Here is a 116834-nt window from a genome sequence, read left to right as displayed (position 1 = left end):
ACGTGATGTGACGTTTAATAGTTGAATTTTTTCTTTAAACCACTAAAATGAAATTCAATCATCAACTATCACATCTTTTAGTTTACAAAATATGATTTAAAAAGATAATTTCTCTACTATTTCCAAAAAGATAATTTTTCAAACATTTTTTTAAATTTTTTTGATAGAAGGAGTGAATCATACGAAAACAATAGATAAAAACACAGATAAGAAAATAAAAAAAGATGTGTGTTTAATATATTTGTTAGCAAATACTTGTGGTGATGTAATATAAAATTATGCAATTTTCCGAAAAGAGAAAAATAAACTATTAAACTGTGGGCCTAGTGAAGGAGCACTCCTCTATCATTGGGAGTTGGGACTGAAGGAATCCATAAATATCCATGAAGTTTAAGTGGGCCTTTGGGCCTTTGTTTTCCCCTGGCGATTGTAATCAATGGGCCTCTGACATTTATAAGTGACCCATATTGGCACTGACAAGGGCGGTTCACCCTACTCTTCGAATGTTTTATCCTATAGAACTATTTTTTGGAGAGTTTCTAGTATATTTCAGTGTATTTTATACACGATGATTTTATACCGTTAAATCTTTGGTATTGAATTCTTGACTACGGATTTAACGGTTAAAAATTAAATAGTAGAATTTTAGACCAAGGACTCTTCCCACCATTGAGGTTAGAGATGGATTTCTAAATGAATCATGAGGTAATAATTTTTCACACTGCACCTCAACTTTTGCGACATTTGTCCAATTTACAACCTTGTAGGTTGATAATCTAGTCAACCATTAACGACGCATTGTAGAGCAAGACCCACCAGCAGTGCCACAAGAATCACACGAAGGGTGTTTTGCAAGTGGGTCCATCACTTACACGACATTAGTTAACACTAAGTAACTTGTCAAAAAGTGTAAATTAGTTGAATGTCAAAATGTTAGAGACGTAAAAATGCGAAGCTCGTGGCTCATTTTGATACTAACTAAGACTTGAATGGTGGTGTAGAACGAAACTTAGGCCTAAAATTGTGGTCCATAGAAGGAGCCGAAACTGGTGCTCAGTGGCTTCTCAAGTTTACACCAGGAGGATGTCCGGATTGCCCTGTTTTTTTCTTCTTCCCCCATTTGCTGTCACTAATCAGAAAAACAGTGATAGCGCACGTGGTAGAGACTAGACATGTAAGAGTGAGATAGACCGCCGGGCCAAGATTTTTGAAGCAAATGAAGAATTGAGATTCCATCCGAATCTCACTCTAGAACTCGTTGATTAAGTAATACTGACCGTTCAATTTAAATCATGTGATTTTTATTAGCCTATACCACTGGCTCATTTTACACACACTTTCTCCTTATATATTTTTCTCTTGAACACTCTGAATTGCTTGGTTCACAGACTTAGAAGTGTTTTAGATCCGGAGAAGATCTCAATCCACCGTTGAGAGCAGCTGTAGTGCTGCGTTGGCTCTTTCTATGCTGTAGTCTTGTGTTGGCTGTTTCTATGTGATTGGTTACTGCTCCTACCTTATTCTTCCACATCAGCCACCATTTTCATTGAGATTTGTCTAGTATGCTAAACATGCATACATGATCAACAATGATCAAAATTTAACGATTAAATAATCTTATTGTATACAATATATGAGAACATAGTAAAATTTACAGTGCTGTTAAAAAAAAGGTGGCCGCATGTAATATATATTCGACAGCTCTCACAAAAATACAATCTGACGTCGCTAGTTCCACAGGGTGTAAGAAAATTATCCTAGGCAAGAAGTTCTACCAACTAAATTGGTTCAACTTCTATAGGTGGTTCATCTTCTATAAACAACTAAGAGTGGTGAGTGGTGAACCACACATGAGATGGATTACACTTTTCAACAGCCAAGACGCCCCAACAACCTAATCACTCTCTACCTATATTATATACTAATTATGTCATCATTAATATGTTTTCCAAGTTAAACATATATTCTCCCCCATGCAATCCATGTATTTGTTCCAACTCAATGACAACACACCCCACCTAAACTCTCCATCTCATCTTTACTCCCTCTCTCTCTCTCTCTCTTTAATGATATCATCTATTTGATATATTCTTTTCTCATGCATCATTCAGTTTAAATTGGTTAAAGTGGTTTGAACATGTGAACCGAAAATTTACGAATGCTTCAGTTAGAAAATGCGATTAGGAGACAGAGGCTTGAGGTTCAAGGGGTAGAGGAAGACTTGGAATGAGACTTTAAGAAAAGACATGGAGTATTTGACACTAACGGATTACCTTACTTAATAGGGTAAGACTTTGTTGTTGTTGTTGTTGTTGTTGTTTATGCATTATTAAATTTCAGTGTTTTTAGTAACACTATGTTCGTCAATTTCTTTGATTGCAGATTCATAAATATAAATATGTGTGTCAGTGTGTGTGTGTATAGACATTATAAAGTGTAAGAATATTGAGATGGATTGTATGAAGCCATGATAGCACCTGTGGTAAGTAGAGTTGACACTTTTCTTCACTTATTCTCTTGACTCTGTATCTTGGGTTTTAGTTTCATGCCTATAAATAGGTGTAACAGAGTACAAATAAATTCTGCACCAATACCAACTACAGAGCAAGCATGTTGTATCTATTTTCCTGCATAATTGGTTTGTTTCTGTAAGAAAAATAAGCACTGGTCTTTTCAAATACGCTCTTACCAAATATCAAGTACTTAGGTTTTGTTTCGACAGAAAATCGAAGTTTGGTGAGATATGTTGGAACGTTCGTTAACATAGACCTCTAGTGTATATATAAAATTCGTTGTGTCCTCGGCAGTGGAAGATCCAATATTTTTACTTTATAGGGTTAAGACGTGACTATTTTTTTTTTTAAGGAAACTTTAACGAAAAACTTTTGGTACTATTCAGTTTAGCGAAAAATCACATTTTTACATTAAAAAGTCAATTTTAATACTATTCATTTTACCCTTTATTTTGTCTTTATCGTTAAAACTCAAAGTTTTCAAGCTCTTTTCATTAGTTTGTTTTTTTTTTTTAAATTATTGATACATTAAAGTCCGCTTCTCATGGATGGCCATCCGAGACGATCACAAGGTCATTTGAGATTCTCCCTAACCTTCTTTTCGGCGTCTATGAGGTCAACTGACTCGCATTAACCCCTTGTGGATCCGCCCTTGGTCATCTGAATACAATGCCCTGTGTCCACACCTTCAAGTAAAAGCAAGACATAACTAATTTGAATTTGGGGCCCCTACTTGAAATGTTAGCGAAAATAGTACATTTGTTTTTCATGTTTGTTTTTGTTGAAAAAAGTACAAATTGAAGCGGAAGGTTTCTTCAACGAAAAAAAGCTTTGATCTTCTCGAGAAACAAGTGGGGTATGCAAATTGTTGGGTGATGAATACTATAGACACAATTAGATATATCCTTAGTCATAAGGTAAAAAGTCTTGATCGTGTGCGTTGTTCTAGTTAGGGACTATATGTAATATATTTCCATAACTATAATTAGTACTGGTCTAGAAAAAAATCCGAACGCAACCAAAATGAATATAAACAATGGAAAATAATCTATATACATCTGAGTTCAAATTTTCCACTATAAAAATACCACCCCAATAAAACAAAAAATTTACACAAGGGTACATGCATTATTTTACAATCTATCATATCATAAACTTAGTTTAATATATTGCTCAGCGGATGTCTTTTTTTGGTAACATGGAAGAAAAACAAAAAAGAAACACGAAGGGAAAATTATTCTAACTCTAACGACGGCATAGCAGTCATAAAAAAAAGTTTAAAATAAATAAGGAGAGATTCCGCAAGCTCTTGAAAATCTATTTCACTATTTAAACTAACTCGGCGAACCCGTCAGTTTAATATATTGCTAAATACACTTCGATAATAATTGAGAGCACAAAACAAAAGGGGTCTAAATCCTAAAACAACTGGGACATAATAAAGAGATAAAAAGAGAGGATGGCTTTCAAGATTCTACTATACAATGGTTGACACATCTGGCCACATGCTGCCTTCCCCATTTGGTTGGCCATAGACAATCGTCATCGAACCAGTCTGTGATCATATTAACCACTTGATTTTATCAATTTTTGTTTTGTGATGCTTGATGGCTTGGTGGGGACCGATTAAATCCAGAGCAAAACGAACAACGCTTTTTTCGATATATTGATATCTCACTCATTTTTTTAGCCTACTGTGAGAGGCCGTATTAGCTCTCAAATCATGAGGATTTGTATTTTATTTTGAACTTTTCACGTATGAAACAATACAAAATAAATTAAAAAAATTAAAGGAGAAAATATGTAAGCTGGGGCTGCCGAGGGGAGCAGTATGATTTATGCCATATGGCTTCAGTGGCTGCCAAACATTATGATTTTGCTGGACTTGGTCTCTGCTGGCCTTATTTTCTTATGCATGCGCTTAGCTGGTTTATTCTTCTTTCAGATTAATAAAATATTAACATATTTTAATGATCTTGGAAAAAAAAAATTATTCTCAACCATTTCTGAGTCTATGAAATATTGAAATTATACTTCCTGGGAAGAAAAGAAAACAGAGAAAAGTCTTTTTTTTTTTTTTTTTTCACACTGTATAAATGCTGACATTCTCTTAATTTTGTAAAATAATTAAATATAAACTTATTTTAATCAGATTTCTGGCCTAATAACACCACAATCAGTGATATAAACTATTGTTTCGCAAAGTGAGCCTATCACAAGGCCGATTCTATACTCGTAAGGTGGATCCAGATTATGAACCCTTGGATTTTAGTGTTAAATGTCAAAGTTTTTTGGATTTAAACAGAGTGCATTTGGTCGAGCACTTATTAGACTTGTTGTCGTTAGTCAAATTATGTTGCATACATGTCAACATATATCGACGTATACCAAAGCAATTTGATAAGTGATATTAAGAGAATTTATCAAGTATTGTCGATGCAATTTGTCAAGATATGTGTAACAGACATTATATCAAGACACTTGATAGACACAAAAAGAACTCGTATCAAGCGTTCAAAGGTTCTCGGAAGATCTTCACATGTATATTTTTTTTTACTCAAGGTGATCCTAGAACCACCTTAATTCCAATGTACATCCGCCCCTGCTTGTGTGACGATAGATTTTCCTTTGTCATTTGAAATATAGCTTCATAAGGCTACAACACTCACTATGCGAGGACATGTAAACTCGTGAGAACATACCTTCATTGCAGGTAAAAATCTCTTAATAGAAATTGTATTTGATTGGACATTGCAAAATGTGCCTTATGCACAAGCACTTGTTGAAAAAGCAGCTTCAGCAAATGTTTTGTTTTATCACTGCTTACTCTGGCCAAATTAGGGTTTACGTGGAAGCTTTATTTGTCATGATTTGTTTGATTTACACTGTACTGGAAAAATCTCCAGTTCTGTTTTGGCAAGAAGTGATTAGTTAATACTTCACTTTACACAAAGCGAAACAACTTCTTTTTCCTGCTTCTAACTTTCCAATGTCCTTTTCCCTAGAATTCCTTCTCATGTTTGTTTTTCTTCCACAGAAGAGCAGCTTGCATAAATCGAAAGATAATGTTAATTTTAAATTAAATTTGTAAACTAGCTAAATAATGTTTCACAAATAAAAAATAAGTATTTTACTAATAGGCTCGTTTAGAAGTACTTTTAAATGACTTAAAATGCTATTAAAGAACATGTTTTTGAGTTTTTGCAAAAAACACTAGTTATATCCCCCATTATCATATCATGGAAGCATTTAAGTGTTTTTCTAATATTTATTTGCATTTTTACTAAAAACAACAATGTCCCCCATTACCATATCGTGGAAGCCCCTGACAGAGGAAAGGGCCTAGAAAGCGGCTTTCTATTCTAGGAGGAAAGTGGGCTTCATTCAACGTAATGCTTTGTTGGTTTAGCGAAAATGGCAGTTTACTTGCTTAGTGCTTGCGCTAAGAGCTTATACCCAAAAAGTATGACACGCACTCGATGTAATGGGACGGACTTTAGTGTTCGCCATCTCCAACTACAAAGGGGATATTCTACTTTGCACTTTTAGTCATTTTAAAAATACTTTCAAATGAGCCCTGAGTAATAATCCGATCATCAATAACTACATCATTTAGTTTACAAACTTAAATTTAAAATTTTAATTTCCCTAATATACCCTAAATGAAAATGTCACGATAGTGATAAACGTATTACAAGTAAGTCGCTCTTCTTTTAAAAACTCCAATGGGAATAGGATTGATCAATATTAGTTTATACCGTATTCATTTATCCAGCATTTCATACAGCCAAATGGTATGAATATTATTATATTACTTACCCATTTCATCTGTTTTTAAGACACATAACTACTTATTATTAGGTACATAATAAAAGTTTTGTTGCCCTTAATATAAGTTAAGAGTTTAACATTTGCTAATATTTTGCTTGGAAATTAGTTAAAAAACAGGAGCTTATTATGGTACAAAAGGCTTAAAGTGCCTGCTTTGAGTTGGTGAGCAGCATTGGCAATTGAGATAGATGAATTATTTACTCCAGACTTGGAAGCATTATTATCAAATAAAAACGTTAGAAAGACCAAATATTTATATCATTTTTTGTACATTATATGATGCAACATTTGATGGTTGGACTCATTTTTAATGATCTAACAAAGGAGTCCAACCATCAACTGCCATATCTTATTATATAAAAAAAAAATCTAAAAATTTAGTTTCTTTAGCATCACCATCAATCAAAACGAGAAATTTTGCAATGTATTTGGAATATGGGTTGTTACACCGCACGTCATTGTATAATTGGAGGAAAGTTTTTTTTTTTTTTTTTTCTCTCTCTAGATATCCCTTCAATTGTATAATCAAATGTGACATACTGCTTAATGTTCCGAATACACTAAAAAATCTTTTGAATCAAACCACATGAAAGAGAAAAAGAAATGTTAAATTTAAGAATACAATCGATTGCCATACCAAACATACGTGAAATGGCATATACTCTTAAAGGTGAAAAACAAAGGATGGATAAAATCATGTAAAAATCCTAGTTCCTCCTCAACCAATAATTTATAAAAAGCGGTATAATACACATATCTGAATTTAGTTAAGTTGGTTAAAAGAGTTTAGCTCTTTGTAATTTTAATTAATTTAGTGACTAAAGATATACATAGGAAACCACCAAGTTTATAAATTAACACAAAGTTGCAAATTGAGTTGGTTCAATTATATCGTGAATGTTTTTAGGTCATTAGAACAAAATAGTGAAGTGCATTGAATTTGTATTTCGATTGGTTAATGGTGTTTTACTTTTATACGTAAAGTGTATTTAAGGTTGTCTTGCGATTATGAACCTATCAAGTTTGCTTGAAAACTCGAATTCAAAAGCCTTAAGTTAATCAAAACTTAAGCATCTTAATACTTAGCTTACATGATTAATGATTTGTATCTTCTCCACAACTCACCTTTTGCTTCCTCTCATCAACAAATAATCTACAATTATTCACTAATTTATTTTCTTACCAAATGCTAAACCCATCGTGACAATTTATGATATTTTCAGTCCAAGAAAAAGAAAAGGAAAGCAATGATATTTGATTACAAAATTATTAGAAGATGTTACACTTAACGGAAATGAAGAAAATATTACCGCTTGATAACACTGCCACTCTCCTAGCCTTTCCTCACATGCAATTTTAGGAATCGAAATTTAGAATCGACAAACAAAGTAATTCAGGTAACTCATTTTAAATTTTATGGTCTCCGTTAATCTATTTCATTGACTCATATCACAAATATTAAGAATCCTAATCTATTTCTCATTCTTTTGAACAGCTCGAATTATGCAATCTACCAGCTACATACCGCGATATTTGGGAAGGATCTAAATTAATTTTAGCCTGTTTGCAGAGTCAGTAACCTACGACCCGTCGTTTTACCTCCACGAATTTGCTCCTTGATCGTCGAATACAACCCCTAAACGGCGCGTGGCAGCCGCTCCTTCCTCATCATACGGTCAAGCAAAAATTGTCGTAGGCCTGACTGCATAAGACAGACACCTACGACTTTCAACACCTTCATGTTTTAAATTTCATTTAAAATTCAGGAAAAGTACATGCTGGTGAAGAAAATTCAAATTATTCAAAGTTTCATAACTCGTCTTCCAAAAAAATGCAACCTCATAACTTAAATCTATTTTAAATTGCATTTAAACAGTCAAAATATAATAAACAAAAAATTTTTACCAAAAAAAAAAAACAAAAAAAAAACAAAAAGTTTCGTGAAATGAAAATTTATTTTAAAAAAACTATATACTCAGATCAAAATATAATATCAAACGAGATATATACATATTTGAAAAAAATATATATACGTACGAGATGATACGGTGTTCTAAATTGTTTCTTTCGTGAGTAATCATGATTCGTTATGGATTAGAGTTAGTTTGTTAAGCTCGCATACTTAATTCAATGTTCTTCTCTTTCTTATTTCTATGAGTAATGTACAAATACGCCTATCATACTAAGAACTTGAGGAGTTAAGTTACTTGATATTTAATTATTACCCTTCCAGAGATGACAAAAATAGGTAACAATTCTAAACTAGCAATGGTTTTGTCCGACTATTTTAAAAACTCTCATTCTCTTGCAATTTGATGCGTGAAACTTCAAAATTTTAGAAGAGTTTCACTACTAATAGGTCGATGTTCATCCCTTTTGGGATCTTATTGAACAGAATTTGAATCATATCAAATGAGTCGAAGAAACGAGTTTTTAACAAAATTATAATAGTTTTGGTTAATTTAGAAGTGCGATTACTTTTAATTTTTTTAATAAATACGAATTTTTAGCTGTCTTCCATCGTATTTTGTTCTTCGGGCAGGCCAAGCTGAATACTGTCGCCAAAGTTGCCACTCGTGAGTGCCGCCAAAACCACGCGCCTACAGCAAACCGTAGCAAAAAACTCCAAAACCCTTAACGAAACGTTTTTATTAATAAATAATCCAATAAATTCAGCCCCATAAATTACTAATAAAAACGTTTTCCAGTCCCTGACAGCGCACCACTCCACACCACACCATATGAGCATCTGTTTTCTTCCAGCTTTACTTTCACTTTTCTTCCTCGTGATACCTCAAATCCCCCCTCTCTCTCCTCCCTCACACCACTCGCTGCTCTCTCTCTCTCATGGGTATTCACCGGAAACCCATTCACCGCCGTCTACAGAACCGCCGGCAAACCACCTATTGCTTCGGTCCAAACCACTGTTGAGACAACGCCCACTTTTCTTCTTCCTTTTATGTGTATTTTATTTTTAGAAATATAATGGCAGTGAGTTTTAGTGCTGCTACTGTGGTGGGTTTTCTTCTGATTACGCTTCTGTCACTGAGTGGCGAGCGAGTCAACTCGGAGCCGATTCAGGACAAGCAAGCCCTCCTTGCGTTTCTGTCCCGGACTCCACATGCGAACCGGGTCCAATGGAACGCGTCGGTTTCGGCCTGCACCTGGGTCGGAATTAAATGCGACGACAACCAGTCCTACGTCTACTCCCTCCGCCTCCCGGGTGTCGGTCTCGTCGGGTCGGTCCCGCCCAACACGCTCGGCCAGCTGACTCAGCTCCGGGTTCTCAGTCTCCGTTCTAACCGACTATTCGGCCCCATCCCCGCCGATTTCTCCAACCTGACTCTGCTCCGCAGCCTCTACCTCCAGGGGAATCAATTATCGGGTGAGTTTCCGACCGGGCTGACCCAGTTGGAGCGGTTGAACAGGCTCGATCTCAGCTCCAACAAGTTCACCGGTCCGATTCCATTTGCCGTCAGCAACCTGAACCACCTGACCGGACTCTTTCTTCAAAACAACGGTTTCTCAGGCAAGCTGCCCAGCATCCCAGCTCCCAATCTGACCAACTTTAACGTTTCAAACAACAAACTCAACGGCTCAATCCCGGAATCCCTATCACACTTTCCCGCCTCTGCATTCTCTGGAAACTTAGATCTTTGCGGTGGCCCGCTTAAGCCGTGCAACCCGTTTTTCCCTGCTCCCGCTCCGTCGCCCGAGTCCCCGCCCATAATCCCAGTCCACAAAAAGTCCAAGAAGCTCTCTACCGCCGCCATTGTCGCCATCGCCGTGGGGTCCGCTCTAGCCCTGTTCCTACTTCTCCTCATACTCTTCCTCTGCCTCCGGAAACGGCGCCGTCAGCAGCCGACGAAGGCCCCAAAGCCACCTGTGGCCGCACGGTCGGTAGAGACGGAGGCTGGAACATCATCCTCGAAAGACGACATCACGGGCGGGTCCACCGAGGCGGAGAGAAACAAACTTGTGTTCTTCAACGGCGGAGTTTACAGCTTCGATTTGGAGGACTTGTTGAGAGCGTCGGCTGAGGTTTTGGGTAAGGGAAGCGTGGGGACGTCGTACAAGGCGGTACTGGAGGAAGGGACGACGGTGGTGGTGAAGCGGCTTAAGGACGTGGTGGTTACGAAGAGAGAGTTCGAGATGACAATGGAGCTTCTTGGGAAGATGAAGCACGACAATGTGGTGCCGCTGCGAGCGTTTTACTTTTCCAAGGACGAGAAATTGCTCGTCTCCGATTACATGTCCGCCGGCAGCTTGTCTGCCCTTCTCCACGGTACGATTTCGATTCCTAATTTCCTCTTAATTTTTCCATTTTTTAATTATTCAATTTAATGCTGATTATTTTTTATATAATTAAAACTTAATCGTTTTAATCCGAGGGAATAAATGTAGTTCTCGTACGTATAATTCCATAGAAAATTAGCTTCGTGGTTTTTTTTTTTTATATTTTATATTTTATAATTCTTCAGTTTCTGGATTTTCTGATCGGCGGTGGGTGCGCTGAAATCACTGGGATATTGATGTTTCTGTGCAAACATTCTTAGGCCGGTTTGGTATTGGTTTTTTATTTCACCAAAATCGGCTTTCTAAGTTTGCAATTAAAAAGGTTTTGCAAAAATTAAATATCTGCTTATTATAAAAATTATAATCTCCAGACATTAACTTTCAGATTTAGCAGTAGTTTACCTTTAAAAATTATTTTAATAATAACCGGATGGAAAATGGAGTTAAATTTTAACAATAATTTTAATTTCTATAATACGTTTTAAAAAATCATTACTTAATGCACGGCAGAAATAAGTTTTCGAAGAAACCCCAGCAATCTAAAGCTATACGCATAAATGTTTTTATTTTTCGTTTTTAGAGCAAAATAAATAAAAATTTGGATATAAAAAGAGAAACATGAAGTTGTCGTCATGATTCACCATGGACCATGGTGGTCTGGTCACCGACATTATTTCACCTTTCTCTTTTATTTTCTGTACAAAGGCTTTTTACTTCTTTTTAGGAAAAGGTAAAAGATACCTAACAAAATTAAAAAATAAAATTAAAAATAAACAAGCAGTTCATTAAAGTTACCGACAATTCGATGCAAATATGCATTAGATCAGTTAGTCATGCGAGTTTGCGCTTTTGCTCGCTACATATGATTCGTCTCTCTTAAATTAAGAGAAAAAATTACCTACGCTTGGCACGTCAATGTAGTGGCCTAAAACAATCTTTCGTGCATATGATAATATTTAGAGATTGTTAGCATTTCAAAAATCTCATTCTACGTTTTTTTTAAATGTATTTTTTTTCCTAATTATACAAAATTTGGAGTGTCAAATTAAATTTCTAGAATGCTAATAATAATTTTCTAATATTTTTGTGGTTGATTGAGTTAAAATACCGTTACTCTAGCGTTAAATAATTTTAGAATGTAGGTTTCTCTAAAAAGAAAACAGATAATAATTCGGAGGCCTAAACAAAAAGATTTTGATTTGGTTGCAGGGAGTAGAGGCTCAGGCCGGACGCCACTAGACTGGGACAACCGCATGAAAATAGCGCTGAGCGCGGCAAGAGGAATAGCGCACCTCCACGTGTCAGGCAAGGTGGTCCACGGCAACATTAAATCCTCCAACATCCTCCTCCGACCCGACAACGACGCTTCCGTTTCCGACTTCGGCCTCAACCCGCTCTTTGGGACTTCCACGCCGCCGAACCGGGTGGCGGGATACCGCGCGCCGGAGGTGGTGGAGACCCGAAAGGTCACGTTCAAATCCGACGTGTACAGTTTTGGCGTGTTGCTGCTGGAGCTGTTAACAGGGAAAGCGCCCAATCAGGCGTCGCTGGGGGAGGAGGGGATCGATTTGCCACGGTGGGTGCAGTCGGTGGTCCGGGAGGAGTGGACGGCGGAGGTGTTCGACGTGGAGCTGATGAGGTACCATAACATTGAGGAGGAGATGGTGCAGCTTTTACAGATCGCCATGGCGTGCGTGTCCACGGTACCCGATCAAAGACCCGCAATGCAGGAGGTGGTCCGGATGATCGAAGATATGAACCGGGCCGAGACCGATGACGGGTTACGACAGTCGTCCGATGATCCTTCGAAAGGATCGGACGGTCATACTCCTCCCGCTGGGTCGAGGACCCCACCCAGCGTCACACCCACGCCTTAGGGAATAATCTCGATTTAAAAAAAGAGAAAAAAAGGAAGAAAAAATTGTAAAGGATCGGAAACGGAAGGACATAAGGCAATGTTGTGTATTTGTGGTGGGCCCAATATCTGTTTTTTTATTTGTTTTTTTTTTTTGGAATTTTTATTTGTTTAATTGTGGCAATTATTTTTACAGGTGCGACGTGGGAGGGAGGGTTTAAATTGTTTATGAAGTTTTCGGGGGTGGGGCCCGTGGGGGAGTTCCATGAGCTGATTGGAATTGACCATTTGATGGACTTTTGGTTTTTATTTTTATTATTTTTAATTTTATGATTCAGAATTTCTGTCTCGTTACACATGGCTCTTTGTTGTTTTTACGTGTACTTTTTTATTGGTCCTTTTTGGTTTTATTGGAATCCAGCTCCTGCAGCCAACTTTTTTGAAAAATTCCCCTAAAAAATTCTTATTAAATTGTGGCCCATTACTCAAAACAAAAACGCCCTTATCTGGGTAACAAGGTTCTCCATTTTAAGAGAGGTGAGAGATAAATATCTATCTTAAATAGTCTTAAACACTTGGTTTAAGATATTTTCACAATTCAAATTTGTAATCATTAAGTCACAAAGAAGTAATTTTTCTGTTGTGTCAACGTTTGCATTGGAAAGAAAATAAAAGGACAATATTTGGTTACAAATTATGAAGCTATTCTTCTTGTCTTGGTGACGTAAGACGCTTATGTCATAATTGGAATTGTTAATCATCTTTGTAGTGAGCCACAATCAATTCTTATTCATTTTCAAATTTGTTTTGTTATCCGTGTGTAAATTAAATCGTTGGTAACAAATAATATCTTCACAATTGATCATTAAATTGAATAAATTTTTTAGATATGACATTTGTACAGTAATAATGTGTCCTTGTAGAAAGATTAACTTTTTATATGTAAAGAGTCAAGTAGTGTGCAAAAAAAACAGGATAGTGCTATTTACACACTTTTTTTTTACTCCTCATATCCTTTGTTAATTTTTTGTTATTCATCTTCTTCAATTTATTCTATCTGACGGTCATAAATTAAAAGTGATGTGTAAAAAGTGAAAATAGATGTGTAGATAGCACTACAAAAAAAACCTTATAGGCCATGATGACTTATTTCAATTCAATAATATAACAACAGCGCATCCATCTTACAAAAGTGCTGATTAAGGAAGAGGCTCCATGATTGTATGACTAATTGCAAATTGGCTTTTTATTCAAAATAATCATTAAAATTGGTTTAACTCTTTACTTTAGTCTCTGAGATATAAAATCGATAGAAGTCGTCTTGAAATTAGTCACTGTCAATCCTTTTGGCTATTATGTGAGAAATCTCAGTTAAATTAAGGATATTTGTATCAAATCAACCCCACCTCTTGAACTAGTAGTTTCTTCAACTTAACGGAGATTTTCACATAATGACCAAAAGGATCGACAGTGAACAATCTTAGAAATCACTTCTATCGATTTCAAATCAGAGATGCCAAAATGAAAAATTATATCAATCTCAGATACCATTTGAACTAAAAAAAACCTTGAAAATGTTGTTATAATGGAATGCCGTAGCTCTATGAATACTCTCACAGCGGCATCGCATTCTCTTCATAATTGTATGCCACACCACTTACGGTGTGCCAAGTAGTTATTAATGAAGCAGCTCAATGATTGAAAATCAGTACCGTCGAGTCCGGAATCGGCGGCGTAGGAGGTCGCTGTGATGGTATGTGGGGGGATAGTTTGCCACGTGGCTCAGCATTTGTCCCTTTATCTGTGGGTCCTGTGAAGGAATAGTGACAGCCTGGCCAGCTTTCTCTTTTTACTTCTTTTTATTGCCGGACCGACTGAGTAGAAGAAAAGAGCGAGTTTTGACCTCTAGGAAAAATCTCAGCCGTTGATTCGCATGATAAACAGAGGCCCCACCTCTCCCATGCGTCAATCTCCATCCGTCCATCAGGGTCCAGGGTCCTTGGGACCCAACTTTATTCATTAATCCTCCTTTCGTCTTTTTATATCTTCCTCCAGAAGCCCCAAGCCTTCCCCTTCACGGGCCCTTGTGTTTCGTCACTCGTCTACTCGCTAATGAAATATCTCTGTATAAAACGGGTGTATTTAAAAATGTTAGACAATTGCTTTCATGGAAAAATTATTTTCAAATCAATGAAATTTCTAACTTCTATCTTTCGTCAACATGTTTTATTGATCATACAAAATAAAAAATAATGATAGTACATATGCAACTTACCACAGCGTGACATCATGTTTGTACAAAATGTGAAAGGTTTCAGGTTTGATATTCTGAATTGGTGAGTCCACTTAAATGTGGTCACGGGCAGGATGAAATTTTCTATAATCTTTTCGAGCCAGAAAATAATAGATAACTGTAACTTGTCACTAATTGTTCATTTTTTTTTTTAAGAAAAAAAAAATGACAACATGTTCGTACTCAATGACGTGAATCTTGAACAAAAATTCTCCAATTTTAAATATCTTTGACAAATAAACTCTAATTTATACGTTAAGAGACGTGTCTGATCATGTGCACTCACTATCACTTAAATTGAAAAGGCTCAACCAAAATCCTATAGTTTTCGTACCAATTCGTTTCATATATATATGCTTATACCAATTTTACATCGGCCGTTGACTTAAAACAAATAAAAAAGATTTACTTCGGTCATATCCTTTATCGCTTAATTTTTGAAAATTAAAATTCTGCACCTGTTTGGTTTAAGAGAAATGTTTGCATAACTTTCTAAAAAATACAAGGGAACTGCTAAGAAAACTCTTTTAAAGTTGGACCATCTGTCACTCATTGTTTTAAATTTTTACGTCAATTCTAGTGCCAACCTTATAATTCTTTGTGTTAAAAAAGATGATGAATGATGAAGAGTTCATAAAAAGTCTCACTTTTGACAGAGTGTCCTTAGAATTTCTCAAACACTACATGCTACTCAACTTATCCATAATCCATTGATATTCTAAAGAATCCTTAACTCCTAATCTTCTTTGTAAATTGCTAATTGGTCGACTATTGAGAACTAAATATGATTACTCTTAACTCAACCGTGAGAACAAAATTACCGTCCAAATATGTGTAGGTCAAAGCATGCACGTGCCTCCTTCGGAAAGCCTCAATTTTCATGGTTTTGATGCACCGAAAGTTGGACGCCAGCAGCTTGTGGTCGCAAAAAAAAAAAATTGACATTTTCCTTCTAATTTTGTCTGGTGTTAATGTAACGAATCAATCAGAAGATTAAGTTATCTAAGTGATAATTAACTTGATAATAACATGCATAATATACAGCTCTTTTAGAAGTATAAAGTAGCTGAACGCATTTTTGATGAAAATATTTTTAGAACCAATTCTTAGTAAAAATGCAAGTAAATCCTGAAAAAACACTTTAATACTTCATGTAAGAAACATATAACTGGTGGTTCTTGCAAAATTTATGTTAAGTGTTTTTAAAACTCAAATTATTTCTTTTCTAAAAAGACACTTTCAATCATCTTAAAATTTAATTATTTTAAAGCAGTTTCAAATAAACCCAAATGTGAACATCCATGCTTAAGTTCTTGGAGTTCCGTATGGGACATGACAGTGACTAGCCACCTTTAATTAGAAATTGGTTTTTTTAGGGGAAAAACTATTGACTGAGATTCTTCAAAGATTATATGCTTGTGTTATTGTGGATAAAGTTAAACAAGACGGTTTAAGACATGACTCTTTGCTTAATTCCAACTGATTGTGAAGGTTGCAGTGAGGGAGTGTGCCAATTGGGTAGCATGATATGACCCAATTTTTGTTTCATTTTCCTTGGATTTTCATTCATGTCAAAACTTCGAAAATAAAAGGGATATCTCGCATTTTCTATATTCAAACGTGAGTTATACATGACACACTTGTTTTATGACAAGTTTTTTTCTTTACTTAATCCTCGTTTGGTCTTTAGAATTATATTAGGATGGATAATTTGGGAGATTAGAAGAATAAATAAGTTTATGAATGACTAATACATCTACTTTCAAGTTGGTTACAAATTTTTTGTTTTTCTATTTGACAGACCTTGAATGTCGGTCTAATCTGAAAGCCGAAGCGATACTTACGATGTGAGAAAGGGAAGTGTGACACCAGTTTAATGAAGCTTGAAAATTATTAGTGACTGGAAAAAGCTTGGTCTTGTGTGGTCCATGCAAGATAGAAAGGGGTGTGTGTGTGTGCAGTTCACACAGGTAGCCCTCTATAATAGTGATGAAAAAGAGTGTTGTCCTTAACCATGGTGTGGGTTCAAATTCCGTCAGCTCTCTAATCTAACATCTAATCTAACAAATTTATCGTTTGACAAAAAATACAAAAAAAGTGTGTGCAGTTCACCAAACACCTTAGCCCTAGACACAGATGAAGGAGGACCTAGTCGGAGTTACAAGATATTGGATAATGCTCAATAGTGCAAGGAATGCATGGTTAACCTAATTACAGAAAGTTCATGTTTGAAGAATACTAAATTCTGTTGGAACACAGTTTACCTAAAACTTCAGCATTTGGTATTTTAATTCAGTAATTTATTTCCATATTAAGGTTTTGGTGGGTTCAGAAAGTTAGGTTCTAGAGAGTATGCATGTGTTGGGAACTTTTTTATTTGAAATGGTGACGGAATTCGAATTCGGATGCAAAGGACTATAAATTTCATTTACCATTCTTTGATCACATGTGATATTCTGAATTATAGGAAGAGAATCTCGAACTTTGATGCCAAGGGCCAGCACACACGTTTATCAAATGACCTAACTTGCATCTGCAATACATAGAGAGAGAAGAGGATACAAAAAAACAATTGTTGACATATTTTTGCTCCTTCAGGAAAGGAAATGTAGCAATTAAATACAAATGAGAAGTGGATGACAATGTATGATTGACCATTGCGTACCTACAAGTTCAACATTATATATATTTACAGTTGGTGGTGTTATCGACACATCTCTTTTTACCTCTCAAACACTCATTTAAATTTTTGGCCGTCGGAACGAGTGAATTGAAGAATATTTAATGACAGAAATTAACAAGAGATGTGGGGAAAGTAAAAATATGTGTATGGATAGTACCACCCTTTACAGTTGCTTGCCTTCAAAGTAATACTTTGAAGTTACTAAAAACAAATATATGGTTGTAACTTGTAGGGTTTAAATTTGGGAATTCAAATAAATAATCATCTTAACAGTTGAATTTAACATCAAGAGTACGGTGCCTATTTTGTGTCCACCTACAGCATCAGATTGATGAACTATGAATGATATGCATGTTTAGGTCATCTATCAAGAAACAAGAATCTTCAAATTATTAGAAGTTGTTCTCAAGTCATATCCAACCCAACCAACCAAATTTAATAGCAAATTAAGATAGTGGCTAATATTTCGGAGAGCGGGGAATTAAATACATATGCTCAAATGCGATAAAAAATGCTCTTAATCACTTTAGATGTACATCCCTAACTCTTATTCATGTACTTGATGAAGCAAATAGTGAAACAACTTTGATCTGTTTGTAAAAATAGCATGACATCTTACCCATGTTCCCACATGAAACAAGGTCCGTAGTACTTTGATCTGTTTGGAAAAATAGCATGACATGTTACCCATGTTCCCACATGAACCAAGGTACGTACTAGTGACTGAGAAAGCAAATGTTTTTCCCCTAAAAATTACACTTGGGGAGCGGAAATTCAAGTACACAAGTTCGGATGTATCGACAAATACACTTAATCAGCTGAGTCATGAGCTACACGTTCTTGCTCATGTTCACGTACTTGACGAAGTAAACAATGAAACCCTAGAAAAAGTTAATCAGCTGCTCAATTCTCTGCTTTGCTCTTCAGTTGTATTAGTTTCCTGCCTTTTTCTGGCCAATAATTAAAGAATAGTTACGTAAAAAGCAAGCATCACACCCAGCTCATCACACTTTTTATTGAATTGTGGGTCTCGTTGCTGCAACAGTTCAAGCATTTCAAAAGTTCTTTCTATTTCTCGGTGCCAAAGAAAAGGACTCCTTGGAGGTCTACACTCAAATTCCCATGTGAAAGCGATAGCCAACACAGCAGACGATGATCAGATGGTTTAGCGGCCCTCCGTCTTTACTTGATAAGAGGTGGTCTCCAGTTTGATATTAAGTTAGGAGACATTGGGCTTGTTGTGGATAGATAATGACCTGTTGTAAAATTATCTTTCTGGTTTTCCTATCGTTTGTTGAAGAAATACAGCATACAATCAGTCACAGAAACCGTATTGTTTTCAAACGAAATACACATAAGATTCAGTATTTTGTATTTACAGATCCCACCCACCCAGGGAAAGCAGCAGCATTCGAAAGGACGAGTATAGTTTGAAGGAAGACATCAGCGAAAAGACATTTCCATTCGCAACAATGCCAATGTCGTATAGATTTCTTCGGTTTCAGGGTGTGACTTGTCACCAGCAACAAACACATTAAGTTCTTCTCCGACTTGAATCCAGCTGCATCCGGGAATTTTTCGCAAGCCCCTTTCTTTCATTAACTGCCTCACCTTTTTAACCTCATCCCATCTTCCTGCAGCTGCATATGCATTTGACATTGCTACATAGTTTCCGGAATTGTCTGGCTGTAATTTCAGTAGTTGATTGGATAGATATTCTTCGAGTTCGATCTTATTGTGTTCCCTACAAGCAGCAAGTAATGATCCCAATATCTGCACATCAGGCTCGTAAGGCATCGTGCTAATGAGCCTAAAAGCTTCATCCAGATCTCCACACCGTGAAAGAAGACTAACCATACAGCCATAATGCTCTATACTCGGATTTATATTGTGATTGGACACCATATCAACAAAAAGCTCCAACCCTTCACTAACCATCATGGCATGGCTACATGCGTATAACGCATTGGTAAAGGTTATGTTGTCGGGTTTCAAACCTTCTTCTTTTAAGCACCGATATAGTGCAAGAGCTTCCACAGCTTGACCGTGTAATGCAAAACCGGAAATCATCGCATTGTAGATTGGTAACTCCTTGTCAGGAATCATATCAAACACCCTCTTCGCTTGATCTCTATTGCCACATTTAGCATACATATTTACCAAAGAGGTCGCGATTGGAATTGACAAGTAGAGTGAATGCCGTATCAAATATCCATGTAAGGCTCTTCCAATCTGTAATGATGCCAAGTTTATGCAAGCCAAGAGTACACCAATAATGCTCACAACATTCGGTTTAACTCCAGCTTCTTGCATCCGCTGGAATGTTAGAATCGCTTCGTAGCCAAAACCACTCCTAGCCAGGCCCGAGATCAGGGTAGTCCAAGTGACTAGGTTAGGTTGGACTCCAAGGGACTGCATTTGCAAAAACATATCTTTAGCCTCATTGACCTGGCCACTATTCAGAAACCCTAAAATCAGAGAGTTCCAGGATATCACATTTGGCGGCACGCTTTCTAGCTGCATCTGATAGAACAAATTTAAGGCCTCACCACTGTGACCCAATTCTGCAAAAGCAGCCAGCATTGTGTTCCACAGAATAAGATCTTTCGTTATCGAAGAGTTGAAAACTCGTCTTGCACAACCGATTTTCTCACATTTGGCATACATGTCTACAATGCTACTCACAACAACCACGTCGGATTCAAGGTTGCTCCTTACGCAATAGCAATGTCCCTCCTTACCCAACTTCAAATTACGCGTATCTGCAAAAGCAGACATTAAGGTTGCAAGACACACAGAGTCAAACCTCAAGTTTTCGAGTCTCATTAAACGGCACATATTCAGTGCTTTGTCAACTTCCCCAATTTGCACATATCCAGATATGAGCAAATTCCATGTGACCACATCTTTCTCAAGCATCCTACTAAAAACCGATTCCGCATCCTCAATCAAACCAACCTTGGAATAAAAGTTTATAAGAGAACTCCCCAAATTGGTCGTCATTTCTATTCCACATATCACGGCAATTGCATGACCTTGCTTACCGTCTTGTAATGCGCCTAAATTAGCCGAAGCAGAAAGAAAGCTCGATATAGTAACTTGAGTGGGCTCAACTCCTTCCTCCCTCATCTCATAAAACACCTCAATAGCTTCCTCATTCAAACCGTTTTGTACATAACCCACAATCATCGAATTCCAAGCGACTGCATTTCTTTCGAGCATACCATCAAACACCTTTCTTGCATCCTCCACCTCCCCACATTTTCCATACATATCCACAAGACTACTAGCAACAAACACACACCCACCACAACCCAACTTCACCACCAACCCATGAACCACTTTCCCAATCCGAATCCACTCCAAACCACCACAAGCCTTCAACACATTCGGAAGCACAAAATTGTCCGGCAGCAAGCCATTTTCCTGCATTTCCCTAAACCCTAGCAAAGCCTCTTGATGAAAACCCTTCCTGCAATTCAACCCAATAACAGCAGCCCAAGAAAACACATTTTTCAACCTCACCCTCCTAAACAAACTATTTGAAGCCTCCGGATTATCGCATTTCGCGTAGAAAATCACTAACTTGGTTTCAATGTACTCATTCATCGCAAAGATGGCACCTTTCTTGACAATCTGAGCGTGAATTTGCCTACCCGTTTGAAGAGCTCGCTCGTAGACGCACCCCTGGAGGAGCTCGCCGTAGACTTCAGGCCCGATGCGGAGGTTTTTGAGCTCCATTTCGGCGACCAAGTCCACAGCCTGTTGAATTTGGCCTTGCTTGCAGAGAGATGACATGCGACTAAAGTACGATTGGTACAGAATTTGATTGCTTTTCGCATTTTCTGGGGCTTTTGTGAATTGGGTTTGTGAGATTTTGTGGGGTTCTGTGGGAAGAGAGTGTTTGGGGAGAGAGATACTTGGGTTGGGAATTGTGGTGTTTGGGAAGAGAGAAGCCATAGCCAAAGCTTGAAGCAGAGGAAGCAAGGGAGCAGGATATAGTTGGCCGTTAATGCCACAGAAAGCAGGAAGGGTATTGTCGTCAATATAAATTTTGTTTGGGTCAGAAGTTGCAATTTGGACCTTAGATTGAAACCTGGGCTACAAGCACGAAGATCCATCGGTCCATAGAACTAAGGGTTAACTCTTGTTGTATTGGGGCCTTGGGCTAGACGTTACAATACGTATATGTGTTTATGTATATATAGGACAAGAAAAAATAATTTCCGCACATTCATTTTATCCTTTTGCCCCTTTCATATTTTTTTTTTCCATGCCAAAATCCCTACTAAAGTTTAAAAGTACTTAATAAAGAAACAATAAAAAAACATGATTTTCTTCAAAAATGCTACTCTTATTATTATTTTTTTTTCGTACCATATTTATATCATCTCTCTAACAGATATGTGACCCGCATGTATTGATGAGCCTTACCTCTATTAGAGAGGTGATATAGAGAATGTTATTTTCTTGGAAACGAAATACAACATAGCACATCAAGAAAGACTAAAGCGATCAATCAACTTACAATGAAACCGACCAAAGTGAGAAAGAGATTATATCGATGATGTTGGGACAATATCAATAATATTGGTGGTGGATCATGTTAGATGTATAAAGTTTATCATAAACTAGATATTTTACGACTTGTCGTGATGCATGTACCTACATGATGAAGACTTTTGGTTTTTTTTTCTCTCTCTCTCTAAGAAGAAGACTTGATTGGAGAATATTTTTGTTGTGTTTGGAAACATGACCCAGTATACTAAGTATTATAATACAAGTAGTTGGGTACTTAGAAAAAGATATGTCTAACCACTTGTATTATAACACTAAGTGTACCAGACCGTGTTCCCGACAACTGAAAAAAAATCTATTGAATACTTTTTGTTGATTAGGAATCCTTTAACAAGAGGGATCCCCATTTTTCTAAAAAAATGGGGACACCCTTTTAACCGTTGGATTTGATTTTAATGAAATTGTGTGACCTGTGATTTAATCTCAACCACACAATTTCATTAAAGCCAATCCAACGGTCAAGAAGGTACCCCATATTTTTTTTTTTTTTTAAACAAGGATCCCTCTTGTTAAAGGGCCTGTTGTTGATTAAGACAATAATAGGTCAACAACATAACATATATTTAAGATATTTGTTCGAATTCGTTTCTTCATAAACACTCTAACTGTGCCTTCTTATGAGTATTATTAATTAAGTAGTTCATATCTTTTCATAAGAGACCGATCAAAGTGATTCTAATTCCATACTCCACTCTCTTGCTTATTCAGATTCTATGTGCACTCAGTTCTTAATGTTTTTGGTCAAAACTCCAATTCCATCAAATTCCAATAAAAGATAAGTGCCAGTCTTCCAGAAAGAAAAATCAGAATTTCATTTTTGACCAATTAAATCCCAAGATGGTTTTAATTTCTAACTAGGAAATTCTCAAGAAGGCTTGGAAAAGTATAATTAATTTGCAAATTAAATACTTTTTTTGTTGTTGTAATTTTTATACAAGAAAATATTTTATTTTAAACTAATCTAACGTGAAAGAATGCGGATTCAAACTCAAGTGCATAAAAAAGAGAACATCCACTCTAGCTAATATCTACGCTTACGTCCGCCACTCTCTTCTTCTCTCTTCTTTTCTATATCTGTTTGCTTTTTAAGGACTAAGGAAAAAATTTGTTCTCGTTCTTGAAGTAGTACTTTCTCATTTTACAATAAAAAAGGGTAGTTCTATTCACACACCTCTTTTTACCTTTTTGCTCATTCTTGTTATTTTTATCCATTGACCTTCTTCAACTCATTCAATCCAACGGCCTAAAATTGAGAGAGTTGTGTGAAAGGCAAAAATGTATGCATGGATAGCAGTACTCTATAAAAACAGATTGAGAGAGGGCACAACCTTTTGTTGAAGATAAGTATATATCCAAATATAATTCAAATGATCTTCTCAACAGCTAGATTGCAATATTAATCATCAATAAAACATGAAATTCTGATGCCAAAGCGTGGAATCCATAAATCTGAAGTGAATTAGGGAATTTAGTAGAACAAATCGTCTTTCTCATCAACAATTTTTAGTTGATGATTCTCATTGACAAACTTACAGCCCGTAAATGTAGCTTTCATTTGCCTTTCCGCAAAGTTAATTACAGGAAATAAGAATATTTCATATAATGCTTCTTAAAGCTTCTCAATATTCCCTTTTGTTATATTTGCGGCCTTTAATTTGAAACCAGTCGCAGCAACTTTGACATTATAAATGTATAAATATAAATATATATAGGCCGGATACATGACACCACTTTTTTTTATACAATTTTTAAAACATGTTTTTGTGGGCCCATTCTGTATTGTATTTTAATTGTCCAAACCGTCTTCTTTTGGAATATCATTCATAGATGATCTTTGTAAAAAATTAGACAAACTCAAAACCATTAAAATATTCATTTATACCAAGGAAAATCGACGAAGAGGTTCTACAAAGAAACCCTAAACCCTAATCCAATGGTTATATGGGTTCAGATTCACATTAGGGTGATTTTTGGTGGACATGACTTTGAGAGAAGACCTAAAAGATAACGGTTCGGATCGTTGAAATACATTTCAAAGAGGACCACAAAAACATATGTCAAAAATTATGTAAAAAAAAGTGGTACCACCTATCTGCCTCAGACGACACACACACATGTGTATAATCAGTAGTTCCCGCTGAAAGTAAATTTAGATCATAATCAATTAGTGGATATAGAATATAATAGAATCTGACAATGTCGTATTCCTATTCAAAGCTTAACTATACTGAAGACTGGTACTGATCTTGAAGACTCCTTGTGGCGCATTTTAAAGCATATTCTAAATCAGGTGGACTTTATATCTACAACTAGCTGGTATAATAATTTGCTGTGTGTGTATATACGTATATAGGACATATATATACCACCTTTCAGATAGTATTTAGATAATTTATCATAAATTAGAATCAAACTCAGATTGTCCCATCATTATGAAAGGCCTAACTAGCTGGTATAATAATTCGTATTCCTTCTTTGAATATGTTATCTAAACAAGCATTATGTCATGTTCAATATGGTATGTAGTATGACATTTCCTGGCATAGATGATTTAAAAGTTAATTACGAATGGAATCAAAGAAACACCTTTTTGAACATTTACCTTTTTAACCTGAATTATCATCCAGCATCTGAGAGAGCGCTTTTAAGTATGCATGGCATAGAGCATAGGGAAAGTTTAGCCTTGGAGTTGGTGGGGATTTCTGTTAAAAAATAGTGGTCCTTAACTAGCTACTAACTATGGCTTTGTTTTTTCACTGTAAAGTTTATTTCCAAAGGCTAGCGAAAAATATAAGATAGGCTATTTGTGGTATCACACCTTTTTGCCCATGTGAAACCCATTAAAAAACCGGTGGCAACCATATATTATCTATAGTTGGAGAAATTTTTCAGTGTTTCGGAAATACGACTTGGTATATCAAGTGTCATAATACAAATAATTGAAATTTTTTTATTAAAGTATCTAACTACTTATATTATGATATTTGATGTACAAACCGTGTTTTTAGTACACTGAAAATTTTCTTTTATAATTGAATTAGGGCATGCATGCATGCATAGAGAAAACGTTGCCCCGGCCCGCACCTTTCTAACCATATAATTAAGGGACTGTTTGAAAGAGAGAATTCTTTCTTGTAATGAAATATAATTTTAATGATGTTAATTATATATTATTATATGCTTAAAAGATGAACCACTCGTTTGATAGATGGTCACATTAATCTAACTTCAACCCAAAATATCAATCAATTTCAAGCTACAAGTTGCTGTAGCCTGTAGGGTACGCAGAGAACTTACAACAGGACTACTAAAGCCTAAAGCATTACATGGATTTCAGCAAAGGGCCAATTGGGGCAGAGCCTTCCCACCTCGGTTTCTGTTCATAACACAATTTTAATTCTTCTAATTTGAAGGCAATCAAGGACGAAGCCAATGAAGGCTCACTGAGAGCATATGCCCTCAATCAAGTGATTTGTTTGTTAAGTTGTAAACTACAATTATATAATACACACATGTTATTTTTGAAGAAAATATATGTACCTAGTATCCAACATACTTTCATACTATGTATACTCTATATCAAATATTATATGAGCAAAAGTGTTATTGTTCTATAATTCAAACCAAAAAATCTCACTCTTGCGTAATTATGTATTAATATTTTTTTTATCATTTTGCTACTTTTCACTACTACACTGAAATTTTTGTAACAATGGAATTGTAATACATTATTATTTGAATTCATTCCTATTTTCATATTGATGATAAGTCATACTATAGTAAGATTTTTTTAATTAATTTTTAAGTTGCCGCTACTAAAAGAAATTTTTAACTTCTTCTCCGAAGGCAATGCAATTTTAATCGTAAAACGGGAAAGTAAAAGAGAATGAATATTCCTTTATTTTTGCGCCAGACAAAAGGGATATTCAGAGGGGACGATATGGGGGAATATCATGACAGTTGTCACCAGGAGAATCTCTTTCTTTACTTTTGTTTTCCTTCTTTACCTTTGCTTTGCTTTCCTTTGGAAAACCCTAAACAAAAACAAAACAACGAAATTAAGAGAGAGACAGAGAGAGAATCTGCAGAAAAGGTTAGGGTTGGAGGCTTGTACGAGAAGACTGATTTCAGAAAGCGACCAACCATCATTATTTGCACCTCTCTATCTATCTTTCTCTTTGGAACAGATAAAAGAGAATTCGATGCAATGCTATTAAGTCCTCTCCCTCTCTCTGCGACTTTGATCATTTTCTAGTAGAAAAGGTATCTGTCTCTCTTACTGCTAGCTTAGGTCTTTCCCTGATAATTCATGGACCTGCATTTGGACCGACCGTTTTTCATTTTTTTAGTTGCATGCCAAGCCATGCAGCAACCAGATTATTTATAACAAAAAGCTAATTAAATAGTGTACAAAGTTCATATGATGGATTGAAGAAAGCCTAGAAAGCGCATGCATTATACTGCAGTATCAATACTAAAAGCTTGTTGTGACCTGAGAGGTGGAGAGACTCAATCAGTATGTAATTCTTTATTGGTATGCATCATGGTGAATATCTTTAACTCTTTGTATTATGCATTAATCTTGAGGGTTTAGTGGTATCTCTCCGTTTTCCACTCCTACTTAAAAAGTTAAATTCCCTTTTCACAAGTTGTAATCCATTCAGCAGTTGAGTGATCGACAATTTTTCGATCATCCTCGCTTATTTAAGGATTAAAATATAATACACATTATGGTGAGGATACAATACTCTATGAAGTACTGTAGAATTTCTCTAATTGAGTATTAAGATAACTCGCTAGGTAATCTGAGTCATTACATGTCCATTCATGTAATTGCCTGTGTCAAACTAACAAGCTATATATCGAAGTGGGTACTTCTAGATCTTATCCACAAACTGTTTGATTTTTTTGCTACAGCCCTCAAACATAAGGAATATTTTTGCTTACTGTCCTGTTTGTGTAGCGGATAGGCACAAATTTCAAAATTTGAACTCATCCAATAGTAACAAATAGGGTGGTGTGAGCACTACCCACTTGAGGATAGTGAACAAAAATGTACCCTCAAATATATTTCTTTTGGTACAAATATATTTCAAATATATAAATTCATTTCATTCAAAGGTGAATCGAGATTAATTGTTATGGAGGTTCAGAACCCTAAGAAAATTCCCCTAATTTTAATAAAGAATCTTCTTACCTTCCAACCCACTTCATTAAAGTGAGTAGCAGAAGAAGATTCCCATCTCTTAGGCTCCTTTATTATTCTTTTTTGGGGTGGTAATGGTTTTCCTATTCCCTTTAAGCTTTGCGGGTTTTGTTCCCTCAATTTAGAGTCGTAGAATTGGAACGAAGATATTCCTTTTCCTTAGAGGCAAAATATTATGTTCTTTTAACATGAATGTTTCATCTTTTTATTAGATATTCCCCTTCCTATCTCTGAATACACTCAATTGCACAGCACTTATGCAACTTTTGAAACCAAAAAGAAGGTTTCATGCAATTGCAGCATGGTGCTTGGAATATTGATGCTAATTATCCAGTTTGAATATGTCCTCTTTTTCTTCCTCTTTCGATTCTTTCTAGCTCATATTCCATTTCGTTGGTAAAAAATTAATTATATGGATCATGGATGTGGATGATATATAGTATATGCTAGCTCCTCTCCCAAGGGTGTTTTTTTTTTAATATTTAATCATCATGGAATCATGAATACATAGAATTATATGTAAATGATAGAATACTTTGGTAAGGGTACCCTCTGTCTCGAATACGTACTACTTGGCCGTACACGTGTCCAATATCTACAATCTGCTGCTGCTTTGGACTTTGGTATGGTGTGAGAGCTTTTCCCTGGCTAGACTTTAGATGTGATACACGTACATCACAACCATGGAATATATCCTACATTCTCTTTGACCCTTTAATTTGTGGATTTGATAGGTTATTTTATTTAACGTTTGCTAACTATATGTGTTTTCATCAAATTTCTAACAACGGTGTATAAGATAAACTTTCTCCAAATAGTGGTTGATCTGTTTAAGGTTGATTTATTTAAGAGGTTGATTTTGTCAATTCTGTTTGTGTATTTTAAGAGTTGTCCCATATTGAAAATAAATTGGTTGCCTTACTAGTTCAAATATTTTGACCTCTCTCCAGTTATTTATTGATTTTAGGTTAAATGTTCACGTTGTAATAGTGTGTAGTCATTAGAATTTGAGGATTCAACGGATTTTAATTTTGTAAATCCTAATTACTGTGAGGCAATTCTTCAATTTGCAGTACCTAGTTTTGAACCATTCCATTCCATGGTCATCATGTCAAATATCACGGGCAATGTGTGTATGCACATATGTTAGACTAAAACAAAACTAGGTGAAGTAGAGGACATGAATGGAAACAAGAACTAATTTTTATAGGATAGCTTGAATATTAATACATATATCTTAATTTTGGTTGAGTAGAGAATAAGAAGTTCATAGCAGAGTACGATTCCAAGGACCAAAGAAAAGTAAGGGAAATAATTACTAAAAAGAGAAAGGGAGAAAAAAAAAAGTTAGAGCAGTAGTAGTAAGAAGAATCAACTTTTATTTTGGTGAATTTGAAATCGTACAGTCTAGACGGACAGACTTGGAGAGAGAGAGAGAGAGTATCAAGTCCAAGCAAAGGCTCTTGGCACATGACCCTCTTCTGTTAGACACCTTGATTCCTTCTCCAACACCCACAGCCAAAGCAGGAATTTTTAGTTGTGATGTGAACACAAATGATACATCATGTGTTTTTATGCAAGTGGTGAAAAATTTTAATTTTTAAGTTATTAACCTTTTAACACATATAACCCACCATTTATATAGAAACACGTGGTGTACCACCACGTGTGACCGTCACACTAAAAAATTTCTCCAGCCAAAGACCAGTAGAGAGAGAGAGCATACTCATTTTTAGCTTTTGTTCATTTGCCTTTGTTCTTTGCAAGAAGTTACCATCCCTCTTTATCCCCTCTTTGCTTTATTTTCTCTTCCTCTCTCTCTCTTGTCTCTCTTAAATCTCTTCCAGCAAAAAGCACTTTATTCCCTTGAACTCACCCTATAAAGAAGACGATCCCACCTCGATCCTCCTTGTTTTCAGAAACCAACACCCCCTCACTTTATCTCTATATATATATCTCTCTCTCTTTCCAACCTTGTTTTGAAAAACTTCTCCATCCTATCTAGAGTTTCCTAGAAAGAGCCATAGACCTTCTTTTGCTCTTGTTTGTTCCCTCATAACCCTGTTCTTGTTTTTGCTTGAGCATCGACATTTTCTTATAAAAACAGTAGTGAGTTTTCTGAGAAAGTTACAATATTTAAGGCAAATGGCATCGTCGCCTTCAGAGCTGATCAGTTACTCCATGCTCCTCAAATCCTTTGGGGATCTGCAGGCGTCTCACCTCCACGACCAGCCTCAGACTCAGAAGCTTGAAGAATTCCTCTCCCGCCTCGAAGAAGAACGTCTCAAGATCGACGCTTTCAAGCGCGAACTCCCTCTTTCTATGCAACTCCTCACCACTGGTATGCATGCACCTAGATAGCTTTCCACCATCGTACTAGGTCTCAAGATTCATGTTCTTCTAACTTCCTTCAAATTTTAATTAATTTATTAGGTCCAGCTCCCATTCCCGACCCTTTTTCTTTATCCCTTTTTATTTATAGAAGGGAGAGCTATCTCAAAGTAGCCACTCACATACATATGAATATCCAACATATTTTCTAAAGAACTAAAGCAACCACAATTCGGAAAATAATAATTTTCTTTTTCTTTTTAAAGCTGTGGAGGCTTCAAGGCAGCAGCTACAGGCGTACAGAACAAACAATATCCAAGGCCAAACCAGGCCAGTGCTTGAAGAATTCATACCCCTTAAACATTCAACCTCTGAAGGCTCAGAAAAACCTACCAACCCTACTTCTGATAAGGCAAACTGGATGACCTCCGCCCAACTCTGGAGTCAAGCAACTGATCATAATCCTAGTGCAACGTCCAAATCTCAATCAACTATAACATCTGGCCCGAAAGAAGCCGATATCGGCTTCAGCGTCAGCCCCAAGCTAGGGTTAGACACCAAGCAACCTAGGTCCTACGGTGGAGGAGCATTCCTTCCGTTTTCCAAAGACCGCAGCCCTACTTTGCGGCCTCTTCCGGAACTAGCTCTTGCCTCTCCGGAGAACAAGGCAGAGATTATCTTGGAGGACCATCATGAGAATGGAAATAATAATTCATCATCAGCTGCTGGGAACTGTAATGAACAAGGTAAATTATTAGGAGCTGGTGGAATTAATAATAACTCGGAGGGACAAAATGGACAAACAACTACAGCCGCGGCCGCCGCTCAAACCCATAGAAAGGCAAGGAGGTGTTGGTCTCCGGACTTACACCGCAGATTCGTCAATGCCCTTCAAATGCTTGGTGGTTCTCAAGGTAACCTAACCCTAGCTACCTCCTAATTAATAGCTCTCAATCGTTATTTATTTGTTACGATGATTAATTTTTGTTTGTTTTTTATTGCTATTACTATTTGTTGTGATTTCTGGTCAATTTCAATCTTATTTACATATGTTTTGTTTGTTATGGTCAAATTTGCAGTGGCGACCCCGAAACAGATCAGAGAGCTGATGAAGGTTGACGGTTTGACCAATGATGAAGTTAAAAGCCATTTGCAGGTACAATATATATGGGTCCATGGCTTGCTCTTTTTCTGATCCATGCAGGCAAAGATGCAGGCACGAAAAACCTATGCCCACCCTTTGCTCCCTTTGTCCTATTTACAAGTATATTGTCGATTGTTTTCCTGAACTTGTATTACGTCGTTGATTTTTTTATTTTATTTAGGCAAATTTTGCTATGAACTATTACAAACAACCAGTTTCCCCCCTTCAGTCATATTTTATGACATTTCATATAACTTTTTGTTATAAATCTCAAGAAATAAAAAGTAACAAATTATTATAATTAGAAGAAAAAATAACACTTAATGATGGTGTTTGTTTTTCTTAAAAAAATGGTGACTTTTCTGAATAAAAATTAGATGGGAAGCGCATAAACATGACTGTAGAGGCAAAATTGGCCATTTATAATAGCTCAGCAAGAAAACTTAATTTAAATAAAAGTTTTAATTAAGGAGAAATCGACTGTGAAGTACTAGTGCAGAAAGAAATCCGCAAAATACTCATATTTTAAACATATCCCTTTTTTTTTTTTTTTTCCCTCTTTTCTCTTTCTTAATTGTTAATTTTGTTATATTATTGTGAAAATTACAGAAGTACAGGCTCCACACGAGACGACCAAGCCCAAGCCCCCAAGCAGGCGGAGGACCAGCGCCACAGCTGGTAGTCGGCATCTGGGTGCCGCAGGAGTACGCCACTGCAGGCTCTGCAGCCCACAACGGTCCCACGGCTCTTTACAGCCCGCACCCGGGCTCCCATGCACCAACGCACTATTGCGCCACCCCAATGCCACAAGATTTCTGCGCCATGCAGCAGCAGCAGCTGCACCACCACACTCTCCAACACCAGCTCCACGTGTACAGGACGTCGACCGCCTCCCACACCCAGAGCTCCCCCGAGTCTGATGGCCGAGGAGCCGGGGACAGGTCAGGGAGTATCGAAGAAGGCAAGTCGGATAGCAGCAGCTGGAAGGGTACTGAGAGCGGTGATCATGTTCACATGAACGGCGGAGATCAGAGAAACGGAGGAGGGTTGGCTGCTCGGAGATCAGAAGACGGCGGGGACAGTAACGGAAGTCAGATCACGCTCAAGTTCTGACCTTTTGATGATTAATTTTCATAGGATAAATAGGAGAAAGATTAGAGCTACCCATATGTATGTTCTATGGGCTAATCATGTTTAATCTAATATTTGTCCATTATTTATGATGTGAAATGTGCCCATCGGGTTAGGGTTAGAGGAGAAGTTTTTCAATGTGACGGAACATGGAATCATATATTACATGTTATTACAGGTTTATTTGTATAATAATATGTAAAGCACAACCCTATGTTTTGAACATACAAAAAATCTCTCAAGTTAGACAGTAGAAAGGGGTAAAAAGAACGGGAAAACTGAGTGTTTTATTTTCCCCTTTTCCTTTTTCTTTTGTAGATTGGATTCTATTTGAAGGAATAATTCACATCTATCTCCATTCAAATTTTTTAAATATTCGTACACATGAATTATAGAGGACAAGGAGGTCCTGGAATTAATAATTTTAAAAAAGGTACATTTCGTCACCTCACCGTCTTCGACTAAACTCGCCTGACACGTGGCAGCATCGGACAACGACTGTCACTGTTCCAGCAAGCAAGACGACAACGATTACGACTGCGTACTCGCCGACGCATCTCGTTTTTGTTCGTTCTCCACATAATTTTAAAAAAAAATTCCCCCCAATCGTTATATTGTCACATTTTTTTCTCACTTTTACAGTTTTACTGATAGAAAAATCGACAAATTTAACTGTGAAAGACAGATTCGCACATTTTAAAAATACTTGGGGTTCAAAACGTAACGCAATAAAAAATATATGGGCCTTGTAGGAAACTTGTTGGTTGCACTCACTTAAACCATGTGTTGTGGTGTTGTCACCCAGAAAGAAACTAAAAAGAGGAAGCACCGAAAGTGCGCGTGTGTGTTTTACTGCCTGACTCAGACTTCTTTCCACCCTGATGATCTCTCAAAGGCATTCACAAAAACACACAACAGCCACTTTATGCCTCACTCTTTTTCTTTCTGTTCCCTTGCTTTATGCAGTTCTGAGGAAGAAGGTTACTACATTTTACCATTTGCACAATCTTTCCATCTTCGGCGATAAAAGACGTATATTCGACGCCCCAACAAAAATTCGATAACGAACCGCTTTCGTGGAGCTAGATAAATATCAGCAGATAAGACCCTGTCCTGAATTACACACATGCAATTCTAACCCAAAAGAATTCTACTTCTTAGGAATGAAGAAGCAATGAGTTAATAAACTGTTAAAGTGAAAATGCATATCACAAGACGATCGTGTTGTACCAACACGAGACAAACCACCAGCTTAATCGGGAAACATGATGTAGGATATATGTCTCAGATACAATCAGCTGAATCTCTACTTACTTTCAAGTAAATATCTACAGATGCTTCATAATCTCCCACCCAAAAAAGGGGGCAATAAATATACTTTGTTACATGTTACTCTTCTTCCAGATTTCAACACGATGTACATCATGCATCACCAATTGTCAAGATTTCATCCCCTAAGCCAACATCATCACTACCATGTTCCAATAATTCTGTATCGACGAGCGACTGCAAGCAAAATGGTTTAATGTTAATTTCTCTCGCAACATTTACCCCACCACAATCTAACAGTGCAGAATGTAAAAAGTTTTGCACTTGGTACATATGCTAGACTTTTGAGGGAAAACGAGGGTATGAAGATCTTACGAAGACCAAACTTAGGGGTTTGATTTGACAAAAGCGTTAATGTGCCACCTCCAATGAAATTGGATAACTTTGTTATGGCAGAAATGATCAAATTATATCCACAAGAAAGACAGACAAATGCAAACTAATTTGACTTCAATTCAAGGATGAAGAAAACTGTTCTTTCTCATTTGCAAATTTTTCAAATGGTTCATTTCTTTACGTGTTTATATGCAGTAATAAAAAGGAAATGCATCAGCATTGTTTTCCTTTACAAAATTACAACTGTACAAGTTTCAGAGGAACAAAAACACCAACCTGAAGTTCGTGTTCACAGATTTTAAGTCTTTCAGTGTAATCTTTTACTTGCATAAAGGATTTATGTAGCTGCAAATAATTTAAACAACATGCATTAGCTCCACCTGATGTCCATTTGTCAAGCAGAGTTTACTAACAACAAATCCTAGAGATTGAAAATACCTTGGTTAGCTTCAACTTCTGGTGTGAAGAGTTCTTCTTTGCATTTATCAAGGCATCCTCCAATTTCTGCATAAACAGATTCTCAGTATGACATGCACCAAGTTTAGCATGTAAAACCAAAAGAATTGCAGTAAAATAACATTCAGGTTAAAGTCAAAGACTGCATGAGATAAAAAATGACCTTTAACCAATAAGAAAAGGTACCTTAGATTTCTTCTGTAAATCCAAAACAAGTTTCTCTTTCTCCTCTAAGCTCTCCTCCATCTGAATAGTCTGACATCATGCAATAAAACTTACTCTCCTAAATGGCAGTACAAGATTTGATGCATTTGAAAGTACGCTGAACAACCAGAAAATATGCTTCTTGCGTATTGATATCTAAAAGACTACTGCATGCTGCCTTAGGTGTTTGTGAATAATCGAACAAATAAGGGTAAATTCTTATGGGGAGACAAACCTCATTTTTTATTTCTTCAAACCTTTGCATGGATCTCTCAAGCTGTTCTTTTACCTATTGTTTTTAACAGAACATATGAAAGCAAAGAAACTCTGTAGTTAAGATGACACAACTTACAAATGCATGGCACTCTCTTAGCAAGAAAAGCTAAAAAGGCTGAACTTGCCTGAACATTGTAATCATCACTTGGATGAGATATGAGGTCCCGACTTTGTCGGTCAACAGTACTTGAACTGCAGGAAAGCAACTAAAACATAGTGAAGAAAGGTACAGTTCTTAAAGGAGCAATAAAAGTCTGTTTAATTGAACTTGCATGATCATCTCCCAAGAAACATGATTGCTACTGAACTCATATTTGATAACGTGATACTGTAATGAAAACCAACAATTAGAAATAAGAAGGGCATCTTACCCGTTCCATCTCCTTGACTGGTCATCCCTATCCTTGTCACTGATGCTATCATGGCTTTTGGTTTTGTCCATCTCCCTATCTCGTTCAGACTCCAAAGCTCCATCTCTTTCCCAACCCTGATCGCGGTTCCTGCTCTGTCCTTGCTGGTTATCTTCCACATCCCTGTCCTGATCATGATCTCTATCCAAAAAATGGTTCCCTACATGATCATAATCGTGTCCCCTCTCATACCGTCTGTCCCTCTCTTCACCATCATCCTCAAGGGACCTGTCACGGTCACGCTCTCCCGACCGATCACTGTATCTATCCTTATACCGGTCACTCTCCCGATCAAAATCCCTCTCATGGTATCTACCCCTATCCCAATTCCTCCCCCTCTCAGCATTCCACCGGAAACTCTCCCTCTCTCTCCCAAAACTCAATCTTCTACCTCTACTCCTCACTTCATTTACTCTGATCACTCTTCCATCAACAGTCTAATTCAAATAACACAATAGAAAAAGCACCAAAATTTCACTCAATAGTATAAGACAACAAACCAATCACAGAAACCCTAATTACAAACATGTTCAATCAAATGGAAGAAGAAAGCAAAAATTACTTACCCTCCCATCCATCTCATTGATGGCGAGAATCGCTGACCGGGGATTCCTGAAAGTGACAAAGCCATAGCATTTTCCGCGCGTCGAAGCGTCGTTGATAATCTGCAAATGAAGAAGAAGAAGAAGAAGCAGATGAGGGGGAGAAAATCCCAAATGCTAAAGAACCCTACGAAGTTAAAAAAAAAATGGCGGCCAATGGAGGGAGGAGGAGGAGGGATCTGACCTTAACCGCAATGACGTTTCCGTACAGCTCGAAGACTCTGCGGACGGTTTCCTCGGTGGCGTCGTACGGAAGGCCACCGACGTAGACGGAGCTCTCGTCGTCTATCGTCATCTCTCTCAGTCTTCGAGTTCTAAATTCTTTTCTTTCAGCAGAGCTCTTAGAAGGACGCGCCTTTTGGACTTTGGACCCGGACTTCCTCCCTTTGGGCCTGCCCATTCAAATTGTTGACTCAAAGTCCTGAAGCAAATTGGTTTTGAGGCCCGTTACTTTTATGGAATTTCGTAGCGTGTTTAATTACTTGGAGTGAGAGAAGACGTAAATTGAGGAATACAGGAATAGGGGAGAAACATAATGAAAATTGGCTCAACAACGTCCCTTTAGTATATGTGTTAACGATCAAAACTTATAGGTTAGCAAATTAGAACAATTAGCCCATTGATGAGCTAGATTTTAAAGTTATGAAATAGGAATTAAGATTTAAGTGGTTCACCTCTCAAAACTAGGGTACATCCACTGTGATGCTCATAAAATATAAATTCAAAGATTACAGCAAGCGCTCGGCTATAGTCTTATCCTTTTTCTCACTCATTCGTCCGACCCGTTATAGAGGTACTTACCTTCTTATAGAGGCCTTCAACAAGCCCAAAAAGTTTCGTACTCACCTACTTTACTATTATGGCATTAAATGAGATACCTACTAAACTGGCCAGTTGGCTATTCTTTCGTTCATAAGTCGACATGTGGCGATGAAGTGGTAGTCGTTCGATCGGGATTACATGTTTTCTAGGCCAACGCTATTGAGCACTAAGCACAGCCTTGACTAGTCAAATGTGTTCCTTTCGAGCAATGATCCCACAACCTTTATGTCCCGTTCTAAGCTCCTGTCTTTGATGGTGACTGCCACTTAGCCTAGGTTGGTGTTTGAGTAGGTATGTTCTTAGAGCCACGTGCTATAAAGCTGTCAGTTTGCCTACGTACCTTTGTCAGTCAAAGAGTGCTTTATGCTACTTAATCAAGCTAGATTGGTGAGCTATCATCTATAGAGCTCGGAAATACTCTTCCTAATTCCATTGGGCTTTGGATTTCCATTCCTTCTTTGGACCTTGATCTTTCTTGAGCTTTACTCGGTCTTTTTCCATGCCTATACTTTTTTGAGGGTCGAAAGGGATCCTACGTTAACAATATGCTTCCTAATTTGTGGGAGTGATATGTTTTAAAAAGAACGGGGCACTCATGAATCTGATCATAATCAACACCTATGTGTTAGTAGATAGAAGAAAATTCATCAATGGTAACATTTCAATACTCCTTCCAATCAATTTTTCCAATTAAACGGTCATTATATGTTGTTAGATTCCTCATTGGCCATATGTCAACCCATCTAGCATTCGGTGTTTAGTTTAGTGAAGAAAAAAATGTTCATATTGACTTGTGATGATTTAGTCTAAAGTTGAGCATCCACATCATGGAAAATTCATCGTGGGACCCTAGTGTTGATAGCTCATGATCATAATCATGTAGGGAAATGCTAAAACGATTCTCTTAAATCAAAAATTTTTGTGAACTCTCTGTCACTTTACAATTCAAACCGTACAAACATTAAAACATTGTTATAAAAATATGATATGATAGAAGGTTCATAAGGAATCTCATTTTTTAGAGAATCTCCTTAACACTTCTCAATCATATACTACGACTCTTAATACACCGTCTTATTCTATGTAACTCTTTATTTTGCAAACATCTAATTACGAACCTTGATACGCGTTTTAGATAGGTGAACATACCATTAATGGAAGAATCAACCGTCGACATCAGAGCGAATTCAATGTGGGGCCCACACGTCGATGGCACATGATCGTATGATGTGGTCCTTAACTTCAAGGGTCGTCCTCCTCGCCCAAAAGTATTGACCTCAGAAAGATGAGAAGATTATGGCTATACAGATAGGGAAGGTTATATCGTTGTCAACACGTGGGAGGTGACTGACACGTGAAAATCCCGCCCCTCCCAGCCCCCCTCCTGGTTTGGGTTACGTTTTGTGGTCCTTTTGAACGGAAATATATAGTGTGGGCCCAACTTTGGCCCACTTTTTCTACAACTTGCTCTGACGGTTCCGTAACGGGGATCACGTGAAGAACAAAAAACAGGCCAAGTTGGTGGGCCTTTACGGTTCTGGGACGACGCACCCGCCCGTTTTTAACGGTTCTCAACGACTCGGCTAACGGCTCTGCTATCCCAACTCCCCCAATTTTTCCTTTTTTCTTGAATTATGTGAATATACAGTCAAACTTCTAAAATTCATGAATCTACGTTATTTTTTAATGAAAAATAAATTGTAAATTATTTAATGTACTATATTATTCTATTTTATGAGCAATTAAATCAAACAAAAGCATTATCTATCGAGTAATTATTAATTTATATATTCGTGAGACCTTTGTGAATTGTTTATAATATATTATCTAATTAATTTAGCAACTTTTTACTTTATCATGTATTCCCAAGTCGGGACCGGTTGAGAATTTTATCTAACCGAAGTTATTAATTTATCGGGTGTTAAATTATCGAGGTTGTAATGTATATATCTTTTATCTTTGATTTTAACATTTTTGTTAGTTGATATAAGAGCATCTTCGATGGAATAATTACTCTCAATTTTTTTGTTGTACTAATTTTATCTTAAATTATGTATGGAGTTTGGATTTTAAAAATGGAGCTATTATTTTAATCAACTTGATTAAGTTCGTGTTTGCAGCCACTCTTGATTATTCAAGAGATAGAATGTCTTTGCCAAAAAGTAAAGTTTATTGCAATGATTCGTAACAATATTTACAATATCTCACGTTGAAAATGAAAGTATTTTGTATGTGCTCAAGAACTTCCATCTACCTACTCATTAACAATTCGGTTCGAGCTAAATGCTCACGTTTTAACACAACATTCAAATTCACACATGCAATAATGTTCATAAATCGAAACCCTAATTGTTGGAGTACTCAAGAATATTATCTACCTAAACCTAATCAAAATATCAACAGAAAGAATTTAGGTTGTTGTATTTATGAGTCAGCAGAGAGAGGGCCATTAGTCTTTAAACATGGAGAGCTGGCAAAAGAGGCAGATCGAGGAAATATTTGTTGGAGTGCCAGGAACACGACGATATACGTCAGATGTCATCATACAAGTGGAGAGTATAATAACATATAACGTACTACCACGTGTTCTAGATACATTGAAAATTCTCTTCAAATCGAGGACAGTGGTGTGTCGTGTGAGGCAGGCAAGCCCCTCTTGACAAATTATTACGTCCGGAGGGTCCCGTTTTGTGCCTTTTTTTTTCCCGTTCTTAGCAAACCCACATGCTGCCCATCTGCATTATTAATCAAAAAACATCACAACTACGTCGTCCTTTGGAATGCCAATTGCAATTGGGGATCGATCATCGATCTCTCTATATATCCCTTGGTTTTGTGCATGCATCGATCCATTTTTTTATTATCTTTTGATAAAATTCACGATCAACGGTTCAAATCAACCCCAACAACTCAATTGAGAAGGTAGAGATCGTGTTTCAGCATTTATGTTTCTATGCGTCAAAAGTTGGTTCCCCTCCATGCTATTTTCATTTTATTGCACAACTTATTAGCTCAATTCAATGATGGGATTGTATCGTTCATGGCCCCATTGACGCTCCACCATGCTCCCCATTCCTATTTCCCTTTGCTTCGATCGAGGATTGAGTCATTCACGGGTTTAACAACACTTTATCGCTATTTTCTTAAAAGAGATCTTGAGTTCAAATCTAATGAACAAACAGTTGTTGAAACCACTCAAATTGAATTCATCGGTTCCCATCAACTCATTACACTAGTTCACCTCACACAAACCAAGGGATCCGATTTCTCTTTCAAACAAACCAAGAACTCAAATTTATTGACCTTTAGACTCCGAACACTAAGATCCGGAGAAGATCCAATCTCAACAGCCGAGTGACTAATAAGTCAGTTATTATTTTGTTTAGTTTATCGACGCCCAATCTTCTTTTTTTTTCTTCAAAAGAAGTATTGAGTTCAAATATGATAATGACTATCATTAAAAAAAAATTAAAAAAAATAAAAAACAAAAAACTTCTCGAGATAACATGAGATACCACTTTGCTTCTCTCATCCACCTCACTCTCTCCTTCCCTTTTCACTTTTTTGATGTGCATCGATCACATCTCGATCAATGATGGGAAAATGGCATCGAGAATTCCACTTGTGATTGTGGTTACTTCCTTTAAGTTTCGCTTGCGCAAGTGTAAAGTATACATCTCTATTTCATTTCCATTCACGTGGGGATACCCATAATGAATTTGTCTCCTCCCTTTCCACATACTAGATAACGTGTTAAATCCTCTATTTACTATTAATAACCCTTGAAAACGACATCGTTTGATGTGTGTGTATAGGCCCTTTAATAAGAAGGATATTTATTATTATTATTTTTTAAATGGGAACACCCTCTTGACCGTTGGATTGACTTTAATAAAATTGTGTGTTTGAAATTAAATCATAAACCACACAATTTCATCAAAATCAAATCAAATGGTGAAACGAGTGTTCCTATTTTTTTAGAAAAATAAGAATCCTTCTTGTTAAAGAGTTACTGTATATATAGGGTTGGTTTGATTTGACAAAACCTAAATACCAGTTTCGTTTTTCTACTGCGTACTGCATATTACGCGTAAACCTTATCCAGTGATCAGTTCTGATGTAACCTTTGTACTCGATCCGAGCTAGTTGTACGTTGACGATTATATTAACAATGAAATAATCATGTGAATTAAGAAACAAAACTGGTGTATTCAGTGGCAGAGTGATGAGTGCCAAAATTTCATATGAAGAGGGGACCCACAACATGAAAAATTGGAGTAAATTGCACAAACATTCAAAGATCCATCAAATTCAATACAGTGGACTAATAACATTGTACAAACTTAAACACTTCAATACGAGGTAAGAGTTAAGCAAGAAAATTTTGAAAATATAACAAAAGGACTAGAGAAAATACAAAGAAAAGTTAATAGCCAAAGGAGGGAAATGAAAGTCAGCACCGAAATAAGAGAGACGAAGTGAAAAAAGGAGGCCTGTAAAGGAAAAGAGTTTGGATTGAAAAGAAGCATACTTGAATCTAATGGTAATCGAATAATAAGCACCAACAACAATATATTATGGTAGCACGAAAAAAAAGAAAAAAAAGGTTGAGTCCGAGACCATTGATGGGCACATATGCTTGAAATTCATAGTGTTGATGATGACAGAAAGAGTTGGGATCTTAGACCAATGCTATTGCATTTTACGTGTAGACGTCGAAGATATAAGGAAAAATAGTAATTTAATTGAAGGGCTAGGAATTGAACTAGAACTAGAAGTCATTTAAGCTATTAATCTAACATTGTATTAAACGTTTCATTAAATTAGTCTAGTTTAGCATATAAAATTAATTTAATTTATGATAATTTGATGCAACAAACGCACTCTTAATTGTTCCACCTCTAGGTTTATTGGACAAATTAATAATGAAATTAGGTGGATCTAGATGCAAAAATACATATTTGAATTCCATGTAATCAGTCATAACACCAAACATTGCGTACGTCTGCAGAATTATTAGTGCTTGGTTGCAGGTAGCAGTCATGAGGCTAGACCCTAGACCTAGCTAGCACAAAATTGGCTGAGGGTGTCGTCTAAATTTGCACCCTCTGAAAATGGTCCTAAATTTAGTAAACGTCAGATACCACTTTGGTTTCCTTTTCCAATTTCCTTTTTGTATATATTTTTTCATTTTTTATTTTTCCCTCTAAAATTCTAAATCAATCTTCGAGAACACCAAGGGACACTTCCCAAGACCACTTTCCTGTGTTGACTGCCTATATAGCATACAAACAACTAAGCCATGTATTTTCGAAAGCGAAGTGATGTTGGTATTTCAAAAATCGCATTCTATATTCTTCATAAAATGTATTTTTTTTCTTAATATAAAAAGTTTAGAGTGTAGAATGAGATTTTTGAAGTGTTAATAACAATTTCCTTTCTAAATTGTAACAGTAATTTTTCAACTTTAATTAAATTGAAGAAATGATTTTTTTAACTAAAACATTCATTATCATTGGTCATTCAACTCATCAAAACAGGTAACAATGATCCTTTTTTGTCAACTTCGTTATAATTATATTAAAATGAGTTATGTTGGAAGGACCATTGTTACAATTAGATTAAAGTTGAATCATTACTCTAATTGAATTAAAGTTGAATGACCATTTCTCGAGTTGAATTAAAGTCGAATGACCATTAATATAATTTTTCATATTTACCCCTTGATTTAGTCTTACGTGCATAACATTTAACTCATTTTGACGGAAGTTCAAAGAGAAACAAAAAAAACAATAGCTGAACGTTTTGATGAGTTGAACGACCAATGATAATGAATTTTTAGTTGAAAAACTATTATTTTAATTTAGTTAAAGTTAAAAGATCATTGTTACAATTTGTTTTAATATTTATGATTATGTCTTTCCTCATCACCCCACAAGTTTTGTTTTGAAAAACAGATAAAATAACATGTTAATTTACCGCCGATAAGTTTAATGTGAGTCAATTTTCTGCCGCCTGACAGCATCCATTGACATATCATTGGGGACCTATAAGTTGCCCCTTCCATGAAATGACCTAGTTGTAATCTAGATTCCGATGTGAATTGTTAAGGGCTTTCGTTAAGGGCTCATTGGTATAATTTATAGAAATTTTAACGAAAAATTTTTGGTATTGTTTATTTTAACAAAAAATTATATTTTTATACTAAAAAATTAATCATGGTACTATTTATTTTACCATTTATTCTATCTTTATTGTTAAAATTTAAAGTTTTCAAATTTTTTTTATTAGTTTTCCATATAATTTAACCCTAAAAACCGGCTTATAACAGAATAATGCACAAGAGTTTTAAGCCGTCCCGAAATATGTTATTCTTGTATGTGGGATATTATCCTAATATAAAGGAATATGCATTCCAATTTTGAAAATTTGGACCATTTGCATCCATATTATTTGCAGTAGGATTAACCATATTATAAGCATTTTCTTGATCATTAAGGTAGAGCACAAAGAGCAAGAAACTCATGGTAAAATTAAGAACACTAAAAGAAGCTAATTAAGGTGGAAATTTAGACATGATTGGCATTATTATTCTGATTAAGAATCCCAACTGGTTGGTGGTTGGTTGTGGCTTCGGCCATAGACATTACTTGCCAGGCCGAAGCCGCGATGAGAGGGCTGCTGTGCCACCCGAGAGTGAGGCAGCCTTGATTCTCCTCCACGCGGTACCCTTCAGCCGAGAAAAGAGTAAGAAGCATACTCGCCTGCTTAAACGCATTCGACCCCAAATGCAGCGGGCTGAACCCGGCTTGCCCGAGCCGGGTTCGCCACTTGCTCAGCGGCTCATGCCTCTCAACTCGAGCCGCTCCCTCGCAGCACACAACGTTGCATATCTCCCTCTGTATGTACATTTCCGCCAACGTCTTCTCCGGCTGCATCGCGCAAGCCTCCAGCGAGTCGAACATGGTGGAGTAGTAGTACAGCGCTTCCGTGAACCGGTCCAGGAAACCAGGTTTGTTATGGTCCGCTTCCTGCTCCACAACCGTCACGATCTTCGGGTTGAGGTTCCGGATCCAGGACAGCATCATCTCGATTGGGGAATTCCGGTTCGGGTCAGATCCGAGCAGCCGGTGCAGCTGCATGATCGAATTCACCGCCACCGCCTCTTTCGGGCTCACCTGGAGCATCCACGGCTTCACGTCCTCGAGCCGCGAAGCCGCCACGCCGCGGAAGGCGAAGCGGACGTTCACGGACCGGGCCAACTCGGCAAGTCGGAGCCCGATTTCTCTCAGCGAGTCGCGGCCGTCTGGGGACGGTGGTCCAATGCCGGTCAACCGAAGCGAGGGAGGCCCGCCCGGGCGGAGAGCAAGGGCCTGAATAAGCGCGGGCCATTGTAAGCCGTGCATTAAGTTGAAGTCGATGACGTGGACACAATCGTGACCGTGGAATGCTTCCAGGATGGCCTGATTGGCCGTGAAATGCGCGAATTTGAGGTAGGGGCAGGCTTCGTAGAAGTAGTGGTAGAGCAGCTCGTTCTCGTGAGTCGAGCCGGCAGCGGAGCCGAAGCTCTGCGGCGAGAAGATTCGGCGGCTGAGGGCGTCGATGAAGTATCCCGCGACCTTCCCGATGCCGCAGCTGGTGTTCACACGTGTAATCAGAGCCTGCATGGTCTCGATCAGGGAGCCGGCAAATGTGAGTTCGCCACGTTGGACGGATTCGGCGCACGTGACGAGCAAGTGAACCAGCCTAATCCCCGAATCTTCCTCCATGGCGGTGACGACGGTGAGCTGGTGGTTCTGCTGCGGCACGGCGGAGATGACGGAGGAGTTGTCGGTCCATGTTTCGCCGGAGAGGGCGGCGGGGTTATTGATTACGGCGCCGTCGGGGAAGTCGAGATCGGATGGGAGGGACATGAGGGGCTGGTGGTTGAACTCGGAGAGGAGGGAGTCGACCCAGGTGGCGATGTCGGAGGGGTTGTAGAGGACGGCGTCGGAGGCGAGCTGGGAGAGGTCGCTGGGAGAGTTGACCATGACGGTTTCGAGGTGCTCGAGTCGCTGAGCGACGTGTCGTAGGTCGGAGGCGCGGACCTTGTATCCCGCATCCGCCAAATAGCCATCGATCTCGGCTGGGGATTTGGTGACGGAGGAAGAAGAAGAGGAGCTGGCGCTGCTGCTGACGCCTGAGCAGGTGGTGGAACCGTACGGCCCCATAGATAGGAATTCGAATTGCGTTTTTTTTTTGGGGCGGGTGAGGATAAATATGGATTCAGATAGGAGGTGGGAGTTTGCTGATGAATTTTCTTCTTCCCATGAGGAAGATAGAGAGAGAAAATTGTGTAAAGGGGGAGAGAGTGAGAGTGAGGAAGTGACCGAGTGGAAAGAGATGGATGAAATACTGAGTAGGAGAGAGAGAGGGAGAGTGACAGCTGACAAGTTACAGTGGTCCACACTAGCACCAACTGTATAGTGAATAATACACTGTTCTTCTCCTTTATTTTATTTTTTTTCCAGTTTAAAATGCGTATAAATTTTTTATTATTGGTTAATACGTGTTTATAAATTTAATTTTTGTTTTTTCAGAGAAAATATAAGCTTAACTTTTATTAGTTTTATTTTCATAAACCTAATTTTGGAGTCACGAAAAGACTGCATTTATTTTGTATGTAGAAAATTTAATCTCCTATTTTATATATAATTTTTTGGATTAGTTGTACGCTGTAATCTACTAATCTCTTTGCAAATGGTTAGAGGGGCCTATTTTTGGCCGTCCACTAAATCATTGGTTCGTGTTTTTCTGAATTTGAATGTTGAATCTTCAAGTGAATGGAAGATATAAGTGAGAAAACGTTCGAGTGTTTGAGGGTCATATAGTTGCATAGATGATGGTGTTATAAATTTACGTATTATAATATGAAATATGATTTCCACACATTAATTTTTCTTTATGCATATCACTTCTTATATTTATCTTTTGACTTCTTCAATTTGAAATTTTATGAAAGAGATGATAATGTGTAAGAGCATCTCCACAGGAGATGCAAAATTATAAATATCAAAATGATAGTTGATGACTTATGTGACAATTTGACATTTTGTAAAATATTTTGCTCCACATGATATGTTAAATAATAATATCATTTAATAATTCTTTTTTATCTTTTTGTGGAGTCCAATGATTAAGACAACCAATCAAATATTTGAAAAATATAACAACATTTATTATATATTATATTAATCTATTAAAAAATCATTTAATATGTCAAATTTGACAACAAAAAGCTTTACCTTCAAATGACTCAGCGCCAAAAAAAAAATTGAAGACTCGGTTGGAAAGAGTTTGCTACCATTTTTACTATTATATGCATACATGGTAGTTTTGATATTTCCCTTGAAGATACTCTAAAGCACTTCTCCGTAGTATTTGCAAGCTAATTCGGTGACACTTCAGAGATTTAAGATACAGTGATAATAAAAAGATACGGGTGCTACAAGCAATAGTGGATCAATGTAGTTTCTTTTGTTCTTTGTCATGAAATTTTGTTTCTTTGTTGTTTTTATATGTGTTATTCTCTTGTTCATCAAATGAGAAATTTATTATTTCCTATAAAATCAAAAGTTAACCTCATGAAATGACGTACGTAATAGTATGACAATCATACTAAAAAAAATTTCGTCAATGTACGCGATCTGTCACACTGAAAATTTTCTCGTCCATATAATGATCCACATCAGGAGTCAACAGTGTGTCCAAATCTGCTGGCAGAAAATAAAGAGATTGGGTCAACTTGGCTTCAACGTTTGCTGATATGAAAATCTGCACTTCCATTGAAATTACTCTACAAAAGATGAATTATATTAGATAATAGATATATACTGAACCCTTCATCGAGAAACTTTTATATATATATATATATATATAAAATAATAATCACATGAACCCTGTCTATTAAAAAAACTATTACGATCTCTAATTTCTTTAATTATCTTTCTTTTGGTTTGATAAGATCTCTAATGACGTTCTTAAATCTGATATGATTCTCCCTGTTACATGTGCTGAGCAGAGAGAGGAGAATATAATTAAGCCCGATGAACCAAGATTCGTTGATCTTAATTTGGTACTGATCTCTGTTGCAGGTGATTAAACATTTAAATAAATAATATGCATCTAAGTAAATGATCGAAGTAAAGAAACGCAGAAATTATTCCGTACTTGGATTTACGTAAATAGTAATAGGGCATGTTAACGCTCAAAACTTGCACGCTAACAAATTAGAACCATTAACCCTGATGGACTTGGGATTAAAACTTTGAAATAATGGACATTTAAGTGATTCACTCTTTCAAAACTGGATTCATCAACAATGGTGCTTAGAATATATTGATTTAGAGATTACACGAGGCACTTGGCTATAGTCTAGAATCTCTCCTTTCTCAATCGTTCGACCCATTTACAAGAGGTTCTCACCCCTTTTTATAGGAGTGAGCTTAAACAGTTATAGGCTCACCTACTTTACTATTCTAGTATTAAATGAGCTAATTACATAGACTAGCGTGTTGATAGCTTTCTTGTCCATCAGGCAACATTCGGCGATGATGTGACATTTTCTCGATCGGGATTACATGTTTTTCTAGGCCAAGAAGTACCGAGCAATATGCTTGGCCTTGACAAGTGAATGATATTCCTTTCGAGCAACGACCCAACTGCCTTTATATCTCGTCCTAGACTTCTGCTTTTGACTGGTGTTCGACATGTGGCCTGAATTGTTGTATGAGTAGCCGAGTAGGCATGTTCCTAGAGCATTGTACCATAAAGTTGTCAGTTTACTCATGTGTTATTGTTGGTTGGAAAGTGCTTTATGTTGGTTTAGTCAAACCAGACTAGTGAGCGCTGGAATATAATGCTCAGCAAATCCCTTTTATGATTCTATTAGGCCTCGGATTTTCCTTTCCTTCTTTGGGGCCTTATCTTCCTTGCGCCTCTCTCGGTTTTTTTCCCGACATGTACTATTCGAGGATAAAAAATGACACTGCGTTAATAGGGCCTTGACAATGTTATTAGTTTATAACAATGTTACATTTATACCTAGTTCATGACTTGTCATCATTTTCATCGACCTATACTATATTACACATATATGACTATCACTATGTAGTAGTGTGACCGTGAGTTTAAATTTTATGTTATTCGTTTACCATAAAATTTTCTCTATATTAATTAATTGTATGAGATGAATCATGATTTACTGTGTAAATAGGTCATTTCATTGTCTACTTGCTTATAATTAATCCACTTTAGCATTTGATCCTTTTTGCTGTTGATTAGTTAAATCCACTATTTGATCTTCAACCCTTAGCAATCGCTTTTAACCCATAATTAATTCTTTGAATAGTGAGCTTAAAAAATGAATTGTTTCTTAATCTCCATAGAGTTAACGGGTGTGTTGACAACAACAGTTCGTTAATTATTAAAACCCTAGCCTCTCATTAGGCTCTTCCCCCACCCCAACATAAGATTACACAATAATTAAGGATCACCAATGCTCTCTTATGCACATAATTACATATATGATTGGCTCCCACCTGTAGAACCCATCAAGGAATTTTTCAATGTATCCGGAACATTGAGCTAGTATACAAGGGAAGGGAATTTTTTTTTTTAAAGTATTTCTCCACTTATATAATGATACATATGAAGTACATGCTCGTGTTTCGAGTACACAAAAAAATATCTCAACCTGAAGATGAATGTGAGAAAAGAAAGAAATAACTCTCTCTTCTCATTATAGTATGAATAAATTAATTTATCATCTGAATATTTTTTCAAGAGTTCGAGAAAAATCTCATAATCTAATCCAAATTAAAGGCCTACAATTACAAAGTTGATTATATCATTTCATACTTTTAGTTGATCACATTAAATATTTGATTCATTCTTCTTACCAAATTTCTAATACTACACATTTTCTTATAAGGAATTGTTATTGGCACTCCAAAAATCTTATTCTACACTCCAAACTTTCTGTATTTGGAAAGAAAAATATACTTATGAGAAGCGTAGAATGAGATTTTTTGGAATGCTAATAATACTTCCCTTCTTATATATTATTTTTATTTAGCTAGTTATATAAATTCAGTCGCTTTTAAATGATGTTTCAAAACCTAAAAGGATCATTACTTTGGTTTAAAAAATTGGATGTACCCAGGAAGAGGATGATGACTTATAGGGAACAGATTCATCATTATTATAGTATCTCGGTCCAATAATGCAAGATCATGTGTATTGAACAGATTCAATAACGTTGCATTATTGAATCGAAATGTTATGTGATGATAAACTCGTTCAATTCAAATTGCTCTCTATGAGAAATCTCAGTAGAGTTATTGAATTTACATAAAAAATAAAAAAAATAAAAAAAAACTCAATACAACTTGTTAGGTTGTAGGTAGCCTAATATGTTTGTTTATATTTTCATTGTACGTTATACTGCCGAATATTCCGCATCACTGGGACACGTGTCGTATGAAGACACCAGGAGGTGTCATTGTAATTAGTTTTATTTTATTTTTTGTATTTTACTAATAGGTGTCGTTGTTAAAGTGAATCATATTATAAATCCATGTCATGAACATATAATAGATTAAAATCAGGACAAGGAAAGATACAATTTTGATCCACAACTTGGGCTATTAATCTTTTTTGGGCTATTAATCTAAACATATATATAGGGGTGTCAGATCAGCATGGCCTAAATATATAAAAGTAAAATTAATTTATATGAAATGCACACCTTTTAGGATCTTGCTGTCCGATCTATAGCAGACGATCGAATTATTCGGACAATTTATTTTAAATTATATAATCTTTATTAGTTCATTTTATTGGTCCATCTCGTACAAATTAATGGTCTAGATCTTTTTCTTGTTCTCTTAAACAGTCATAATTATTCAACATGTGACATTGAACAACGAGATCTAAAGAGAATATGAATTCAATATAAAGAGGGGATACTTTAGTTTATTGATGGACCAACCGATCAAGATTCAAACTTAGTTAAACGAAAATCGAACAGGGCTCTAGGGGTTTGCTTGAGTAGCAACGAGAGAGGAGGCGATATTAAGTTAAGATTAAAATAAGTTTAGAGTTTGATTTCTTTTTGTATAAGGGAAAAAGTTATTATAAAGTCTTATATTGTAAGTGGAGGATGTACGTGTGCTTTAGTCCAAAACCCTTTTAGAGTGGAGAGCAACATATCTGATCCGCGCACGCTCGTGTAAATTAAGAAAAAGTTAAATGGGAACCAAAGACAGAGCTCATGCAAATACGCAATGGCCATTGAAAAGCTCAACGAGTCAAATTCAAGACATGCATGCGTCTCTTCATAATTCTCAGGACCTGTGAACTTCGTGGCCATCAAGGCAATACTGTATAGTATAACATATAATCAAAATTTACAAATACCATGCATGTATGTGCGTGCATATATATATATATATGTATATAGATTATATTTTGTATGTTCTCTCTCCCACAAAAGATGAAAGGTAAAAGAAAATGGCCAATTATTGGTAGAGAGAGAGAGGTAGATGGTTTTTATTTCGATCGATGATTCAATAATTTGAATGAAATACGTAGAAAGTTCTTTTTTCCTAGTATAGTTAGGGTTTTAGGTGGATCCTTAGATTATGGACAATATGAGGACCATTTCACAAGCCTAAATAAGGGTTTAACTGAGATTAACTATTAGGGTTTGAGTATAGTTAAGAGTTCTTCTTTTGCATGCCTGCTTTAGACTTAGTCAACAGTTATAAAGTCAGAAGTTAGATTAGTTGATTAAGATAACGTGTTTTGCACTTCTTAAATGTAAGTTCGAGACTTGATCTTCATACAGTAGAAGTGAGAGTTGGTTTTGCATGCATGCTTAGACTTATTCATTACTTTTATATAAATTTTATAATAACTAGGTCAGTTGACTATGACAATATACGTCCTCTAAAATTTGAGGTTGATTGAAACCCTTAATATATTCTAAATGGAGCATAGGGGAACATAGATAAAAAAAAAAATGGAGGGGAACAACTAGATTTCCCGAATTAGAAGTAAGAGCCTAATGAGGAGGTGGTCCAGTAGGTAACATGGAATTTGGGACCAGAAAGCAATCACAGAGCCCTAAAAAGCATGAATTTAAGTGAAAACCGTGTGTAATGCTCGAGGACGTGGGACTCTGTAGAAGGAGGAGGAGGACCCAAATTTTGAGTGGGAGGGAATGAGATGCCGACGCGTGTGGGACTGAGTCACTGTGGGAATCAAAAGTAAACTTCAATATCTCCTTCGCTGGCATTGGCCATTCAGAAGGCAAGGTGAGGAGGGGTGGCAGTTGCGGTGGTGGTGGGGTGAGAGACCTTCGGACTCACTGCTGCTAATCAGTGATCAGACTCTATCTCTCACAGCAGATGATCGGTCTCAGAGAGAGGAGAGAGGGGGTTGGGGTCCGTTGGGACCAGAGCATTCCTGTGAGAACATGTTGTGTTTGGGACAGACATCTCAGGGTGTGTCCCATTCCGTTGTTTTTGCTGACACTATCACGTTATATATTGCACCCTCTCATGCATATCATAATCATATATCACACCTTTACACACACACACACACACACACACACACACACAAACACACAAACACACAAACACACACACACACACAGATATATATATATATATCTGCACTTTCCCCTAGTGCGGTAAGCTACGTTAACGTTGATACCATAATTGTCCAGATATATGTTTTTAACGTCGCTAGTATTAACACCGTAATTCTCTTGTCTAACGGGGTGGAGTTTTGCCAAAGTTAAGGGGTTGTTTGCTACGTAAGATTGGATTCAAATAGATGAGTTGAAGACGAATTTGTTATGAAGGAACTGATAAGTTCCAATCTTCTTCAAAATGGTAAGATTGGACATGAAGTAAACTTCTTCCTTCTAATCCTCCTTAGTAATTCACCTTCTACCTCCAAGAGTTGCCAAAAAATTTTCATTATTTCCTTTTAATATACCATAAAAATAGTTGTTATCGGTTCCAATCCAATCGTCTATATATCGGTTCCAGCATTTTAAATTTTGGCCCCTCAATTTAAATCCTACTTCCTTTCTTAATTGTCGGTATGTTCTTCATATGATAATCTATATGCTTGTCATTGAAGTGGCGTTAACTGTTTCAGAAACCTCAATATCTTGCTTTCCCATCTCAGAATTTCTGAGTTCTGAATCTCTGATTATCTAAGCAATATATATGTGTACATATGTGTGTGTATATATATATATTAATCAATATCTCAGCAATGTTAAACAGCAGGGAAAACACTGCGAAATAATAATTGAAAGACACACATGGCACCACCCCTCTTTTTCGAACCAAATTGGTCCAACCGATACATGTGAACGTCGGCATAATAAAGCACATCACTTAGATTTTAGCTCAGCAAATCAATCCAGCTAAGCAGGACCAACCAACCTTACCACATTATGCAGAATGAGAGCCAGCAATGCTATAATACTGAAACAGTTCAGTGTAATAGGTATGTAGCAACTGTAACACCACCTTCCACAATGTATTGAATGTTGGATGGCAGTACAATATATAGAGTATGGATCAGAGAAGGGTAAGGCCAGTGGAGTAGATGAGAAGACGTAAGAAGCTTCATGCAACGGAGATGCCATTGTGACGGTATTTTAAGTCAATTATATACTATCACGTGAGAAAGTTAAAACACATGACAATGCGTTATTGACTTGAAATACCGTCACAACAGCGTTTGAGTTGATGCCTTGTTCTATCAACCCTTTCACCTTGAAAATTAGGGACTAGACCTTATAGAGCAGCTCGAATTATGCTTCAAAACCCTAAAAGATTATGGTCCTACAACCCTACAAGATTAGCCCCATTTGAACCGCCATGTTGAATCCATTTTTTCGTATAATGATGCAGGGCATGATTGGGGTCAGTTAAAGCGAAGAAAATTAAAGAAATTAGTGCGGCACAAAATAATGAAAAAAATATTGCAGATGCAGGCCTAGAAAAACTAAAACATTCATATTTTCGAAGATCTCGTGTTGTTCAAGTGCGCTTCAAGCAAAGAGAGGTTTTGAGTTTCAAGATTTGGTAGAAAACTAGGTTATCATCACTTTCAAAGTGCTTATACAACTTGCAAGTCTCGACCAAATTCCAAAAACAAGTTGGTTGTACAGATTCTCTGCTGATTTCGAGATTGGCCACCAAATTAACGGCAAAAAACTGCCTGCTGGGTTTCGAGGCAAAGTGATGAACATTATCACCAGCACTACATGCTGTCGAGAAAAAACATATGTGTTGTGGTGTCTGATGGAACAAGGCATGCAGATGCACGCAGAATGGCCGACGCCATTCCTCTGCAATTTCGATATTGCTAATGTCATATTTATGAGTGACATGTCGCGTCATCGGTTAGCAGACACTACGAAGATAATCCTGTGGTGCTTCAGAGTATAATATATTTTGGAATTTTTAACGGCCAGATCAAATTCATTATTTTCTTAATTAAGAATTTAGCTGTTAAAAATCCGGAATATAGGATAGCTGGAACATCCGTAACCACAATTTGGTTTTGGAAATCATAGCATTATCCACAGTGGAAGATATTCTACGTTAAACAGTTAAAAGTAAAGCTTCTTCAACGGTTATAACCAACAAAACTGTCAGCCTCACAGTCACAGAGCAGCCAGCAACAATGGCGGCTCCTCTTTCCCTCCACCACATTAGACCGCCTTTCAATTCCGACATCCCACACTTATACACCAAACCCACCACAGCCACCGCCATCGCCGCCACGGCCGCCGTCGCGACCGTCACCAAAAACCCAATTGAACCGCACCCATGTCTCACATTACTAGACAAATGCTCTACAATGTCCGAGCTCAAGCAAATCCACGCCCAACTTCTCCGAACCGGGCTCTTCTTCGACGCCTTCACGGCCAGCAAAGTCGTCGCCTTTTCGGCTATGGAAGGGTCTGGGAGCCTCCGTTATGCCCGTTTAGTCCTAAACCAAATCCCCAATCCCACTACTTACACTTGTAACTCGGTTAACCGTGGCTACACTAACAAGGATTTGAACCGGGACGCTATTCTTTTCTACCAAGAAATGATTTTGCAAGGTTGGGTGCCTGACAGGTTCACATTCCCATCTCTGTTCAAGTCGTGCGGGGATTTGCATGAGGGAAAACAGCTGCATTGCCACTCTACGAAGTTTGGTTTCGCTTCGGATGCATACATTCAGAACACTCTGATGAACATGTATGCGAATTGTGGATGTTTGGTCTCCGCTCGGAAGGTATTCGACAAAATGACTGAGAAGAGTGTTGTTTCTTGGGCAACCATGATTGACGCGTATGCGAAATGGGATCAACCCGTTGAAGCTTTGAAGTTATTTGGGAGGATGGAGAGTGAAAATGTGGATCCTAATGAGGTTACTTTGGTTAACGTCTTGACTGCATGTGCGAGGGCGAGGGATTTAGACATGGCGAAAAGGGTACACCGATACATTGATGATTACGGTTTTGGGAGCCATTTAAAGCTCAATACGGCTCTCTTGGATGTTTATTGCAAGTGTGGATGCGTATCGCTTGCTCGAGATTTGTTTGACATGATGCCGGAGAAGAACTTGTTCAGTTGGAACATCATGATCAATGGATATGTTGAGGATAGTAACTACGATGAAGCGTTCCTTCTCTTTCGCGAAATGCAGCTCAAAGGAGAAAAGGGAGATCAGGTGACTATGGTGAGTTTGTTGCTTGCTTGCAGCCATTTGGGTGCTTTAGAGCTTGGTAAGTGGTTGCATGCCTATATAGAAAAGGAGAAAATTAAGGTTGACGTTGCCCTTGGGACGACACTTGTTGACATGTATGCAAAATGTGGGAGCATAGACGATGCATTGGAAGTTTTCCGAAAGCTGCCTGAGAAGGATGTTATGACTTGGACAGCGTTGATTTCCGGTTTCGCGATGTGTGGACAAGGGAAGAAGGCTTTGGAGCATTTCCATGAGATGCAGAAGAGTGGGGTGAAACCAGATGCAATAACATTTGTTGGGGTTTTGGCTGCTTGTAGTCATGCCGGATTAGCAGACGAGGGGATTTCGCATTTTAACTCAATGTCTGAAGTACATGGCATTCAGCCTAGCATTGAACACTACGGTGGTATGGTTGACATATTAGGCCGAGCTGGTCGCATTGCCGAAGCAGAGGAGTTGATTCGGAAGATGCAAATGCCGCCGGATCGTTTTGTTTTGGGAGGGCTTCTTGGTGCCTGCAGAGTCCATGGCAAAGTTGAGGCTGCAGAAAGAGTTGCTCGACAGCTTCTAGAACTTGACCCGAACGATGATGGGGCGTATGTGCTTCTATCAAACTTGTATAGTTCTATGAAGAAGTGGGATGAGGCCAAAAGAATCAGGGCACTCATGGCAGAAAGAAATGTGAAGAAAGCTCCAGGTTGCAGTCTGATTGAGGTTGATGGCATTGTCCATGAATTTGTGAAGGGCGATTCATCTCACCCGCAAACAACAAGCATCTATGAAATGCTGGAAGACATGATCAGCCGGTTGAAGAAAGCCGGTTATGTTCCTGAGAAATCCGAGGTGTTGTTGGATATCGATGAAGAAGAGAAGGAGACTGCACTCAGCCTCCACAGTGAAAAGCTGGCAATTGCATATGGGCTCATAAGCACAAAACCGAGGACAACAATACGAGTAGTGAAAAACCTGAGAGTATGCAGCGATTGCCACACTGCAACCAAGCTCATCTCGAAAGTTTACAACAGAGAAATAATCGTGCGGGACAGAAGCCGCTTTCATCGGTTTAGGGACGGATCTTGTTCTTGTAAGGATTTCTGGTGACGTAGCTTTGAACATATAAACAAACTTCAAAATTCTTGTTCACTGAAAAGTCGCAAAGCTTTGGTGTCTATTGTAATCAAAGAATCTCCCGAAAATATTGGATCAATTAACTATTAGAAAAACATGAAGTTCGACATGGAAACTGCTGTAAGACATAACTTCAGAAAGTGGATGTGGCGCAGACATGATACCACTGTCTGTATGCACGTTCTCAAGCCTCTTCACAACAGAAAGAAAAAATGCAGATCGGAAACGAAGATTGCACAGCATTCGTGTAAATTGAGAGCGAGGACGTGATGTTTATAGAAATGAATCATATGCAACATAACTTTGAGATAAAAATTATGGCATTGTCATTAATCACTGGTGATAAGGTGAGCTGAAGTGCTACAGGATATCAAATTATAATAACATAATTAACAAATAATTGTCGATATCAAATACAGAAAATTTCCTAATTTACTAATTGCTGAAGATAAAACTTCAAACATGCACTGCAGCTTCACCAGTGGCTACAAAATGACAAAGTAGAATGGAATTCTCACTTAGAAGCAAGTTTACCGGAAATTACCGTCCCTTGATTTTCTTCGGAAAAGTCATCATCATCATCCTCACTGAGAACCTGCTTAGAAGCTGTTGCTTCACGTGGTGACGGAGCACTGCTTACTCCAGTTACAGACTGCTGATAAAGAACACCCCCTACGATTGTTAAGAGGAGACAGAGCAAACCGAATGGACTAGCATGCTTATCCCAAATTAGCACATTGATTGCAACCGTAAGAAACTTGTTCACAACACCAGTCACAGTAAATGCGGTAGCAGAGACTGCCTTCCTTGCTGCAAACCCAAAGAAACTGATGAGCAATCCAAACACACATGACAATGAGACCGCGAAAAGTGCACCAGGTTCAAAGAAATTCGCAGCATTCGACCCCAAAGCAGCAAACACATCAGAATACTCTCCAGTAATTATCCAAAATGGAGGAGCCATCATCAGTGACAAAAGATTGTTGTACAACACAAAACCCCATGTGTTCAACCCGAGATTTGTGACCATATGCTTAATATAAACCATCTCAGTTGTAATGGTCACCAAATAAGCAAACGCCCATGAATACGCAGTCAAAGTAAAACCCGAATCTGTGGCCACATAACCAACAGCTCCACCCAAAATGATCAACAACGACACAAAGGTAAGCTTAGACGGGATAGGCTGTTTCCTAAATGCAGTATCCGCCAACGCAACCAAAAGGGGTGTGCAGGATCTAAATACTATAAAAGTATCCACATTGGCATGGCGAAGAAGATTGGTGTTGGTAAAGATAGCAAGGTAGAACACAAGTGCAGCAGGTAAAAACTTCTTCGCCGTCTGCCATGTGAAGGGATCGTGGTGCAAAAATCCCGACTTTCCCAAAACCCAAACTCCCAAAGCAGAAGTAAGGTACTGCAATGCAGTCAAAAGGCCAGGGTAGTTGAATTTGGTAATGGCAAACTTGTTTATCACAGCTAATAAGCTAGAACAGAGAGCATACCCAATCACTAGACTGCTCGTAGCGAAATACGGCTTAGCGGAATCGACTCTAATCGCAGACATTGTCACTACTTAGAATACCAATTCGATTTCAGAGCAAAAAAAACCAGGAGATCTTCAAAATTTCAAGAGCTACACGGACAGTGAAAGGCTACACTAACAGAGGCAAGCGAGTGAAATCGAAGAGGTGAACACTTCATAGAGAAATCTGAGATAAGGGTTTTGAAAATTATGCCGATCTACTATTTGGGTATGAAATTAATGCATTAAACGACGATTGATTCGACTGAAATTTAGAGTTATGGAAGAAATTGTACATCACCAACATACAGAAAAGCTCGGATCTTTGAAGCCAAAAGAGCAGAGGGCGGGCTTGCGGAGGAGGTTGAGATCTCGGAGGGAGCTCCGGCGAGCTCAGAGGAGGCAGGTGAAATTTCTACGGCTTTGAGATTTTGTTCATACAAGGGGACGGGGAACGCGTTTTGAAGACTTTTTGGTCTTTTAATCAGGTAATTGTGAATATAATATCCCACCAAAAATTTGACAAAATTGTGAATATTATTTGAAGACTTTTCTCTCCTTTTTTTTATTGATTACAAATATTTTGTTTCTATGTTTTGAAAAAGAGCTACCTGATCTGCCAGTTGATTGTTGAATTTTTTTTCTTTGAATTATTAAAAGAGTAATGGGTGAATAAAATTTTTAAATCAAATTTGTAAATCAAATGATTAGATTATTAATTAAGTGTCGATTAATGTGTTTGTTTCTTATTAGTAACACGTCATTTGATTTAAAAATTTAGTTTTCCTAGCATTATCCTTATTAAAAATAGAATTCCACTACCAACTACTACATAATATGATTTACAAAATATGGTCTAAAAAGATGGTCTCCTCAGTATTTTCCTTCCGTCAGATCATATTTTGTAAACCGAATGATGTGACGTTTAATAATTGAATTCTTTATTTAAATGACTAAAGAAGGAATTCAATCATCAACCGCCACATCATATGGTCTACAAAATATAGTTTAAGTAGATGACCTCTAGTATTACCCTCTGCCTAAATAGTTTCTGGGGTACGAACGTTTATCAAGTGCAACACTTATAAGACCATCGGATTGTGTATTCCACCAATCAAATTGTGTACTTGGCGTTGGTATGTTTGTGTTAATTGAAGTTAGTGAGTTAGTGTGTTTGTGTTAATTGTAATATATGGGTTGATTTTGTTGACTAAGTTTCTAATTTTGTGTTTGCCTTGGTCTGATTTACTGTTTCCTAAGGCTAATGGAGGAGCAAACTCAGATTTGGGTCTTGCTTTGTTTGTCAAATTTTCATCAGTTCATTTGGACTTGTAACGTGCTAATTTGGATTTTCGGTATTACTTTCAGCTCCTTGGTTCGAAATTTGGGTGTGAGTAGCTCTTTTTCTCTGCTTGAGCTTCCAAGTAATGTGATAAGTTGATCAAACAATTGATTCGGGTATATCTAGGCATTTCTACAAGAAATTTAGTGGCATCGTAGCGTTTTACTTTTAGTCAGTATAAATGTGTTGCTGCTGCATTATTCTACTGATACGCATGTAAAAATTTGTCTTGTAAGTCGTAGTAATTTATCAAGAACCGGTAAAAGTTAGTTACTTTTGATGGCCTAAGTTGCCGCGTAAGTTTTCCATACTTTTGAGCGTGTGTGCTCATTTTTCTTAATCTTCATAACAATCATTCATATCTCTTTTATCTCTGCGCAGACGTTTTCCAAAGTTATTAGAAGTTGGGCAGAAAAAAGTTCATGACTGAATGGTGTTGGAAGGTTAATCCAAATTTAAGTTACCAAGAGTCATCAATCAGGGTTAAGAAAGATAGATGTTCTAGAGTTGTGATGTTTGGAATTTCTAGAGTTAATCATGATTTCTCTAGATGTTTCAATTATTAAGTAGCTTATAATTAGCTAAATAAATGATGATGTATTGTAGTGGCTATAAAAGCCATGTAGTGTTATGACTTTGATGTGTGAAAGAAATCAGAAGTCTTTTCAAGTTTAAAAACCTCTCCCCTCTCCTAAAATATTGGATTGAGACATCTTTCATAGAAACCTATTAAAGTGTTTCTCTATCGCTCTTCCTCCTACAAACGGTGGGCATTTCTTTCTTCTGGATCCTATTTCGTTCAAATCATGTTCATATGCAATACTATTTTCCCTTTGATATTGTGTGTAAACCATCAATTCTATGTTGTGGGGAGGGTTAAATATCTTTAAAGTTGTTGGATTTCTGATTATTCTTAAGATTTGGAGCTGAGAGTAGTTAAATTTCTTAAATTTATTAGCTTGACCCATGAGGTATGCTGAAAGATGGAATGCTTAGTAGTGATAGGGACTCAAAACTTAGATGAATTCTAGGAGTTTTGCTACAGGAATAGCCTCTAGCTTAGATGAATTCAAGAAATGTACAACTTAGCCTCTTATAGTTTTAGACTAAACCCATTTCATGTCATTTTACACTAATCATATCATGTGTGTGGATTTTTCTTGATGGATGCATTTAATATAGAAGCTGAAGGGATCAAAGCTCTGTTCTTTTTCTTCGAGATTGCTTTTTGCTCATATGTATCATATTAGCTTCTCACTCTTTGTTCCATTGCAGTGTGTCCTATTTCCAATAGCGATCACCTTCTATATCGCATGGTGGTTTATTCACTTTGTGGATAGCTTCTCTCCAATCTATGCTCAACTTCGAATCGACATTTTTGGTATGAAGTATTCTGAAATGCATTCCTTAAACCCCATTATTTGATTGGTACATTCTAACTTGCATTAGCTATTGGTCTTGGGGTATGACGTTACTGACTAAGTATCTAGTCCATTTTCTCTCTTCATCTAATCCTAGACACAAATTTTGGTGCGATAATCCGAATTCAGCAAGGAACAGTTTCTATCCTTAGAGAAAGGAAATCCAGATGCTGGTGTAGCTAGGGGTTTGATTTTCTTTAACTTGGATGCTTAATTGTCTTCTTCTTAGAAAAAGGTCTTTGATTGCACTAGTGCCCATATATCTTATCTAGAGTATGTAAAAATAAGAAGAGAAGTATGTTGTGATGATCCAAAAGGAATTGTTGATTGTGGCACGACCAGAAAATCGAAGTGGTTCCCTGAAAACAGAGCAGAAGATGGAAAGTCGAAGAACTCGAAAACCAAGTTTGGATCACAAGGCAGAGAAGGATGTTGTGATCGCAGGGGAGTATCGGATCCCTTCATCTTTTCAGCTCATGGAAGTGTCCAGAGGAGCTCAGAAGCTGAACCGCACGATTGATTCCTAGTCGAAAGGGATGAGGTTCGAATGGCAGCAGCCGAAAGACATTGCCAAAGACTTGTTGAAAGGAGTTCTTCGTCTGCATGCTCTCTTGTCATGCTTGGCAAGTTGCTGGAAGCTTCACAGTATGATTCACTTGAACAAAAAACACATTGCTGTGACGGAATTTGAAAAACTGAGGCATTCTGCCGATGGGTTTTTGAAGAGTGGAAATGAAGAGCTTAAGAAGGTGATCAGAGACAGCCATGTGAGGCAGAACCTGGTGGAAAATACAGAATCTTTCGAAATCAGTTGTAAGTCTTCTTTGTCCCAAAATCTTTTTAGAAAATTTGTGCTTTTTTTTTTTTTTTTTTTTTTTTTTTCTGCCATGCAAATATAACTTTAAGAAGCTAATGTAGTAATGTTCTTTTTATGCAGACCAAAAATGTTGTGGGTGAAGAAAGTGAGAAAATAATTATTATGGACAATAAGAGTGACGCTTCCCCATTCAAAGCTGGTCTTGCAGACGAAAACCCTAAGGAAGAAGAAACAGATGCCTATGTATCTCACAGTGGAGGTATGGCCTTCTTGAATTGCAAGTATCTTAGTTTATGTAATGTCCAGTGTTGACTATTAAGTATGGTTACGCGAGTAAAATGAGAAATGCATTTGACAAGAAAATGTGTGGTGCATTTGTAGGGCAAGTATTTCTGCGAATTCGAATGGTATTTCTCGAATCATTGGATGCTTGACTTATATGGGTTTTTGTAATGCTGAAATGTTTCTGAATGCAATATATCTTCAAAATTCAAAACAATTACTTACTGGAAAAATCACAAGAATCTGAAAGATATATGAAATGTTGACTTGCTGATGATGAAGCTAGCGGTGATCTGTAGACCAAGAACTCAGATATGTGAAGATGAGGATGAGCTTGATGATGACGATGCATCACTGCCTTGATCGTGCCTCAACATCGAACCAATCTGGTGAGACAGGTGATGCTTTCACTTCACAATTTTTGCCTTTTTCCATTCTGTCATCTGTAGTAATTCACGTTTGATTACTGGGATGATTATTATCAGATGCGTCATGGCTTGGTCCTGCCTCATCATAGAACCGAGGTGAATATGGGTCAAAAACATAAACAGCCCGATGCAAATCATGCATATTTTACTTCATAGGTTTGTCCCATACTAGATTAACTCCTATTCTCTTCATTCTATCAGGATAATCCCTGTCTCCAAAAATTACATCAACTTTATCCCCACTTTGCAAATTGAGCTTATCGTTCGATATATTTCCCTGCCAAAGATAATCGCGCAGAAGTGATCTGATTGTGATGGTCTCCCGCAACTCAGTATGCTTGGTATTATTTACAATAGTAATGGCAAGAGTGGAAGAAAATTGGGAAATGCAGAACAGAGTCAGTCCTTCAAAATTATGATCCTCACTAGGGGGAATATCAAAACTGACTTGATTGCCATCATTGACAAACTCAAACCAATCAGGAACATAACTCCAATGGAGGAAAATGCCACCGAGTCCGCAGGAAGTCCATCCCTATATATACAATAACAAGTGTCATATATATACATGCACATATGCGTTTGTGTGTGCATGCGATCGATAGGAAGGCAATTAACTTAGGGGAGAGTGAGAGAAAGAGAGGTACCTGTAGGATGTTCTTCTTAAAATCAGCTGTGAGATTGGTGCAGTTACTCATATGAATCAATGTCATGGAGTTTAATGACTTATCCAGGCCTGGAACCTCAATGAGTTTGGGTGAATCACTTATATCCAGTTCTCTCATATTTGCCATTTCTGAAAGATTAGGCATTGTTTCCAATGCAGGGCAACCATTGGCATCCAGCAATTTCAAATTTGTTGGTAAGTCGGGGATTGTATGAAGAAACTTGCATTTACTTAACAGTAGAGTTTCAAGCTTTGAAAGACCACTGAAGCTTGGTAGGGTATGAAAATCATTCCCTCCAAGATCCAAAAATTGTAAAGAATTTAGACTCCCAAGATCCTTGGGGATTCCATCATCATTTAATGCGCCCATTCTGTGACGAATGATATGAAAGTTGGTGATTTGATCACCACTGTAGCTTGGCAGACTGTAAGCAAATGAACGTTCACCACAAGGCGCTGCCATTATAGATAAATGAGTGAGTTTCTTAAATCTTACTGTGGTATGTGGTAGTTGACTTATGGATGTATTATCTGCTTTAAGTACTCTCAATGATTCCATCTCCCCTAAATCCTCATGCAGTTCTCTGAATTGATAACAACTATTAAGAAGAAGAGTCTCCACAGATTTCAACCTATAGAAATCCCTTGGAAGAGAAACAAGCTTGTCACATCCTTCAAGGTTCACCAAAGAGAGTCTTGTAAGATTACCAATGGAGGGGTGAATTTCTAACAAACTTAAACAGCTTTCCAATATCAACTCTTCAAGATTTGGGACTTGCGAAAAGTCCGGTGATTTAATTAGGAAACTGGAACAACTGAGATTAATGATTTTCAAGTTCTGAAGCGACTGTTGCAGAAAAGCAAAGAAAAATTAAAATTAATATCCAAAAGGAAGATGCCATGAAAAAGAGAAGGAAATCCAAAAGCAAAATAGAAACACAACATCATTTTTGTGTAATTGATTGTACCTTGGAACCCTCCCAAACTTTTACCAGACTGCTGCCGATCATCTCTAAAAAAACTAGTTTATCTTGATTAAAAAAGTCATCCGGTATGGACTGCAAACTGCATCTATGCCAGCGCAACCATATTAACTCTTTGGGGAGATGTTCGTATTCTCCATTGAGCTCTACGTTCTCGAGGTCAAGCAGTCTCAGTTTATTCATATGGGCAAATGCTTCTGTACTGAAACAACTAGACTTATTAAAATCAGGGAAATGTAGAACAAGTCCTTCAACTTCTTCGGTTCCCTGTTAACAGAAAAAGGTTATAGTGGTAAGAAACGGATTATTTGCATATGTTTACCTGTATTACTATTCATTACGCAAAATCACATACGATGAATATATGAAAGTACTATTGTTGGCTAGTTTAACATTCTTTGTGGCTAGTTTAACATTCTTTGTGCAACCGCACATATTTACACATGAATGTTATTTAATGTGTAATAGACATACGCACACGGTTACATATATGCTTTTCTTGTACAATGCATTAATTCAAAATTAAATTGGGAATGTACTTACAGATTTCTTTGTTAATACATGGGTGACATCTTGAGGATTCCACAACCTACTCCATTTTTCAGGCTGACGAGGAGATTTTTCAGAAATGATTACTCTGGCCATTTCTCGAAGCAAATCATGCATATTCAACTTGTTGCGTTCAACAGTTACAAGACATCGTTCACAGAGGACACTGATTCCTATTGTCGCAAAAAATTCACATTCATCTAATACTTTTGCGACATAGTCCTTGTCCTCTCCAATAAAGAAACAACATATGTCAAGGAATATAGCCTTCTGTGTATCATCTAGCCCTTCAAAGCTTATTCTTAGTGGTTTTATTATTTTTCCTTCAGGAGTTGTTTTCAATTTCTTCAATTCACATTCCCACTCTGCAATGGGTCTTTTAACCAAAAAAGAACCTAAAACTTCAAGGGCTAGTGGCAAACCATCACAGTAAGAAACAAACTTTTCTGAGAGTTCAAGAAATCCTTCGCTAGGCTGTCGATTTCCAAAGGCATGCCAACTCAAGAGCTCTAGAGCTTCTTCTTTATTCAATTCCTGAGCCGGATATGTCTTGTTCACTTTCCCTTGCTTTAGTAAATGTTCATCTCGTGTCGTTATGATAATTCTACTTCCAGGACCAAACCATTTGTGATTTCCAGCTATTGCATTCAATTGTTCCACTTCATCTATGTTGTCTATGATGACAAGTACCTTTCTATGTGAAAATTGATCTTCTATCAGACTGATACCTTTATCAACACTGCTTATTTCAGACTTCTGTTTCAAGATGTCAAAAATAAGTTTTTCTTGCAAATAAGCCAGACCATGTTTACTTGTATTGTCGCGAACATCGGCAAGGAAACATTTGAACTGGAACTTATGATGAATTTTGTTAAAAATGGCTTTCGCAGATGTTGTTTTACCCAATCCACCCATCCCCCAAATTCCAACCATGAGAACATCATCTGATCCATCACTTGAAAGATAAGTGATAATATCTTTAATCCGAGAATCGATTCCAACTTGGTGCTTGGCCGCTGGTAATATGTTTATGGTCAAAAGCCAGTTCGTAATAACCTTGTCAACAATTTCTCTTATAACCGTTGCTTCGTGCCTGAAAATTGAATTCGTAAGCATTAGTGGGACTCAATGAAGGCAAAGTAGGAGCTATCAGTACATAAACAAATTTCTTTCCTCCATACACACACACACACACACACACACACACTACCAGGCTGCTACTAGCATGTGATTTTGTGACCGAACTGAATAAAAGAAACAGTCATTCATTGATTTATAAAAGTTAGTTGTATTATTTAAGGGAACTGTTATTAACACTTTAAAAACTTATTCTATACTTCTCTCACAAGTATATTTTTAGGTGATATATAATTATTAGCTAGATTTCAGGTGATATATTAGCTAAATATAAAAACTTATTCTATACTTCTCTCATAAAGCAAAACAAAAGTTCATAATTATTAGCTAGATTTCAGGTGATATATAAAGTCAAAGAACCAAAATCAGTATATTTAATCTTACACTCAACTTTAACGAAAAATAGATCTTATTTAGGGCTTATAATCTAATTTTCTATTAATTATATTTTAATTAATTAATATTAGAATGTCAGAAGATTACTTTAGCACCTCAAGACTTCATAAAAAATATTTGGATGTAACAGCCCCTAAAACAAAAACAATTCAAATCTGACTGAACCAAATTCGCAGGCGTAATTTTGTAAAAAAAATAAATATAAAAAACAAAGATTACAAAAATATTAGAAAAGAAATCGGATAATTTTTGTTCAACTTGAATAAAAGGACGAAAAATTGTCCCTACTCAGCAGTACATAAACAATTTTCTTTCCTTCTTTCCTTCATACATACATACATACATATATATACATACATACATACATATATATATATAGATATATACATATATATACATATATATATACACACACACACACACACCCTTTAACAAGAGGGATCCTCATTTTTTTTTTAAATCTTGACTTTAATGAAATTGTGTGGTTGAGATTAAATCACATGCCACACAATTTCATTAAAGTCAAATCCAATGATCAAAAGGCTGTCCTCTTTTTTTAGAAAAATGAGGATCCTCTTGTTAAAGGATTCCTATATATATGTGTGTGTGATTAATTAAAAGAACGAAAGTCGTTCATTAATTAAACTCCATTTACGGTTTGGTTTTATACGAGAGATTAAGGTGTATTAATTAAGTCAAATTGTATGAGAGATTAAGTCATTCACTATAATGTTTCAGATCTTGAAGAGCAGGTGAATGATTACCTATTGTCAGTGATTTTAAGATGGTAGCCAGACAAATTTGCAGCTTCTGTAAGAGCCCTTCTCCACTGGTTTACCTTTTCACGTGTCTTGCCATCTTTTTCTTCATGGATGTCCTTTTCGTGCTTCTGAAATGCTTCGGTAAAATCTCCATTTTGCTTCCTGACATGTGAAGGATCAACATGATAGAATATTGGCAAAACATCTCGCCCCAGTTTGTCTCTGCACTCCATGATCTTAACCAGCTCGTCAAGACACCAACTCGAACCTGCATACATCTTTGAGAAGACAATGATAGAGATCCTCGACTCTTCAATTCCCTGGTACAGTTCCTTTTTTATTTCTTTCGTTCTTTTTAGATCGTCCTCATCGATATAAGCCTGGTATCCCCGGTCTTTGAATTGCGCGTGGAGGTGGCCGGTGAAGCCATTGCGCGTTTCGCCGCTGAAGCTCAAAAACACAGTGTAATTCCAGAGTTTTGACTTGGAGGAGGATGAAGAGGAGACTTCGTGGGCTGTCATGGCGGAATCGACCGTTATGGCACTGCAGTTGTTCATATCACGACTGGAAAAAGAAAAAAAAAAATTGATGAGATAGGGACTCTTCAACTACTTCACGACTATTTATGCGAAATCTCCTCCCTTTCTCTGTCAAGAAGAGGCAGCCTTGAAGAAAAGGAAATTGATGGACTCAAGAGAAAATATATGAAAGTTCCAGGTGAATGAGGGAAGAAACAATCGAAGTTAGAGCCCACCAAACATTGCCACCCACTCTCATTCATCTTGACTGAAAAAATCGATTATGGAAAATCATTGAAAGCTAAACCCCACAAAACCCAAGCCTCTGGAACCCTAAACCATGATTGCGGAAATCATTGAGCAAAAAATCCTACAATTTGAGATTTCAAAGACAACCTCCCATCCCAAACCAAACGCTCCCCAATTTACAGAGTACCATTAAAATATCTGAAACTTTAGAGGTACCTTGCGGGTCTGTTGAGCAAAATACGAGACTGATCGGAGGAAGACAGAGCGGCGGCGAGACCTTCAGTCCCACGGTGAGTGCCGAAGGAAGCTGAAGCGGAGCCCAATTTTGGGGGGTCTTTTGGGATTTTCCCAATCAACTTCTGCAAACCCTCCATAATTCGAATGCTTCGAGAGAAAGCGCAGAGAACCCAACCCAGAACGCTTTATCCTGTTCACAATTCAGAAACCCAATTAGGAATTCCAATCTTAAGGAGGAGGAGGAGGTGGAAGATTGCTCGAGGTAGCCCTGAGGGAAGTAGTAAACGGTTGCGGGTGGGGAGAAGGGGTGGGAAGACAAACTAGGTTTTGGCTTTTTTTATTTTTATTTTTCTAAAATTAATTATTTTAATTTTTTTTATCAAGGGTTTAGTTACGCTGCATAAACGTGGCAGTCAGTCAATACAAATGAGGATTCTTTATTTGTCACGTCACCATTTAACAGTTTATTTAATAAATTTTATAACGAATATATGAAATTGAAATAAAATGATAAGTAAATATATGAAATTGAAATATTTTAAAGATGTTGTAAAGAATTGAAATCGACTTTAAACCTGAGGGGATCAAATATAATTTACCCTTTTTTTAAATATCCTTTATCCTTTCACATTTCAGTTTTTTTTTTATTCGATCACTTTTGTTTATGGCTAATGCTAAAAAAACTAAATTTATAAGTAAAAAATTGTAAATTAAATGACATGAAAATTAATAATTAGATTATTACGTAACTGTTGATTAACATACTTATTTTTTATTTGTGACACATTATTTAGTTTGCAAATGTAGTATATCTAGCATCATTCTTTATTTATTATATGTGGTTGCTACCATGCTATATCTCAAATGCTTCCAATTTTTAACATAAAAGAATACATTATAATACTCTTAAAATAATTATAAGCGGTTGAACATATTCAACACTGAAAGTAGAACGGTAGAACCAGATCGATCTTCATGTAGAAATATAAAAGGTAGAGAAAGTAGGGTTAGAGTGATATAGTTTTGGCACATGGCGGGCAGGGCAAGGAAAAGGTGGATGGAGCAATGCCAGAGCACTCAGATATATACAAGAACGCCTACGTGTCCTCCAGTTACATCCCAATCCAATATTCCACCTTTCGCTTTCACTTTGCCTTTGCCAGTCATGGCTACTTTATTTCTTTTTAATTTTCTTATTAATTGGGGTTTAATCCTTCCAGAATAACTTATTAATTAGTACCACTTGCTTATAATACTCTTAATGTGTCCACTTTTATGAGAAGTTTTTCAGAATCCCAAAAACATGAGTATCAAATAAGGGGTTGAAATGTTTTTCCAAGTGCCAAACCAATTATATTATGACACTTATATAATAAGATAAGACGTTTCATGCCTTGCTTCGAACACGATGAAAAACTCTCCAGTGCTGGTTCATATACAGTTGCAAAAAGAAAATAAAAATGTTAGAAAGACCATCTTTTTAGATTATTAGCAAAAAGTCATGCTCTGGGTTTTAAAACTGTTAAACATAATAAAAACAGTTGGTGCAAAATTGTAATGAATGGTTTGTAACGAACAGTTTCATGACATGTTCATGTTTCGGTAAATAATATTCACATTAATAAAGAACTTGAAAAATGGTACGGAGCTCTAACAGTTTACATCTTCTCATCTTGTCTAAAACTAAACACCACATATAGATTCTTCCACTAAATGATATCCATTTAAGGGAAGGACATATAACATACCCAAAAAATAACAGTAGTGTTCCAATTGCTGCCAAATCTGAGATTGATGAACTGAGGTAGCAAAACGCAAAATGCCTTTTTAAGCACGAAAGCCTTGACAAAATAAAAACTTAAATACAGCTATTATAGAATGTACCTGAGTTCAATAAAATTTGTTTCACAGTGATCTGAAGACAGCCGCTCCCATACCGCGCTACATATTCGCCAGAAATCCAGCGACAACTCCGGAATCCCAAACGGCAAAAGAAACAAATACTATGAAGTTTTGGCCCGCCAATTGCAAGTTTAAGAACCCTAGAAACGAGTTTTATGACTTTCCACAAAACTCCCAGAACCCTAGTTCTACAGCAAGCTTTACAGAGGAACACAACTTCCCTCAAAACGGAGAGCGCAAACAAAATCCCTTAAGAAACGAAAATCAGGATCTGTTTGGTGAATATTTTGTGAAATAAGGAACGAATGATTCGAGAGCAACGGAGGATTCAAGAAAAACAGAGGGCGAAAGGAAGACACGGAAAGCACAGATGAAGCAAAAGGTAAAGCGAACAAGAAGGCACAAAGATTAACAATGAAAAACGCGTGGCCAACAAGGGCAAAAAGGGCATTCCACTGTAGAAAAACTGAAACAGTGCGGTCAACAAAGAAGAAACCAATAATGCAGCCTTGAAGACAAGGAAATTGATGAGTCTTCTGCAAGCACCTTCAATTGAGGCCCCGGTGAAACAAAAGTGGTCCTGTAACCCTACCAACACGTGATAGGACGGTGGAAAAGTTCTGTTTTTTTGAAAAAAAACCAAGGGAAGGACGTTTCCAGTGGAAAACCATGATGCCATTATCAGATCACTGGACGGCTAGATTCAAGTTTTGCAAAAGATCCACATTAAAGAAAAAACTATATTTGCTTTTCAATATTATGGTAGAAACAATTAATTGTAGCTTTTCTCTTTGGAACACATGCTAGCAACTTTCATATTTAAATTTTCTCCCTCTTTTTTTTTTTTATTTTGTTTCTCATTCCGTAATGTTATACTCATGATTTAAACTTTTTATTTTTAAGATCACTTTCTAAGCATGAAGTATACTAAAATTCAATCAAATTCAAAACATGTAGTAATAGACAAACCATGTCATTCGATAAACACTAAAATTTTGTCAATTTTAATAACTATTACTCATGTCATCGTACGATAAACATCATTTCAATTTTCATATATATTAGTCGCCTACGGATCTCAAATATAAGAAACACATAGAATTTTCTACTTAGAAAATACCTCCAAAGAGAAAAGGAGAGACCCCCGTTTCCTTTTGCAAAATTCGGAAAACCCCCAAAATCAAACTACGCGGCAAACTGGCACCAAAAATATGGAGGGGAGTTCCGGCGCCTCTTCCGACACCGCAATCGAAACCCTAAGAACCAGATGATGGTGCTTCGGCAACCTCGAACAAGTGGAGGAGAAGATCCTGATCCACCCCGCCTTGTCCGACGACACGCGTACGGTAGTGAACTCAATGGAACCCGAGCTCACCAACATGAACCTTAAATCCATCTCCGCCAGGTCCATGCCCGACCCGCATACGCTCCTAAGGTCCTCTCACCTCCTCGGCCCCAAAGTCCTCCAGGTAAATCACACCTCTCTGTATTTCTCGTTAATTTTTCTTGTCCTCTGTTTGGTTGCTGAGAAAATAGATAAAGAGAAAGAAAATTGTGGTCTTTCCTTTCTGTTTTGTTATCAAATGGCTTGGGTAAGGGACGTTGCTAAAAGCAGTACGGAGGATTTTTCGAGGAGTTTGAGTCGTCGGCGGCTTTTGATGCCCGATGATCCCTGACGACAGCCACAGCTGTGGAGTACTCTCATACCCCGGCAATCCCTGACGAAGTCGTTCCTGGAACTAAGGTACTTTCTGCTTCTTGATGCCTTTTCAATGCTCAGCTTGTGTTTTAATTTAATAAGCTAGAGATTTGTTTGCTTGTTCACTTTTTGGATTTTGTACATGTTCAGTTTAGTATTCAAACTAGTACGAAATTGAGCTAGATTATGGAAAACAACGGAAACTCACACTTTCGTAGAACTTAGTGATGAGCACTGTGTGCTCCGTCTTCGTGCATGCAATATCTTGTATGCAGGAGTTGATTCCAACTTGGTACTTAGCCACATATAATTTGTCTGTGCTCGGAGACCAATTTGTAGTAATCTTGTCAACAATTTCTTCAATAAGCATTGCTTCGCGCCTGAAATTGAATTTGCAAGCATTAGTGGATTTTATAATATATATAGTTACATAGGCTCTAGTGGGGTCTCCAATGGGGATAATGCTCTCAGCCGTCAGATCTCTTTTTATGAGATCGTGCGGCTGAAATTTAACAAGTTTTTTTTCCTTTTTTTCTTTCGACGGGAGAAAGAATGACACGAACAGGGGGGGGCAAGAGAAAACAAGGGTAATGAAAGAAAACTAAATCAAATGATATGTCATCAATATAAAATGAATGTGTTTATCAACGCTTAAGTAATAATTCAATTATTAATTTCTATGTTATTTAATTTACAAATTTTATCTACAAAATTAGTCTTCCTAGTAATCTTAGTCTTTGAATTTTCTTGTCTAAATTAGAATCAAATTTAGAGAATAACCAGACTTTTAAAAGAAAAAAAAATTCCCTATTATTGAACCCAATCTCCAAAACTGGAATTAAAAAGAAAAAAAAAAACAGGAAAAGGAACTGCGAAATTGAATCAAGGAAAAGCACACTCAAACTGAAACCATTCTCCGTAACATTGAACTGGAAAAGCCAAAATCCCAATTCCTTGAACCCATTTCTACATAAAACTAGAAAGAAAAAGAACCCTCTTATCATCGAATCCACTTATCGAATGGCCCAAAAAGATATATGAATTTGAAAGATGACACACCAGGATTTCCGATTCGTCTTGTTCGCCAGCCCTTCTTCCTCCGTTGAAAGAAAAAATGGAAAAAAAAAAAAGAAAAGAAAAAAGGCATGTTAAATTTCAGCCGCACGATCTCATTAAAAGAGACCCCACGGCTGAGAGCATCATCCTCATTTTTAAGTTAAAATGGTGATCTCTCCTCTTAAAGAGTCTGTATAGCTTATATACTAAGAGCATCTTCACCAAATGGGTTAAATATAGTCTCTTTCAGAATTATAGCACTGCATAAAATTATTTTTAATAAACAATGTCATGTCATATTCATATATTATCTTCAATTGAAAATGTTAAACATAGTCTCTCAATAATTTATTATTTTTAAGTTTATTCTTAAATTTATTGATTAATTAAATTAAATTACCATATTAAAATAAAGTTATCCAGACATGATTTTAACTAATACGACAACATTTTAAGTTTGTAATATTTTTCAAATTTATTTGATATTGCAACATATTTTATTAAATATTCTCGAAATTGAGATATATTTACCCAATTGAATTTAAACGAACAAAGTAGATCAGAAACCTTGATTTGAAACTTTGCTTGAGATTAATTTGTTCTTGACATGGAATCATACTCAATTACTCAGAGAGTGGGTTCTTGAGATAATACTACCCATTAACCCATTGATTAAGCAGGAAACACAATCTTAAGATAGTAAATTAATAATTGGGATTATGGGATGAGGGTCCTGGTGATTTGAAAAAATTAAGGAGGACACGCAGCTATTTAATCACGTATTTGTGGCTTTTGTGTCGCTTTCAGGTTAGCTAATTGAAGACTTGCTTGCCGTTTAGTTTAATTGGATGCCTTCAAATCCCACCATAGGATTTGAAACGTTAATAAAGCCTGGCTGCTGGCCCATCAAACGGGCTGGAGTTAGCCAGCCCATTGGCCTTTCGGATATTATTTGGCTTAGTGGGCTTTTTAGATTTATAGTCTAATCTTCTATCGTAGATGAATATTTGAATAAATCAGATTATTTTTTTACTTTCAGATTTTTATACTTTTCTATGGGAGATGGTCTAACTAGCTAGACTCTGATTTTGTGACGAAACCAAGTCATCCATTGACATATACAAGTTAGGTTTATTAATTAAACTCCAATTATGGTTTAGGTTTTATATGAGAGACTAAGGTGTATTAATTAATTAATCATGTTAATTTGAATAATCCAAGTTAAATCATGAAAAGCAGCTGAATGATTACCTATTGCCGTTGGTTTGAAGATGGTGACCAGACAAATTTGCAGCTTTTGTAAGAGCCTCTCTCCACTGTTTTACTCTTTCTCGTTTGGCTTCACGTTTCTCGCCATCTTTTTCTTCATAGATGCTCTTTTCGTGATTCTTAAATGCTTCGGCAAAATCTCTGTTCTGCTTCCTGACATGTGAAGGATCAACATGATAGAATGTTGGCAAAACATATTGCCCCCGTTCGTCTTTGCACTTCATGATCTTCACCAGCTCGTCAAGACACCAACTCGAATCTGCATACCTCTTTGAGAAGACAATGATAGAGATCCTCGACTCTTCGATAGCCCGCAACAGTTCCTCTTTTATTTCTTTCCCTATTTTTAGATTGTCATCATCAATAAAGACCTTGTATCCTTTTGTCTTTTAATGCCTTGTGGAGGTGGCCTGTGAAGCCCATGCGCGTGTCTTCGCCTCTAAAGCTTAAGAACACGTCGTAATTCCAAAGTTTAGACTTGGAAGAGGATGAAAAGGAGGCTCCCTGGGCTGTCATGGCGGTATCCACCGTTATGGCACTGCAGAGCTTCAGATCACGACTGAAAAAATGGGAGTGGTTCACTGGTTTTGTTTGTATTCGAACCGATGTTACTGAAATACCGAAGCCAAGTCAACCTTTCTTTAGTCCACAAAGGCGTCCATAATAATTAATCTTTCTTCACTGCAGGCCGGGAAGGTGCAGTGAAAGAGAGAGGAAAAGAGGAAACAAACAAACACGATAAAGACCATCCAAAAGATTCTTGACGGTGATTAAGCTATTCAAGTATCAATAATACATTATTTTAGGTTGGAATTTAAAAGTATTTTTGAAGCAGGATAGCAATAACACATAATAAACAAAAGTAATTTAAAAAGATCCAAATATGAAAGGATAATTAAAACAATTATTCAAGATGGATGGTAAATGATTAAGTCATTTTCAAGATTTGAACTTAAGGTCATAATCTACTAAATCGTTGTATTAACTATTAAATGGTGCTTTAATATACTATTTAGGAATTTCAAGGAGGCATATGGGGTGGACCATATATAGGGCTGGTTTGGTATTGCTATACTTTGAAAAAAAACTGCTTCTGCTGTGATATGAGAATAAGCAGCTGTGAAATAAAGCAGCAGAGTGTTTGGTAAACTTATTTGTAAAAGTGCTTTTGAAAAAAAACAGTATTATAATGTTTGGTAAAGTTTTATGTGAAACAGATGTGAAAAAAAGCCGGTTTTTCAAAGCTGAGTTTTTCAGCTTCTTGTTTTTGACTTTTTTTCATCCAAAACTATGAAAAAAAATGTTTACCAAACACAAAAACAGCTCCCACCTTTTTTTTATACTAGCTTTTTTCAGAATCACCTCAGTACCAAACCAGGTCATAGTTTTAGATGGGGGCAAGTGTAATGTGGCTGAATAAAACTTGAATCATTTGAACGGTGGGAAATCCAAATTTCTGCTAAGTTTTGTCTGTATCAACGACCACACAAGAAACACATTCAGTTAACTTTCTAGAAAGTGATGCTCACGTGTTGTTACGGAATTAGAGATTGTTTGGATAATTATGTTTGAAATATTATCATTTTTTTTTTCACACTAGATTATCAAAGTTAAATCTAGTGTAATTAGAGATCTCTAACATTCCAGTAGTATATAATTTTGCACTAATAAATATATCTTTAAGCTTTCAAAGGCGATTATTTTTTTTAACTAATAAATGTATCTTTAACTTTCGACATTATTGTTAGCCCATTGTGAGGCTAGCCCAACCTCCTTCCCCTAGTGTAGATAATATTATTTGTTCTAAAAAATAAAAAAAAAAGTTTTCCAAAGGAGAATTTGAATCACATTATTACTAATCAATTGTAAGACTTAGCCAGGGGTAGATAATATCGTTTGTTCAAAAAAAAAAAAAAAAATTGAAACTAATAGATTTGTTTTCTTCTGCATACTGGTAAAAAGTAACAGATCTTTCTTCTGTATACTGATAATTTAAGATTTGCTAAACGAATCCATAACTTAGGTTTCAAAGTGTACCATAACATAGATTAATCTAAACAGAACTTCCTCAGCAAACCAAACAATTTTATTTCCTCTTGAAATGTCCTTGTTTTGTTACTTTACAAAGCTAATTTGTTTCAAAAAATCTTGAAAACAAGTGGTTTTCAACTTTGAAAATCTCACATCATGAATAGATTAAAGAAACAGTTTCTTCAATTATATTCAACACCATGACATCATTTTGCTGGGAACAAAAAGAAATTTATATAAACAATCAGAAACAATATAATTGTAAATGTAAAGTTATGTGACCTAATGGTTAAAAACTATGTAAACCACCTCGACATCAAGCAATAAAAAGTATATGGGAACTGAGGACTTACTTGAGCTGAGAGTCCACATAATCCTTTTAAGAGTACTAAAGTTTTGTTGGATTGCGTTGCTTGTAATGAGATATCTCCTTTCTGCACAAAGGAGTTCCAAATTCATGTATTAGCCTAACTTAGATTTACAATATTTGAGAAATGTGTTTATACATAAATAAATACACACACACACAATAAAAAAAGGAAGACAAAAAACGAGCTGTATGTATACTAAGATGCATGCCAAATATGATTGACAAAACAGATGCTCTTTTTTTTCTACGGAATTTCAGGGAGGCATACGGGGGTGGACCGTATAATACAACCAAATGGACCCATTTTTAGGCTCCACTGCTAAAAACTAATACGAAATGAACCATATAGTGAACTCAAATGGATGCCATTTATGCATATATAAAATTAGTTTTGAAAGGACAAGGGGTTGTCTTTTTATTTGACCTGGACTTGGAGTTCTTGCTGCAAATTGCATGTAATGACCTTCGAGCAGGTGATTAGCTAGTACAGCTATTCAACTCTCACAGTCTCACACTCTCCAAATGGTAAGGCCAAGAGAGTCAGGTGTCCGGCTGAATGTGGCCTGAGCAAATAGATGAATGATCAGGAGACAAAGAAACTGATGGATGCCACAATTCTCTATGAGACTGTTAACTCTTTGTCAGTTTAAAAAGGGAAAGAGAGAGGAAAAGGGGAAGGAAATGAACACGAAAGGATACTCAACTATGAATATGTATAAAATATGATGTGAGTACATATGCAAGTAAGGAGCCCAAATCTTATTGGTGCTAATTAACTAATGTAATAAAATAATTTTATTAGACATTGGATTCCTCAGCAAGTGGAACTTTTTTTCTAGTTTAGAGGTCTAGTAGTGATTAATTAGTTGTGATTAGATCTTAAGAATTTTTTTTTTCATCAATTGGAATCTATGTTCGTGTAACACTCATCACTTGTTAATGATTTGTGCCTTGGCAAGTTTGCTGCAGGATGGACTGAGGGGAGAGGCTTCTTTCAGATAGTCTGTATGAAATACTGGAGAATAAATTGTGGAGTAAAAAGAAACTCGGAAAATTCACGTGATTTTTATCACAATTGACTAGAATATCCCTATTAATTTGGCCACATCCGTTCTATGCGGAGTTCAACCACTACTAATGTAGTATTAAGTTTAATTTTATGTCACTTAGTTGCGGGGAAGAGGTCGAGAGGGGACCGATGTTTTTACACTTGGATTTGTTCACTGATTATTTCTAGTGGTGCATATATGGTTGCAGGTGTAAGTTGGCACGATAAAACTTGAATCATTGGAATGGAGGGTGAACGAAATTTCAGCTACGTTTTGTCTGTATCAACGATCACACAAGAAACGCATTTAGTTAACTTATTATTTATTTGTTATTAATGTTCTAAATTTTTTTTACCTTGTAATTGTTAGTGTTTTGTATGTTTTAGAATTGAACCAGCGAGGGTGTCCACCGTGATGCTGTAGGTTATAAAATTACATAAAACATTTTGAAAGTTCTAAATACATGTATGATAGACAATAATATTTACAATTAAAAAAAAAAAAAAGAAGCAAAATGGGTGTCTAAGGAGGGAATGAACTGCATATTGTAAAAAGTATTTTAGCAACCCTTATACAGCAAATTGAGAAAGGGCGCCTAGACCTGCTTATACAGTTTGATAACCCGCAGCACAACGAGAGCACTCTTGCTAGTTTTTTTCTAAAGCCCAATTATATTAAATCACAAATTTGAAGCAGATTTGGACATGCAATAAGTCAATAAGATAGGAATCGCTTCAGACTAACCTCGATGGCAGGGCCTCTGGAATTGCCCGATCCGAACCAAGCTCCTAGGTTATAGGGAGATGACGTTGATGTGAAATTCAACACGCAAACATTTGACGCAGCTGTGGCGCTTGGTGGTGGCGGGGGTTCCACACTGAGAGAGACTCCAGAAGAGGAATCTAGTTTTCTAGTTCAGAGAAAAAGGAATGAAGGAAAATAGTGGAGAAGAGGGAAAACGATGTTGAAATCTTGCAGGAACAACCCTAGGTAGAGCTTTCAAAACCAACCCCTTTATCTCCCTTGAATCATACACCCCCTGTGACTTTGTCTGCCTGCAAGCCACATGCCTTCCTCTCACCAAATCTCTATCTCTCTCCCTCCCTGTCACTCTTCTCGCTCTGCTCGCTCGCTCTCTCTCCTGACGGCATGCTGTCACCGAGTCCCACTGCAGCTCACAAAGAAAGGAAATGAAAGTTGCTAACCCACCCAACCCGTTCGAAACCCTACAAACTAAAATTACCATCGCACCCCTGCCTTTCCACGATCATCAACACGCGGCATGAAGATCAGCTGCAGAGAAAGCCAGTGGCAGCCTCGTAAATAACGTGAAATTCGGCTCCAAATACTATTCATTTGTACAGTGCAATTGCAAAGCCTTCTTTAGACTAAAGTAATAAATGTCTAATCATGTATATATGTTTAATTACTCCAAATGAAATACATTACAATCTCAAAGATTTCAAATAAATGATTTTCATTTTGTAAATTATGAATTGTAACATCGATTTGAATTTCATTTTAGTTTGGAACCTGTAGTACAATTTCACATGAAAGTTTTTTTGTTGAAGCTGTTAAAAATAATGTCATTGGCGTCCAATTTGATGCCCAATATTTTTTTTTTTAAAACCTGGTGGCAATTATTTGCAACGCTTACTTGCCGTCAGAAGCCCGTTTTAATAGTATTTGCAACGCACTCATAGTGCCTATAATTGACCAACATTTACGATCATAGTTATTGCGATGCGTTACTTGCCGTTGCAAGCCCCATAAAAGGCCTATGGCGACACGTTTTTACCGTCCCAAAAGGCCTCCTTTTTTTTGTAGTTTGGTATTTTGCTGATACTACATTGTGGATAGCTTTTTCTCCGCACCAGATGTAGCAACTGCGGCTGCAGATACAGAAGTTTTCTGGTCATCCTGTGAGTGTTATGCATTTGTATTCTCCTTTTTCATTTATATTCTCCTAGGGTGCCTAAACAATTGTACATACTTATATTCAGTTGAAATAGGAAAAATCATGTTCATGTCCAATTCTATACTTCTGCTTTAAAAAGGAAATTCTTTCTACATTCCATCTCATGTGTTTCCATTTTTCTCCCCACAGATCACTGATAGCTCGGAGCAAAGATGTTACAAGGATTTGCAAAACAAGCACTTTGGACCAGTTAAAGTGGTGCTATGCATTTATAGGAAGCTGTTATCTTTGCGTAAGGAGCAAATGCAAGTCTGAGGTAGCTTAATCTTGTCCCTTAGCCCTTCACTGATTCTAAATTTTCAGTCTGTTCATAACCAACATTTGTACAAAATTGTATCAAAGATCAGTTATGCAAATTTGTTGTTTTATTCTTATATTACAATACAAAAAAGAAAAAAGAAATATGACATTCTAATCTGGAGGCAACCGAGGTTTGCCACCAACTGGAAGGATGTTCTCTAGCCCAAATTCTAGTACCCAAACCTTATAGATAAACGAGTGAGGTTCAAGTAACCAAACCTTATAGATAAACGAGTGAGGTTCAACCTTACAATGGAAGGTGGTACATGTCTTATGGCTGTATCCTCTGCTTCAAGTATTTCAAATGATTCCATCTTCCCTATATCCTCATGCAGTTCTGTGAAATTCGGACAATTATTAAGACAAAGAGTCTTAACAGATTTTGACATATAGAATTGCCTTGGAAGAGAAATAAGACTAACAGTTTCTAAGGTTTACGGAAGAGAGATTTTCAAGCCAACCAATGAAGGGGTGAATCTTGGACAACCTATCACAGTTTTCCAATATCAACTCTTTAAGATCTAGGACATGTGAAAAGTCCGGTGATTCTTTTAAGGATTTAGAATGACTGAGATTCATGATTTTCAACCTCTTCAGCGACTGTTGCAGAAAACCAAAGAAAAAGTAAAATTAATATCCAAAAGGAAGATGTCATAAAAAAAATAAAAAAAAAGAGAAGGAAATCCAAAAACAAATAGAAATAGAACATGATCATGTGTAATTGATTGTACCTTGGAACCCTCCCAAACTTGTACCAGTTTGCTAAACCGCATTTCTATAAAAAATAGGTTATCTTGACTAAAAAAGTCATCTGGTATGAACTCCAAATGGCATCTATACCAGCGCAACCACATTAACTCTTTGGAAAGATGTTTGTATTCTCCTTTGAGATGTACGTGGTATAGCTGGAGAAATTTCAATTTCTTCATTTTGGCAAATGCTACTGTACTGAGACTAGCATTGTTCGAGCTTTGGAAATCGATAATTAGTCCTACAACTTCTTCAGTTTCCCCCTTTTGATTTTTGAACAAATCTTCAGTTTCCTGTTAAAGAAAAGGTTGTACTGAGTAAGAAAAAGGATAATCTGCATATAATTTGACGTGATTTTGCCTAATTGAGCTTCTTAATGCAAATGCATATATTTACAAGTGAATGCTGTTTAATTTATAATAGACATACGTAGGTTACATATATGCTTTTCCCGTAAGATGCATTAATCCAAAATTTTATCGGAAATGTACTTACAGAATCATTTGTCGATACGTCTGTGACCTCTCGAAGATTCCACAACCTACTCCATTTTCCAGGGTGACCCGAGAATATTTCAGAAATGATTTCTCTAGCCATTTCTCGAATCAAATCATGCATATTCAATACGTTGCGTTCAATAGTTATAAGGCAGCGTTCATAAAGAATGCTAATATCTATTGTTCCATCTAATACTTTTGCGACATATTCCTTGCTCCATCCAATAAAGAAACAAGATATGTCAAGGAATGTAGCCTTCTGCGAATCATCTAGCCCTTCAAAGCTTATTCTTAGTTGTTTTATTGTCTCTCTATCTGGAATTTTTTTCAATTTCTCCAAATGACTTTCCCATTCTGCTTTGGTTCTCGACTTCAAAAAAGAACCTAAAACTTTAAGAGTTAGTGGCAAACCTTTGCAGTAAGAAACAACCTTTTTTGGGAGTAGACGATCATTTTTGTTAGGCCAACTCTCTCCAAAAGCATGCCAACTAAAGAGCTCCAAAGCTTCTTCATCATTCAATTTCTGAGCTGGATATATCCCATCCACTTTATTTAATAAATGTTTATCTCGTGTCGTTATGACAATTCTACTTCCTGGACCAAACCACTTGTGATTTCCAGCTATTGCATCCAGTTGATCCTCTTTATCTATGTTGTCCATGATGACAAGTACCTTTCTATGTCCACATTGTAGTTTTATCTGACCGATACCATGATCAACACTACTTATTTCAGGCATATTTGCCAAGATGTCATACATAAGTGTTTTTTGCAAATCAACCAGACCGTCTGCTTGACTTGCAGTGTCCCTGACGCTGGAAAGGAAACTTTTGAATTGGAACCCACCATGAATTTGGTTATAAATGGCGTTGGCAATTGTTGTTTTGCCCAATCCACCCATCCCCCAAATTCCAACCATGCGAACATCCGATTCACCGCATGAAAGAAGAGTGATAACATCTTGAACACGAGAATTGATTCCAACCGGGTGCTTGGCCACATCAAATTCGTTTGTAATTGGAAGCCATTTCATAACATTCTTGTCAACAATTTCTCTAATATACTCTACTTCGCGCCTGAAAATTGAATTCATAAGTATTAGTGGGACTCAATAAGGCTCAGTAGGAGCTATCAGTGCATAAAAAAATTTCTTTCCTTCACAAAAACAAGAAAGGGAATTCCGATCGTGAAATTAGTTATAATTCTATCAGTATATGATTTTGTGACGAACTTTGGGTAAAAGTTAGGTGTATTAATTAAACTACAATTACGGTTTAGGTTTTATTTGAGAGATTGAAAAGCAACTTAAATCTTGAAAAGCAGTTGAATGATTACCTGTTGTCAGTGATCTTGAAAAGCAACTTAAATCTTTGAGTAAATTGGAGCAATAGTCCTTTAACTTCAATCCAATTAGAGCAATAATTCCTCAATTGAAAATTCGTAAACCATTGGTCTCTTAACTTATCAAAACGTGTAACTATGGTCTTTTTCATCAATTCATGAGAGCTTCCGTCAAAATGTGTCACGTGCCACACACATGAGGTTGAATCAAGAGACAAATATGAAAAACTAAATGAGAAAACTTGTAGCAACAGTCCCTCAATTTTAACTCAATTGAAGCAATGACTCTTCCAACATGACTAATTCTGAAGGAGTTGAAATGACCATAGCTATTCGTTTTAATGAGTTAATGGACCAATTGCCATGAATTTTTAATTGAGGGATCATTCCTTCTGTTGAGTTAATTGCTACAATTTTCTTTAAATATTTAATTAATTAGAGTAATTAAAGTACTAGCTAGTATGTGATTTTGGAACGAACTTAAACAAGTCTCAATTTCAGATCTATTTCTTGATTTTATAAACATGTCTAAACTTCAAATCCATTTCTTAATTATATGAGAGATTCCGTCATTCACTAAAATGTTTCAGATCTTGAAAAGAAAGTGAATGATTACCTATTGTTAGTGATTTGAATAGGGTGGCCGGATAAATTTGCAGCTTCTGTAAAAGCCTTTCTCCACTGCTGTAACCTCTATTTTCTATCTTTACGTTTCCCGTCATCTTCTTCTTTACTGATGTCCTCTTCGTGCTTCTGAAATGCTTCCGTTAAATCTCCATTCTGCTTCCTGACATTCGAAGGTTCAACATGATAGAATATTAGCAAAACACGTCGCTGAAGTTCGGATTTGCACTCCATGATCTTCACCAGCTCGTCAAGACACCAACTCGAATCTGCATATTTCTTTGAGAAGACAATGATAGAGATCTTCGACTCTTCGATTGCCCGGAAGAGTTTTTCTTTTATTTCTTCCGCTCTTTCTAGATCGTCCTCGTCAATAAAGGCCTTGTATCCTTTGCCTTCTAAAGCCGCGTGGAGGTGGCCCGTGAAGCCACGGCGAGTGTCTTCGCCACTGAAGCTTAAGAACACGTCGAAATTCCAAAGTTTTGGATTGGAGGATGATGAAGAGGACGCTTCGTGGGCTGTCATGGCAGTTTCCACCGTTATTGCACTGCAGTGGTTCAGATCACGACTAAAAAAAAAGGCAATGGTTGTGTTTGTGTTGCCGAACGGATGACATTGAAATACCTAGCCCAAGTCAAGCTACTTCAGTCAACATAAACAAAAGGTTATAATATAATAATGTTGGCGTATGGACTCGGGAAAGGACATACTTCTGGCCGGGAAGGTGCAGGGAAAGAGAGAAGAAAAGAAGAAAAAAAGGAACACGAAAAGACAGAATATCCAAAAAGATTCTTGAAAAGACTATCCAAAATATCAATAATGGTTATTTTAGGTTGAAATTAGAAATTCGATCCACGTGTTGTTGCGGGATTAGTAATTGTATAGATAAATATGTTTAAAAAAATGTAAACTCGAATTTAGTGTAATGAATAGATGTCTAAGTTTACGATGGCATTTAAATTTGAACCAATAAATATGTAAAATGGAAAATTGAAAATCCATTTTGGTATATTTATGCTTAGAACCAATAGGGCGTGACCAATCGATCATCCCAATAAAGTAAACAACTTCATTTCATCAAGAAATATTTTTGTTTTGTTACTTTATAAAGAGAATTTGTTCCGATAGATCGAAAGCAAGCGGATTCAACTTTGAAAATCTCATAGTATTTAGTAGACTAAAGAAACAATTTCTCCAATTACATTAATAAATAGTCAAAAACAATATAATCCTAAATGTAAAGTCACGTGATTTAATAATGGTCAAAAACCATGTCAACCACTTAGATATCAAAAAATAAAAAGCATATGGAACTGATGACTTACTTGAGCTGAGAGTTTTAGATAATGTGAGTTGAAGCTCTCACTTTCATCAGCATAATAAAGTCGGCATTTGATGCAATTTTAGTACATGGAAACACCTGGCATCAACGAAAGAAAAATAAATAAAAGAATAAAGAAATTTAAATTAAAGTTTTAGAACAATTTATAGACAAAATGAGAATGTAGGTATTAAAATTAGTACAAATTTGTGGACAAATATGAGTTAAATTACCGTAACAACATATTAAGACAGTGAAGATGGAAATTGATGTACTATTTGACAAAATGAAATGAAGTGCAGGAAGCAAAGTAGAAGGGATTGTAATCAGAGATTTCTGTGTTTGGGTATGTTTTTGTTTTGGGTTGAAAACTTGATGGAGGATTCAATTCCTGACCAAACTAACTGAAATGCTTCCATTCGCAAGCAGCCCTCGTCGCCTTCCTTAACCCAAAACAAAAACGTACCCAAACACAGAAATCTCTGTGTACAATCCCTTCTACTTTGCTTCCTACTATCCCTTAGTCCCCATCCTCCATAGTCATTCTTCCACTTCCAAACTCCTGTTAAATTATCCACGTTTCCTCTAAAACCCATCAAACCCTTTTCTCACTCTTCAAAATCCAAACCACCACTTAAAATATACAAAATCACAGTTAAATAAAGATTACAATACACTATATCACACTCAGAACCAAAATGTACTAAAACAAAAGATGAACTCAAAATCCTAAATAAATGTAAGTGTTCGTATTTAAATTTTATTTCCAAGGCAATTTTCCTACTGGAAAACTTTGATCTACAAACCCAAATTACATTTTTCAGCTAAAAAAAAGGACAAACCAAAGACAATATAGAAATGCAGCAATTAAATTAAGCTTGATTTACATTATAGAAAGTCCATTCAAACAACTAAAAGAACATAAATGAAAATATTGACAAACCAACCTCTTTAAAACACTGCTGGTTCCACTCTTCTAACATCTTTAGTTTAACAGAACCCAATTAACCTGAAATTAAAATAAACCTCATTAATTAAATCAACCTACAGAAAACAAATTCACACTCACAAATGTATAACGCAATACACACATGTACAATATATATAATTGAATGAGATACCTTGATGGCTTGTGTATTTGCAACCGTGCCTGGAGGAGAATATCACACAAAAAGGATTTTAATGATGGAATGTTAGGATCCCAATGAGAGCTGAAATCAGAAAAATTAAATTTCAATTCATGTACAAATCCTAAATCACAAAAATGTTGTATAAATTGGAGGAGCCATCATCAGTGACAAAAGATTGTTGTACAACACAAAACCCCATGTGTTCAACCCGAGATTTGTGACCATATGCTTAATATAAATCATCTCAGTTGTAATGGTCACCAAATAAGCAAACGCCCATGAATACGCAGTCAAAGTAAAACCCGAATCTGTGGCCACATAACCAACAGCTCCACCCAAAATGATCAACAACGACACAAAGGTAAGCTTAGACGGGATAGGCTGTTTCCTAAACGCAGTATCCGCCAACGCAACCAAAAGGGGTGTGCAGGATCTAAACACTATAAAAGTATCCACATTGGCATAGCGAAGAAGATTGGTGTTGGTAAAGATAGCAAGGTAGAACACAAGTGCAGCAGGTAAAAACTTCTTCGCCGTCTGCCAAGTGAAGGGATCGTGGTGCAAAAATCCCGACTTTCCCAAAACCCAAACTCCCAAAGCAGAAGTAAGGTACTGCAATGCAGTCAAAAGGCCAGGGTAGTTGAATTTGGTAATGGCAAACTTGTTTATCACAGCTAATAAGCTAGAACAGAGAGCATACCCAATCACTAGACTGCTCGTAGCGAAATACGGCTTAGCGGAATCGACTCTAATCGCAGACATTGTCACTAACTAGAATACCAATTCGAATTCAGAGCAAAAAAAAACCAGTAGATCTTCAAAATTTCAAGAGCTACACGGACAGTGAAAGGCTACACTAACAGAGGCAAGCGAGTAAAATCGAAGAGGAGAACACTTCATAGAGAAATCTGAGATATGGTTTTTGAAAATTATGCCGATCTACTATTTGGGTATGAAATTAATGCATTAAACGACGATTGATTCGACTGAAATTTAGAGTTATGGAAGAAATTGTACATCACCAACATACAGAAAAGCTCGGATCTTTGAAGCCAAAAGAGCAGAGGGCGGGCTTGCGGCGGAGGTTGAGATCTCGGAGGGAGCTCCGGCGAGCTCAGAGGAGGCAGGTGAAATTTCACCGGCTTTGAGATTTTGTTCATGTAAGGGGAGGGAGAACGCGTTTTGAAGACTTTTTGGTCTTTTAATCAGGTAATTGTGAATATAATATCCCACCAAAAATTTGACAAAATTGTGAATATTATTTGAAGACTTTTCTCTCCCTTTTTTTTTTTTTTTTATTGATTACAAATATTTTGTTTCTATGTTTTGAAAAAATGCTATCTGATATGCCAGTTGATTGTTGAATTTTTTTTTCTTTGAATTATTAAAAGAGTAATGGGAGATTAAATTTTTTAAATCAAATTTGTAAACTAAATGATTGGATTATTAATTAAATGTCGATCAATGTGTTTGTTTCTTATTAGTAACACGTCATTTGGTTTAAGAATTTAGTTTTCCTAGCATTATCCTTATTAAAAATAGAATTCCACTACCAACTGCTACATAATATGGTTTACAAAATATGGTCTAAAAAGATGGTCTCCTCAGTATTTTCCTTCTGTCAGATCATATTTTGTAAACCGAATGATGTGACGTTCAATAATTGAATTCTTTATTTAAATGACTAAAGAAGGAATTCAATTATGAACCGCCACATCATATGGTCTACAAAATATAGTTTAAGTAGATGACCTCTAGTATTACCCTCTGCCTAAATAGTTTCTGGGGTACGAACGTTTATCAAGTGCAACACTTATAAGACCATCGGATTGTGTATTCCACCAATCAAATTGTGTACTTGGCGTTGGTATGTTTGTGTTAATTGAAGTTAGTGAGTTAGTGTGTTTGTGTTAATTGTAATATATGGGTTGATTTTGCTGACTAAGTTTCTAATTTTGTGTTGGACTTGGTCTGATTTACTGTTTCCTAAGGCTAATGGAGGAGCAAACTCAGATTTGGGTCTTGCTTTGTCTGTCAAATTTTCATCAGTTCATTTGGACTTGTAACGTGCTAATTTGGATTTTCGGTATTACTTTCAGCTCCTTGGTTCGAAATTTGGGTGTGAGTAGCTCTTTTTCTCTGCTTGAGCTTCCAAGTAATGTGATAAGTTGATCAAACAATTGATTCGGGTATATCTAGGCATTTCTACAAGAAATTTAGTGGCATCGTAGCGTTTTACTTTTAGTCAGTATAAATGTGTTGCTGCTGCATTATACTACCGATACGCATGTAAAAATTTGTCTTGTAAGTCGCAGTAATTTATCAAGAACCAGTAAAAGTTAGTTACTTTTGATGGCCTAAGTTGCCGCATAAGTTTTTTATACTTTTGAGTGTCTGTGCTCATTTTTCTTAATCTTCATAACAATCATTTAGATCTCTTTTATCTCTGCGCAGACGTTTTCCAAAGTTATTAGAAGTTGGGCAGAAAAAAGTTCATGACAGAATGGTGTTGGAAGGTTAATCCAAATTTAAGTTACCAAGAGTCATAAATCAGGGTTAAGAAAGATAGAAGTTCTAGAGTTGTGATGTTTGGAATTTCTAGAGTTAATCATGATTTCTATAGATGTTTCAATTATTAAGAAGCTTATAATTAGCTAAATAAATGATGATGTATTGTAGTGGCTATAAAAGCCATGTAGTGTTACGAGTTTGATGTGTGAAAGAAATCAGAAGTCTTTTCAAGTTTAAAAACCTCTCCCCTCTCCTAAAATATTGGATTGAGACATCTTTCATAGAAACCTATTAAAGCATTTCTCTATCGCTCTTCCTCCTACAAACGATGGGCATTTCTTTCTTCTGGCTCCTATTTCGTTCAAATCATGTTCATATGCAATACTATTTTCCCTTTGATATTGTGTGTAAACCATCAATTCTATGTTGTGGGGAGGGTTAAATATCTTTAAAGTTGTTGGATTTCTGATTATTCTTAAGATTTGGAGCTGAGAGTAGTTAAATTTCTTAAATTTATTAGCTTGACCCATGAGGTATGCTGAAAGATGGAATGCTTAGTAGTGATAGGGACTCAAAACTTAGATGAATTCTAGGAGTTTTGCTACAGGAATAGCCTCTAGCTTAGATGAATTCAAGAAATGTACAACTTAGCCTCTTATAGTTTTAGACTAAACCCATTTCATGTCATTTTACACTAATCATATCATGTGTGTGGATTTTTCTTGATGGATGCATTTAATATAGAAGCTGAAGGGATCAAAGCTCTGTTCTTTTTCTTCGAGATTGCTTTTTGCTCATATGTATCATATTAGCTTCTCACTCTTTGTTCCATTGCAGTGTGTCCTATTTCCAATAGCGATCACCTTCTATATCGCATGGTGGTTTATTCACTTTGTGGATAGCTTCTCTCCAATCTATGCTCAACTTCGAATCGACATTTTTGGTATGAAGTATTCTGAAATGCATTCCTTAAACCCCATTATTTGATTGGTACATTCTAACTTGCATTAGCTATTGGTCTTGGGGTATGACGTTACTGACTAAGTATCTAGTCCATTTTCTCTCTTCATCTAATCCTAGACACAAATTTTGGTGCGATAATCCGAATTCAGTAAGGAACAGTTTCTATCCTTAGAGAAAGGAAATCCAGATGCTGGTGTAGCTAGGGGTTTGATTTTCTTTAACTTGGATGCTTAATTGTCTTCTTCTTAGAAAAAGGTCTTTGATTGCACTAGTGCCCATATATCTTATCTAGAGTATGTAACAATAGGAAGAGAAAATCGAAGTGGTTCCCTGAAAACAGAGCAGAAGATGGAAAATCGAAGAACTTGAGAACAAGTTTGGATCACAAGGCAGAGAAGGATGTTGTGATCAGAGGGGAGTATCAGATCCCTTCATCTTTTCAGCTCATGGAAGTGTCCAGAGGAGCTCAGAAGCTGAACCGCACGATTGATTCCTAGTCGAAAGGGATGAGGTTCGAATAGCAGCAGCCGAAAGACATTGCCAAAGACTTGTTGAAAGGAGCTCTTCATCTGCATGCTCTCTTGTCATGCTTGGCAAGTTGCTGGAAGCTTCACAGTACGATTCACTTGAACAAAAAACACATTTCTGTGACGGAATTTGAAAAACTGAGGCATTTTGCCGATGGGTTTTGAAGAGTGGAAATGAAGAGCTTAAGAAGGTGATCAGAGACAGCCATGTGAGGCAGAACCTGGTGGAAAATACAGAATCTTTCGAAATCAGTTGTAAGTCTTCTTTGTCCCAAAATCTTTTTAGAAAATTTGTGCTTTTTTTCTTTTTTTTTTTTTTTTTCTGCCATACAAATATAACTTTAAGAAGCTAATGTAGTAATGTTCTTTTTATGCAGACCAAAAATGTTGTGGGTGAAGAAAGTGAGAAAATAATTATTATGGACAATAAGAGTGACGCTTCCCCATTCAAAGCTGGTCTTGCAGACGAAAACCCTAAGGAAGAAGAAACAGATGCCTATTTATCTCACAGTGGAGGTATGGCCTTCTTGAATTGCAAGTAACTTAGTTTATGTAATGTCCAGTGTTGACTATTAAGTATGGTTACGCGAGTAAAATGAGAAATGCATTTGACAAGAAAATGTGTGGTGCATTTGTAGGGCAAGTATTTCTGCGAATTCGAATGGTATTTCTCGAATCATTGGATGCTTGACTTATATGGGTTTTTGTAATGCTGAAATGTTTCTGAATGCAATATATCTTCAAAATTCAAAACAATTACTTACTGGAAAAATCACAAGAATCTGAAAGATATGAAATGTTGACTTGCTGATGATGAAGCTAGCGGTGATCCGTAGACCAAGAACTCAGATATGTGATGATGAGGATGAGTTTGATGATGACGATGCATCACCGCCTTGATCGTGCCTCACCATAGAACCAATCTGATGAGACTTAACCTAGACAGGTGATGCTTGCACTTCATAATTTTTGCCCTTTTCCATTCTGTAATCTGTAGTAATTCCCATTTGATTACTGGGATGATTATTATCAGATGCGTCATGGCTTGGTCCTGCCTCACCATAGAACCGAGGTCGAAAACATAACCAGCACCATGCAAATCATGCATGTTTTACTTTACAGATTTGCCCCATACTAGATTAACTCCTGTTCTCTTCATTCTATCACGATAATCCCTGTCTCCAAAAATTACATCAACTTCATCCCCGCTTTGCAAATTGAGCTTATCGTTCGATATATGTCCCTGCCAAAGATAATCACACACATATGATCTTGTGATGGTCTCCTGCAACTTAGTATGCTTGGTATTATTTATAATAGTAATGGCAAGATTGGTAGAAAATTGGGAAATGCAGAACAGAGTCAGTCCTTCAAAATTACGATCATCACTAGGGGGAATATCAAAACTGACTTTATTGCCATCGTTGACAAACTCAAACCAATCAGGAACGTAACTCCAATGGAGGAAAATGCCACCGAGTCCGCAAGAAGTCCATCCCTACATATACAATAACAAGTGTCATATATATACATGCACATATGCGTTTGTGTGTGCATGCGCTCGATAGGAAGGCAATTAACTTAGGTGAGAGGGAGAGAGAGGGGTACCTGTAGGATGTTCTTCTTAAAATCAGCTGTGAGATTGGTGCAGTTATTCATATGAATCAATGTGATGGAGTTTAATGACTTATCCAGGCCTGGAACCTCAGTGAGTTTGGGTGAATCACTTACATGCAGTTCTCTCATATTTGTCATTTCTGAAAAATTAGGCATTGTTTCCAATGCAGGGCAACCATTGGCATCCAGAAATTTCAAATTTGTTGGTAAGTCGGGGATTGTATGAAGAGACTCGAATTTACTTAACCGTAGAGTTTCAAGCTTTGAAAGACCACTGAAGCTTGGTAGGGTATGAAAGTCATTCCCTCCAAGATCCAAATATTGTAAAGAAATTAAACTCTCAAGAGCCTGGGGGATTCCATCATCATTTAATGCGCCCATTGTGTGACGAATGATATGAATGTTGGTGATTTGATCACCACTGAAGCTTGGCAGACCGTAAGCATATGAACGTTCACCACAAGGCGCTGCCACTATAGATAAATGAGTGAGTTTCTTCAATCTTACTGTGGTATGTGGTAGTTGACTTATGGATGTCTCATCTGCTTTAAGTACTCTCAATGATTCCATCTCCCGTAAATCCTCATGCAGTTCTCTGAATTGATAACAACCATTAAGAAGAACAGTCTCCACAGATTTCAACCTATAGAAATCCCGTGGAAGAGAAACAAGCTTGTCACATCCTTCAAGGTTCACCAAAGAGAGTCTTGTAAGATTACCAATGGAGGGGTGAATCTCTAACAAACTTATACAGCTTTCCAATATCAACTCTTCAAGATTTGGGACTTGTGAAAAGTCCGGTGATTTAATTAGGAAACTGGAACAACTGAGATTAATGATTTTCAAGTTCTGAAGCGACTGTTGCAGAAAAGCAAAGAAAAATTAAAATTAATATCCAAAAGAAAGATGACATGAAAAAGAGAAGGAAATCCAAAACAAAATAGAAACACAACATCATTTTGTGTAATTGATTGTACCTTGGAACCCTCCCAAACTTCTACCAGACTGCTGCCGATCATCTCTAAAAAAACTAGTTTATCTTGATTAAAAAAGTTATCCGGTATGGACTGCAAACGGCATCTATGCCAGCGCAACCATATTAACTCTTTGGGGAGATGTTCGTATTCTCCATTGAGCTCTACGTTCTCGAGGTCAAGCAGTCTCAGTTTATTCATATGGGCAAATGCTTCTGTACTGAAACAACTAGACTTGTTAGGGAAATGTAGAGCAAGTCCTTCAACTTCTTCAGTTCCCTGTTAACAGAGGTTATAGTGGTAAGAAACGGATTATTTGCATATGTTTACCTGTATTACTATTCATTACGCAAAATCACATACGATGAATATATGAAAGTACTATTGCTGGCTAGTTTAACATTCTTTGTGCAACCGCACATATTTACACATGAATGTTATTTAATGTATAATAGACATACGCACACGGTTACATATATGCTTTTCTTGTACAATGCATTAATTCAAAATTAAATTGGGAATGTACTTACAGATTTCTTTGTTAATACATGGGTGACATCTTGAGGATTCCACAACCTACTCCATTTTTCAGGCTGACGAGGAGATTTTTCAGAAATGATTACTCTGGCCATTTCTCGAAGCAAATCATGCATATTCAACTTGTTGCGTTCAACAGTTACAAGACATCGTTCACAGAGGACACTGATTCCTATTGTCGCAAAAAATTCACATTCATCTAATACTTTTGAGACATAGTCCTTGTCCTCTCCAATAAAGAAACAACATATGTCAAGGAATATAGCCTTCTGTGTATCATCTAGCCCTTCAAAGCTTATTCTTAGTGGTTTTATTATTTTTCCTTCAGGAGTTGTTTTCAATTTCTTCAATTCACATTCCCACTCTGCAATGGGTCTTTTAACCAAAAAAGAACCTAAAACTTCAAGGGCTAGTGGCAAACCATCACAGTAAGAAACAAACTTTTCTGAGAGTTCAAGAAATCCTTCGTTAGGCTGTCGATTTCCAAAGGCATGCCAACTCAAGAGCTCTAGAGCTTCTTCTTTATTCAATTCCTGAGCCGGATATGTCTTGTTCACTTTCCCTTGCTTTAGTAAATGTTCATCTCGTGTCGTTATGATAATTCTACTTCCAGGACCATACCATTTGTGATTTCCAGCTATTGCATTCAGTTGTTCCACTTCATCTATGTTGTCTATGATGACAAGTACCTTTCTATGTGAAAATTGATCTTCTATCAGACTGACACCTTTATCAACACTGCTTATTTCAGACTTCTGTTTCAAGATGTCAAAAATAAGTTTTTCTTGCAAATAAGCCAGACCATGTTTACTTGTATTGTCGCGAACGTCGGCAAGGAAACATTTGAACTGGAACTTATGATGAATTTTGTTAAAAATGGCTTTCGCAGCTGTTGTTTTACCCAATCCACCCATCCCCCAAATTCCAACCATGAGAACATCATTTGATCCATCACTTGAAAGATAAGTGATAATATCTTTAATCCGAGAATCGATTCCAACTTGGTGCTTGGCCACTGGTAATATGTTTATGGTCAAAAGCCAGTTCGTAATAACCTTGTCAACAATTTCTCTTATAACCGTTGCTTCGTGCCTGAAAATTGAATTCGTAAGCATTAGTGAGACTCAATGAAGGCAAAGTAGGAGCTATCAGTACATAAACAAATTTCTTTCCTCCATACACACACACACACTACCAGGCTGCTACTAGCATGTGATTTTGTGACCCAACTGAATAAAAGAAACAGTCATTCATTGATTTATAAAAGTTAGTTGTATTATTTAAGGGAACTGTTATTAACACTCTAAAAACTTATTCTACACTTCTCTCACAAGTATATATCTTTTTTTTCTAATTATAGAAAGTTGGGAGTGTAAAATGAGAGGTTAAGGTGTATTAAATAAGCACACTAATAAATGTTTGGCTTCTGTAAAATATTAATTAAGCATGTTAATTATAGGGGCATTTCGACTTAAGGACCTAAATAAGATTATTTTTTCATTATAACTAGGATACTATTATAAATCTAACTTTAGTCCCTGATTCTAAAACTCATTATCACGTCATATTAAATACCCCTGCACACTTTTATTATTTTCAAATTTTCTTTCTAAAATTCCTAATTTAATCATCAAGTAGGCCTTAAAAATATGAATTTTTATTTCTACAAATCAAATTTAGCAATTTAAAATGGAAGATTTTTATAAACATCTTGTTAATGAGAATTAAACTATATATGAAAATTTGTTCAGACAATCACAAAAAACCAAAAAAATGAACTAATATGCAGACATAATAAACAATATACACTAATAAAGGTACATAATTATATATGTAGATACACATATTCACATAGATTCAGATGTATAGGCACATCAGTACATAAATATATAGTTATGTACATATGAATAGATATACAAATTGTACACACACACACACACACACACACACACACACACACACATATATATATATATGAGCAAACATATATGTAATATATGTATAGCATGATCATTATGGTAGTCTTTCTCTTCTATATATATATATATATATATATATATATATATTTTTTTTTTTTTTTTTTTTTGAGTAAGTCTCTTCTATATTTTTAGGAGGGTCTCTCCACGTTGATAAAGTTAGTTTTTTTTTTTTTTTTGAAAAAAAATGCATGATACTTATTAACACATCAGTATATTTAATCTTACACTCAACTTTAACGAAAAATAGATCTTATTTAGGGCTTATAATCTAATTTTCTATTAATTATATTTTAATTAATTAATATTAGAATGTCAGAATGTTACTTTAGCACCTCAAGACTTCATAAAAAATATTTGGATGTAACAGCCCCTAAAACAAAAACAATTCAAATCTGACTGAACCAAATTCGCAGGCGTAATTTTGTAAAAAAAATAAATATAAAAAACAAAGATTACAAAAATATTAGAAAAGAAATCGGATAATTTTTGTTCAACTTGAATAAAAGGACGAAAAATTGTCCCTACTCAGCAGTACATAAACAATTTTCTTTCCTTCTTTCCTTCGTACATATATATATATATATATATATATATATACACCCTTTAACAATAGGGATCCTCATTTTTTTTTTTAAATCTTGACTTTAATGAAATTGTGTGGTTGAGATTAAATCACATGCCACACAATTTCATTAAAGTCAAATCCAATAATCAAAAGGCTGTCCTCTTTTTTTAGAAAAATGAGGATCCCTCTTATTAAAGGATTCCTATATATATGTGTGTGTGTGATTAATTAAAAGAACGAAAGTCGTTCATTAATTAAACTCCATTTATGGTTTGGTTTTATATGAGAGATTAAGGTGTATTAATTAAGCATGATCAATTGTATGAGAGATTAAGTCATTCACTATAACGTTTCAGATCTTGAAAAGCAGGTGAATGATTACCTATTGTCAGTGATTTTAAGATGGTGGCCAGACAAATTTGCAGCTTCTGTAAGAGCCCTTCTCCACTGGTTTACCTTTTCACGTGTCTTGCCATCTTTTTCTTCATGGATGTCCTTTTCGTGCTTCTGAAATGCTTCGGCAAAATCTCCATTTTGCTTCCTGACATGTGAAGGATCAACATGATAGAATATTGGCAAAACATCTCGCCCCAGTTTGTCTCTGCACTCCATGATCTTAACCAGCTCGTCAAGACACCAACTCGAATCTGCATACATCTTTGAGAAGACAATGATAGAGATCCTCGACTCTTCAATTCCCTGGTACAGTTCCTTTTTTATTTCTTTCGTTCTTTTTAGATCGTCCTCATCGATATAAGCCTGGTATCCCCGGTCTTTGAATTGCGCGTGGAGGTGGCCGGTGAAGCCATTGCGCGTTTCACCGCTGAAGCTCAAAAACACAGTGTAATTCCAGAGTTTTGACTTGGAGGAGGATGAAGAGGAGACTTCGTGGGCTGTCATGGCGGAATCGACCGTTATGGCACTGCAGTTGTTCAAATCACGACTGAAAAAAAAAAAAAAATTGATGAGATAGGGACTCTTCAACTACTTCACGACTATTTATGCGAAGTCTCCTCCCTTTCTCTGTCAAGAAGAGGCAGCCTTGAAGAAAAGGAAATTGATGGTCTCAAGAGAAAATATATGAAAGTCCCAGGTGAATGAGGGAAGAAACAATCGAAGTTAGAGCCCACCAAACATTGCCACCCACTCTCATTCATCTTGACTGAAAAAATCGATTATGGAAAATCATTGAAAGCTAAACCCCACAAAACCCAAGCCTCTGGAACCCTAAACCATGATTGCGGAAATCATTGAGCAAAAAATCCTACAATTTGAGATTTCAAAGACAAACTCCCATCCCAAACCAAACGCTCCCCAATTTACAGAGTACCATTAAAATATCTGAAATTTCAGAGGTACCTTGCGGGTCTGTTGAGCAAAATACGAGACTGATCGGAGGAAGACAGAGCGGCGGCGAGACCTTCAGTCCCACGGTGCGAAGGAAGCTGAAGCGGAGCCCAATTTTGGGGGTTCATTTGGGATTTTCCCAATCAACTTCGGCAAACCCTCCATAATTCGAATGCTTCGAGAGAAAACGCAGAGACCCCAACCCAGAACGCTTTATCCTGTTCACAATTCAGAAACCCAATTAGGAATTCCAATCTTAAGGAGGAGGAGGAGGTGGAAGATTGCTCGAGGTAGCCCTGAGGGAAGTAGTAAACGTTTGCGGGTGGGCTCGGGTGGGGAGAAGGCGCGGGGAAGACGAACTAGGTTTTCGCTTTTTTTATTTTTATTTTTTAAAAATTAATTTTTTTAATTTTTTTTATCAAGTATTTAGTTATGCATAAATGTGGCAGTCGTCAATACAAATGATGATTTTTTATTTGTCATGTCATCATTTAACAGTTTATTTAATAGATTTTATAACGAATGTATGAAATTGAAATAAAATGATAAGTAAATATATGAAATTGAAATGTTTTAAAGATATTGAAAGGAATTGAAATCGATTCTAAATCTGAGGGGGTCAAATATAATTTACCCATTTTTTAAATATCCTTTATCCTTTCACATTTCAGTTTTTTTTTTTATTCGATCACTTTTGTTTATGGTTGATGCTAAAGAAACTAAATTTATAGGTAAAAAATTGTAAACTAAATGACATGAAAGTTAATAATTAGATTATTATTTAACTGTTGATTAATGTGCTTATTTTTTATTTGTAATACATTATTTAGTTTACAAATGTAGTATATCTGCTACCATGCTACATCTCCAATGCTTCCAATTTTTAACATAAAATAATACATTATAGATTAGTTGAATAATTGTAATTACTCGAAGAAGTTTTTGTTGTAATTTATTGGATGTCTTTTTCCTTTCGTCATGGAGCAATGCCAAAGTCAAATGTATAGACAAGAACGCCGATATTCTAATTCCACCATCCTTTTGCTGTCTCCTTGCTTTTGGGGTCTAATTCTTCCAGAATAACTTATTAATCAGCGCCTTATAATACTTAGGCCATCTCCAACGAGGACCGGAGTGCTTTCTTTGGCCTTATATATTTTCAAGAAATTAATATTTCAATGAACAGTGCAGAGCTTTATTTCTTACCATCTCCAACCGAGGGGTCAGAGGGTCACAGGCCAAACATAGTCCTGTGACAAAAAATCATCTCCAACCGAAGGACCAAAGGGTCATAGGACCAATCATAATTTATTATTTAAAATTAAAAACTACAACAACTTAAATTTAAAAACTACAACAAGTACCTACAACAGGATCTTGTTGCAAATATTTGGGCCAAAAGAAGCATGAAGTAAGCGTTTAAGTTTTATGTTGTTAAAATGTTTTTTAAAATGTTGTTTAAGTTTCATGTTGTTAATTTTTTTTTATGTTGTTTAATATTGTTTAATGTTGTTTAATGTTATTTAATGTTATTTAATGTTGTTTAATAGCTTAGGAAGTTCTAGGGAAAAAAATTTAATATATTTTTAAAAATTTTGTTAAAAAAAAAAATCAAATCAAATATGACATCAAGGGCTAGCTTGAGGCTGGTTGGCTGGCTGGGTTGGGCCAGTCAGTTGCCCATTTGTCCATTTTTTGTCCCGTGGGGCTTACAAGCCCTTTGGCCGAACCCTCGGTTGGAGATGATTTTCGGGCTATTTTCTGGCATCTGGCCCCCTTTGGTTGGAGATAGCCTTAAGGACCCCTTTACTTGCCTCTCCATATGTATTAAGGGGTGTGTTATCTACACATCTCTTTTTACTTCTTACATACCCCTTGTAGATTTCTATCATTTGATATTATTCAATTCATCCCATTCAACGCTCGAAAATTAGAAGGGTGTCACATCCTAGCCCGGGGTCCACCACATCCCGGGCCCGCTCCACCACCGTAGCACGATATTATCGGCTTTAGGCCCTGACCACACCCTCACGGTTTTGTTTCTGGGAACTCACATAAGAACTTCCCAATGGGTCACCCACCATAGGAGTGCTCTCGCGCGCTACTCGTTTAACTTCAGAGTTCCCATGGAACCCGAAGCTGGTGAGCTCTCAAAAGGCCTCGTGCTAAGAAGAAATGGAAATATACATATAAGGCATAGAGGATCGACTCCCTTGGGCAATGTGGGATCTAACAATCCACCCCCCTTAGGAGCCCGACGTCCTCGTCGGCACACTTCCGGCCATGGATTGGCTTTGATACTAAATTGTCACATCCCCGCCCGGGGTCCACCACATCCCGGGCCCGTTCCACTACCGTAGCACAATATTATACACTTTGGACCCTGACCACGCCCTCACGGTTTTGTTTCTGGGAACTCACACGAAAACTTCCCAGTGGGTCATCCATCATGGGAGTGCTCTTGCGCACTACTCGCTTAACTTCGGAGTTCCCATGGAACCCGAAGCCAGTGAGCTTCCAAAATGCCTCGTGCTAGGAAGAGATGAGAATATACATATAAGACATATAGGATCGACTTCCCTGGGCAATGTCGGATCTAACAAAGGGTGTGTGAAAAGTAAAAAGATATATGTGGATATCATATCTCTATATTAATATCACCAGAGCCCACAACCAATTGACTTAAACTAAAGGTACATTGTAATTAGTTCGACCATTAACAAAAAATTTCGAAGGGATCGAGCAATCCTTCCTACCAGCACATCATAATTCCTCAATGAGAAATGTTAATGAGGCTCTCACAAAAGTGAGACTTTCCATGGATTCTATGCCTCCTTATTTTTTTGGCACAATGTTTTATAATGTTAGTACAAAAGTTAAAATTAAAATGTAAGGTGATAAAAAATTCATAAAAAATCTCACTTTAAAAATTCTCATTAACATTTACCTTCCTCTGTTCATCAAAGCTAGTTAGCCTGCATCAAACCATCATCTCTACCGTATCTTCATGCTTCCTTGCACCACGAGGCAATGCTAATATTTGAAACGGGACACATTTTTGTTTTTCTATATAAAAGAAAAAAAAAAGTGAAAAAGAGAGTTAAGACTGTTGGATAAATATCAACAATCAATGATAAATTTATATACGCTAATAAATAATAAATGCGAACAAATAATTTAACAAAGTATGAAAAAAAAATGAAATAATATTAAACAAACAAATTAAGGATCGAGGCTTGCGTACCGTAATGTCCTTGAAACATAATTTCGTCTCTACTTTATGCTTGTAGTTCTACGGACGTCTGCTTCACCAGGATTCAACGATCTAAGTCGAGATTCCAGCACCAGAAAACTAGACTTCTGGCGAATTTCTTAAGAAGGTTTGGGATTGTAGAAGAAGAGTTTGATTTTTCTGTGTTCTAAATGTCATGCAGATGGATGTATATATAAAATTGGTTTTCTCCTCTAAAGGCATCTTCTTAGAGGGATGCTTTGCTTTTGGTATTCTTTCATCGCTTTAGACTTCATCTGAAAAAAAATGAGTATGTTGATATAAAAATTAATTAATTAATTGATTCTAAAATTAGTTAAAAAATAAATAATTAAAGAATTTAATTATTAGAGCACGAGCTCAAATCCAAGGTGACACACCCCGTCCCGAAGGAGGGCATGCTGGCCGTCACGTGAGAGTGACGTAACCATTTACACAGTACGGAAGCTTTAAAGATACAATTTCTAAGATAAAACACCCGAAGGTGAGTCCTTATTTGGTCCATTCTGTCAGAACACCGTTGAATTTCCTCGTAGTCACCACACCTTTGCAATTCTTGAACCTGGAGGGGCGCAAAACAAAATTGAGTGGGTCAGCAAAACGAACGTATTCAAAACCTTCTTTTCTCTTTTGCATATACTAACCCCTCGCCGTAAAACAAGTATAGTTTCCCAGAAAATAACATATATACGTATGTATAGATATGCCAGTCATGCTCAAAGATATGTCAATCATGCTTGAGAATATGCCACAACAGAATCTCATAATCAAATGTAAATGCTCAAGCGTAAATCACATCAATAACATATAATCTGGCAGCCGGGAGTCACCTAACGTGACCTGTACGGCTGCAGATAGAGCTCCAATCTCAACTCAATATCTGAATCTGCACACGAGTCGGAACCACCTAACGTGGTCTGTACGACAGGACTGGGTGTAATATATACGCTCTAGTGCTACGATCACGTGAAGACTGTGCGAATAATCGCGGGTCACCTACGAGTCGGAACCACCTAATGTGGTCTGCACGACAAGGCTTGCACCTACTTGGATCCAAGGTGAGCGTCTGGTGCGGGTGAACATCACGTGAAGGACTCTGCCCCTCTCTGGGCGGGAGCACTAACACCGGGGGTGCAGATTATGAGCTCTCTAAGCATCTCAAGCTACTATTGAATACAAACATGAATACCACTTACCTGGCACTTACCTGTGCGTCCACAGCACCAAATACACATATATAAATGTATGCCGCTACTAATGCATGTGATGATAGTATTTCAAATGTAGCTTACCTGGGCCTCCTCAGCACCATGCAACAGTATGCATAATTATGGAATGCACATATTAAAATATGATGCACATATGACAGGATATATAATTCGTATTTCTTTTAAAATACGTTTTCTGGGAAATACGTCAAGCATACGTATATATATATACTGAAAAGTAACTGCCCATTCACTGATCACATCGACGTCTCGTAGGTCCCTGAACCTCCCCTAGCTTGGTTACATTCCTCCTCTGTATAATTTTCACCTATACAAAAAGTAACCAAATTGACGTTATTTAACGCACATACACCAAACATTCGTCCATAACTTTCTCATACGTTGCTCAATTTGGGTGTATGAATATACCACGGTGATCTACACGACGTCACGAACGCGTGACAATTTTCAGAACTCAATTTGGAGCTCTCACGCGCCCCCACGCGCACTGTTCACACGCTGCCCACGCGCGCGTCTTCTTCCTCGCGTCGCCGGACTGGTTTCGCCGGCGGTGGGTGTTTTGCCGGAATTTCTGGGTAAACTTTAAAGTGTCATAACTTCTTCATTTCTTAACCATTTTCGACGTAATATATATCAAATTGAAGGTATTGACGAGACGAACACATACATACCTTCCTCGACCCCTAACTCGCCGTGGATTTGCCGGAAAAAGCCCCGAAAGCTCCGGCCAAACTTTGAACTTGTCATTCTCCTTATTCTTACGTCCATTTTTCACGTAATCTATACCAAAATGAAGCCCTAATCATAATCTACCACGTTGGACTAGTTTTAGGGCCTAAAAACAACGGAATCAAACTTTTCCAAAAATACGAAAATTCGGCCGAACTTACAGTTCGTGATCCCGACGTCCAAATCCTTCAAACGAAGCACTCCGAGCTTCCTTAGGACCTCACCAAGCTTCCTACAAGCTTCAAAATCCCAGAAAACATCAAGTTTTACGTGTGCATGAACAGTGCACACGCACAGTGAAATTGAAATCCATGTTTTCCGAAGTGAAACTCACCTGAAATTGGTACCATCGTGTTCGTGTGGTCTTCAGGAGTACGATGGTGGTCTTAGATCCTTCGTTGGTATAGTTTTAGGGTGGTTTTGTGGTTGGTCCGTGTGAGTTCGAAGGAGAGAGAGAGAACTTACAGAGAGAATGAGAGGTTTATGAGGGAGGAGAGAGAGAGAGACAAGATGCAGAAATGGGGGAGAGATTTGAGGGAGGTGGGATCCTACCCAATCCCCAAATCATCAAGTTACAACATATTTTACGCCCCTTAGTCCCGTTTAAGGGCATTTTCATAACTTCACGTCCTCGGAATTAAAATTCCGGGACGGGTTGTGACACAAGGCCCATCTTTTGATAATTAATTATATATTAATTATCAATTAATTAGCACACCCCAAAGCACATATCTAAGGTTGAGCCTAATTTTATTATCTATGGTCTATCAATCCTACTTTCTAAAAGGGACAAAACCTTATAAAGTGAGGGAACATTTTAGTCAATGGCGAAGCTACATATAGGCGATGAGGCGGCCACCCCTCCGCTCACCGGAAAACAAGCCCATGAAGGAGTCTTAAGCCCCTTTGCTTTGGCCGAAAACTGGAAAAAAGACGGTGGCTCTTCTTGTTCTCTATGCTGCTGCGTAGCTTACCTGCGCGCAGGGTGTTATTTTTTATGTTTATACCCATGCAAAATACGACATCGTTTTGGGCTTCGAAAAATAAAATTAAATGAAACGGTGCATTTCTTTTCAAAGGCATGTAGACAAAACGATTGAGACAGCGATGGGTGAAGAGTCCAAAGACAGGCAACACACATAATGCTCCACCATGAAAGTAAACCAAGATGGGGAGCTTTTAGGTTTTGTTTTGATGGATGTATGGGAGGTAAAGGTGAGCCGAGATGTTGGGGTTGTCTGAGATGGTGATGTCTTTAGAGAAGACACCAATTTTACGGATTTTGATTAGGAGATGGGGGCACAGATGACTCTAATTGTCGCCGCTTCATTGTGTCATCATCATGGTGTCATCATCATGGATTTTGAGGAAAGGTTGGTTTTTAATGGTGCATTCAAAGGTGATGGAAGTCATTACCCATTAGAGAAGATGGATAGATTATGAAGATGTGTGAAACAAGAGGAGTGAATGTACCAATTAATACATCGAGCGATTTGCATTAACTCATTAAAAAACAAGTAAAGAGAGATTGCATGTTTGACACTTGATTACCATGACATCAAACAAATTAGCCGCTAGGTGTCTTCATCTAGCACTCACACCCATCAATTTTTTTTTTAATTTTCTTTGGATTTGTATCACAAATAGTGACGTTTGACTAAGTTATTTTTTGTGTATTTGGTTATGAATTGTCAAACACCACTACATTACGAAATAAGAGATTAATTGGTTGTTTACATTGAGAGAGAAATTTTGTATTTTTATTGCTAATGAGCTTCGTATGCAACGTTTTCATGACATAAAAGTGATGAAACATTGACGACAACATTCATAACTTGTTTGTATTAATAAATTATGAACGACATTAATATTGTCTACTATTAAAATAATTTGGTTGTTTACAGTATTTTAAAATTGTTTACCCTTTTATATTTTGCCCTAATCTCAACAATTCATGGCTTCACCACTGCTTTTGGTGGTGACCAATACGAGATAATGAAATATCTACTCAAAATTTCTAACAAAGACCGAGTCCAGATGGTGGCTAAAACGCTAGCAGATGTCGAAACAAGAGGATGAAATCAACTGCTGATGAACAACATGACGAGAAACCTCATCAGCCAAACAGAGTTTGCTTTTCATGTTCCAAATAACAAAAACAACTAGTGAATATCACAAATTAATTGTTTATAAAATGAGGACTAATTCATCTGATGCTACTGGACACTTTGAAGGATGCATGCAAAGGGAAAATCCGAATAGTCGAGCTGGGAAGATGAGAAAGAGGTTGATGACGACGTCGAGTGTGGTCTGTGCGAGAGTGCAATGCTTTGTGATTTTGCCTTTTCCATTTCGGTTCATCTGTAGTAGTACTCATTTGTGTGCTGGGGATGATAACAAGCGTCATGGTTTGCATGGTCATGAAGAAAGTTAAGATTCTACATATTTTCCTTTAGAAGTTTGCCCCCATGCTAGATTAAACCCCGTTTTCCCCACTCTCACAAAACCATAGTTTCTTGGACATCAGTTTAGTAGAATAACAACTTTGTCCCTGCCTACCAAATTGAGTTTATGTTCAATAATTGCATGTCTCTACTGAAAATGAATCTTATATTGATGGAAATATGAATTTTACATATGCTTATAAGTAGTTGGGTTATTTCCTATGAAACTAGTTGACAATATAGATACTAGTCTAACTACTTATAAATACATGCAAAATTTTTCTTGTCATATATATATATATAGATATGTATGAACATGCCCTTAGCATTTCTCATATTTATTGCCAAAAAAGAACACCAAATTGCAAGGCAAAAATGCTGGCATCCAATCATTGGAAGACAGCTCATCAAACATCAATATATAGTAAAAATTGAGAAACAAAGAGGGTGCGTTTGTTATACCAGACTGTCTCGGATTGAACTGGTTTAGACTAGACTAAGCTGGACTAACTTAATGAAGCGTTTGGTGCAGTACCGGACTAGAAAACAGGATAATGAGACAACAGATACAAACCCTTTAAACATTATGCAGCTTATTTGCATATGATCATCAAAATCCATGAATTCTACTAAAAAAGTTCCAAATTCAGAAGAAACTTAACTCAGTATAAATTAAGAATCAACCAATTCCACAAATAAAGTTGGTAACTTTAAGCTATTACTCAACAAATTAAGATTCAATACAACATCAAAAGCATCAAAATCTATGAACTCGGTAACGGATCTAGCAAATGAACACTAACCCAAATCATTCACCAAAAAGAGAGAGAAAAAGAATAAATAAATAAATAAAGAAAACCCAAATCAAAGAAACGAATCCAGCAAACAAATCCAGAATTCCAATCGATTAACCCATCAAATGAAAAGCAAGAAATCAAACAGTACTTGAGAAACCAATATTATGTAGGGAGGCAGAAAACCCAATTCAGAATTCAAAATTAAGAAATCGGGACCCAAATTTCATCTTCATCACACTCTTGACTCCCTCCGTGTATTTCTTTTCCATCTACTTCTGGAACTCCGATCTGGCAACGCGACAGAAAGCATCAAACTCGTGGGCGATGCAGGTCCGTCGTTGATCATCTACACGCTTAACGGCTATGAGGCGGTGCGACGAGGAAGGAGAGGGGAGCTGGCGAAGGTGCAAAGCAGAAGAAGACGACGAGAGAGCGGCTGCTGCAACAGCGACTAATGCGGGAAGGTGTGAAGGAGAGAGGAGATACGGGATTAGCTAAGACCTTCGTTTTTGGTGGGCTTCGCTAATACCTTCTAACGACTCATTAAACCTAATCCTTATCCAGAACAGACATGGGACTACACTAACAATTAATCTAGTCTAGTCCAGTCCCCTATAATCCACTCAAACAAATGCACCCAGAGAGTTTAAGCGAATTTGGATCCTCATCAGATCCTCATTGTGAGGATTTTCGAGATCGATGAATCATGTTTGTTTATAATAAATTGAAAAGAGTAGCTGATAAAAACTAATCACATAATATACGATAAACGGAAACGATTAAAAAATTCACAGGCTTCTCATCAATCCTGAAAGAATCGTGTTGGAGATTCAGCGTTAATTAATCAGCATCTTGTTTAATTTAACGGTACAACAAAACACGACATTTCCTCGAAGTCCATAAATGCATGTAATAATCCCCACTATATTATTATATTTTTAAATAATTGAAAAAACAGGATTAACTATTTTCATTCTTTAATAATCCTCACCCAATTAAAATAATAATTAAATTTAATTAAATAAAAACAAAAAATTCGAAAGGCCAAAAATACAAAGGAATGGCGAGCAGAGACAGAGTACCGCGAGATTGTGAGCTTCTCATTCCGGTGGCCGACTCCGGCGACGAAGACGCATCGTCCAAACCCTCCCCATCTTCACCTCCTCCCACCACACAGGCCGCGAGGTGAGTTTCGATTTCTGTTTCAAATTTCATTGTTTTGTGTGATAGTGTTGTGTTTGGTTGCTAAGAAAATGAAGGAAAATTCGAGGGAAAAGCTGAAAGTTTTTGCATAGGTTGCGAATTAAAGTTGTTGAATTTCTGATTATTCTTAAGATTTAGAGCTGAGAGTAGTTGTTAAATTTATTAGTTTGAGCCATGAGGTATGCTGAAAGATGCAATGCTTTAGTAGTGATAGGAACTTAAACTTAGATCGTTGCCATGTATTTGTAATCTATTTTTCTCTCTTTCTGAAAGCAGAAGTATATCATTTGTTTGAACTCTAGGAGTTATCTTACAGGCAAAGGAATAGCCCTCGCTAGATGAATTCAACAAATGTACAACTTAGCCTCTTATAAGTTTTAGACTGAGCCCATTTCATGTAGTTTTACGCTAATTTGTCATATGTGTGTGGATTTTTCTTGATGCATCTGTTTAATGCTGTAGCTAATGAGATCAAGGCTTCCTTCTCTTTCTTCGAGATTGCTTTTAGCTCATATATATCATATTAGCTGCTCACTCTTTGTTCCATTGCAGTGTGTCGTATTTCCAATAGCGATCACTTTCTATATCGCGTGGTGGTTTATTCACTTTGTGGATAGCTTCTTCTCTCCAATCCATGCTCAACTTGGAATCAACATTTTTGGTATGAAGTATTCTGAAATGCATTCCTTAAACCCCATTATTTGATTGGTACATTCTAACTTGCATTAGTCATTGGTTTTGGGGTATGACATTGCTGAGCTAAGTATCTAGTCCATTTGCTCTCTTCATCTAATCCTAGACACAAATTTTGGTGCGATAATCCGAATTCAGTAAAGACAGTTTCAATCCTTAGAGAAAGGAAATCCAGATGCTGGTGAAGCTAGGGGTTTGATTTTCTTTGACTTGGATGCTTAATTATCTTATTCTTAGAAAAAGGTTTTTGGGATCACGCCAAAGGTGTATCTTATCTAGAGTATGTAACAATAAGAAGAGATGGAAACGAAAGAGAGATCCGGAATCACTCTGGCCTTTGGGATCACGCCAAAGGTGCATTGGAATCACTCCAATAGGGCAATTGGATAAATTCTGGCATCACACCGAAGGCGACTTGGAAATTTGGAATCACTCCAGGTCAACTTGTGCTTCACACATAAGCAGGAAATCCAAAAGCTTAAAAAGTAGCTCCATTTATAAGCTAATTTGGAGATGGATCTGGATAGGTTCACAATAATATGAGAAATTAAGGTGTATTAATTAAGCATGCTAATTAATGTTTAGCTTCTGTAAAATGTTAATTAAACATGTTAATTATATGAGAGATTTAACTCATTCAATTATTGAAATGAGATGGAATGGACCAAAATGCTCTATGGATCCCTCTCCGCAGACCTGACCGGTGATTCAATTATTGCCTCGAAATTGTTCTGATTAGTGAAATACTCTTTTAGGTCTCCTCTGAAAGCAAAGCACCTTCAATTGCGGCCCCGGTGAAACAAAAGTGGTCCTGTAACCCTACCAACACGTAATAGGACGGTGGAAAAGTAGGAGCTGTTTTTTGAAAAAAATACCAAGGGAAGGACGTTTCCAGTGGAAAACCACGATGCCATTATCTGATCACTGGACTATCTAAAAGATTCTTGGAAACCCTTAATATGTTTTATTCACGTTGAAGAGAAGGCACATGTTTGCTTTTCAAGAATCAGAGGGTAGAAACAATTAAGATCTACCTTATTATGTTTCCTCTTACATTAATTCCGACCCAATGTCAGTAACATTCACATTTAATTTTTTCGCTCTATGTTTTTATTCTGCAACGTTGCAGTTTAAATCTTTTATTTTCAATATTACTCTCTAAAGATCAATTATACTTAAAGTTCAACCAAATTCAATAATCTAATGATTATATAATAAAGAGAAACAATAAGAAGATTCTGTCAAATAGGATTTTCTATGAATTTTCTACCGTCTCATGTTTTTGGCATAATTCTCATTCAAACATTACAAAATATTGTGTCCAGAACATGACGTGGTAGAGATTTCATAAAAAATCTTATTTTTCCGAGCGTCTCTTTAATATTTTTCTATAATAAATAGATAAATCATATTATTCGAGTAAAGTAAATTAAGAAATATTAATCAATAATTAAACTAATTCTTATTCAAAATAAAGCATCTTCAGTCCGGGCCCCAGGAGACAAAAGTGTTCATGTAACCCTACAAACACATAATGAGACGGTGGCAAAACAAGAGCTGCCTTTTAGAATAAATAATAATAATAAAAGTGGAAAAGTAGGAGTTGCTTTTTGAAGTAAAAAACAAAGTGGAAAAGCCAAACAAGAGCTGCTTTTCGGAAAAAAAAGAAAAAAAAAAGAAAAAAGAAAAAAAAAAAGAAAGGTGGAAAAGTAAAGCAAGAGCTGCTTTTAAAAAAAAAATGAAAAAAAAACAAAGTGGAAAAGTAAAAGCAGGACCTGCTTTTAAAAAAAAATAAAATAAAAAAACAAAGCGGAAAAGAAAAGCAGGAGCTGCTTTTGAAAACAAAAAACCAAAGTGGAAAATCAGGGGCTGCATTATGAAAAAAAAACCAAAGGACGTTCGTTTTCAGTGAAACACCACGTCCTCACAATCTAAGATTGAAAGTAATTAAATGACTATGATTCTCTTTCCTTTTTTTTTCATCTCTTTCCTCTTTTCATTTCACATTCTTTATTTTATTTTTTGTCTATATAAAATTAATATAAGATATTGACGTAATTTAACCATGATCGTTCAAATAGGAGAGGAAAAAAAAAAAAAGGAAGAGAATCCTACTCTGAAAGTAAAACAGTAAAAATTTAACAGTTGATACTTACGAGAAGTTGACATTCTAAGTATTGTTTTGAAGTGCTCTTAAAATAACTATAAATGATTAATCATATTCAACACTAAAAGTAGAACGATAGAACCAGACCAATATTCATGTAGAAATATTGAAGGTGGAGAAAGTAGTGTTAGACTGATATAGTTTTGGCACATGACGGGCATGTCAAAGCACTCAAGATATATGAGAAATTTTTGAGGATGACGGGAAAACACACCTCAGCATCCAGATAAATACAAGAACGCCTCCGTGTCCTCCACTCACATCCCAATCCAATATTCCACCTTTTCGCTTTCTTCATGCCTGCTAATAAGTAACTACTTTCTTTCTTCTGAATTTTCTTATTAATTGGGGTTTAATCCTTCCAGAATAACTTATTAATTAGCACCACTTGCTTGTAATACTTTTAATGTGTCCATTTTTATCGGAAGCTTTTTAGTATGCTAAAAATACGATTTGGTACATTAAGTATCAATATAAGTAGTTGAAATTGTCTTTTCAAGTGCTAAATCAATTGTATTATAACACTTGTACAATAACGTATGATGTTCCATGCCATGCTTCGAACACGTTGAAAAACTCTCCAATGCTGGTATATATACAGTTGCAAAAAGAAAATAAAAATATTAGAGAGACCAGTTTTTTAGATTATGCTAGCAAAAGGGCTCGCACAACGCTGTGGGTTTTAAAACTATTAGACATAACAAAAACAGTTGGTGCAAAGTTGTAATGAATAGTTTGTAATGAACAATTTCTTGACATGTTCATGCTTCGGTAAATAATATTCATCAGCATATGTACAAACCAAACTAAATCTATTAATTTAAAAAATTATTTGCTTCCTCTGCCCAACCCAAAATAATTCAAACAAAATTTGCACAACACAACCTGTAATCAGACCTCTGTAATTCAGGTTAGCTTTAATTGATCACACCGCACCTGCTTTCTGAGATTCTGAAATATCCATCAAAATGAAATCACACAAAATCAAATTTGAAAAACAAACATACAAACCCTACTAATTCAAATAAGAAATACACACAGTTCCCAAATAAAGAGCATGGTTCAAGTTAGTGATTTGATTTAGGCACAGAATGCAATAGCAACCTATCGATTTCTATAAATTTCAAATATTAAAATATATACTTCAATAATGTTTATAGTTATTCTCTACTGTAAGCAATTAGTTTTGTTTAACATAGTTCATTATTTTGTAAGCAATTATTTGTTTACAAATTTGAAAACGATTTATTCACTTAAGTTCCAAATCAGAATAACATAAACATTCACATTAATAAAGAACTTGGAAAATGGTTTGGACCTCCAACTGTTTACATCTTCCCATCTTGTCTAAAAATAAACATTACATATGGGTTCTTCCACTGGATGATATCCATTTTTAGACCTACCACTTTACCTAACACATGGGTTCCTCCACTAACAGTATTAAAAAAAAAAAAAAATTACAATTGAACTTACTATTTTGTATCTTCCTCTCCCACTTCGTGTTTTCTCTTTCTCATACAAATCAAAAGCACAAAACTTCCTAAAATTGGAATCATTTCACTCATCTCTTTTAAAAAATTACTAACACGTTTTAATCCAACAACTAAAAATACTTATTCAAATTGGTAAAAAAATGGAAGTGTTGGAACTTGTGAACTTGTGAGGGACATATAGTCCCACTGGCCCATTCTTCGAATTTAGCTCCTCATTATAAGTGTTTTTCCTCACTTATGGTCTGAAAGAAATTAGACCAAAATCATAGATTTTGAAACTTGAACTTGAAGAATTTGGGTATATATGTTAAACGTCGAAGATGGACCTTGGAGAAAAAGAAATTGGTGGTCTCCAGAGAAAATATATGAAAGTCGCAGGTGAATGAGGGAAGGAACTATCGAAATTAGAGCCCACCAAACATTGCCACCAACTCCCATTTATCTTGTCAAACTCCTATAAAAAATCAAACGTAACCACCCATTATTTAAAGGGGCAATTTGATCCAGGTCTAAAGAATTCACCAGTTTTTAGATTGGGTCTAATTTTATTTGATTTTTTATTACACCTAATTTGCGCCTTGAAAATAAAAAATATTTAAATTCTTTATTTTTGAATTTAAAATTTTAAAAATTTGAAGCTTCAAATACCTTTATCTATCCGTTTTCTAATTAAAAACAGTTTAAAAACACATTACAACCAATCTTATAAGTTTATGAAAAATTAAAAGAAACGTTGTCTAGGTACATAAAAAATTTGTGATGTAGGTAGATAATATTAATTAATCTATGATATAGGTAGACTATGAATAAAAGCCTATCGTATAGGCTAGATAACACAAAATAATATGTGATATATAGATAGACTAATGAGCAAAAACATATCGTATAGGTAGATAACACAATTAATTTGAGATAGAAAAATTTGTGATATATAGGTAGATAAAATACAATTAATCTATAACACAGGTAGAATAAACAAAATATACAAATAGATTCATTACAAAAATATATAATACATGTAGATAAACAAAGCAATGCATTTCCTATAAAGGTTGAAAAGAAAAATATGTATAATCCAAGTTCAAACTAAAAATTAGGAAGAAATTAATAGTGCACGCATGAAACTCATTTTCATGGCAATGTTCCCAATCAAAATGACCTAACTAGTGCTATTGTGGGAGGACCTGGTGGGGATGAAATGTAGGAAGATGCAAGATTTGATGCTACAAAACCAAAACCAAAACCAACCACGTACATCAACCCACCTTTTGTTGGTGTATTTGCATACTTCAAAGCTCTATACCACCGAAAAAAATTAGAAATTGTTACCTTGTATTTCAAAAAGGAGGAAGAAATCATAAGAGCTTGAAAGAAGAAGAATGAACAAGAAGGAAGGGGATCGGAGAACACACCACAAATTGTATACGGGAGTTATGGAAGAAGAGCTATACTTTAAAACTAATTCTACAAGTAGGGGATTATTTAAAGATAAATAATCAATCAAGGGGAAACTTAATATGAGTCCAATTTTATGAGCCATTATTAGTTATAGTCCAATTTTATTTAATTTTTAGGTTAGGTCCAGTGATTCATTGTCCACATAAGCTTATTTGTATTCTCTTGCCAAAGTTACCCTTAAATTGACCAATTAAGTAATTACTGTTTTTTTAAAGTTTATGATTAATGTTAATCGTATCCTTAATTATAGGATTAGGGATATAAATCTCCTTTTTTTTCTTCTCCTTCCCCAAATCGTTCATTTCTCTTTTCTTGTTTCTCCCTCACAATATCTTTCTCTTCCTCTGTTATTTTTCCCAGTAGTCTTCTACCATAATATTATTCTTTTGCTCCTCCTTTCATAAGGATGATCAATATACATTTGATTGGTTTCTTTAAAAAAAAAAAAAATTGTATTAGTCAATCTTGTGTTTTGGGTTCTTCGTCTCATATATATATATATATATATATATATATATATATATATATTAACTTTGAAGTTCTATCGAATTAGCATTTTCTCTAGTGTTTCCTCCCTCAATATCATTTTTCTTCACGATTTTTTTTTGGTTTTTATCTACCTATATCACTTGTCCTTTATTTATTTATTTATCTTTTTATATTATACTGTGCCTGTATCATGAATTGTATTTATCTACCTATATATTACATATTTTGTTGATAATCTATATAAGATTAATTGTGTTTATCTACCTATATATCACAAATTAACTGTCTTATCTACCTATACAATAGGTATTGTTCATAGTCTATCTGTATCATAGATTATTTTGTATTATCTATCTATACAATAGGTTTTTGTTCATAGGCTACCTCTATCATAGATTCTACCTACATCACAAATTTTTTATCTACCTCTAGCAATGTTTCTTTTAATTTTTGATAAACTTATAAGATTTGTAATAATGTCTTTTTAATTAAAAAACGGGTAGATAAAGGTATTTGAAGATTCAAATTTTAAAAATTCAAATTTAAAGAATTAAAAAAAAAATTTCAGGGGCAAAATAGGTGTAATAGAAAATGAAATAAAATTGGATCCAATTGAAAAACAGTTGAATTTTTTGGACCTGAATCAAAGTGCCCCTAAATATTATACTACTTTATACCTATAAAGCAGATATATTCTACTTACTCTATATAAAGACAAAATTATTTTCTACGTCTACCTATGTATTAGGTATATAAACAATAGGTATTGTTCATAGTCTATCTGTATCATAGATTATTTTGTATTATCTATCTATACAATAGGTTTTTGTTCATAGTCTACCTCTATCATAGATTCTACCTACATCACAAATTTTTTATCTACCTCTAGCAATGTTTCTTTTAATTTTTGATAAACTTATAAGATTTGTAATAATGTCTTTTTAATTAAAAAACGGGTAGATAAAGGTATTTGAAGATTCAAATTTTAAAAATTCAAATAATGGTTTCCCCTTATTTAAATAATGGTTTTTAATTATCCTTTATCCTTTCACATTTAAGTTTTTTTCTTTTTATCACTTTTGTTTGTGGCTAATATTAAAAAGACTAAATTTGTAGATAAAAATTTATAAACTAAATTATCACTTAACTGTTGATTAACGTACTTAATTTTTATTGATGACACATTATTTAATTTGCAAATGTAATATACAAATTTAATTTACCTAACATCATTTCTTATTTATTATATGTGGTTGTTGTCGGATTCTCTTTTTAAGAATCTTAGAAATCCGTGAATCGAGTTCGTTTATTGTACACTGTGCTCATAAATTATTTTAAATATTTTTATTTAAAATTAAACATAAACAGTACCTAATAAAAATTGACTATACAATGTACAATGAACGAATACGATTCTAGAATTTTTAGGATCCTCACAAAAAATATTTGAAGAAGAACCTGTTGGAGATTATTAATCGGCGCCTTGTTTAATTAGCGGTACAATAAAACGCAACATTTCCTTGAAGTCCACACATGCACGTAATAATCTTCACTATATTATTATATTTTTAAATAATTGAAAAAACAGGATTAACTATTTTCAACCTTTAATAAAGAGGAGGATTCTCTACCCTTATATCTCTCTACCCTTCTATTCATTCCTATTTAAACGGTTACGGTTAAGTTACGTCAAACATCTTATATTGATTTTTTTTTATAAAGATAATAAAATATAAAATAATGTGTGAAAGAAAGGAATGGAAGAAGATAAGACTAGGGGTAGAAAACCCTTCTTTCTTTAATAATCCTCACCCAATTAAAATAATAAATAAATTTAATTAAATAAAAACAAAATATTTGAAATGCCAAAATACAAAGGAATGGCGAGCAGAGACAGAGTGCCGCGAGATTGTGAGCTTCTCATTCCGGTGGCCGACTCCGGCGACGAAGATGCATCGTCCAAACCCTCCTCATCTTCCTCCTCCTCCCACCACACAGGCCGCGAGCTGAGTTTCGATTTCTGTTTCAAATTTCATTGCTTTGTGTGTGTTAGTGTTGTGTTTGGTTGCTGAGAAAATGGAGGAAAATTTGAGGGAAAAGCTGAAGGTTTTTGCATAGGTTGCGAATTAAAGTTGTTGGATTTCTGATTATTCTTAAGATTTAGAGCTGAGAGTAGTTGTTAAATTTATTAGGTTGAGCCATGAGGTATGCTGAAAGAGGGAATGCTTTAGTAGTGATAGTAACTTAAACTTAGATCGTTGCCATGTATTTGTAATCTATTTTTCTCTCTTTCTGAAAGCAGAAGTATATCATTTGTTTGAACTCTAGGAGTTATCTTACAGGCAAAGGAATAGCCCCCGCTAGATGAATTCAACAAATGTACAACTTAGCCTCTTATAAGTTTTAGACTGAGCCCATTTCATGTGGTTTTACGCTAATTTGTCAGGTGTGTGTGGATTTTTCTTGATGCATCTGTTTAATGCGGTAGCTAATGAGATCAAGGCTTCCTTCGCTTTCTTCGAGATTGCTTTTTGCTCATATTGTTGAAGAAGATCAAGCTTAGAATAGGAATGTTGACTTTGTTTATATTGTAAATAATTTCTTTCCTTATTTGTGAATGTTTTTGGCTTGATTGTATGAACCATATTAGGCATTATTGTAACTACAAATAGGCTGTTCTGCCTCTTGAATCAATATTAAATCAATTATACATCATTCTTTTACATGGTACTAGAGCATTGATCTGGCAATAAAACAAACACAACAAAACCCTAGCCGACCTCCATGGCAGACGACAAAGCATCAGGCACGGCTTCAGGAACCCAGTGGGATAATCCTACTCATCAACTATATCTTCATCATTCAGACCAACCCGGTGCTATTCTTGTGCCGCAGCCCTTGGTCGAAGACAATTACAGCACATGGAAACAATCCATGACTATGGCCTTAACGGTCAAGAACAAAATCGGACTCGTAGACGGTTCGATCGAAGAACCAAGTGGAAAGAATCTCCATGAATGGCAGCAGTGGAATCACTGCAATAATCTGGTCCAGACTTGGCTGCTAGGGTCGATGTCGAAAGACATCGCTAGCAGCGTTATCAATTGCAAGAACGCCAGGCAGATGTGGATGGAACTGCAGGAGCGATTCTCGCATGTGAACGTGGTTCAACTGTTCAATATCGAGAACGAGATTCATGATTGTGTGCAAGGAGGTATGTCTGTGGGATCTTACTTCACGAAGTTGAAGGGACTCTGGGATGCCCGTGACGCTCTCTGCACTTTTCCGATCTGCACCTGTGGCTCAGTCAAGGAACTGGCTGCATATTTGGACACACAGAAAACTATGAAGTTACTCATGGGCCTCAATGACTCATATGCAAGTGTTCGCAACAACACCTTGCTGCAAGATCCATTACCCATAGTAAACAAGGCGTACTCCCTTGTTATGAGGCATGAGAAGCAATTGGAAGTAACAGCAGGAAAAGCTTCGACACAACAGGATGCGGCTGTGTTTGCCGTGAAGAATGCCAACCGTGAATCCGAAGGAGAAAAAGATGAGTTGAAGTGCACCAAGTGCAACAAGACAAACCACACTACCAAGACTTGTCGGGCACACCTCAAATGTGCATTTTATGGCTGGAAAGGTCACACGGCAGAATACTGCCGCAAGAAGAAGGCAGCGGCTGAGGCTAATTTTGGGGCAGTGCTTTCCAAAGGGAATCAAGCAGCAACGTGTTTGACAGACAGGAAGAAGATGAAGTTCCCGTTTACTGCTGAAGAGTGCAAACAAATCTTGAGTATGCTACACAATAAATCCTCATCTGCCAATCATGTTAGTAATCCTGCAACCCATGAAGAACTCTAAGGTAAAGCCTTTTCACTCAACTCTCATGGAAAACAAAGCACTTGGATTTTAGACAGTGGCTGCACAGATCATATGATTTATGATCCCGACATGTTCTCCACCTCGAGGCCTGTCACTAATCACACAGTGGAATTGCCGAATGGATCCGTAGCACAAGTAACTCACATTGGCAAAGTTGTCTTGTCCCCCAATTTGATCCTTGAGAACGTTTTATGTGTCCCGTACTTTAAGTTGAATTTGGTTTCAATTAGCAAGTTAGCCAATTCATCTTGTATTACAATTTTTCTGAACCAATTTTGTATCATACAGGACCTACGTTCAGGGACGATGATTGGGACCGGAATTGAACGGGAGGGCCTCTACTATCTCGACCATACCAAGAAAGGAACATGCAATCAGGCACACAAGACCCATCCCATCCTTTGGCACCAACGCCTTGGCCACCCATCTACCAGAATTCTTCCATTATTTCCTATTACTACTTTTAAACATGCATCTTGTGATACCGACAAGTGCACAATTTGCCCCTTGGCTAAACAAACCAAGCTTCCCTTTTCTTCCAGTTTAATTACTACTCATTCTAGTTTTGATTTAATTCATATAGACATATGGGGTGGTTATAAAATTGCTTCCACTTCGGGTGCAAAGTATTTTCTTACTATTGTTGATGATTATACTAGATGCACATGGATTTACCTTATGAAACACAAGTCTGATGCTCGGCCTCTTCTAGTTAATTTCATCAATATGGTTGCCACTCAATTTGATTCCAAAATTAAAATCATTCGTAGTGATAATGGCCCTGAATTCAAAATTGACAGTTTCTATGCAGATAAAGGTATTATGCATCAAACTAGTTGTATCAACACACCACAGCAAAATGGGGTTGCTGAGAGAAAACATAGACACTTGTTAAATATGGCACGTGCCTTGCTTATTCAGGCCGGGCTTCCAACTCATTTTTGGGGGGATGCCATTCTCACATCAGCTTATCTCATCAATCGTACCCCTACTCCTCTTCTTGATGGCAAAACCCCGTATGAAAAATTGTTTAACAAAACTCCCAGTTATTCCCATTTGCGTGTTTTTGGTTGTTTAAGCTTTACTTCTACCCATGCCCAAACTCGTTCCAAATTTGATCCACGAGCCTCTCGGTGTATTTTTTTGGGCTATCCTTATGGTCAAAAAGGCTATCGGGTTTTTGATCTTAGTCAACAAAAGGTCATTGTGTCTCGTGATGTGAGTTTTTTTGAGGATGTGTTTCCTTTTTTTCTTCCTCACCATTCCGCTGCGTCCCCACATCCCCATATTACCCACATTCCCAACATTTCTTCATCGCACCCTGACCCATTTTTACCCTCTAATTTGGACTCCCTTTCCGCAACCCACCTGCCTACACCTCTCGTTGGGCCTCCATCCACACCCGACCCACTTAACCCCACCTCTCTTAACCCACTTCCTGCAGAACCCACACCTGCCGAACTTACACCTCTGCTTTCTCTTTCTCCGCTCCCCGCTCACTCTCCACCGACACCTCTCCTTTCCCCACCACCGTCACCCCCGCCTACCAGCCCCGCTCCGCGCCGCAGCGGTCGCTCCACCTGACCGCCCGCCTATTTGCAGGACTTTCATCTCGAGACTCGCCTCCCTTCCCGAACCGCCTCATCATCATCGTCTTCGAACCTGGTCACCCGTTCAGGTACGGCTCACCTGATCTCTCAGTTTTTGTCTTATGCTCACCTTTCTCACCCTCACAAAACATATCTTGCTCAACTTACTCTTCTTAAAGAACCCACAAGTTTCTCTCAGGCAGTCCAAAACCCATACTCGCGTGATGCCATGAAAACTGAGATTACTGCCTTACAAGCTAATGGGACTTGGAGCTTGGTGCCGTTGCCTCCTCATAAGCGGCCGATCGGTTGTAAGTGGGTGTATAAGGTGAAATTGAAGGCTGATGGCACAGTTGAACGCTACAAAGCCCGCTTAGTGGCCAAGGGCTACAGTCAGGTTGAAGGCGTTGATTACCGGGAAACCTTTGCCCCCGTTGCAAAAATGGTGACAGTTCGTGTTCTTCTTAGTGTGGCCTCTCTACGTGGCTGGCATC

The 116834-nt window shown here is 36.6% G+C and overlaps 9 protein-coding genes and 3 pseudogenes across 9 annotated transcripts; 3 read left to right on the top strand and 9 right to left on the bottom strand.

Annotated features, from left to right (window-relative positions):
• Positions 1-9054: 9054 nt before the first annotated feature.
• LOC137747372 (probable inactive receptor kinase At2g26730) lies at positions 9055-12946 on the top strand. The gene is made up of 2 exons (XM_068487471.1): positions 9055-10629; positions 11850-12946. The coding sequence occupies exons 1-2, from the start codon at positions 9330-9332 to the stop codon at positions 12515-12517; spliced, it is 1968 nt and encodes a 655-aa protein (XP_068343572.1). The 5' UTR covers positions 9055-9329; the 3' UTR covers positions 12518-12946.
• Positions 12947-18578: 5632 nt separating this feature from the next.
• Positions 18579-21457, bottom strand: LOC137748720 (pentatricopeptide repeat-containing protein At5g55740, chloroplastic). The gene has a single exon (XM_068488898.1). It carries the CDS (start codon positions 21429-21431, stop codon positions 18915-18917), a length of 2517 nt encoding a protein of 838 aa, XP_068344999.1. The 5' UTR covers positions 21432-21457; the 3' UTR covers positions 18579-18914.
• Positions 21458-29257: 7800 nt separating this feature from the next.
• Positions 29258-32067, top strand: LOC137749031 (myb family transcription factor EFM-like). The gene is made up of 4 exons (XM_068489214.1): positions 29258-29596; positions 29853-30500; positions 30666-30742; positions 31340-32067. Exons 1-4 carry the CDS (start codon positions 29401-29403, stop codon positions 31841-31843), a joined length of 1425 nt encoding a protein of 474 aa, XP_068345315.1. The 5' UTR covers positions 29258-29400; the 3' UTR covers positions 31844-32067.
• Positions 32068-33044: 977 nt separating this feature from the next.
• On the bottom strand, positions 33045-36135 carry LOC137748434 (glycine-rich RNA-binding protein RZ1B-like). Its single transcript, XM_068488583.1, has 9 exons — positions 35659-36135; positions 35439-35537; positions 34834-35309; positions 34588-34654; positions 34422-34475; positions 34169-34237; positions 33965-34030; positions 33803-33871; positions 33045-33367 (listed from the first exon to the last, which is right to left on the bottom strand). The coding sequence occupies exons 1-9, from the start codon at positions 35872-35874 to the stop codon at positions 33284-33286; spliced, it is 1200 nt and encodes a 399-aa protein (XP_068344684.1). The 5' UTR covers positions 35875-36135; the 3' UTR covers positions 33045-33283.
• Positions 36136-42796: 6661 nt separating this feature from the next.
• LOC137747534 (protein SLENDER RICE1-LIKE 1-like) lies at positions 42797-44664 on the bottom strand. Its single transcript, XM_068487664.1, has one exon. The coding sequence runs from the start codon at positions 44504-44506 to the stop codon at positions 42866-42868; it is 1641 nt and encodes a 546-aa protein (XP_068343765.1). The 5' UTR covers positions 44507-44664; the 3' UTR covers positions 42797-42865.
• Positions 44665-52825: 8161 nt separating this feature from the next.
• LOC137748485 (pentatricopeptide repeat-containing protein At1g08070, chloroplastic-like) lies at positions 52826-55422 on the top strand. Its single transcript, XM_068488646.1, has one exon. It carries the CDS (start codon positions 53055-53057, stop codon positions 55209-55211), a length of 2157 nt encoding a protein of 718 aa, XP_068344747.1. The 5' UTR covers positions 52826-53054; the 3' UTR covers positions 55212-55422.
• Positions 55423-55575: 153 nt separating this feature from the next.
• LOC137748487 (GDP-fucose transporter 1-like) lies at positions 55576-57232 on the bottom strand. The gene has a single exon (XM_068488647.1). It carries the CDS (start codon positions 56803-56805, stop codon positions 55753-55755), a length of 1053 nt encoding a protein of 350 aa, XP_068344748.1. The 5' UTR covers positions 56806-57232; the 3' UTR covers positions 55576-55752.
• A 3538-nt stretch (positions 57233-60770) lies between these two features.
• Positions 60771-68576, bottom strand: LOC137747501 (disease resistance protein RPV1-like). The gene is made up of 8 exons (XM_068487625.1): positions 68435-68576; positions 67944-67976; positions 66530-66740; positions 65550-66110; positions 63247-64345; positions 62689-62970; positions 61701-62567; positions 60771-61588 (listed from the first exon to the last, which is right to left on the bottom strand). Exons 3-8 carry the CDS (start codon positions 66685-66687, stop codon positions 61199-61201), a joined length of 3357 nt encoding a protein of 1118 aa, XP_068343726.1. The 5' UTR covers positions 66688-66740; positions 67944-67976; positions 68435-68576; the 3' UTR covers positions 60771-61198.
• Positions 68499-73286, bottom strand: LOC137747503 (toll/interleukin-1 receptor-like protein; annotated as a pseudogene).
• Positions 73287-78621: 5335 nt separating this feature from the next.
• On the bottom strand, positions 78622-85043 carry LOC137747502 (disease resistance protein RPV1-like; annotated as a pseudogene).
• Positions 83963-84891, bottom strand: LOC137747504 (GDP-fucose transporter 1-like). Its single transcript, XM_068487626.1, has one exon. It carries the CDS (start codon positions 84627-84629, stop codon positions 83994-83996), a length of 636 nt encoding a protein of 211 aa, XP_068343727.1. The 5' UTR covers positions 84630-84891; the 3' UTR covers positions 83963-83993.
• Positions 85044-87836: 2793 nt separating the features above from the next.
• Positions 87837-94864, bottom strand: LOC137746920 (disease resistance protein RPV1-like; annotated as a pseudogene).
• Between the last annotated feature and the right edge of the window lie 21970 nt (positions 94865-116834).

This window comes from Pyrus communis, chromosome 10, assembly GCF_963583255.1.
Source record: "Pyrus communis chromosome 10, drPyrComm1.1, whole genome shotgun sequence".
NCBI classification, from domain to species: domain Eukaryota; kingdom Viridiplantae; phylum Streptophyta; class Magnoliopsida; order Rosales; family Rosaceae; genus Pyrus; species Pyrus communis.
Note: the sequence above shows the minus strand (reverse complement) of the source record. Positions and strands in the feature narration are given on the sequence as shown.

Excerpts from the sequence above, each read along its gene's own strand:
- LOC137747504 (XM_068487626.1), bottom strand. The coding sequence starts at position 84,629 with ATGTCTGCGATTAGAGTCGATTCCGCTAAGCCGTATTTCGCTACGAGC.
- LOC137747501 (XM_068487625.1), bottom strand. The coding sequence starts at position 66,687 with ATGGAGGGTTTGCAGAAGTTGATTGGGAAAATCCCAAAAGACCCCCCA. Across the intron at positions 62,568-62,688 it reads AAGTTTGGGAGGGTTCCAAG|TCGCTTCAGAACTTGAAAAT; the intron begins GTACAATCAATT and ends TTTCTGCAACAG. Across the intron at positions 61,589-61,700 it reads TTAAGAAGAACATCCTACAG|GGATGGACTTCCTGCGGACT; the intron begins GTACCTCTCTTT and ends TTGTATATATAG.
- LOC137748720 (XM_068488898.1), bottom strand. The coding sequence starts at position 21,431 with ATGGCTTCTCTCTTCCCAAACACCACAATTCCCAACCCAAGTATCTCT.
- LOC137748487 (XM_068488647.1), bottom strand. The coding sequence starts at position 56,805 with ATGTCTGCGATTAGAGTCGATTCCGCTAAGCCGTATTTCGCTACGAGC.
- LOC137748485 (XM_068488646.1), top strand. The coding sequence starts at position 53,055 with ATGGCGGCTCCTCTTTCCCTCCACCACATTAGACCGCCTTTCAATTCC.
- LOC137749031 (XM_068489214.1), top strand. The coding sequence starts at position 29,401 with ATGGCATCGTCGCCTTCAGAGCTGATCAGTTACTCCATGCTCCTCAAA. Across the intron at positions 30,501-30,665 it reads AATGCTTGGTGGTTCTCAAG|TGGCGACCCCGAAACAGATC; the intron begins GTAACCTAACCC and ends TCAAATTTGCAG. Across the intron at positions 30,743-31,339 it reads AAGTTAAAAGCCATTTGCAG|AAGTACAGGCTCCACACGAG; the intron begins GTACAATATATA and ends TGAAAATTACAG.
- LOC137748434 (XM_068488583.1), bottom strand. The coding sequence starts at position 35,874 with ATGGGCAGGCCCAAAGGGAGGAAGTCCGGGTCCAAAGTCCAAAAGGCG. Across the intron at positions 35,310-35,438 it reads TCAATGAGATGGATGGGAGG|ACTGTTGATGGAAGAGTGAT; the intron begins GTAAGTAATTTT and ends TATTTGAATTAG. Across the intron at positions 34,655-34,833 it reads CAGTCAAGGAGATGGAACGG|TTCAAGTACTGTTGACCGAC; the intron begins GTAAGATGCCCT and ends GCTTTCCTGCAG.
- LOC137747372 (XM_068487471.1), top strand. The coding sequence starts at position 9,330 with ATGGCAGTGAGTTTTAGTGCTGCTACTGTGGTGGGTTTTCTTCTGATT. Across the intron at positions 10,630-11,849 it reads CTTGTCTGCCCTTCTCCACG|GGAGTAGAGGCTCAGGCCGG; the intron begins GTACGATTTCGA and ends ATTTGGTTGCAG.
- LOC137747534 (XM_068487664.1), bottom strand. The coding sequence starts at position 44,506 with ATGGGGCCGTACGGTTCCACCACCTGCTCAGGCGTCAGCAGCAGCGCC.